Source organism: Lathyrus oleraceus, chromosome 5, assembly GCF_024323335.1.
Source record: "Lathyrus oleraceus cultivar Zhongwan6 chromosome 5, CAAS_Psat_ZW6_1.0, whole genome shotgun sequence".
Taxonomy (NCBI): domain Eukaryota; kingdom Viridiplantae; phylum Streptophyta; class Magnoliopsida; order Fabales; family Fabaceae; genus Lathyrus; species Lathyrus oleraceus.
The window spans coordinates 363,250,114-363,394,292 of record NC_066583.1 but is presented as its reverse complement, the minus strand read 5'-3'; positions in this window follow the sequence as shown (position 1 = coordinate 363,394,292).

Sequence of the window (144,179 nt, the reverse complement as noted above, 5' to 3'; positions counted from 1 at the left end):
AATCAAAAACTAGTAAAAATGTCAGAGATCGGGGTAAGGGGGTTGGTTATGCAATGGGAAGGTTTTAAGCACCCAAAACATCCTAGGTACTCCTTGGGAGCCCTTTTCATACTTGTTGTAAGGTTGGTATTTTGTGAAAATTTATTCGTGCAAACATGATTGAAGAGATGAGAAGAGAATATACAAGTTATTTACATTTTTGTGTTTGGATGGATAAACCCATTGCCTACGTACCATCTTAAAAAAATATTAGGATCAAAACCTCGTAGTTTGGGGTAAAAATCTCAAAAATGAGTTGGTGAATTGATTGGTCCAAAAGTCTTAAGGTCTTTTGTTATCCAAAGGAGAAAACTCAACCTAAAACCACAAATGGAGTTTGGCTTGGGTTAGAGTGGAGGGAAGAAGAATGGCTAAAGTCCTAATCATACAAGAGATGAGGGATAAGAAACAAGACCACAAATGGAGTTCCTCTCTTCAGATCATATTGATGATCCAAGTAGCTCCCATCCTTTGGAATATGCAAGCAAAATAAGTGTAAGCTCAAGCAGTCAACATAATCAACAAGCTCTTAGAAGATCCCCAATGTCTCTTGTATCTTTCACTTTGGATGAACATGGCAATGATTCTTCAATTTGAGCTCTCATAGGATCCCCTAGCACAAAATCACACACATCAAAGAATTCTATGAAGTAAATCAAGAATGGACAAGAGTGAGTTTAGAGGTTTAGTCCTTCTAAATCCATCTTCAACATTTAAGTCCTTTTACTCCAATTTGCATAGGGAAAGTCCTAGGAACTAAGTCCATTTGTCCATTTCTTTGCATTTGATCCACAACAATCAAAACAAAACACAAGCACAATAATATATATACAATTATGTGCTCAAGTGAGCAAAAGGCAAATTGCATTAACATAAACATGTGCTCAAATGAGCAAAGGGGGAAAAGCAAATGAATAATATGTACAAGAATAGTAAATTGCATAAATGTAAAGAGAAAGAAGTAAATGTTAATGGTTAAAGGTTAATGTTAATAGTTAGTGTGTCATAAGGCAAATTTAGCGTTATGTTAAGCAATCGTAATTGGACTTATGTAGAAGTCACAACTATTTGAGGCCGGTCAGTAATAATGTAGGCAACAACACAAGTTAGAGGTCTTGATTAGTGAATCAAACTCCAACAACTTGCCATGCCAAAAAGAAGATGAGAAATGGTCTTGTATTGATTTAGGTTCTTTGCGTGATTTAGGAAGCAACCTATCCTTAATGCAAAGCCATTCACTTGATCTATGATCAAGATGAATTAGATTTGAATCAAGGAAGATTAAGCCTCCATGTATCAATGCTAACCACCAATCTTTAACTCATTGATCAAAAAGAAGAAAGAAAGAAGAAGATGAAGAAGATGAAGAATTAAAGTGCATTAATGGAAATGGTATGTATTAATCAACAAGTATTGACCAAAGATAGAGAAGATCAAGGTCAAACAATAGAAAACAGAAGCAAAATGAAAATTAGAAGTCAAGAAACAAATAAAATATTTTTGGCATTTTTTAATATTAAAATAAAACTTGAATTAAAATAATAAAGAAAGGTCAAACTTCAAACTCACTTCAAATCAACTTTGAAAAATCTAAGTGAATTATCGTAAGTTCAACAAGGTCAAACAAAGTTTGACAAAAAATTTCAGCATTTTTAGAAGTCAGAAACTATTTTAAATCAATTAAAAATGCATAAAAATAACCTAATTGAATTAAAATCTCAAATAAATTGATGAGAAGGTTTTTCATAGATCTATCATCATTCAAAGAGGTTAGAAAAATATTTTTGTATATTTTCGATATAAAAAACTATTTTAAATGAATTAAAAATAACCTGAAAAGAGAAAATTACTAAAAAATATCAAATTATGAAATAAAAGGAGAAGAATGAAATTGGTCCCATAATTTTTGGACCAATAATGAGAGAGATATGAATTTTTAAAATGAAATGGAATTAAAATAACAAAATGAAATAAAAATCAGAAATTAGAAAAAGGAGAAAAAGCGTGGACCGTCTGATGATCTCTCATTAATTGACGTGGATCATCACGTGGCCAAGAAGCGCACGCTCACCATGCACGCGAGTCAAACGCATCACACTGAGCCATTAAATGAGTCATAACATTGGACGCATGGGATTGAATCTGAAAACATGAATGGATAGATCTGATTGAATCTGGAGACCAGACGGTGGCCAGCGCCACCGTCTTCTCCGGCCAACTTGCGGCCATGTCCAAAGTTGCAGAAATAAAAATGGTAACCAAATGGCACGATCCGGGCATTAATCGAGAGCTGGGGTGATGTACATCACCCATGTACCACTCAATTCCACTTTAGATCTCTATATTGAGAGAAATCAGAAGTGGAAATTCTGTGGTGTTCATATGAACTTCATGATTTTTAAAAATTGAAAGCATAATAATGTTGCCTCTATGTAGAGGACTTCAGATCACACAATAACAACGGAAATAGAGCATTATACAAGTTGATTCAAAGCAAATAACAGTTGAAGTAAACATTTGATTTGCAAGGTTTTGAGTCCTAATCTTTGGATGCTTTTGCTTATAGTATACAATATGGATCAAGGAGAGAGGGTTTAGGAACTTTGAGATCTGAAGATTTGATCAATGAAATCAAAATTCAGATCTGAAAAATTTGAAGAAAAATGAATTAGTTCCTTTAGTGATGGCTAGGATTTTAGTTCAGTAACAATTGGGGCGCCTTAAGGTTGAAGAAATGAAGAGCATTGGCCTTGTATTTATAGAAGAAAGCATCTGAAATGCATGATTCAAAGTTTGCATGAATGGAAAGGGCCTCCATGCATGGGCTTGTACAGGCGCATGGAGGGCCCAATTCCAATTGGAATTGGAAGCTAATGCATGATGAAAGCAAAATGGACGTGCAGATTGGACTGTATTAGCTCATGCAAGGCAAATGAAATGATTTTCCAAAAATGGACTATAACATTCAAGTCTTCGAAAATGCCATATTAAAAATAGGAACACCACCTCATGAGTAATGGTTGGAAAGCTTATTGCATAAGGATCATTTTTTATGTTGATCAAAATTCCATTTGGGCCTTGGAAATTAATGAAAATTGGACTTGAAGTGTAGGGTGCAAAACATGCATATGTGAGATTTTCAAAATTGGCGAAAGTTCAAGCCCTTCTGTCTCAATGATACAAGCTCCAAATCACAAACTCGTAAACATAAAAGTTGTAGATCTTTTCAAGAAAATCAATTTGGACTCAAATTTTGCATCATTTAGGTTTTTGATGATGAAGTTATGGGCACTTGAAGTTAGACTTTTTCACATTTCAATGCATTTGGTCCAAAGTGACCTATAATGTTTTGCATTATCACATGTATTTATTTTGAGGTTTTGAAATTTTTATCAACATAACATTTGAAGTATACATATTAATATTTCCAATTCATTTGGTTTCACTTCAAAATCATAAAAAATGAAGGAGTTATGTCCTTGGGAAGTTGACCCAAAATTAGGGTTTCAATCAAAATCACCTATAATGTCTTGGAATGGATGATGACCTTACAAGATTCAAATAAATTTTTTATTAACATTAAAGTTGTTCATATAGTCCTTAAGAACATTTTTTATCTTGGGGTTATCTCCATTTGACAAACACATAAAAAGTTAGTTCTCAGTGTATTTCAAAATAGTCAGATGAATTGACTGATCAACTTCTCAAGTCCAAACCTCATATCTTGATGAATTGATGATTGAGGACACTCAAATAAGTCCAAATATGCATGAAATGATTAATTAAAGAACTTCCCTTGATTGTATTTGACCATGGGTTGAGGTTGCTTCATGAGCACGGCATAGTTGATGAACAGATGGATTAGGGTTTCCTTGGGAAACAAGCCTCAGATCCTTTGATTTTCTTTGATCAAAATGATGAATTGAGATACTTGAGAGGCATATTTTATGGATGAGAGCTTTGGGAACCATTTCCATGCATGCTTTCATCTTCTCTTGGCCATATCAATGCACATAAGATCTCCTAGAAGCTTTAGACCTTTTGACTGCTCAAGCTACAAACAAGAGATGTTAGTGACATATTTTTGTGCTTTTGGTTAGTAAAATAAAATGAGAAAAGCAATAATATACAATTCAAGTATGCTTGGTGACCTCAAAACAACTCACAAGATATCCCACCCCAAAGAGTAAGGAGCCAAGATGCTTATGATCCTTGAGGCAATGCAAATGCCATGTTATGATGCCATGAGGGATCTTAGGGTCAAAATCGGGGTCTTACAGCATGCTAATCGATTAAAACATATTATATAATCGATTATAACTTTATCCTAATCAATTAGATAATAAATTCGGCACATGGATTATTTTAGTTTTTAGTTTTTCCAACTCATATATAAAGGAGGCTCGCCTCCACTTCAAACCACTCCACTTTCCAACATTTTCATATTTCTTTAGAATTTATCTCCCTCCCTCTTGTTAGAAAATATTTTCATTCACTTCATATTGCCTTAGTGCTAGTAAGCGAAGCTTTGCTTTGGAGGAAGGAATTTTTGTAAGTGGTCGTGTTGGTCATTTGTATTCTTAAGGGTGCGATACTCTTAAGAAATGGAGTTTGGTTCTTGAGATAAACCTATAAAAAACTGTATTTGGTTTCTTAAGCTTTGTCGGAAAAAACTTTGTTTTGGTTATTGAGATAAGCCATAAATTTCTAAAAGGTTTGTTAGTTTATCATGTGGTAAAAGTTCTCATTGGTTGGGGATAAACATGTAAAAATCTGAACATCATATTGTATTAAGGTTCGTGGGCATAACCGTCAAAATCTAAAGCTTTATTGTCAAAATCTCAAGAAGACCTCTTGAGGACAGGACTAGGCCAACATTCGGCCAAATCTATATAAACACCTGTAAGACCCCAATTTTGACCCTAAGATCCCTCATGGCATCATAACCTTGCATTTGCATTGCCTCAAGGATCTTTAGCATCTTGGTTCCCTTTGCCTTTGGGTGGGACTCCTTGTGATTGGTTTGAGATCACCAAGCATGCTTGAATTATACATCATTGTTTCTCTTACTTTTGTTTACTAACCAAAAGCACAAAAATGTATCACTAATATCTTTTGTTTGAAGCTTGAGTATCATCCAAGACACTTTGTGGGTTCTATTTAGATGATCAGTCAACACAAGGGAATGGCTTGAGATACTTCCAACAGGTTCAAATAGGGTTTATTCGTCAGTCAAAACGTTAATCTTGAAGGAGCAAAAGTTTGTTCATGAGTTGTCATGCTCGCTAGGCGAGTAGAATGGGTCGCCTAGCGAATCCCAAGAAAAGCCACCAGAATCACCTACGCTCAGAGGAATTTCTTGAACTGTCATGCTCCCTAGGCGAAGCCCACGTGTTTAAAAAAAACGAAAAACGAAAAACGAAAAAAAAATGAAAAAAAAAAAGAAAAAGAAAAAATAAATAAATAAATAAAATATAACAGAAAATTTTTGGACTTGGGCCTCTCTCATTTGAGCCCACAGGTCCACAAAAATCAGGTTATAAATTCAGAGTTTCAGTGAAACAAAAGGCAATTCTATTCCTATTACCCTGGCAGGGAAAAAGATAGTGAGAGAAGAGCTAACAGAGTTCAGAGCAACCTCCAGAGACTGAAGGGAACTCATCGGCAAAGAACCAATTCCCTCTCACATAAACCCTAAGAGTGCTTTGCAAACCCAACTGTGCCATTCAATTTCATTGATCTCTCCAGTCAGGTTTGCCTTATTCCCATTACTTTATGCTTTTAATTTGAATGCTCTGAATGTATGAGGTACTATGGGTGAATTTGATACCCTTTTGATGCATGTGTTTGACAAGAGGTTTAGGCCTCCTACCCTTGGTTGCTTTTTGTGAGCTTTTTGTGAATTTTAATGGCATGACTCATGTGGTTACATTTTGATTTGGGGGCAACTCTTGATTACCCTATCCTGTTTGCTCTAACCTGTTTTGTGTTTGTTATGGCATTGTTTTCTCCTAATTCCGTCATATTACTCTACCCTGTTTGTTGAGTTTTTGTGAGGGCTCACATACTCTTGCAGGGATAGCTTGCTTGGTGTTCCACTTTATTTGTGGGGTACCACCTGGAGGTCTATTCCGATTACCTGTACTGACTCACTTTCATTGATGGTGTTTAGCTTGGGAATCTCTGGTTTTCTTACCTCGTAAATTGCTGTTGCTTTGGATCTTTATCCGCGTGGTACTTTTTTTTCCCGCATTTTACCGCTTTCTTAGGTTTCGCATAGCCTTTCGTGGCATGTCAATTAAGGTTGCGCGGTTCCTTCATCTAGGACTGCCTTTTGCATGAGCATCCCTAAACACCCCAAACTCATTGATTTTTCTTCTCCTAAGAACACGTTATCTCCTTCTACTACAGGCGAGTAAGTCTCCAAAGGTCGAGCATCCGGTAGATTGCGTAGTAACGTCGTTCACCCCAAAACACAACCCTTACCCCATAGGTGGTCGAACTACGTTTTGCTCTGATTTTCATCCCAGATGAGATACGTAGGCATAAGATGCGATGTCTTACCGAGCACACTCCTCTTTAACCTATAGGTAGCCGAGCTATGAAGACTCTGATTCTCAGATTCAGATGAGATACGTATGCAGTGGATGCGACGTCCATGCGAGTCATTTTCTTTTGACCCTTCTTTTAGTAAGTAATACATTAGATAAACATACACGCTTTTCTCATCCCTTCAATCATGTTTGCACAAATAAATTTTCACAAAACAACAACCTTTGCAACAAATGTGAAATGGGCTCCCTAGAAGTACCTAGGATGCTTTGGGTGCCTAATACCTTCCTATTGCATAACCAACCCCCTTACCCAGATCTCTGACATTTTTAGTTTTTGATTCGATAAAACTTTTAGGTTTTTGTTCGCTTTCTAACCATTCCTTTGGATAAATAGAAGTGAGGTGGCGACTCGACTTGTATGATTTACCTTGGATTTAGTCAATATCTCTAATGGTAACGAATACCCCGCTACAGAAAAATGGCGACTCTGCTGGGGATTAGAGATAGAACATCCTAGTGGGTTTTGCCTACTTTTCATATTTGTTGTATTGTATTGTATATTTATTTTATTTTATTTTGTGACATATTTTTGTGCAATTTGGGATTACTGTATTGTATGTAATGATTGAATTGCTTGATATTAATTCCTTGTATGCTTGGTGATCTTTGTGAGATGAGTTCTATACCCGAACTCGAGTGCACTTAGGATAGGAGAATGGCATAGTCTTGTCGACTTGTGTGGAGTTATTCCTTAGCAAGTTGACTTGCAAGCCCATTCACTTGGTGGAGGTCATGTTGGGATCAATAATGTCACACAAGTAAGTTATGGTTAGACATTACTCTTTCCAATATAGACCTTAGAAGCCAAGGACCTTAGTTTACCAAGCCCATCTTGGCATATTCTTAGGATGTAGTGCGAAAGTCGTTCAAGTGTAAGATTTGATACGATTGTTATGCGATACTACACTCATAAGAGTCTCTCTTGAGAATATTTTCGGAATACGAGTAGTCATTTCTCCAATAATATCCGAAAGATGGGATGATGACTATGGGAACCTCTTGTAGAACATGTTTGGCAGGTTTAAACCCTAGTACACTCCCTTTTGTGTGGTTCTTAACCTAAGTCCATGCTCGTGACTTAAAACAAACCCTTGATTCATGGTTGATCCGTTCATGAATCCTTAATATCAATGGAACTTGGGTGTTGATAAGGTGTAAACCATAATCCACCGAAATGGATGATTGATATTAAGGATAACATGATCCATACCATGACCTTTGTTTGGTGTGCTTTGCTTGATCCTTGAGTGTGATTGTTGCATTCATGCATTCATGCACCCATTTGCATCCATATCATCAATAAATAAGAAAATTTTCAAGGAACTTAAGGGGTCTATTTGCAAAATTTTCAGACATGGAAAGACAAAGAAGGAATACAAAGACGTACAGTTTCAGACAACCAGACTTGAAAGAGTTAAGGAATTTGACATCCTATGTATTAGATCCCGTGGGTTTCAAAACTCGTTTTGGGAAGCTTCTTCCTCTTCTGACTACTCAGGTGGATGAAGGATTGATGAGTGTATTGGTGCAGTTTTACGATCCTTTGTACCGTTGCTTCACGTTTCCGGATTTTTAGCTTTTGCCTACACTTGAGGAGTATGCTTATCTTGTGGGTATACCTGTTCTGGATCAGTTGTCGTTCAGTGGCTTGGAAAGGGTTCCCACTTCTCAAGAGATAGCAGACATGTTACACATAGATGAATCTCTGGTTGGTGCCCATATGACTACCAAAGGTGGAATTCAAGGTCTCCCTTCTGAGTTCCTCATTGCTCAAGCAACTATATATGGGAAGGCCATGAGTGAGGATGCCTTTGAAGCCATATTTGTACTTCTCATCTATGGATTGGTATTGTTCCCCAACATCGACAAGTTTGTGGATGTGAACGCTATTAGGATCTTCTCTACTCTTAATCTCGTTCCGACTCTGTTGGGCGATACCTACTTCTCTTTGCATATGAGGAATGCAAAGGGTTGTGGCGTCATTGTGTGTTGTTTGCCTCTGTTGTATAAGTGGTTTATTTCTCACTTACCTCAGACGACCGCTTTCAAGGAGAACAAGGAATGTCTACGGTGGTCCACGAGACTTATGTCTCTCACTAATGATGATATCTCTTGGTATAACCGTGTGTATGATGGTGTGCAGATTATTGACACTTGTGGCGAATTCTCCAATGTACCTCTTCTTGGTACGTGTGGTGGAATTAACTACAATCCTGTTTTGGCACGTCGGCAGCTTGGGTTCCCCTTAAAGGATAAACCCAATAACATTCTGTTAGAGGGTGTATTCTTTCAGGATGGTAAAGATCCTCAAGGCTTGAAAGCTAGGATGGTCCGTGCTTGGCGCAATATTCATAGGAAAGGAAGGAAAGAGTTGGGTCCTAAGAATTGCATCGCTTTGGAGCCTTACACTGTTTGGGTTAGGAAGAGGGCGTCTGAGTATCTCATGCCTTACGAGTATCTGAGACCTACACCTATGATTATGGCTGGGCCTTCAACCCTCCCTAATCAAGGAGTAGAGGAGTTGAGAGACGAAGACCGTTCACGTGCCTGGATCCGTGAACGTGAAGAGTTGCTTTAGCAGATTAAGGAGAAGGATGCGTTGATTGAGTTTCTTGAGCATCAGGTTATTGATGACCCTGATGATGTATGGACTTCTCTACTTCCTTAGTCTTCTAAGTTCTGGAAGAGGAGGTATGATCGACTCGCCAAAGAGAAGGCCGATATGGAGGCAGCCTACGAGAGGGAGGTGAAGAGGCTTCGCGCATCTTATCTTCCTGTGTCCCGAGCTTTAGATGATTGTTTCTAGGGATCCATAGGATGATTATTTTCCTTTTCTCTTGTATATGATTGACGATGCTGCACTTCTTTTCCCTGATATTATTTGATGAGATATTTCCATATGTGATAAAATGCTTAATATTTCCAAAATTTGCAAATAAAACTCTAAAGTTCCTTTGAAATAAAAAAAAATCATATGCACAAGCATTGCATGCATCATATGCATAAACAGGTTTTATTTCCGGTCCCTTGCCCTGTGGTCTAACTCTGTGTCCTTCATTTATTTTGAAGACAAGCTGACTCACCGGTACTACACTAGAGCCAACATTTCAAGACTGATGGATCACCTGAACAAGAGAACCGCGAGATGAAAGAGGAAGTGGCCATATTGACTGCTCTAATGGAGTCACTCATGGCTGCCCAGAGCCAGTCTTCTCCGACACCTTCAACTCCTCCGCAGAGGACAGTTATCTCCGAGATTGTCTCCTCTACTATGCCCGCTGCCAATGCACACTTTGTTCCAACAGCCATGCCAACCGGGTTCCCGTGGGGGATGCCTCCCAATTTCATGCCTGAGGGTCCTGTTCCTACCTTTGCTTCTCTGTCGGCATCTAGCCCGGTCCTTGTCGTTCCTCCTCCTGTCGTGCATACTTCGCCCAGGGTAGACAACACCATCTATCATTCTTAGCCGTCTAAGGGTCCAGATGTTTATGAGAAGATGGATGCTATGAACGATCAATTTCTTGAGCTTCGCAAGGAATTGAAAACTCTCAGAGGGAAGGATCTTTTTGGCAAGTCTGCTGCCGAACTCTGCTTGGTTCCAAATGTGAAGATCCCTGTGAAATTCAAGGTCCCGGATTTTGAAAAGTACAAAGGAAATACTTGTCCTCTTAGCCACCTGGTCATGTATGCTAGGAAGATGTCGACTCAAACCGATAATGACCAACTACTCATCCACTACTTTCAGGACAGTCTGTCCGGTGCCGCTTTGCGTTGGTACATGGGTTTAGACATCACGAACAACCGATCCTTCAATGATCTCGGCGAAGCCTTCGTTAAGCAGTACAAGTACAACGTGGATATGGCTCCCGATAGAGATCAATTGAGAGCCATGTCCCAGAAGGATAAAGAAACATTTAAGGAGTACGCCCAGAGGTAGCGAGAGGTGGAAGCACATATTGTGCCTCCGCTAGAAGAGAAAGAGATGACTAAGATCTTTTTGAAGACTTTAAGTTCTTTTTATTATGAGCGGATGATTGTTAGCGCTCCTTCTGACTTCACCGAGATGGTGAATATGGGGATGCGTCTAGAAGAAGGGGTCCGTGAAGGACGGTTAACCAGAGAAGAAGGCTCTTCTACCAAACGTTATGGGGCGAAGAAAGATGGAGAGGCACATGCTGTGATCTCCCATGAGAAACCAAGAAGACCCTCTTTGAGGAGGAAGATTGTGCGTCCCGCCAGTAACCAGCACCAGGTGGCTCATATAGCACCTGTTTTCAGAGACAATCAACAATATCAGCAACATAGTAACAATCAGCAACCACATCCGTAATATCAGCAACTACAGCACCAACCGCAGCAGCAGGCCTACCAGCCTCGAAACAATAATCAAACCAGCACGAGTTACGAGAGGAAAAGGGTCACCTTCGATCCTATTACTATGACGTACGCAGAGTTATATCCCTCTTTGATAGAAAGGAAGTTGATTACTCCGAGAGACCCACCGGCTATACCTGCTAACCCCTAGTGGTGGTATAAGCCTGAGTTACACTGTGTTTACCATTCTGGTGCTCCCGGCCATGATGTGGAGAATTGTTACCCTTTGAAGACCAAAGTTCAAGACCTTGTGAGGTGTGGTATTCTATGTTTTGAGGACGTAGGCCCTAATGTGAAGAAGAACCCATTGCCCGAACATGGGAAATCTGTCAACATGGTCTAGGGTTGCCCTGGAAAATACAAGGTCAAATATGTCAGTCATATTCAACAGTCTCTGGTCCAGATGCATCCTTTGTTGTGTGACTACAGTCATTATGAGCATGACCATGATAGATGCCGAGTCTGCTCTGTTAACCGATTGGGTTGTTGCCAGGTGCGCAAGGATGTTCAGGAAATGCTGGACGAAGGAGTCATTGAGATCCTTCAAAATAGGAATGTTGATGAAAATGAGCCTGAGGTCAATGTGATCTCCCCAGTGTTCCGGATACCCGAGCCTGTTATCATCAAGTATAATGGTAGCAAGCAGAAGGCTTCTCCCGCTCTGATCATTAAGCCTGCTGGTCCTGTGCCTTACTCCTCTGAAAAGGCAGTTCCCTATCGCTACAACGCCGTAGCAGTAGAGAATGGGAAAGAGGTGTCCTTGCCCTCTTCTTCTGTTGTGAATATTGTTGATGTTAGCGGTTTGACCCGTAGTGGCCGTGTATTTTCAGCACCGCCGAAGCCTCAAATTAATGCTGATTTTGTTGAACGCCCGATCGGGAACACTGTGAATTCTCCGAATCCGGCACTTGCTGTTAAGCCCTCCTCCGTACTGAAAACTCCTACTTCTGTTGGCCCGAGTGGCAATGTGAAAGAAGACTGTGATGAGATGCTGAGACTCATCAAAAGGAGCGAGTACAATGTTGTAGACCAACTTCTACAAACGCCATCCAAAATATCTATGTTATCCTTACCCTTAAATTCAGAACCACACCGAGAGGCTCTGCAGAAGGTGTTGGATGTGGCATATGTAGATCACGATGTCACTTTGGAGCAATTCGATAGCATTGTTGCAAACATTACTGCTTGCAACAACCTGAGCTTTGTGACTCTGATCTCCCTGAGGAGGGAAGAGACCACAACTTGGCTTTACACATATCTATGAATTGCAAAGACGACGCCATGTCCAATGTACTGGTGGACACCGGGTCATCATTGAACGTATTTCCAAAGTCCACTCTCTCAAAGCTATCATATCAAGGGCCTCCCATGAGGTAGAGTGGAGTAGTTGTGAAGGCTTTCGATGGGTCTCGCAAAACTGTGATTGGGGAAGTTGATCTCCCAATCAAGATCGGACCAAGTGATTTCCAGATTACCTTCCAGGTTATGGACATTCACCCATCGTATAGTTGTCTCTTAGGTAGACCATGGATTCACGAGGCAGGCGCCGTGACGTCCACCCTACACCAGAAATTGAAATTCGTGAAAAACAAGAAACTGGTGGTGGTAGGGGGAGAAAGGGCTCTCCTGGTTAGCCATTTGTCTTCCTTATCTTATATAGATGCTGAGGTTGAAGTCGGAACTCCTTTCCAAGCGTTATCTATTGCTGAGCCTATTGAGAAGAGAACTCCTTCATTTGCTTCCTACAAAGATGCAAAGTTGGCCATTGAGCGTGGTGCAACCACTGGTTTAGGAAAAATGATTGAGTTAGAAGACAACGAGTCCCGGGTTGGCATAGGTTTTTCTTCTGGTACTTTCAACAAGCAAGGGTTATTCAAGAGTGAAGATTTCATCCACACTGGTCTAGGTGAGGAGGCTGCTACCGTTTTAGAAGAAGATACAAAGGATTCTGGCAATTTCATCATCCCTGGAGGGGTCTGTAACAATTGGGTCGCTGTGGATGTTCCAACAGTTGTCCATAAGTCAACGTAATAATCACTTTGTTTGAAAACCCTTCTCCCATGCCAAAAGGAGGAGTGATGACATTGTTGGCGCATAAGTACAATGATATTTTCATTCAATAAATTCATGTTAAATGTTTGTTTTTCCGATTATTTTCCCTTTTTGCTTTTGCATGAAATTGGTGATCACATAAAACCCTAAAAAATAGAATAAAATCGATCCTTTTCATATGCATAATGATTTGCCTTGTTTGAATTCTAAAGCTTTTCATATCCAAAAATCATTATGCAGGTTGATTACTAAACCCATTGAACATAATGACCCAACACCATATCCCAATTTTGAATTCCCTTTATTTAAGGCAGAGGAAGATGATGTTGAAGAGATTCCTGATGAGATCACCCGCTACTTGAGCATGAAGAGAAGATCATTCGGCCGCATTTTGAGAATCTGGAAACAGTCAACTTGGGGTCTGAAGATTGTGTGCGAGAGGTAAAGATTGGGGCACTTTTGGAAGAATCTGTTAAGAAGGGGTTGATTAAGTTGCTACGAGAATATGTTGACGTCTTCTCCTGGTCATATGAGGACATGCCTGGTCTAGATACCGATATTGTGCAACATTTCCTGCCTTTAAGGCCTGAGTGCGTGCCTGTGAAGCAGAAGCTCAGAAGAACTCATCCTGATATGGCAGTGAAGATTAAAGAGGAAGTTCAGAAGCAAATTGATGCGGGGTTTCTGGTGACTTCTACATATCCTCAATGGGTGGCCAATATTGTGCCCGTGCCTAAGAAAGATGGAAAAGTCTGGATGTGTGTGGACTATAGAGACTTGAATAAAGCTAGTCTGAAAGATGATTTCCCTCTACCACATATTAATATGTTGGTAGACAATACAACTAAATTCAAAGTCTTCTCGTTTATGGATGGATTTTCCGGATATAATCAGATTAAAATGGCACCCGAGGATATGGAGAAGACAACATTCATCACACCTTGGGGAACATTCTGTTATAGAGTGATGCCCTTCGGTTTGAAAAACGCCGGAGCCACGTATCCACGAGCTATGACTACCTTGTTCCATGACATGATGCATAAGGAGATTGAGGTGTACGTTGATGATATGATCGCTAAGTCAAGATCGAAGGTTGTACTCCCTGTAGAGGTGGAGATCCCGTCAATGAGGGTCTTGATGGAAGCCAAGTTGACTGATGATGAATGGGTTCAGAGTCGTTATGACCAGCTAAACTTGATTGAAGAGAAGAGATTGACTGCCATGTGCCATGGTCAGTTATATCAGCAGAGAATGAAGAAAGCTTTTGATAAGAAGGTCAAGCCTCGTGTGTTCTGAGAAGGTGACCTTGTGCTCAAGAAAGTCTTGTCTTTCGCGCCCGATTCCAGGGGCAAGTGGACTCCAAACTATGAAGGTCCATATGTTGTTAAGAGAGCCTTTTCAGGCGGTGCTTTGATACTTACAACTATGGATGGGGAGGATTTCACTCGTCCTGTGAATTCAGATGCAGTCCAGAAATACTTCGCCTAAAAAAATAAAAACTGAATAGCTCGCTAAGTTGAAAACCCGAAAGGGAGGCTTAGGCAAAAATGAGCGTCTCGGTGGATTGAAAACCCGAAAGGGCGATCTAGGCAAAAGTTAGAGACATGAAAAATGAATATAGGTATCCCGCTAGATTGAGTACCTCATCCTGGGGCAATCTAGGCAAAAATTAGGGATTTGGAAAGTAACTGCATCCTGACAAGACTTTGTTCTACAACTGTCGTTTGTCAGAGATCCTTGCTCATTATCAGCCAAAGCTTCAAATACATCGGATTCAGAATTGGTGGAGAAATGGTCATTATGTTCAATGTAGCCCTTTTCCAATATATATCACCAATTTCAAATTTGTAAAGATCTATGGAGTCTTGCCATTCGCAGACTACCATTCTATCAAATAAATTTGAGCCTTTTATCCAATTATTGGCATTCTTATCTGTTTCTATTCAACAAATGTTTTGCATGTTTTGATTAAGAAAATATCATTGTTTTAAACGATCAAATTTTTTATAATTTGTTTTTAAACAAAGTGAACATTCACAATGACGAAAGGATACTTAGGAGATCCTCAGTGCTCTCCCAAGGGTGGTACGATCCCCAACAGGGTAAGATTTTTGTCCATATTCCTGGCATGACTATATCTCCTCCCTCCGGAACCCCTTGTGGTTTATCCTACCAAGTGGATTGCTTGTTGAGAGTCACCTCTCTTCCCTTTAGCAGAGTAGCAATCTTTCTTCCTCAGCAGCTTGGATCTCTTTGGGCAAGAGCGGTATTTGGTGGTTGATCCCAATAAATCCTTTATCTCCTTGGATAGATTCCCCAGTAGAGTTGTTGGTGTGGTAGACCTTGTCTGTGATAACTCTCGTCCCCAGCTGGAATGATTGATGATTCATCCCTTGCAGAGTTCTTTGCTTCCTGGTATCTCTGATCCCCAGCAGATTGGATACTCCCCGGTGAACATGGTTTTCTCTCTTGAGATGTAGTACCGGGTGGTTGATTCCTGGACTTGGTTGTGTTAGATATGTATGTCTGTCAGCATACATCATACATAAACCATGCATATTCATGCATAATTATAACATTCAGATATTCATGTTGCATTCTTTGCCATATATCGTTGTTTGATGTCTCCTGCTATTTGGTGATATACTTCCCCGAGCAGATGTGTGTGTCTGATCTCTCCATATAGAGTCAGCTCCATAAGCAGAAAGCGTTTATCCTTTCTTCCATATTCCCCACCGGGTTATATCCTCGTGGATGTTGATTGTTTTTGTTCCTTCCCAACACATATACTGGGATGGTTTTCCCCATTGAGTTATATCCTCACCGGGACAAGTCTTGATTTGGTGTGCCTATCTAGTTTGATCCTAGATCGGTCTCTTGAGACTCTTTTCCTGTTTCCCCGTGGTAAATGAATAATTGCTCAATAATTAGTAATTATTATCCCCGGCGGAGTCTGTGGTTCTCTACCCTCATACCGGTAGTTGTAAACCCTATTTCTTCCCCTTTTTGCAGAGTAACTATTTTTGCTCATCTTTAATTGGTGACAGTTATCTTCATCCAATATTCGGTGATGATATCCCCTCATCTGCTTGGATAATTGCCCTGATTACGCAATTTATCCCCAGCGGGTCATCTCTCGTCTACCTTGTTGTTGTTGGTAACGATTGTTTCTCCCCTGAATTGGTCATCATTATATACCTAGTTTCGATATCCCGATGCCTTTTCTTTTCGGTCGATTTATCCTTTATTAACCCAGTAACCGGTTGTGGATAATCGTCCATGCGAGTATATTATCTATGTTTTGACGGTAATAGATAGTATATCTCATGCACTCTCGGGTCTGAAGCCTTTTGTTCTTCCCCAGTTGAGTAAGATTTGTATCCCCTTTGTGGAGTTGAATATCCATCCTGTAATCAAGTTTACTTTTAGCCCTCTTTTGGATGATGAGTGTTTTGGGAATATTCCCCAATTCACGCCTTGGTTGGTCACCTATTATATGCCCAGTAACCGGTATCCTTGGTGTTCCTTCCTCTCTGCTCCCCATTATGACTTTTTGTCCCCTGCGGAGTCAGAATCCCTGAGTTGAAGTATACCTTTTAGGTTTTCCTCAGACGTTTTGAAGTTTTGATATCTCTCAACCTTATGCCGGTCTTGGATATTCATCTCTTCCTGAGTATGTTGTATCTCTCACCCTCATACCTGGCGTTCAGATCACGTGTCTCCTTGAGCTTATTACCCAGTAACCGGTAATACCTCGTCCCGCTGCTTCCCCAGGAGTATCCTTGTGGACATCCCCAGCGAAGTCCCTTAGTGGATTGTTTTCATCCGGATTTTATCCGAAGTATCCGTTGTGGATAGTTTTTTGCTGTATTGGCATATTCCCCAATACATGCATCTTCGAGTCAGCTTGAGTCTTTCCATTGGATCTTTTCCCTTTGGAATTCTGTTCCCCACGCTTTGAGTCGTGACCTGCTCGCGCATTTTTATCCCTTTTTTATCCCCAGGTGAGTCCCCAGGGTCTTGGTCCCATGGAGTGAATTGCTCATATGGATCATCAGTGGCTTCTGATTTCTTTGCTTTTGTGGACACATATCTCCAGAGAGTGCTACCATTTTTCATACCTACATTTGCATCATGAGGTCTCTTAGGGATCAAAATTCGTATTTTTGTTATTATTTAAGCCCATTCTACCCCGTCGAGACGAAGATTTTAACCTTCACTTCTCCGGCTAGAATGACCTTAAATAGGGGCATCTGTAAGACCCCAATTTTGACCCTAAGATCCCTCATGGCATCATAACATTGCATTTGCATTGCCTCAAGGATCTTTAGCATCTTGGTTCCCTTTGCCTTTGGGTGGGACTCCTTGTGATTGGTTTGAGATCACCAAGCATGCTTGAATTATACATCATTGTTTCTCTTACTTTTGTTTACTAACCAAAAGCACAAAAATGTGTCACTAACATCTTTTGTTTGAAGCTTGAGTATCATCCAAGACACTTTGTGGGTTCTATTTAGATGATCAGTCAACACAAGGGAATGGCTTGAGATACTTCCAACAGGTTCAAATAGGGTCTATTCGTCAGTCAAAACGTTAATCTTGAAGGAGCAAAAGTTTGTTCATGAGTTGTCATGCTCGCTAGGCGAGCAGAATGGGTCGCCTAGCGAATCCCAAGAAAAGCCACCAGAATCACCTACGCTCAGAGGAATTTCTTGAACTGTCATGCTCCCTAGGCTAAGCCCACGTGTTTAAAAAAACGAAAAAAGAAGAAAAAAAAACGAAAAACAAAAAAAAAACAAAAAAAAGCGAAAAACGAAAAAAAAATTAAAAAAAAAATTAAAAATAAATAAATAAAATATAATAGAAAAATTTTGGACTTGGGCCTCTCTCATTTGAGCCCACAGGTCCACAAAAATCAGGTTATAAATTCAGAGTTTCAGTGAAACAAAAGGCAATTCTATTCCTATTACCCTGGCAGGGAAAAAGATAGTGAGAGAAGAGCTAACAGAGTTCAGAGCAACCTCCAGAGACTGAAGGGAACTCATCGGCAAAGAACCAATTCCCTCTCACATAAACCCTAAGAGTGCTTTGCAAACCCAACTGTGCCATTCAATTTGATTGATCTCTCCAGTCAGGTTTGCCTTATTCCCATTACTTTATGCTTTTAATTTGAATGCTCTGAATGTATGAGGTATTATGGGTGAATTTGATACCCTTTTGATGCATGTGTTTGACAAGAGGTTTAGGCCTCCTACCCTTGGTTGCTTTTTGTGAGCTTTTTGTGAATTTTAATGGCATGACTCATGTGGTTACATTTTGATTTGGGGGCAACTCTTGATTACCCTATCCTGTTTGCTCTAACCTGTTTTGTGTTTGTTATGGCATTGTTTTCTCCTAATTCCGTCATATTACTCTACCCTGTTTGTTGAGTTTTTGTGAGGGCTCACATACTCTTGCAGGGATAGCTTGCTTGGTGTTCCACTTTATTTGTGGGGTACCACCTGGAGGTCTATTCCGATTACCTGTACTGACTCACTTTCTTTGATGGTGTTTAGCTTGGGAATCTTTGGTTTTCTTACCTCGTAAATTGTTATTGCTTTGGATCTTTATCCGCGTGGTACTTTATTTTTCCCGCATTTTACCGCTTTCTTAGGTTTCGCATAGCCTTTCGTGGCATGTCAATTAAGGTTGCGCGGTTCCTTCATCTAGGACTGCCTTTTGCATGAGCATCCCTAAACACCCCAAACTCATTGATTTTTCTTCTCCTAAGAACACGTTATCTCCTTCTACTACAGGCGAGTAAGTCTCCAAAGGTCGAGCAATCGGTAGATTGCGTAGTAACGTCGTTCACCCCAAAACACAACCCTTACCCCATAGGTGGTCGAACTACGTTTTGCTCTGATTTTCATCCCAGATGAGATACGTAGGCATAAGATGCGATGTCTTACTGAGCACACTCCTCTTTAACCCATAGGTAGTCGAGCTACGAAGACTCTGATTCACAGATTCAGATGAGATACGTATGCAGTGGATGCGACGTCCGTGCGAGTCATTTTCTTTTGACCCTTCTTTTAGTAAGTAATACATTAGATAAACATACACGCTTTTCTCATCCCTTCAATCATGTTTGCACAAATAAATTTTCACAAAACAACAACCTTTGCAACAAATGTGAAATGGTCTCCCTAGGAGTACCTAGGATGCTTTGGGTGCCTAATACCTTCCGATTGCATAACCAACCCCCTTACCCAGATCTCTGACATTTTTAGTTTTTGATTCGATAAAACTTTTAGGTTTTTGTTCGCTTTCTAACCATTCCTTTGGATAAATAGAAGTGCGGTGGCGACTCGACTTGTATGATTTACCTTGGATTTAGTCAATATCTCTAATGGTAACGAATACCCCGCTACAATTCCTGGTGTAATTTCTCTAACCCTTTCCTTTTAATTTCTATAATTTATTTTCAGTACTTTATTTCTGCTACAAATTACTCAACCAAAATTACTAATACGGTTTAATTTGAGAAAGGTATAAAATTAAGCATGAATTTAAATACCAAAATTCTCTCTCTCTCTCTCTCTCTCTCTCTCTCTCTCTCTCTCTCTCTCTCTCTCTCTCTCTCTCTCTCTCTCTCTCTCTTTGTGCTTGAAGTCACGTGTCCAATAAGTGACATCAGAACTTAACTCTTATAAGGACTAATCATCTCAAGAAAAAAAATGGCTTCAAGTTGTTCATTAAACAAAGCCATATTCTTTAATCAAGAAGGTTATAGTTCGTGGAAAAAGAAAATGATTTTGTTCATATAAGGAGTGGATCATGGTATTTGTGTTGGGACAAAATTGGTTTATACCATATCCCTTAGGTTTTGATGATAACGAAGTATTTAAAGAATAATTAGAAATACTAATATTTGTTCTAGTGTGTAGGACCATATAATAAAATTTAATGAATAATCTAAGTATCGATTCGGATAATGAACATCTAAAGAGAAACATAAAGATCAGAATCTAAAGGATCAGAAGTCTACTTCTAAAGATTAGACTCTACAGATGTCAACACCCGGAGATCAGACTCTAAAGAAGTCTACCTCTAAAGACTAGACTTTGAAGAAGTTTAATTCTGAAGATTAGAATCGGATGCCAGTCAAAGTGAAAAGACCAAGGTGACTCTGATAGGTCACTGTCATACTCTTAGGCCATTTTCTTTTCTTCTGATCACGTGAAGACCTAGGCTATTTTTTATATAGATAGTTGGGATGTATCTGATAATTCCTTTTGAAGCAAATGAACTTTAAATGGAATTTCAATGACATTAACCATTTGAAGAAACATATCAGAGTCTATATTCAAGCTTCTCAAAGACTCTCTTGTGCAATCTCTCCAACGGGTATTTTCCTTCTCTATATAAGGAGTTGAAGACTTGAAGAACAATAGCGAACCAGTGGCATTCAAAGAGTTGTTACTCATCAAAACATGAGCACAAGTCTTACTTAGAATTTCTTATCTTTTTATATTCTATAAATCCCTAAGTATTAAGATTCTTCTTGCATTGTATTTTATCTACACCTCTGGTTGTATATCAAATGTATTACCCTAAATAATCTTTTATCTGTTAGGTAGATTTTTAGAAGTCTCTTACTTAGTGTTTGAGCATTTTAAGTCTCTTGCTTGTGTGCTTGAGCATTGGAAGTCTCTTACTTGTGTGCTTGAGCATGAAGTCTCTTACTTAGGGTTTTAGCATTAGAAGTTTCTTACTTGTGTCCTTGAGAAAATTGTAATCTTGTGTGATTATAGTGAAAATCTCTTGTAAGTACAAGGGGACTGGACTACTCTCAATTTGTGAGAGGAACTAGGATAACTTTATGTGCCTCATTCTTTCTTTCATTCCTTATTCAATCACTATTTTTTGCATTTTTCAATTTTTCCTTGCATGTAACCGGTTACCAGGTCAATTTTTCATATTTTCTACTACATTTTTAAGTTGTGAGCATTTCTGTAACCGGTTACCACTACTCTAGAATCACTTTTTAGATTAGCTTACAATGGCTTTTATAATTTTTTTAAACATTCATCTCACTCTTCCATCTACTCTTTACTTGGTAAAATAATCCTTTAACTTTATCCTTTATTACCCACTCATATTACAATAACTGCCAACACAATCCCATTAAAACTTCGCTCATCAAATCCTCCCGTAAATAACTTCTACTTTTCAAAACATCCATATTCTCTCAACAAGGAAAAATCCGAAAATCACTTCCCAACTTCAGCAAACCCTAACTTCATCCAACCTCTCAAAACTCCTTCAATGGCTCCCATTATAAAGGAAAGAGGAAAAGCAAAAATTGGTGAAGGTGTTTCTCATTAAGCTTCAGATCCCCAATACTTTGAGTGGAACCAACTCTCAAATAGAGGAGATTGCTCTTCAACTTCAGAAATCTTCCTCTAACTCCTCTTAAGTATGGTAATCTTGCTTCCTTTCCATCTTTAAGCTTTGAATTTCCGGCCTTACTTCATTATCAAGAGTTGGATAGTCTGATTGCTGACTCGGGACCAATTTATCCTGACTTAGTTAGAGATTTTTATGCAAATCTGTCAATTGCAAAGGGCTGTATTTTTACTTCAAAAGTTAAGAAAAATGTTATTGCTTTATCCTTGGATGAATTTGGAAATTTCTTAGATATTCCATATGAAGGTGAGAGAGTTTTGCATGATTTTACTCCCGATTGGGTTGGCTATAGCAAAGTTAGTTACTACTTCAGCATTAGTCGTTTGACTTAGCAGGAAATTATGAACAATAGAGCTCGTAACTCTTCTTCTAACCTGTTGATTTTGTCGGGTAAAAACATATCGATTATTGATAGAATGTTACACTACTTCATTGTGTATATCCTCATGCTAAAACACTCAAACCGTTCGAAGATTAGTGATATTGAGATGCGGATTATTTGTGCGGTTAAGAATCGATTGAAGGTAAATTAGGCATATGTCATGATGAATCATATGTTACGTCAAAGAAGCTTGAGTGGTGGACTTCCTTATGCAAGGATGATCACAAGAATCATGTAACATTATGGAATTAACTTGAAAAGAAAACCAAACAAAAAGATGAATGCTAAAGAGTGTGAAATTAAGGTTGGGGCAACTGGGAGGAATATGGGAATATTATAAGACAAAGACGGTATTTTCAAGCAGAAAGATAATCCTTATGTTTAATTACCTCCTCCCGAACCCAAAGGCGGATGTACAAATGAAGCCATATCCAACAAGTTGTGTTTCATGGAGACTCTTATGACATCCGGATTTCGTGAACTTCATCTAGAGATAGCCTCCCTGAAAAACTAAAACTGAAACCAAGAGGAAAGTGGAGATGATGAGATGGATGAAAGTGACTAGACCATTATCTATGCTATATTGTGTTATGTTTTATTTAGTTTATTTTTTTCATTATATCTTGGAACTATTTTGATGTGTTAATGCTTCCTTTTCCGTTCTGTTTTGATGTTTTATTGCGAAACTGTTTTGAACTATGTTAATGTTGGTTTTGTTTTTGCTTGGTTATTGTAGCGGGAAATTCATGATCATCAAGTTATTGACAAGCTAGAGATCAAATAACAAGAGTCGCCACCGCGCTTTTATTGTTTCCAATGGAAAAGGGAAAAAGCACAAACAAAACCCAATGAGTAAGAAGTTTTCAAATGAAAACTAATAAAATTCAGAGATCACAGGTAAGGGGGTTGGTTACACAGAGGGAAGGTGTTAGCACCCAAAGTGTCCTAGGTACTCCTAGGGAGCCCTTTTTGTGTGCATATGTATTTTGTACAAAGTGATGTTTACAAACAAATAGAATGAGGGGATGAGAAAAGAATTCATTAATTATATTTTTGTGTTTGACAAGACCTTCGGTCTTGTGCCTACGTACCAACATAAAAATGAGGGATCAAAACCTCGTAGTTCGTGCTACAAATTTCAAAATGAGTGTGTTGATTTTAACAAAATTTAAGTTTGAAAGGCACAACGGCCTGAAAATGATTTGAATGAGTTAGTTCTTTTTGGCTTTTTGAAAGTTTAAGTCAAGTATAGTTAAATTTATTTAGAAGTTGATTCAAGAAAAGAAGTTTGAAAATGCAATGGCATAAGGCCAAAGTTTCTATCTTTTTTGCAAAAAGTGGTCAAAGTTTAGAACAAAAGTAGTTCACACAAAGAAAATTTTGAAAATGGAGGGAGAGATTTTGAAATTAAAGAAATGGGGAGAAGATGAAGAGACTATCCTATGCACCAAATTAAAATTTTAGAGTTGGAAAGATCTGACCAAATGGGTAGCAATCCAATAGACAAGTATGTCAATAGAAACCTAGAATTCCCATGGACTTTTAGAATCAAACAACACACAAATACACAATTATATTATCCTGAAGAGCAAGGCATCAAATAAAGATGGCCTCATCCAAGCTTATCCACTTCATCATCTTCTTCAAAATAGCCCATGCAACAGATGAATTCCACATGTCACAGGTTCAAAAAAACAGCTTCACAATGATCATGTTGCAGATGAATCCAGAGAGATCTTGAATGATGTATCAGATGAATTTCAAATTGCAAGCACTTGGTTCTTCAACAAGTTGGCATTGGCCAAGTCCATTAGCATAGGAGGTTGCCTAAATTCTAAGTCCATTTGCTCAAGATCCAACCAACAGTCCACTCAAAAGTTTTTTTTTATGATTTTTGTTATTATTATGTACGTTAATGGTCAAAGACCACACAAACAAACAAAGCTACACCAAATAAAATATATCTCACAATATGGTCCAAATGGACAAAGTGAAAATTGCATTAACATAAACAATTAGAATGATATGTACAATGGCAAATGAAATAAAGTGCTAAAAGTAAATTGCACTAAAGTAAAAGCTTGAAATTAAGAGTTAATGGTTAGTAGGTTAGAAGTTAGTTTTGTTTTGCTTTTGATTTCAAGACATTCTTTGGAGAACACTCAACCCACTTATCACAAGCATGGATCCTTGAACCAAAACATTTTCCAAAGGAAGGAAGGAATACCAAGTTTTCCCATAATATCATGAAAAAGGGGAGACTTACAATCTCACTAACTAGAATGCTTATGCCTTTTATGTCACAAATTTAGCGCTATGTTAAGTAATCGTAATTGGACTTATATAGAAGTCACAACTATTTGAGGTCGGGCAATAGAACTTTGGTGTTAATGCATGTTGGAGACATAGTATAATGGACTATGCTCATTAACATACCACACACACACAAAAAATATGCAAAATGTGTGGCCTAATCTCATCCATACTCATGTTAATCTTTCAATCAATTAGCATTAGGACTTTGAGATGTCATAGGCCAAATGGAAATGAATGAATGAAGAAGGGGAATTAGATGATAAGGGAAGGGGATGAATGAGATCACAAATTGGTCAAATGAGGACTTTTACCAAATTAATATCATTCATTAATTTTGGGAGATGGAATGTACATTCCATCAATCCCCTAAATCCAATGATATTAGCTTGACAAAGTCAAATCAACCTTGACCAAGGCCCAACAACAAACAAGCAAACTCAATTAAGTCAATACAAATGGTCAACAAAATTTAAATGGCATTTATTCAATTAAAAATAATAAAATAGTGCATTTAATTCAAATATGTTTTGTCCAATTCCTAAAATCTCATCAGAACACCAAAGAAATGGCCATGAGATATATCATAGGTCAAACAAGGTCAAAGGACCTTGGAGAAAAAATTTCATAATTTTTGGACATTTAAAAATATTTTTAAATAATTAAAAAAAATACAAAATCAATTAATTCATGAAAAATATTAATAATGATCCAAAAAATAATTTTAATTCAGAATATGAAAGATAAAAATATTTTAAAATTTTTGGTGAAAGTCCCATATTTTTTGGATCAATATTGAATTGAATATGAATTATTGAAGAAAATGCAATTAAAACAAAAATCAGAAAATTTTAAATTACGTGGACCATCAGATCTCCCTCATTAATTGAGGTGGCAGATCTGATGATCCAAAACGCGCGCTCCACATGTACATGAGTCAACCGCGTGGCATAGATGGTAATTCAAAGCAACGCTTAGGATTAGAACGTGAGAGGAGGATCATGTGGTTCAGATTGCAAGACACATCATCGTCGGAGCTAGAGCTCCGGTCATCTTCCCCGGTGAGCCTCACCGGACTGGTCAACATAAACCATCACCAAAAAAAGAAACAAGGACATGATCTTAAAGAGAAAATGGCACTGAGCTCGAATCTAACCTCCAATAACTCTAATTTCAAATATATTAAGAGATGTGTGAAATTGAAATCTGAGGTACATGAACTGAGTAGCTTCGATTTGACCTCAAAGCAACTCAATATTCTTGCCTACATTGGTAGGACTTCAGACAACCAAAGAATCAATGGAACTGAGCAAGAATTCGAGAGAATCGAAGAGTTTAAAATTTCTGCAAATTACCTTCAATGGAGGTCTGAAGTTGATGGATCTTGAGCTTGCTTGCACTTGGACTCACATCAATCACTTGCAGGAAGAGAATGGAAAGGTTTAAAAGCAATGGATTCCTGGAGAATTGAATTCCAAAATAGTGGAGATTCAAGCTCAAATTCAAATGAATTTATCAGGTTTATCCTATGAGAGTGAAGGGTTTTCAATGGGGGATCAAAGTTGGCGCAATGGTGTTGTTATTTCTGATCAATTAAAGCTCTATATATAGCCAAAGCATGTGATATTTGCACACTCTCTTCCACTTTCCAAAATTGGCAAATGATGATGCAAAGCTGCATGGGCGCGCATAGGCCCATGAAATGATGGCTGAAGGTCTAAATTTGAAGTTCATATGCTTTGAAGTTAGCTTAGATTGCAAGGCACATGTGTATTAATGCTTGAAGTTGGATCCATGCCAAATGATATCAGCTTGTTTAAGCCATGCGCAGCTTATACATTTCTCATCCAAAATGAATGAATTTGAGCTCTTTGAAAAGGTGAGATCAAGAGGAACAAGTTTGATGTTGAACACTTTTTCAATTGGAGCTTGGAACTTGGAGAAATTTGAGGTGTAAGTTTGGAAAAATTTGACATATCAAAAATTTTCTAAGTGTCAAGCCATGTGTCTCAATATTTCACCTTGCTTAACTTTTTATAGGAGCTTCAAATGAGAAAACTGTCTTCATCAAAGTTGTAGATATCTCAAAGACCTTCAAACTGGTCACTAATTTCATGTCATTTGGATTTGAAATGATAGAGTTATGTATTTTTGAAGTTTGGAAAAGTCACTTGATCAATGGTATAGGTCAAAAGTGACCTATAATGTAGCCTCATATCACATGCTCAAAAAAGTTGGATTAACTCCCACTTCAAACATAAAGGTTGAAGTAGACACATTGAATTTGATTGTGAAACTTGGAAATTTTTCATCTCATAAAAATTGGGCAAGTTATGGCCTTAGGAAGTTGACTTTCAAATTAGGGTTTAGACAAAATGACCTATAATGTTTCAACATAGAAAATGATTTTCCAAGCAAAATTAGCTCTAGGTATCAACATTAAAGTTGTTTGGAATGTCATTTAGAGTAAGTTTTCTCTTGGAATCATTTTCATATGGTGAAATTGTAGGAGATAGGTTCTAGGGAGAACCGGCTAAAGTGAACATATCAAGGATAGACTCTGAAAAGGGGAATAACAATAGGGATTACATCTATCAGTTACTGGATAGAATACCAAGGGGGAGAAAATTCGTCACTGGTTAAAGTGAACATATCAAGGATAGACTCTGCACATGAAAAATTAGGATTTATGACTACCGGTTACTGGGTAGAAAACCAACAAGGAGAAGAGAACTTGTCATCGATTAAGATGAACATATCAAGGATTAACTCTCTGAGGAACGAAATAGGGATTACAACTACCTTTTCAGTGGGTAGAATACCAAAAGTGAGAATATCTGTCACTGGTTAAAGTGAACATATCAAGGATAAACTCCTGTGGAGAAAAGAAAGATACCTGTCACTGGTTAGGATGAGCATATCAAGGATATACTTCCAGGGGACTCTACTGAGGAGAGCAAAAGGGTACTTTTGCCAGGTATTGGGCAAGAAGTAACAAACTGCAAACTAAGAAGAATATTACCAGTTACTTGGTAATAGACTCTTAGGGGACCAAAATATCTATCTAGGTAAGAGCTAGAAAGAAAATGGTCAATCAAGACTCAACCCAATGAGGACATAACTCAAGGGGAGTAATTCCATCCAGAAAATTTGCTGGAGAGGAAACTGAAATAACAATCATCCACGAGGAGACAAACTCAGTGGGGAAACGGAGAAAGGTTAAAGTCTTTCTTCTTAAGGGGATTACACTCTATAATTGAAAGAGGATAGACACTAGATTCGGTATGGGGATAAAGTACCGCCATAACAGAGAATCAGAATCTCAAACAAATCAGATATACAGGATATGCAAATTATGAAATTATATGAATGTATATGTATATGTATATATGATGATTATGCTGACAAAACGATCACAAAGGATTCAGAGGTGTTGCAAAGAAATTTAACCACCAGTACAATCCTCGGTCAATCCACAAAATATGGAGACAAACTGCTGGAGAACAGAGAGATCAACATCCCAAGGGCTCAACCCTAGATGAGGAAGGAGAAGATCTGTTGAGGATAAAACACTCCATCTGTAGGGAATTTTAGGTCAACACCATAAAAATGGGAGACAATCCTACTGAGAAACAAATCAAAAGTTGCTCAGGAACCAGGAGGAAACTCTGACTGGGATCGAAGATAGATGGCGATTGGTGGGGACACCAAAGCGGTCTACTGGGGAAAGATCAAACATCTCAGGTGACGATCCACCTGCTGAGAAAATACGAACTCCATTGGGGAAGGCCGAAACTCTGTTGGAGACAAGGACACGCCGCAGGGTATTTGAATCAACCAAATCAGCTGGGGATAAAGAAAGAGGCTCCACCGGGGATCACTCCGTCGAGGAACTGAATCAACAGAAACATCTAGGGATACCCGAAGGGTTAACTGCTTAGGGAACCTCAGATGCTTCGTATTTAAGAACTTGTTTTTCATAGAAATGTTGTTGATATTCTTTTTACTTGCTTTGGAAAAGTTCTTGCTTTTATATATTAAAGAAAACTTGACTTCAATTTAAAAATTTAATTTCAAAATGATCATAATAAACATTAAAACTGTTGGCTGAAGTAAATAAGAGTAGAAACAATTGGATAAGAGCTCAACTTTATTTAATAGAATGATAGTCTGTAAATGACAAGACTCCATAGAGTTTACAGAGTTGAAAATGGTAATTTACATGGAAAAGGTTACATTGAATACAAATGATCCTTAATCCTTCTACCAACTCTTGATATCCATTGTGCTCTTGACCGCTGCTGGAGATGAACTAATGTCAACCCTTGTGCTCAAACAAGTCTTGAAAGCCTTGAAGGTCAACAGAATGCAGTTACTTGCCATAATCCCTAATTTTTTCATAAGTTGCCCCAAGGTGGGGTACTCAACTTATCGGGAAATTCTTATGTTTTATGTCTCTAATTTTTTCCTGGATCTCCCTTTCGGGTTTTTAATCCACCGAGACACTCATTTTTGCCTAAGCCGCCCTTTCAGGTTTTCAACTTAGCGAGTTGTTCTTTTTCTTTTTAGGCGAAGTATTTCTTGACTGCATCTGCGTTCACAGGATGAGTGAACTCTTCACCATCCATAGTTGTAAGAATCAATGCACCGCCTGAAAAGGCTCTCTTGAAAACGTATGGGCCTTCATAATTGGGAGTCCATTTTCCTCTGGAATCTGGTTTGAACGATAAAATCTTCTTGAGGTTTGACCTTCTTATCAAAAGCTTTCTTCATTCTCTACTGATATAACTGACCATGACACATGGCAGTTGTCGCATCCGCGAAAAACAACCGGCGGGAAAAACAAAACAAACAGAGCCGCCACCGTGCGTTATTTATCCCAAAGGAGGGAAAAGAAACGCTCGAAGTAAACCTGGAAAGGAGATGGTCTTACGACCGGAGATTACAAGGATCGGGAGTCGGTTACGCAAGGGGAAGGTATTAGCACCCCTCACGTCCGTCGTACTCGACGGGATCCACGCTCAAAAGAATAGAAGAAAGGTTGCTAAAGACTGCTCAAACACTGCACACACGCTGGAAACAAACACAAATGAAAGACGGAAGAAACGGGACTCGGCAGGATATCGCATCCTGGGCCTACGTAGTCTGTCAGGCACAGACATCAGAGTCGACGTAGTTCGGGACGGGGGAAACGTGCTCGCTAGGATATCGCATCCTATGCATACGTATCTCATCTGGAATGAGAATCAGAGCTACCGTAGTTCGGCTAACGTACGCCAAACAAAACACAAACAGGAAACCGACTGCCAATCGCTGGACTTACGTCAGACTCCACACAAACAGGCAAACATGGAAACCGACTGCCAATTGTCGCATCGCGCGAAAAACCGGCGGGAAAAGAAGAACAACAGAGCCGCCACCGTGCGTTATTTATCCCAAAAGAGGGAAAGGAAACGCTCGAAGTAAACCTGGGAAAGAACATGGTCTCGCGACCAAAGAGGATGGGTTCGGGAGTCGGTTATGCGAAGGGAAGGTGTTAGCACCCCTACGCATCCGTAGTACTCTACGGGATCCACGCACAAAAGGAAGGATAAATTGGTTGCTAAACATTGCTCGAATACTCATACACACTGGCTGAAAAGAGACACAAGAAACTGACTGAAACTGACTCGGCAGGATATCGTATCCTGGGCCTACTTAGTCCATCAGGCATAGACATCAGAGTCGAAGTAGTTCGGACTGGGCAAACGACACATGCTCGCTAGGATATCGCATCCTATGCATACGTATCTTCTCGGACGAGAGAAGAATCAGAGCATTCGTAGCTCGGCTGACACGCACACAAACAAACAAGACACAGGCAAACGTGGAGCCCGAATGCCAATCACTGGACTTACATCGACATCCGAACCTAAACAACACAACAGATAGATAGGGAGTCGGGGACTCAGCCTATAACTGTCAAACAAACACAAAAGAAAAGAAAAGGCGCCCGGAGAGATCAGCTCAATCTCCTGCCTACATACTTCATCTGGCATGAAGATCAGGGCGATGTAGTTCCCCTACGCAGGGACAAGGATCTAGCCTAACCAGATAACAGAGGGAGACACAACACTAGGGAGACTACGACTCGAGCCTAGATGTTGTCATGCAAAGTCAACCCTAAGTTAAGGTTTCTAGCTAAATGGCACACGGGCCAACCTATCCTAGACACGGCTTGCACAGGAAGCAAGGGTCTCGATTGCAACTAGGGCAAGAGAAATGGGAGGTCTCAATCGCAACGAGGGCGAGAGAAAAGAAGAGATCTCAATCACATAGGGGTGAGAGAAAAGAGTTAGTGTTAGTGGTTAGTCAAACTCGGCAAGACATCGCGTCTCGTGCCTACGTATCTCATCTGAACATGAGAATCAGAGTTGCCGTAGTTCGGCTAAACAACTCTAAGTATGGCTCACACAGGAAGCAAGCCACACAGACTTGACTTGCACAGGAAGCAAGTCAAGCACAACCTACCTTGCACAAGGGCAAGTCCAAGCTATACCTAAAGAGGCAAAGCAAACAGGCAATCACAATCACAAGAAGCACACTCTATATGCATACAAGAGGCTCAAGCAAAAGGTTAGGCACTAGGGCCAACTGTAATAGGGTAAGTGTTGCTCTTAACCTTGCCATTGAGAGGCTAAGGTGAAGCAGATGAATAGGAGATGAGGGGTGTGCCTCATTGCTTCTATCCCTAATCAGGGAGAGCATCAAATAATAGAAAGTGGGGGAGTTCAGAAAGATGGAACTCTTTCCCCATTATTGACTCGATTAGATCTTGGGTTTTTATCTCGATGCTTCAACCATGTAATGGGAGCAAAGAGAGGACACACTGAATAGTGGGGGATAGGCTACTTATCCCTACCTTCCACCAATTGCCTCAAATGAGGACTTTTCCTGCTTGGGACAATTTTAAACAAACACAGGCATTGCCTCTTAAGGAGGACTTCAGACAGTTTGCCCGGTCACATAACAGACCGGGTCTCCAGACTACATGAAGTAAAAGAGATTATACCTCAAGCAAGTTGCTAAAAAGCAAAGCAAAGCAAGTTCAGAGAACTTAAGCAACTAAGGTACCTGAAAAAGTCAAAACAATCAGTAAACAGTTTCAAAGTTAAAACCAAAAGGAATGGATAAACAGTCAACCACAGAAGGCCAACTGTGCAAAGCAAGACTCAAACACATGAGTCAAACCTACAAAACAAAAGTTAGTACATGATATGTAATCAAAACCAATCACATTTGTATGATCTCAATGGCAATGGTGCTCAACCTGAAACAGGAACTCAATAGTAAGCACAGAAGACCACTAGGACTAGCCTAGGGTCAAGGATGGAAGAAAAAGTCAAAGCAGCAAGGAAAAGTCAACCAAAACCAAAGTCAAACATTTGAGAAGCTATCACAATTGGTTTCAAACTCAAATCATGCATTATGATCAATTCATGAACATTTGAAGTCAAAGTAAGGCGAAAGGGAGCATACAAAAGTCAACAGAATGACTTGCATCAAAAGTCAACTCAAACAATTTCAAAAATCATCAAATAAATCACACTCAATCCTAACATCTATCATGGCAAGCATGTCAAATTTCATGGAATTTGGATGAGAGGAAGGCAGTCAATTAAAATCATGAAGTCAACACAATTTCAAACATGCACAATGGAGGTCAACAAGCATGGGTCAACTTCAAAAAATCATATCAATTTGAAAACAGAAGAGAAATGAATGAGGTTAACACCAATGCAAAGCTTAAGATGTCTAGTTATCACATATGAAATTTCATGATCATGTGATAAAGTATGAGGATTTCCCAAATGATATGGCAATGCATTGCACAAAAAGTCAACCATGGACTAGGCAGGGAAGAAAATTCACAATAAAATAGAAAACCTCACAATCAATTCCAAGAAAATTCATACATCAAATAGACACATAAAAGATCATTCTTGCAAAATTTGGGGTCATTTGGAGGCCAGGAAGTGTGTGAACAAAAGTTGGGAAAATGCATATCATTCATGTAGCACCAAATGCAACACATAACTTCAGAAAATCATAACTCTCAATCCACACATGATAAATGCACAAACTTTATATGGAAATGAAGGTGAGCATGTCTAGTTTTACCACAAACAATTTCAAGCTCATTGGATGCAACATCATTATTTCACAATTGAAATGGCCAAGGGTATCATTTATGCATACACGTTGGGAAAACAATTACCATTAAAAATCCAGCCAATGGAAAATTCATTAAAAATCACAATTAAAAACTAGACTCAATCATGAACATTATGGAAAAATTCTCATGATTTTTGGATTTAAAATGAATTAAAAATGGATTTTACAAAATGGATGATCAAATAAAAATAAGAGTTGAATTAGTGAAGAGAAAAAACAAGGCTGGGAAAGTCCTCAGCCGGATTCGAAGTGGGGGCCCAAACAACCAATAAAATGCCGCCAAGCACAGAGTCCAGCGCCTCTTTCAATGGACCAAAACGTTAGGACAAGTGGCAGACTGGCACGGCTAATCATTGGAACAATTAGTATGTTCCTCTAACGGCCAGCATGCGCAGGAAAGATGCTAACCAACAAACATTAATGGCTTGGCTACAGAATGAAATGACACTAGCCCACTTGTCACGTCTGCCATACCATTTCCTTCAGACAAAAACGCAGGAGCAATAAATGGAAAGCAGGTAATAAATGTACTGCAGTAAATTAAAGTTAAAAGCAGGCAACATTCTGAGCCTGTCGGAGTGATGGGACGCTATTCAAAAGCTGGGATTTGGGATCCCTAAACCGGTGGGCCCACGGCCAAACAACAATTCCCTTTTAGAAAAAGAAAAACACATGCACAGCCAATAAAATAAACCTTTTAAAACTAAATCAGCATGGCAAAAAGAAAACAGGGACGCATACAGTAGACGAAAAAACTGGGTTTCTAATGCTTATTACAGTAAACAATTTCAACATCAATTGTTCATCATTCCAGCATCAACAATCCAAACAAGCAATACATCATCATCATTAAACAACCTCAACCAACAACAACACAAGCATATCATAGGAAATTCTGGACAGGGTAGGGTTCCAAACAACAGCAGCATACATCCATCATCATGAATTCGAAAAAATCCAAAATACCCAGAAATCAAAATTAATCATTGCAATCTCATCATCATTCATCCAATATCACAAATATATCATCACATTCCATCAAAACAACTCCAGCAATGCAAATCGAGCAAAAGTTCATTTGTACACAAAAAAGGAAATTCAGATTTCTCTCAATATAATAGATCATTTAACATGGTTCAAGTTGCATTGACATGAGGATACAAAGAAATATCAGAAACATATCATGATTTGGTGAAAAAAGAGATTCAAGAATTTACTTGGTTTTGAAGCAATGGAAGAAACAGCTATTGTTTTGATGATGTAGCTCGATGCAGAAACCCACAATGCTTGATAATGATGGATAGTTGGAGAAGCTCAGCTCAAAAACATCAAATCCAGCTCAGATCGAAATTCACCATGAATATGGCTTCACGTAGCAGCCACAAGAAACAAGGTTACAGCAAGGAAACAGGGCTTCAAACTCACTCAAGATTGTTGGTAGATGATGAGAATACAAAGTTTGCTCGAAGCTCTTTGGGAATTTTTGGCCAGAAATCCAATTTTGTGAAGATGGTGATTTGAGAGTAGTGAAGGTTCTGTCGCTTGGAGGCTGCTCTCTAGGTTTAGAAATGCAGAAAAGTAGTTCTTATATGACTGTTTAACATCCCTTAACCATGTGGTAAACTTGTTTAGCTCAAAAATCACTAATTGCCAACTTTGCTAGTTTGCACATAAGTGGGAATGGAGGGTGTAGGCTGGTCGAAATGGGCTTTAGGCATGCTGCAAATGGCCTATAATTCAACTGTTTGTGGTCTGCTTGTGAAATGCTAGCTTGCCTTGCTTGTTTGAAGTCATTTTGCACATTTGGTCAATTTTGCAATTTTGGTCCAAAATGTGGTATGGAGATGGCATGAACATGAAATGATGCTTGGAACATGTCACAAATATGGTATAAAGTGAATACCAATTGGCCAATTGTGCAAAAAGTCCATAAATCAAAAAGTCAACCTTGGGTCAAACTTTGATTTTAAATGGAAAAGGTCAAAAAATGCCATTTTGATTGGTAAGATTTTGATGAATGAAATTTATATTTTTGGAAAGAGGATGAAAAACGTGGTTTGTAGGAAAAAACCCCACCAAATTTGGCCTTATGGTTTGAGAGATATGGCCTTCTGAAGTTCAAAAATTGGTGAAAATGAATTGATCATATCTTGACAACCATACATGGGATTTGAGAGTTCTTGGACTTTTTGAAAATGGGAGAACAAGATCTTCAACTTTCATGTTGGGCAAAAATTCATTTGGAGCTTGTATCATGATGTAAGATGAGGATCAAGAAGTTTCTATTTTTGGCAGTTGAAATTACAGGTCCACTTTCTATTTCTGGAAATCTTCTGATTGGCCTCAAATTCTTCAATGATGTTGATTTGCCATGATATATGAGGCCTATTAGGACATGAATAAGCTCCTTCAAACCATTTCCATCCATCAAAACCATAAAATCAACCACAGTTGACCAACTTTGACTTTTCTAGGGTTTTGGACTGACTGTGCATTTCTGATGAATTCCAAACCCTAGTTCCTTGAGACCTTGACTTCAAATGATGTCCCAAGTTGTGTGGACTCTTGATTATTGATCATGGTGCCCAAATTCCACAAGAATGGCCACCATCCACTGCTTTGACTGATTGTTGACTGTTTAGGGTTTCCTGCCTGCCTGTGCATTGACTGCTGACCTCTGAGCCTTCAACCCTTGACTTAAACACTTCAAATAGACCTCCAAGTCATGTGAACTTGATGGACAAACCCTAGGGCTTTTGCTCTGTGAGAAACAACTTTGCTTGATTGATGGACTGACCTCCTGATCAGTTTGACCTAATTCTTGCTTGCTTGCTCTTGAGGCAACTGGGGACAATGCAATGCTATGCAATGTATCATGATATGTTATGACCTAATATGACATGGTATGTATAATGATAGGTGCAAATTTGAGGTGCTACACCAATTGCTGGACTTACGTCAGACTCCAACAAGCAAACAAGACACAGGAAACCGACCGCCAATTGCTGGACTTACGTCAGACTCCTCACTCACACACAAGAGGTTAACAAACAGACAAGCTAAAAGGGAGTCTGGAACTCGAGCCTAATAACTGTCAAGCAAACCCGCACAAAAAGAAAAGGGTGCCCGGAGAGATCTCGCACGATCTCCTGCCTACGTACCTCATCTGGTATGAGGATCAGGGCAACGTAGTTCCCCTCAACAAGGGAAAAATCTCTATCCTAACCAGAGACTGGGAGATGACAAACTAAAAGGGAGACTGACTCGAGCCTAATAGTTGTCATGCAATCCACAATGGTCCTAGGTTGAGGTATCTAACAGATCCTAACTCGCACAGGCAACAAATTGAAACAACATATAAACAGCAAACAAGCATTCACAAAAGAGCAAGCACACACACTATACGCAAACAAATGGCTCATACAAGGCTAGGCTGTAGAAACAAGCCAACTGGAATGGGGTGTTTTGAGCTCTTAACCCTAACATTGAGAGTTAGGGTGAAGCAGAGGAAATGGGAATGAGGGGTGTGCCTCATAGCTCTTATCCCTGGCCTGGGAGAGCTTGAATCAAATAGAAAGTGTGGGAGTTCAGAATGAAGGAACTCTTCTCCACATGACTGTCATAACAAGATTTTGGGTTTTTATTCAAAGTGCATCAACACAGGGTGTGAGCAAGATGAATGACACAACTGAATAGCAGGGGATGGATTGCACATCCCTTGTATCTGCCAATTGCCTCTTAAGAGGACTTTACCTGCTTGGCACAAAATTAAACAAGCACAAACATTGCCTCTTAAGGAGTGCTTCAGACAAGTGCCTGCCAACATAACATGACAGGTCTTCCAGACTACATGAAGATCAAGGGATTATACCTAAGTGGTATGCCAACCACAAGCAAGCAAAGCAAAGTTCAAATGAACTTAAAGCAACTTAGGTACCTGTGGAAACAACTAAACCAATCAGTACAATACTCAGACAAACAGACAACAGTTAATAACCAACAGACAATCCCAATGTACAACACATAAGCCATTAGGCAAACTCAAATGAGTTATCATCAACCTACAAAACAGCAAGTGTTAGCAATCAAAAACCAAATATCAACATTCAAATGATGAAGCATCATCAACCATGGAACTTGGATGCTTAAACCTGAAATTCAAAGCTCACATGTAAGCAACACACCACTAGGTCAAAGCCTAGGGTCAAAGGTGAAGAAAAAAGTCAAAACAGGAGCTGAAATTCAACACATTGCAACTTCAAACACATATTAACATGTCCTAAAAAGTCTCACATCAAAATCATCAAGCAAGGCCACGTATCAAGCAAGAGAAGCCAAAGACAAATTCAAGGCATACATTTGATCATTATGAATGAAAATTCCCCATCAAAACAGAAATAATTCAAATAATTCTGGAAACATTCATGAGCAATCAGCATCTCAAACACAATCATCATACCAAAAATCAGCATCATCAAAGTTCAACTGATATGGAAATGAAAATGCATAAGCAAACCATCCAATTGTGTGACACAAATTGCCACACCTAAAGTACATGTGTCCAAAACAGGGAAGACAATGGAAAAAAATGCCAAATAAAATCACATAAATCCAAAAACATGTCAAGAAACATCATGCAAAATTTCAGAGCATTTGGATCAATATTGAGCATTTTATGATAAAAAGAATGAAGCAAGGTCACAAAGCATACACGTTCAAAGAATCCAACACAATTTAATCTCCAAAAATGATAAAATCCTAAAATCAACACCAAAAAATAATAGACAAACACATGAACATTTTGCAAAAAATTGGGAATTAATTGGATTAATATTTAATGAGTTATGTTTTTTTGAATAAGCATGCAAGAAATGAAATAAATGGAAAACATGAAAATGTTATGAAAAGAAAAGGGAATCTGGAAATGCCACTGCTGAGGATCGAACCAGGGAACCAGAGCGAACCCTGGCAGTGGTACACGTATGGAGCGTATGATACGCGTATGGAGCGTATGATACGCGTATGGAGCGTATGGCACGCGGTGGTTTCCACCGTCTTCTTCGCGAAGACGGCGGATCTACAGTGATGAACATCAACTTTTTTTTCCAGAATTTTACAAACTATATACCGTTGGAAAGGTCTTTTCATGTACATTCCAAATATCATAAAAGCTAAGCCTAATTCCTAATATATTTTCTGGATCGAAGCAAAGAAGTTTCTAGATCTAAACTTTAATTCAACATAACTTCTTCATTTTTCATCCAAATTTCATGAAATTTATATCAGAATTCTCAGTGATGAAAGCTCTACAAGTTTATGTACATAAAATAGAGAATTAAGAGGTTCGAAAATATGACCTCTTGAAGAACAGTTCTTGAAAACGCACGATCCAAGGCCTTGCAATGATCCAAATCAACTCTAGAACACTTGTAGTGATGTTTGATGAAGAAATTGAAGCTTAGAAACGTGTAGATCTTGCTTAATTTGCATTTGCCATTGTTATGCTCTTGAGCTACACATGCACAATTCTAGTCCAATCTTGAAGATCCAATGCTTGATCTATGCTAAATCCACACCAAGGAACAAGAATATGGAAGAAAATTGGTATGTTATGTGATGAAAATTTGAATTATGATTAGGAGAAAATTTTGGAGGGAAATGAAAACTAGATCTAGAAATGGTGAATTGTGATTAACCTCTTGAAATTCTATTATGATTTGGTTTATATATGCTCTACTAATCACATCCAAATTAGAATTAGGCATGAGTTAATTAGGATTAATGAAAATGAGAGGTGTTTTGCAAATTTGGAAAAGTGTGGTGCATGGCCTAATTCGGACGTGAATAGTAACATGCAAGCATCCAATTTCACTCAAAATCACCTAATGAACACAATGGAAATGGTATTTTGTTCATATGATGCGCCAATTTTAAATTCCTCAATTTCCCTCCAAAATTCACTTGAATTAGCACATGAGCATATGATTAAATTTCATGCAATGCAAGATGGGATTTGAAAAGCATAGGTCAAGACAAGAATTTTTCAAAAAGAGTGGCTTCATTTGGAATTTTGAGTCAAAAGTTATGGCACTTTGAAGTTCCATGCACCCTTGGTGATCATTTGGCCATATCTCCTCAACCATTCATCATAAATTCATGATCTTGGACTTTTTGGAAATGGGAGAGAAAGTTATTCAACTTTCATGTTGGACAAAATTTCATTTGAAGCTTCTTTGATGATGCAAGATCAAGTTGAATTTGAATCAAAAACTTTCCATTTTGGGAAACTTTCAATTATAGGTCACTTTCCATTTTTGGAAAGTTTTGATTTGACCTCAAATTCTTCAAGATATGCATTTGTAATGACAAATAAGCCTCTTTTGGACATGAATGAGATGTTGAAACTCATTTCTCCACCTCCTAGCCCTCAGTTGACTTTATGTTGACTTTTATGGTTGACAGATGACTTGAACATGCACAGATGATTTTGGGCCTCAACCACTTGATGAAATAACTCCAAAATGAAACCCTAGCTTACACAAGCTCAATAAAATCATATGATGATCTCCATCTCAATAAAGACCTCATCTCCTTAAAAAAAAACCTGACTGGTAGAATGCAACTGATTAGGGTTGACCAGAGGTCAAAACCCTAATCCCAAAGATCTGAGTATGAACAATGAGTCCCTTGAGGATGATAAAACCATGATGATGATGATGACGTATCATCGCCAATAAGATAATGCTCAAACTCCTTGAAGGACCAAGAAACCCTAATTGAAGCACAAACCCTCAGATGACTAGTAATCAACCCATGAGACCTTCAGGCATGCATCTCTTAACCTCTCTATCTTCTGAGAAAGACTTAGGAGGATGACTTGCTTGTTCTCACATGATATGCAATATGCAATGACTAATGCCCTAAATATGAAATGCGATATGCTAAGCTAGTCCCAAGAGAGGAGGGCAAATTTTGAGGTGTTACAGCTGCCCCTATTCAATCCACTGTGAACCTGTTGATATGAACAGCCTCGGCTTTCAGATGATCAGGGTGAAGAGTGATTGAATACCAAGAACAGACGAACAATTTGCACTCTGATGGGAAATAATTAACAATGCCCGTCAGAATCGGCAAAGAAGCAATCTCAAAAGAAGAATCCGTCTAGTACGGAGAAAGTCGGCCTGAATACCGACAAGAAACACTGACCTGGATACCAAAATAAATGGAAACACAGGAACCACCATGGCCTGAACGCCGCTCATCAATCTGAATACTGAGCATCGGAACATGAGAGTATTAATACCGGTCTGATCACCGAGAGATTGGCCTGAATGCCCGAAAAACTGGCCTGAATGCCATTTCAGTCTGGATACCACTTTGGTCTGGATACCACTTCGGTCTGGACACCACTTCGGTCTGAATACCACTTCGGTCTGAACACCAATTTGGTCTGGATACCAGGAAATTGGCCTGAATGCCGCTTTGGTCTGGATACCGGGAAATTGGTCTGAATGTCACAAGTACTTCAACCTGATCGTCGGAAACTTCTTCGATCTGAAAATCGGAAAATCTGGTCTGAACACCCACCTCGGTCTGAACACCGGAAACCTGGCCTGAACGCCGCAAGCTGCATCGATCTGAACTTCAGAAGCTTCTTCGATCTGAAAATCGGAAACTGGTCTGAATACCCGAAAAACTTGTCATGCCTGTCAGCATCGGCAAAGATAAGGAATAATGATAAATGAGGCGGCACGCGTGCCAACGACCCATGCTGGGGATAACAAGCCATGAGCCTGCTATCCTCTATTCAACCCTAGCAAACGAACAATTTGCGCTCAGCTGGGGATTTTTCTCTCTTTACTTTACTTTTCGGACCCCGAAACTTCTTTGATTATCATTTCCATCTCCGCCCGACAGAAATTCTTCCTCCAATATCGCACTACTGGGGAATATTGTTGATTCAAAATCACGATGCCAAACTCCTCGGAGTAACATCTTCATCTTCTGGCGAAACCACCTCTCAAACAGTAACCACGACTTGAGACTAGCTTATGCTTGCAATGTTGAGGCATGACGATGATGATTTTTTTTAGCGTAATGCTCCATAATCATGGAAATGCTACGCAATTAGCTATGCATATCTACATGATGAATGCATAAAAAGTATCCCCCTCAAGGGACTCTTCTGGGGAGCTCGAGGCACTCTGCTGAGGAACTCGCTGTCGCTCCAACCTCCACCCTGTTGGGGAATAGCACTGCCGCTGGGTAATAGATCGCCCTTTCCAGGGATGACCTCCACTGAACCCGATCCGCTTGGGGACTTCGCTGGGGAAGAAACCACCAACGCACCCTGTGGGGGAAACAACGGTCTTTGAATTGCTGGGGAACTTAACAAGCTCCGCCAAGTTAGGAAAAACAACTACCAACAGGCACCTCCGCTGGGGAAACAGCAACCTTCAGGCCTGGCCGCTGAGGAAACACCGATCTCAAACCTGCTGGGGAGATAACCATCCCGACCCTGCTAGGGAAGTCACAGACCTTGAATCTGCTGGGGAGTTACAATCCCAACCCTGCTTGGGGAAATAAGGAAAGTCTGGTCACAGAACACCCGTCGACTCGTCGAATCATGGTATTCACCATCTAACCACAGTATCAACTTTCCACTTTTGAGAACTCCCAGGCTCGTCTGGACTTTTTTGATTCATCACCTTGTATTCTCGACTTCTCCGTACTCCACAGAGATCGCACTCCCTGGATTCATACAAACTTTCCAGTCTTCAGACTTTGAAGAGTCTTCTTGATTAATTTTCAAGGATCGTCGCACGTCTTCCGTCGTTTTTTCACCATTCCTCAATCCCTTGTCCCTGATTGGACTCCACGGGGATCTTTTGTCAAAAAACCTCACATCGCAACCTGCAAGTGAATGAAAATAATCCAACAACACCTGCAAAAGAGATCGTTAGACAAAAACGTGCCCCATGCGTGCCAAGATTTCAACACCTGAGTCACTCAACCTTCCAAATAAGATTTCAGGTTTTCAATCTTATAAACATGCATTGGAAGGAACATGTATGTCTTAAAATGCAAAGATTCTTTATCACAATAAACGGATGTTTTTGAAATCAAAGCGGAAATGAAAACAAAAACAAAAATTATTTGACTGAATATGCATTTTATTGATTGAAAAAGGTGGCTCAAAACCGAGCAATACAAAGGAGGCAATTCCTAAAAAGAGGTAATTGCGCACAAAAGGAAAATTTATCCTAATGGCAATGTGAAATCGTGATCTCATCGAGTTCCAACTCGGTTACACCCCATATGTCCTCAGACTCTCCGCACTTTCTGCCTTCTGAACAAGACGTTTCCGACTGATCCCTGCCGGGGATTATCCTGGTGTCATAACCAAAGCATAAACGATCATGCAGGACGCAGTTGTTCGTTTCAATCCCTCTTTTGCCTGGACCGCCCTTTCGGGTTTTCAGTCCACCGGGATACCCTTTTTTTGCCCAAGTCGCCCTTGCGGGTTTTCGACTTGCCGGGTGTACAGTTTTTTCCTTTTTTTCCCTAATTTTTGCCCGAACCTTTTTCATTCATTTTTTTTTGGTTCGCCGGGATGCCCATTTTTGCCTGGACTATTTTATTCTTTTCGTCCAGCGGGTCTCCTTATACGAAGTATATTTTAACTGCGTCCGCATTCACAGGGGATGGAAAATCCTCACCATCCATGGTTGTCAACAACAAGGCTCCGCCAGAGAAAACCTTCTTGACCACGAATGGACCTTCATAATTAGGTGTCCACTTGCCCCTACGATCGTTTTGAGGAGGAAGGATCCTTTTCAGCACCATATCTCCTACGTGATACACACGAGGTCGCACCTTTCGGTCAAAAGCACGCTTCATCCGCTGCTGGTACAACTGCCCATGATAGATGGCCGCCAGCCTCTTTTCCTCAATCAGGCTTAACTCCTCATACCGGGTCCTTACCCATTCAGCCTCTTGCAATTTCACATCCATCAGGACTCTCAAAGAGGGAATTTGAACCTCAACCGGTAGCACCGCTTCCATCCCATATACCAACGAGAAAGGTGTTGCCCCAGTAGATGTACGCACCGAGGTTCGATACCCATGCAATGCAAACGGCAACATCTCATGCCAGTCCTTATGGGTCACGACCATCTTCTGCACAATCTTCTTTATATTCTTATTAGCTGCCTCAACCGCCCCATTCATCTTCGGACGATAAGGAGAAGAATTGTGATGCTCGATCTTGAATTCCCGGCACAGTTCTGCCATCATCTTGTTGTTCAAATTAGAACCATTATCAGTAATGATTCTCTCGGGAACCCCATATCTGCAAATGATGTCTCTCTTGAGAAATCTGGCAACGACCTGCTTCGTCACATTCGCATAAGAGGCTGCTTCCACCCACTTGGTGAAGTAATCAATAGCCACTAATATGAACCGGTGCCCATTCGAAGCCGTAGGCTCAATCTTCCCAATCATATCAATGCCCCACATAGCAAACGGCCACGGAGATGACATCAAACTCAACGGATTTGGAGGCACGTGCACCTTGTCAGCATAAATCTGGCATTTATGACACTTCTGCACGAAATTGAAACATTGGGCCTCCATTGTCATCCAATAATAACCTGCCCTCAGCAGCTTCTTCACCATTGCATTTCCACTGGCATGGGTACCGAACGACCCCTCGTGAACCTCTTTCATCAATTGGCTTGCTTCTTTGTCATCAACACATCTGAGCAAGACCCAATCGAAATTACGCTTGTACAAAACCCCATCCTTATTCAGATAGAACACCATGGCCAACCTCCTCAGAGTCTTTCGGTCCTTCTCGAATGCTCCCTCAGGATACTCTTGGGTTTCCAAATAGCGCTTGATATCGTAATACCACGGCTTCTCATTATCAGGCGCTGTTTCAACAGCAAACACATAAGCCGGTCTATCCAGACGTCCCACCTCAACACTGGGGAACTGATTCAACCATTGTACCTTAATCAAGGCGGCCAGAGTAGCCAAAGCATCTGCCAAAGGATTCTCTTCTCTCGGCACATGATGTAAAACCACCTTGGTGAAAAACGTCAACAATCTCCTCGTATAATCCCGGTATGGAATTAAATGAGATTGATGCGTATACCATTTTCCGTTAACCTGATTCACAACCAAAGCCGAATCTCCATATATAACAAGGTTCTTGATCCGCAAATCAATCGCCTCTTCAATCCCCAAGATACAAGCTTCATACTCAGCCACGTTGTTGGTGCACTCAAATGTTAGCCGGGTAGCAAAAGGAATGTGGGATCCTTTCGGCGTAACCAAAACAACACCAACTCCACTACCATTTACGTTAACGGCCCCATCAAACATCAGAATCCATTCGGATTCAGGGTCAGGCCCTTCCTCCGACATTGGTTCCTCACAATATTTCGATTTGAGAAACATGATGTCCTCATCAGGGAATTCAAACTTCATCGATTGATAATCCTCAATGGGTTGCTGAGCAAGATAATCAGACAATACACTCCCCTTTATCGCCTTCTGAGAGATATATTGAATATCATATTCAGTCAAAATCATTTGCCACCTCGCAACCCGTCCGGTCAATGCTGGCTTTTCAAAAATATACTTGATTGGATCCATCTTGGAAATCAATAAAGTGGTATGAACCAGCATATACTGCCTCAGTCGGCGAGCAGCCCAGACCAAAGCACAACAAGTTTTCTCGAGCAGTGAATATCTTGTTTCACAGTCGGTAAACTTTTTGCTAAGGTAGTATATGGCATGCTCTTTTCGACCAGACTCGTCATGCTGCCCCAATACACACCCCATAGGCCCCTCGAGGACAGTCAAATACAGAATTAACGGTCGTCCCTCCACATGAGGCATCAGAATCGGAGGCTCCTGCAAATATTCTTTTATCTTTTCAAATGCCGCTTGGCAATCACTATTCCACCTGACCGTTTGATCTTTTCTCAACAACTTGAATATGGGTTCACACGTGGCTGTTAGGTGAGATATGAACCGTGAAATGTAGTTCAATCTACCTAAGAAACCACGAACCTCTTTCTCTGTTCTCGGTTCAAGCATTTCTTGTATTGCTTTTACTTTAGCAGGATCAACCTCGATTCCTCTTTCGCTTACTATAAACCCCAGCAATTTACCGGACCGCACTTCGAAAGTGCACTTGTTCGGATTCAACCTCAGTCTGAATTGTCTCAACCGGTCAAACAACTTGGCCAAGTCTACCAAATGCCCCTCTTCTGTTTGGGACTTTGCTATCATGTCATCAACATAGCATTCGATTTCATGATGAATCATATCATGAAACAAAGTCACCATGGCTCTCTGATAAGTAGCACCGGCGTTCTTGAGACCAAATGGCATCACCTTATAACAGAAAGTGCCCCACGGTGTGATGAACGTTGTTTTCTCCATATCATCTGGCGACATTTTGATTTGATTATAGCCAGAAAAGCCATCCATGAAGGAAAACACCGAGAATTGAGCTGTATTATCTACCAACACATCAATGTGAGGTAATGGGAAATCATCCTTCGGGCTAGCTCTGTTCAAATCCCGGTAGTCCACACACATTCTCACCTTCCCATATTTCTTCGGGACCGGCACAATATTCGCGACCCAAGGCGGATAATTAGTAACAGCTAGGAAACCAGCATCCAATTGCTTCTGCACCTCCTCTTTAATTTTCATGGCCATCTCAGGTCGAGTTCTGCGCAACTTCTGCTTCACTGGAGGACAATCTGCTCTCAATGGTAACTTGTGCACAACGATATCGGTATCCAACCCTGGCATATCTTGATAAGACCAGGCGAAGATATCAACATACTCTTTCAACAATGCTACCATTCTGCTCTTAACACTCGCCTCCAAAGCAGCCCCAACTTTCACTTCCTTTCTGACCTCGTCGGTACCCAGATTCACAATCTCAACTTGCTTCTCGTGCGGCTGAATCACCTTCTCCTCTTGTTTTAATAACCTGGCTAATTCCTCCGGCAGTTCGCAATCTTCTTCGCCTTCTTCTTCGGCATGATAGATCAGATTGTCGAAGTCATATAAGGGTGTAACAGGATTGTTATCAATGAGATCCGGCGAGAAGTCGCATCTGCATGAATGTTGATTCATGCATTGCTTTAGAACCGGAGCGAGACAAATTGAAAAGGAAAAGGAAAACATACATTGCCATTTTTATTTTTGTTTTTATTAAATTGCAAAAATAAATGAAAAACAGGGAACACCGCTTTTAATGAAAAACATCCTTTTATTTATGATGCAAAAAATTGCAAAATGAAACACATGAGGTGACCCTTACAATGAACCATTACGTTTCGGGCAAAACGTATGGCTCCCATGCAAATAAAATTGAAAACAGAAAATATTACTCTTCAAGTAGAGCGACAGTGATGATCTTTTCGGCCTTCCAGTTCTGGACTTCAATCCCTGGTACGCACGGTTTTATCCATTGATCAATCTCACAGTCATTGTCAACTTCTTCACCCACCATACAGATGTGATCTGGATCCAGCATTCCAGCACTGGTGAATGTGAATGACGGACGACGTCCTCTGCCTTGTCCAGACGAGCCTCGGCCCGGCTGATAACCCACTCCGAATCTGTCTTTCTTGGCGGAGATGTCCATCATCTTTCCCCAACCAGGAGCTTCCCCACTCTTCACCACCTCAGCGGCCTGCTTGTACGAAGAAATGGACGGCTTTTCTTCTTTAGCAAAAATAGCATTCTCCACCTTGACGGTTTCGAATGCTTGACTTGGTGTTTCAACAATTTCACCGTCCATTTCAACATATTTGAACGATGATAAGTGGCTGACGAAGATGTCTTCTTCCCCACAAACCGTGACGACCTGCCCGTCCCAGATGTACTTCAGCTTCTGGTGCAAAGTCGAAGTCACTGCTCCAGCAGCATGGATCCACGGCCTACCCAACAGACAACTGTATGCCGGTTGAATATCCATGACATAGAATACCTACTTAAACACCTCGGGCCCGATCTTCACAGGGAGCTCCACTTCCCCAAACACAGCCCTCTTTGAACCGTCGAAAGCTCTCACAACCAGGATCTCAATCAAGAATGTCCCCTGCATATGGATAAACATGAGTTAGATACGGATAAATGCAAAATGAGAATGATGATGATGTATGAATGCAATGCATTGTGCCATCCTCCAAGTCATCTGATCATCAACTGTACAGAAGCCCTGGTCTCTGAACTGATCACAACCATCTGAGGTACTAAGTAACCACAAATCCGACTTGGGGTTCCGAAATAAACGGAACGGAAGGATACATCACCATCATCACCATCATCATAGAGAAAACACTGAACTGATAGCCACGACAATCTCTGAATCAACCCAGGGAATCCTGAAATAAACGGATCCCCACTGATAAATACCACGGACAGAACTCCGGCGTCTCAGAAATAAATATCCATAAATCCGACTTATAAACAGGACTCTGACCAATAACTGAACCATTAGTTACCATCACAGTCACCATCAGAACATGTCTCTGTAAGAATCAACCCTCCCCTCACAGGTGAATTCTAATCAGGTCATTCTAAGGCGGATAATGGTCTCGACAATCGGGCAAAGATACTCAACGGGTTTGCCCTTTCGGGTGTGCCGTTGTAGCTCTCATAAGATCGTCTAAACCAAAGATCCGGGAAAGAACGGTCACCGAAGTCAATAGCTCAAAAGAGGTAACCCAACCAAAGTGGAATACTCCACAATGGAAAATCGTCCGGCTTGTGGTATGTCACGTCACAACAACATGCCCAACCAACATGTGAGGAACGTGAGACCACACTAATCCTAGGTGTATACTCGGGCCTGGGTTTTAGCCCCACTCAGAACACCCACCCCAAATCAGAGGAACCAACCTGTACAGAGTCAGCACAATGATAATATGATGCATGCAAACATTTATGCAAATATATACACAACATAATAATCATAAATGCAATAAATAGAGCAATACAAGCAACCTAAACTACGCTAGAGAGCGCTAGGAGTGACTCGCTTAGGGAAGATGGACCAGCAAGAGGTCAACTTCTATGTCCCTAGCAGAGTCGCCAGCTGTCGCATCCGCGAAAAACAAACGGCGGGAAAAACAAAACAAACAGAGCCGCCACCGTGCGTTATTTATCCCAAAGGAGGGAAAGGAAACGCTCGAAGTAAACCTGGAAAGGAGATGGTCTTACGACCGGAGATTACAAGGATCGGGAGTCGGTTACGCAAGGGGAAGGTATTAGCACCCCTCACGTCCGTCGTACTCGACGGGATCCACGCTCAAAAGAATAGAAGAAAGGTTGCTAAAGACTGCTCAAACACTGCACACACGCTGGAAACAAACACAGATGAAAGACGGAAGAAACGGGACTCGGCAGGATATCGCATCCTGGGCCTACGTAGTCTGTCAGGCACAGACATCAGAGTCGACGTAGTTCGGGACGGGGGAAACGTGCTCGCTAGGATATCGCATCCTATGCCTACGTATCTCATCTGGAATGAGAATCAGAGCTACCGTAGTTCGGCTAACGCACGCCAAACAAAACACAAATAGGAAACCGACTGCCAATCGTTGGACTTACGTCAGACTCCACACAAACAGGCAAACATGGAAACCGACTGCCAATCGCTGGACTTACATCAGACTCCGAACCAACAACCACACACACAGGAAACCGACCTGGACATACGTCAGACTCCAACAAGCAAACAAGACACAGGAAACCGACCGCCAATCGCTGGACTTACGTCAGACTCCTCACTCACACACAAGAGGTTAACAAACAGACAAGCTAAAAGGGAGTCTAGAACTCGAGCTTAATAACTGTCAAGCAAACCCGCACAAAAAGAAAAGGGTGCCCGGAGAGATCTCGCACGATCTCCTGCCTACGTACCTCATCTGGTATGAGGATCAGGGCAACTTAGTTCCCCTCAACAGGGGAGAAATCTCTATCCTAACCAGAGACTGGGAAATGACAAACTAAAAGGGAGACTGACTCGAGCCTAATAGTTATCATGCAATCCACAATGGTCCTAGGTTGAGGTATCTAACAGATCCTAACTTGCACAAGCAACAAGTTGAAACAACATATAAACAGCAAACAAGCATTCACAAAAGAGCAAGCACACACACTATACGCAAACAAATGGCTCATACAAGGCTAGGCTGTAGAAACAAGCCAACTGGAATGGGGTGTTTTGAGCTCTTAACCCTAACATTGAGAGTTAGGGTGAAGCAGAGGAAATGGGAATGAGGGGTGTGCCTCATAGCTCTTATCCCTGGCCTGGGAGAGCTTAAATCAAATTGAAAGTGTGGGAGTTCAGAATGAAGGAACTCTTCTCCACATGACTGTCACAACAAGATTTTGGGTTTTTATTCAAAGTGCATCAACACAGGGTGTGAGCAAGATGAATGACACAACTGAATAGCAGGGGATAGATTGCACATCCCTTGTATCTGTCAATTGCCTCTTAAGAGGACTTTACCTGCTTGGCACAAAATTAAACAAGCACAAACATTGCCTCTTAAGGAGTGCTTCAGACAAGTGCCTGCCAACATAACATGACAGGTCTTCCAGACTACATGAAGATCAAGGGATTATACCTAAGTGGTATGCCAACCACAAGCAAGCAAAGCAAAGTTCAAATGAACTTAAAGCAACTTAGGTACCTGTGGAAACAACTAAACCAATCAGTACAATACTCAGACAAACAGACAACAGTTAATAACCAACAGACAATCCCAATGTACAACACATAAGCCATTAGGCAAACTCAAATGAGTTATCATCAACCTACAAAACAGCAAGTGTTAGCAATCAAAAACCAAATATCAACATTCAAATGATGAAGCATCATCAACCATGGAACTTGGATGCTTAAACCTGAAATTCAAAGCTCACATGTAAGCAACACACCACTAGGTCAAAGCCTAGGGTCAAAGGTGAAGAAAAAAGTCAAAACAGGAGCTGAAATTCAACACATTGCAACTTCAAACACATATTAACATGTCCTAAAAAGTCTCACATCAAAATCATCAAGCAAGGCCACGTATCAAGCAAGAGAAGCCAAAGACAAATTCAAGGCATACATTTGATCATTATGAATGAAAATTCCCCATCAAAATAGAAATAATTCAAATAATTCTGGAAACATTCATGAGCAATCAGCATCTCAAACACAATCATCATACCAAAAATCAGCATCATCAAAGTTCAATTGATATGGAAATGAAAATGCATAAGCAAACCATCCAATTGTGTGACACAAATTGCCACACCTAAAGTACATGTGTCCAAAACAGGGAAGACAATGGAAAAAAATGCCAAATAAAATCACATAAATCCAAAAACATGTCAAGAAACATCATGCAAAATTTCAGAGCATTTGGATCAATATTGAGCATTTTATGATAAAAAGAATGAAGCAAGGTCACAAAGCATACACGTTCAAAGAATCCAACACAATTTAATTTCCAAAAATGATAAAATCCTAAAATCAACACCAAAAAATAATAGACAAACACATGAACATTTTGCAAAAAATTGGGAATTAATTGGATTAATATTTAATGAGTTATGTTTTTTTGAATAAGCATGCAAGAAATGAAATAAATGGAAAACATGAAAATGTTATGAAAAGAAAAGGGAATCTGGAAATGCCACTGCTGAGGATCGAACCAGGGAACCAGAGCGAACCCTGGCAGTGGTACACGTATGGAGCGTATGATACGCGTATGGAGCGTATGATACGCGTATGGAGCGTATGGCACGCGGTGGTTTCCACCGTCTTCTTCGCGAAGACGGCGGATCTACAGTGATGAACATCAACTTTTTTTTCCAGAATTTTACAAACTATATACCGTTGGAAAGGTCTTTTCATGTACATTCCAAATATCATAAAAGCTAAGCCTAATTCCTAATATATTTTCTGGATCGAAGCAAAGAAGTTTCTAGATCTAAACTTTAATTCAACATAACTTCTTCATTTTTCATCCAAATTTCATGAAATTTATATCAGAATTCTCAGTGATGAAAGCTCTACAAGTTTATGTACATAAAATAGAGAATTAAGAGGTTCGAAAATATGACCTCTTGAAGAACAGTTCTTGAAAACGCACGATCCAAGGCCTTGCAATGATCCAAATCAACTCTAGAACACTTGTAGTGATGTTTGATGAAGAAATTGAAGCTTAGAAACGTGTAGATCTTGCTTAATTTGCATTTGCCATTGTTATGCTCTTGAGCTACACATGCACAATTCTAGTCCAATCTTGAAGATCCAATGCTTGATCTATGCTAAATCCACACCAAGGAACAAGAATATGGAAGAAAATTGGTATGTTATGTGATGAAAATTTGAATTATGATTAGGAGAAAATTTTGGAGGGAAATGAAAACTAGATCTAGAAATGGTGAATTGTGATTAACCTCTTGAAATTCTATTATGATTTGGTTTATATATGCTCTACTAATCACATCCAAATTAGAATTAGGCATGAGTTAATTAGGATTAATGAAAATGAGAGGTGTTTTGCAAATTTGGAAAAGTGTGGTGCATGGCCTAATTTGGACGTGAATAGTAACATGCAAGCATCCAATTTCACTCAAAATCACCTAATGAACACAATGGAAATGGTATTTTGTTCATATGATGCGCCAATTTTAAATTCCTCAATTTCCCTCCAAATTTCACTTGAATTAGCACATGAGCATATGATTAAATTTCATGCAATGCAAGATGGGATTTGAAAAGCATAGGTCAAGACAAGAATTTTGCAAAAAGAGTGGCTTCATTTGGAATTTTGAGTCAAAAGTTATGGCACTTTGAAGTTCCATGCACCCTTGGTGATCATTTGGCCATATCTCCTCAACCATTCATCATAAATTCATGATCTTGGACTTTTTGGAAATGGGAGAGAAAGTTATTCAACTTTCATGTTGGACAAAATTTCATTTGAAGCTTCTTTGATGATGCAAGATCAAGTTGAATTTGAATCAAAAACTTTCCATTTTGGGAAACTTTCAATTATAGGTCACTTTCCATTTTTGGAAAGTTTTGATTTGACCTCAAATTCTTCAAGATATGCATTTGTAATGACAAATAAGACTCTTTTGGACATGAATGAGATGTTGAAACTCATTTCTCCACCTCCTAGCCCTCAGTTGACTTTCTGTTGACTTTTATGGTTGACAGATGACTTGAACATGCACAGATGATTTTGGGCCTCAACCACTTGATGAAATAACTCCAAAATGAAACCCTAGCTTATACAAGCTCAATAAAATCATATGATGATCTCCATCTCAATAAAGACCTTATCTCCTTAAAAAAAACCCTGACTGATAGAATGCAACTGATTAGGGTTGACCAGAGGTCAAAACCCTAATCCCAAAGATCTGAGTATGAACAATGAGTCCCTTGAGGATGATAAAACCATGATGATGATGATGACGTATCATCGCCAATAAGATAATGTTCAAACTCCTTGAAGGACCAAGAAACCCTAATTGAAGCACAAACCCTCAGATGACTAGTAATCAACCCATGAGACCTTCAGTCATGCATCTCTTAACCTCTCTATCTTCTGAGAAAGACTTAGGAGGATGACTTGCTTGTTCTCACATGATATGCAATATGCAATGACTAATGCCCTAAATATGAAATGCGATATGCTAAGCTAGTCCCAAGAGAGGAGGGTAAATTTTGAGGTGTTACAGCAGTCAATCTTTTCTCTTCAATCAAATTTAACTGGTCAAACCTAGTCTGACACCATTCAGCTTCAGTCAACTTGGCTTCCATGAGCACACGTAATGAAGGAATCTCAACCTCTACGGGGAGCACTGCTTCCATACCATAAACAAGAGAGAAAGGGGTTGCCCCTGTTGAAGTGCGGACGGATGTACGATACCCATGCAAAGCAAATGGGAACATCTCATGCCAATCCTTATACGTGACAACCATTTTCTGGATGATCTTCTTGATGTTCTTATTCACAGCTTCAACAGCCCCATTCATCTTGGGTCTATAGGGAGAAGAATTATGATGTGCAATATTGAAGTCTTTGCAAAGAGCTTCCACCATATTATTATTCAAGTTCGATCCATTATCAGTAATGATCTTACTTGGCACACCATAACGGCATATGATCTGATTCTTGATAAACCTTACAATAACTTGCTTGGTCACATTTTCATACGATGCCGCTTCAACCCATTTTGTGAAGTAGTCAATTGCCACCAAAATGAAACGATGTCCATTCGAAGATTTGGGCTCAATCATATCAATTCCTCACATGGAGAAGGGCCATGGGGAAGAGATAACATTCAATAGTGTCGGAGGAACATGAATCTTATCAGCATAAGTTTGACACTTGTGGCTTTTCTTCACAAACTTGCAACAGTCAGATTCCATTGTCAGCCAATAGTAACCTGCTCGCAACAACTTCTTCGCCATTGCATGTCCATTGGAATGAGTACCAAAGGAACCTTCATGCACTTCGGTCATCAACAAGTCTGCTTCGTGTCTATCCACGCATCTGAGCAAAACCATGTCGAAGTTTCTCTTGTACAGTATATCACCATTCAAGTAGAAAGTACCGTCTAATCTTCTCAAAGTCTTCTTATCCTTCAAAGATTCCCCAGGCGGGTAAATCTGACTTTGAAGGAAACATTTGATGTCATAATACCACGGCTTCTCAACTTTGATCTCTTCAACAACAAACACATGAGTTGGCTTATCAAGACGCATCACAGATAAATTGGGAACTTCATTCCAATATTTCACTACAATCATTGATACCAACGTTGCAAGATCATCTGCCATCCATTTTTCATCTCGAGGAATACGATGAAACTCAACCTTTGTAAAGAAATTTGAAATCCTCCTCGCATAATCTCTATATGGTATTAAACCGGGTTGATTTGCCTCCCATTCTCCTTTGATCTGATTCACAACCAAACCTGAGTCACCAAAGACATCCAAATACTTGATTCTGAGATTCATGGCCTCTTCAAGCCCCATAATGCAAGCTTCATATTCTGCCATGTTGTTTGTACACTTGAAAGTCAATCTAGTTGTAAATGGTAGATGCGTTCCTTGAGGAGTAATAATCATTGCCCCAATGCCATTTCCATATTGGTTAACAACTCCATCAAATACCATGCCCCAACGGGAACCAGGTTCTGACCCCTCTTCAAGCAACGACTCATCACAATCTTTCATTTTCAAGTACAAAATCTCTTCATCAGGAAAATCATACTGCACTGACTGATAATCTTCAATTGGTTGGTAAGCCAAATGGTCAGCCAAGATACTACCTTTGATCGCTTTCTGAGATCGGTATTCGATATCATACTCTGATAACATCTGCCAACGGGCAATTCTCCCAGTTAAAGAAGGCTTCTCGAATAAATACTTGATTGGATCCATTTTAGATATCAACCAAGTGGTATGATTAAACATATACTGACGCAGACGCTTAGCAACCCAAGCCAATGCGCAATAAGTCTTCTTAACCATTGAATACTGAGTCTCACAGTCGGTGAACTTCTTACTGAGGTAGTAAATTGCAAATTCTTTCTTTCCAGTCTCATCTTTCTTACCAAGAACACAACCCATACTATCTTCGAGCACAGTCAAATACATGATCAACGGTCTTCCTTCAACAGGTGGAGACAAATCGGTGGCTCAAGCAAATATTCTTTGATACTATCAAACGCTTTCTGGCAGTCTTCGGTTCAATCACAAGACTGATCTTTCCGAAGAACCTTGAATATAGGCGCACATGTGGCAGTCATGTGGGAAATAAATCTGGAAATATAATTCAAGCGGCCGAGAAAACCTCTGACTTGCTTCTCAGTTTTGGGCGCAAGAATCTCTTGTATTGCTTTGACCTTGGCAGGATCAACTTCAATACCCTTCTCACTGACAATAAAGCCCAACAACTTACCAGAACGAACACCAAAAGTACACTTATTGGGATTCAAGCGGAGTTTATATTTCCTCCAACGCTGGGATTACTTCAACAAATGCTTTACATGTTCCTCTTTATCAATCGATTTAGCAATCATGTCATCGACATACACTTCAATCTCTTTATGCATCATATCATGGAAAAGAGTAGTCATTGCTTTTTGGTAAGTTGCACCAGCATTCATTAAACCAAAAGGCATCACTCTATAACAGAATGTTCCCTAGGGGGTAATGAATATGGTCTTCTCCATATCCTCGGGTGCCCTCTTAATCTGATTATATCCGGAAAATCCATCCATAAACTAAAAGACTTTTAATTTAGCAGTATTGTCTACCAACATATCAATGTGTGGATGAGGGAAATCATCTTTCGGAATGGCTTTATTCAAATCTCTATAGTCAACACACATGCGTACTTTTCCATCTTTCTTCGGCACAGACATAATATTGGCCACCCATTACGGATACTCAACAGTTACAAGGAAACCGGCATCAATATGCTTCTGCACTTCCTCTTTAATCTTCACAGCCATATCAAGATGTGTTCTTCTCAACTTCTGCTTGACTGGTGGGCATTCTGGCTTCAACAGCAATCTATGCTCCACAATATCAGAATTCAACCCAGGCATGTCTTGATAGGACCAAGCAAACACATCTGAATATTCTCGAAGAAGATCAATCAACCTCTTCTTAGCATCTGGACACAATCGAGACCCAATCTTGACTTCCTTCACATCATCTTCGGAACTCAAGTTGACTAGCTCAATTTGTTCTTCAAACGGATGAATAATCTTTTCATCTTGCTCAAGAAGACGAGAAAATTCCTCACTCACCTCTACATCACTTTCCTCCTCGGCCTCAAACACAGGGAATTCAAAATTTGGAGAAGGAGAAGGATCATTTTATTCAATGGGGTTAGGAACCAACCTGCATGATGATTTGATATTTTGATTTTAGAGAAGTGAATTTGTAACCAAATATTATGCAGATGGACAATTATATTGTTTATTTATGTTTTTTGTGATTACCATTTTCAGAATAAAGCAAAAAGTAAAAATAAACATCAAAGATATGGATGAATATAATTAATTTTATTAATGATCAATTTAAAATGCCCAAACAATGTTCACTTCTCCCTTAGGCATAGGAGAAGGATTTTAAAATATAAAAGCAATTACTTAGATCGATGCAAAATAACAGGAATATCCACAGCAGTCCAATTGTTGCATGTCTGTCCATGCATTAGAAAGTTGGTGCAGTCTTCCTCTTCGTCATCCTCTAGCACAGCAGCTAAGGGTTGTTCATTGCCATGAATGAACCCTCCGCTATAAAAGCTGAGTTACACCTCTTCATATCTAACAGCTGATGAGCCCTTCTGGAACCTCAAACCAGTTCTTCCTCTATTGTCGGAGACCTCTACCATGCGCCCCCATGAATCAACAGCACCTTCTTCAACAATCTTCTGAGCATCTTTCAGCGAGGACATAGGTGCCCCAACTCTCTTCTCATCAGCAATGCACAAGGCTTGGAACGGAGTTCCAACCTCATCCTCAGCTTCTACATACGAGAAAGATGACAAATGGCTAACCAACATCGCTTTTTCTCCTCCCACAATCACTAGCTTGCCATTCTTGGAAAGTTTGAGCTTCTGGTGCAGAGTGGAGGTAACAGCCCCTGCCTCATGAATCCATGGCCTTCCCAATAAACAGTTATAGGTCGGGTGGATATCCATTACTTGAAAAGTAATCTGAAAATCACTCGGACCTATCTTGACTGGAAGGTCCACTTCACCAATGATTGTCTTGCGCGAGCCATCAAAGGCTTTGACAATCACCCCATTATACCTCATGGGAGCTCCCTGGTAAGATAACTTTGACAAAGTTGACTTCGGAAGCACATTGAGTGACGAACCGGTGTCAACGAGCACATTTGACAAAGCATCTTCCTTACAGTTCATTGAAATATGCAAAGCCATGTTATGGTTTCTTCCCTCCTCAGGGAGTTCTTCGTCACAGAAGCTCAGATTATTGCATAAAGTGATGTTGGCCACAATGTGATCAAATTGATCCACATTAACATCCTGCTCCACATATGCCTGTTCAAGAACTCTCTATAGTGCTTCTCTGTGCACTTCAGAATTCAAAAGCAAAGACAACACTGAAATCTTTGAGGGAGTCTGAAGCAACTGCTCAACCACATTGAATTCACTCCTCTTGATCAGTCGGAGTACCTCATCATCATCATTGGCTTTCAAGTTGCTGGATTCACCAGACTTATCCTTTGAACAACCAACAGGATCCACAATAGGCACCTCCGCCTTCTTACCAACAATTATTTCTTCTTTATTCTCTAGGACGACTGGTCTAAATACTCTACCACTGCGGGTCACCTTCGTAACATCTACAATGCTCACCACTAAACTGGTTGTAGGTAACGGGACCTCTTGACCATTCTCTATCATCGTAGCATTTTATTAGTACGGTACAGCCTTATCAGATGCATACGGGACTGGGCCCGTTAATCGTATTACCAACGACGATACTGATTTATTGTTGACGTTCTTGCTGTTGCTGCTATCATACTGAATTACTAATCGCTCTGGTTGCTTGAAAACGGGCACTATGACATTAACGTCGTCATCTACATGACGAGATTGACAAATTTGGATCATGCCTTCATCCATCAGACGTTGAATGTCCCTTTTCACCACAACACGCCCTCTTGGGTTCACGCTACAAACAACACAACTATCATGGTCATGTTCACAGTTACTCACCATACATATATCCTTGTGTATCTGCACCAAGGATCTATGGATAAAACGCACATCAAAAACTTTATACTCACCAGGACAACCGTCCACCATATTCATTGAGGAGTTCCCATGAGCAGCCAAATGGTTAGCTTTCACATTAGGCGCGCGGTCTTCAAAAGACACCATACCACTCTTCATAAGCTTTTTCACCTCATATTTCAATAGATAACAGTTTTCAATATCATGCCCAGGTGCACCCTGATGAAAAGCACAACGAAGCTCAGGTTTATACCACCAAGGAAGTGGTTCTGGGATCTGTGATGGGTTCCTCGGTTGAATCAAGTTTTTGAGGACTAAAGATGGATACAGCTCTGCGTACGACATAGGAATCAGGTCAAAAGAGACCTTTTTCCTCTCGAAGTTCTATTGTTGATGATGATTGTTGTTGGTATTGTTGTTGTTGTAGGTGTTTGTTCTTTGTTGTGGTTGTTGTTGTTGACGTTGATGTTGTTGTTGTTGAATCGGTATTGTTTGTTGATTAGAGAATACTGGAATAACTGATGATACTTGATGATGATGATGTTGACGAGGTGGTGGATTTCTTCTGATCTGAGGCCCCCTCTGCCTCCCACTGGAAATTGCATTCGTTTCACTGTCCTTCCTCTTGCTGAAACTACTGCCATACTTCTTACTTGTTGACGCCTCATCTTTTGACAATCGTCCTTCACGGACCCCTTCTTCAAGTCTCATCCCCATATTTACCATTTTGGTAAAATCATTGGGGGCACTGGCGATCATGCGTTCATAGTAAAATGAACTCAGGGTTTTCACAAAAAAATTTGTCATCTCTTTCTCCACCAAACGAGGAGTGAACTGGGCAGCCAACTCCCTCAATTGCTGCGCATACTCCTTGAATGTCTCTTTATCTTTCTGAGACATGGACCTCAGTTGGTCCCTATCCGGCGCCATATCCACGTTGTACTTGTATTGCTTCACAAAAGCTTCACCTAGGTTATTGAAAGTGTGATTGCTTGCATTGTCCAACCCCATATACCAACGGAGCGCAGCACCAGTCAAGCTATCCTGGAAGTAGTGAATTAGCAATTGGTCATTATCTGTCTGAGTAGACATCTTACGGGCATACATCATAAGACGACTGAGTGGACAAGAGTTCCCTTTATACTTCTCAAAGTCAGACAATTTGAATTTCACTAGGATTTTCACATTGGGTACCAAGCACAATTCTGCAGCACTCTTCCCAAACAGATCTTTACCTCTCAGCGTTTTCAATTCCTTGCGTAGCTCAAGAAATTGGTCTTTCATTTCGTCCATCTTCTCATAGACATCCGGGCCCTTAGACGGCTTGGAATGATAGATGGTATCCTCTACGCGAGGCAAAGTGTGCACAACTGGAGGTGGCACGGACATGACCGGGCTAGATGCCGGCATGGAAACGAAGGTATGCGCAAAGCCTTCTGGCACAAAGTTGGGAGGCATTCCCCACGGGAATCCGGCAGGTGTAACACCTCAAAATTTGCCCTCCTCTCTTGGGACTAGCTTAGCATATTGCATTTCATTTTTAGGTCATTAGGCATTGCATCTTTGCATATCATGTGGGTACATTGGGCAAGTCATCCTCCTAAGTCTTGATCAGAAGATAAAGAGGTTAAGATATTCAAGCCTGAGGGTTTCATTGATTGGATTGATCATTAGCCATCTGAGGGTTGGTGCTTCAAATTAGGGTTTCTTGGGGATTGAGGTTCATCTTGGTTGAAATGGTAGATCATCATCATCATGGTTTTGTCATCACCAAGAGATTCATTATGCTTGATCATATTCCTTGGGATTAGGGTTTTGACCTCTGGTCAACCCTAATCATCTGCATTGTGCCAATCAGGGCTTGTCAAGGAGATAAGGTATTCATGGAGATGAGGGATCATTCTATGGTTATATTGAGCTTATGGAAGCTAGGGTTTCATGGTTGAGCCATTTCATCAGGAGTTTGAGGCTCAAGATCATCAATGCATGGCCAATTCATCTATCAGTCAGAAAAAGTCAACCAAAGGTCAACTGATGGATTTGGAGGTGGGAGAGAGTTAGAGACACTTCATTCATGTCCAAACAAGTTTCATTTGACATTTCAAACATCAAGAATGAAGAAAATAAAGTCAGAGGAAAACTTTCCAAAAATAGAAAGTGACTTGTAATTCAAAATTGCCAAAAATGGAAAGGTTTTCTCCTCAAAATTACATGTCCAAAAATGCTTCAAATGAAATTTTGTCCAACATGAAAGTTGAATATCTTGCTCTCACCTTTCCAAAAAGTCCAAGAACATGAATTTCTCATTTGTGGTTGGCAAGTTATGGATTGATCTTTGTCAAGAAATATTGAATTTCAAAGGTGCATAACTTTTGATTCACAAGGCCAAATGGAGTGAGGGTTTTTTGAGCAACTTTCTTTTGATGTCCTCTATCCAAAACAAGCATTACATTTCATGAATTTTGTTCACACAAAAAGTGCATTTTTCAAGTGGACTTAATTTGAAATTTGGAGGGAAAAAGGTCATTTTGCAAAATAAGCATTGTTTTCACTCCATTCCACTTGCATTAGCTCACAAATATCATTTGAAACTTGCTCCAAAATAGAAAATGAACTGTTACATTGGTTTTGTACAAGTGAGGGTGAATTGGTCAATTACCATTTAGCATGAAAACTTGATTTGGTTTAATCCATTGCATTTACACTAATCATGATTAACAACATCATTAACATTACATATAAAACCTAAATCATAACTGTTTTCTGGATAACCATAACAGAATCAAGATCTAGATCTGAAAATCACCAAATTCTTCAACTTCTTCTTTCACTTTTTTTGCAATTTTCTTCACAAACCTTGCCAAGATCTTCATCAATTCATCATCTACATGCATTATTGAAGCTGTTGGAAGCAAGATTTCATCCTTTTCAAGCTGAATTCGTGGACTGTTAAAGAGAGCTTCAACAATGGCAATTCGAGTTTTGAGCTAGATCCTTCACAATCAACATCCAAACCTTGTTCCATTCATCAATTCAAGCATCAAGGAGCATCTGTTTTGCACTTACAAGGCCTGGTTCGCACGAATTCACAACTGCACATCATTGAAGGTGAGTTTTCGAGTTTGACAATTCATGAAATCAATTAATGTTTCTTGTATATCTTTGAGAGTAGAGTTATCTGCACTTTGAACCACTGATTTTCGTTGAGAAATGAGAGAGTTATGTGAATTAGAAGTTTTGTGCATGATTATGTTTTCCTTCGAAACTTTTGATTTAGGAGGAATTAGGCTTAATTGATATGATATTGTTGATGTACGTTGAGATACCTTTCCAGTGATATAGGTTTTGTTGATTTTGGTGGACATTTGTTCTTGACGCATGAATGTATGAAGAACACATGATGAATGTGATGAATTTTCCAGAATTGGTTGTTTGATCCATATGTCCGTGTTTTGCCTGGCTGATTAGTGTTAGCTACAGTAGCGCGCGCTACTTTTTAAAATGGAACCTCCTTCGATCCTTCGCCCAAGCAATTCTCCTTTTTGCTTTAGAATTTATTTCCATATGCTTCACATGTTCACCATGCTTGTTTCATTATTTTTTTTATTTTTCTTCAACATTCAAAATTCCATAACTCCTAAACCACAAATCCAAATTGATTGAGATTTTTTGTGCCATGATCCTTGTGACCTCTACTATTTTTTGGTTATTTTAATTGAAATTGTGCACGTGTGATTTTTTGAATGGCCTAGGGTTTGTTTAGATGTGTTCTTCCATGCACCTTGCTTGATGTTTTGATCATGAAATGATGATGCTTAATTGTATGGAGCTGAAATTTTACATGTGCAAACTAGACACCTTTAGGGATTTTTTGGCTTTAAGTTTGCTATTTTTTCATTCTTGGATTGAGAGATATGACCTGATCATTAGAGGTGTGACAATTTGTGTCATACCATGTCTTACTTGACTTCATGATTTTTGTTGCCATGCCATATGAACTCAAAATGACCTGAATCTTTGCATGATGATACTTGTGAATGTTGAGAACGCTTGTGAATTTTCCTGGAAGTTTTGAATGCATTTCCAATTTGATTGAGATTTTCTCCCCTATTTGACCAATTGTAGACCTTTTGTGAGTCATGATTTCATATGATTTGTGAAATTCTTGTGGTTAATTGGATGAGCCTGAAATTTGGCATGTGTATTATAGACATCTTGAAGTTTGCCATGGTTTTGGTTTCACTCATTTATCATGTTCCTACTCTGTTTTATGATTGCTTGAAGTTGATGCATGATTTAATGCCTTGTATAAGCTTGTTTGAGTATGCTTTGGCTTGATGAATTTAATTGACTTGCTTCCCTTTGTCCAAATGGCCTGAAATTTGGTGTGATGATCCTTTAGTGAGTTCTGTTTAGACATGAATTTTTTGGGAATTTATTGAATTGTTTGTGAGTTGATTTGAATTGGATCTTTCTGTTTGGTCCTATGAGGTTCTAAATTGCATGTTTTGCACTAAATGCCTCATGAAATGATAATGGTTGATCATATGAATGTGAGACCACTTGGATTTGATTCTTATTTGATTGATCTTAATTTTTGATAAGTTTCATGTTCTGTTTTGGTTTATTGCTCCCATTTTGACCCTAGTCTTGTACTAGTGGTTTGTGTTCTCACATTTGAGCTTTGTTTCAGGTCAAAGAGCACAATTGCTTATGCTTGATGATGTGCACTCAATTGGAGTTGGTTTATTGATTGTTTATGACTAACTTTGAGTTTGTTTTGTAGGCATTGAAACTTATGCTTATGCCTTGTGGCTTGCACCTTTGTGCATTGATGCTTGTTATCTGTTTGTACTGTGGACTTGTAATTTTCTGTTTGACTTTTGTTTGCCTGGTATACTGATTATGTTTGATTGATTTCAGGTACCTTAGTTGCTATAGTTCATTTTGAACTTGCTTGTGCTGTTGCTTGGTTGTATAAACCAATTGAGGTAGAATTTCTTTTCTCCATGTAGTCTGGAAGACCTGGCCTGTTACTTGGCCAGGCACCTGTCTGAAGTCCTCCTTAAGAGGCACTTCTTGTGCTTGTTTATTTTTGTCCCCAAGCAGGAAAAGACCTTGATTAAGGCAATTGGCAAATAAAAGAGATGTGCAATCCATCTCCTGCTATTCTGTTGAGTCGTCCCTCTGCTCACACAACTGGTGTTGATGCATTGTGGACATTAACCCAAGATCCTTGTACAGTTGTACAGTTGAGTCAGTGTCATAAGTGTAGAAGGGTTCCCACTTTCTGGACCCACACTTCTTTGTCTGAAGCTCTCCCTGACCAGGGATAAGAGCTGTGAGGCACACCCCTCACTCCCATTTCATCTGCTTCACCCTAACTCTCAATGTTAGGGTTAAGAGCTAACATCACCTGATACAGTTGGTTTGCTTTTGCAGCCTAACCCTTTGTTTGAGCCCACTTTGTCTGGATATAGTGTGTGCTAACTGTGAATGTTTGCTTTGTTTTGATTATGATTGCATGCTTTGCTTTACCTGTTTAGGATTAGCTTGCTGCCTGAGCAAGATAGATAGTCAACCTTAACTTAGGGATGATATGCATGATAACATCTAGGTTCGAGTCATAGTCTCCCTAGTTGTGTCTCCCTCTGTATCTGGTTAGGCTAGTCTTTCTCCCCTGTTAAGGGGAACTACGTTGCCCTGATCCTCATACCAGATGAGGTACGTAGGCAGGAGGTCGTACAAGATCTCTCCGGGCACCCTTTTTGTTTTTCACCCTTTTTCTTTTTTGTGTGTTTACTTGACAGTTGCTAGGCTCGAGTTCCCGACTCCTTAGTAACTTGTTGCTTGTTTCTTCTTGTGTGTGTAGGAGATGGATATAAGCCCAGCAATTGGCATTCCGTATCCTTTTGTTGTGTGCTTGGAGTCCGGTATAAGTCCATCAAGTGGCATCTGGTTTCCAGTGTGGGTTTGTTTGGTTCGGAAGCTGATGTAAGTCCAGCAATTGGCGTTCGGGTTCCATGTTTGCCTGTTTTGCGTGTGTTTTGTTTCGGCGTGCGTGAGCCGAACTACGGTAGCTCTGATTCTCGTTCCAGACGAGATACGTAGGCATAGGATGCGATGTCCTAGCGAGCCCTCTCCCCTCTTCCTCCACCTGTGTTGTCTTCAGTGTGTGTGTGGTGTTTGTTTTAGCAACCTTAACCTATTTTTAGAGCGTGGATCCCGTCGAGTACGACGGACGTGAGGGGTGCTAATACCTTCCCCTTGCGTAACCGACTCCCGATCCCATTCTCTTTGGTCGCGAGACCATGTCTTTTCCAGGTTTACTCTGAGCGTTTCCTTTCCCTCTTTTGGGATAAATAACGCACGGTGGCGGCTCTGTGTTGTTTTGTTTTAGCCCGCCGGTTGTTTTTCGCGGATGCGACAGCTGGCGACTCTACTGGGGACTTCAAGATGTGGACATGTGCTGGTCCATCTTCCCTAAGCGAGTCTCTCCTAGCGTTCTAGGATAGTTTAGGTTGCTTGTGCTGCTATTTATTGCATTTATTATTCTGATTGTGTATATATTTGCATAAATATTTGCATGCATCATACTATCATGTTGTTGTCCTCTGTACAGGTGGTTCCTCTGTTTGGGGTGGGTGTTCTGAGTGGGGCTAAAGCCCAGGCCCGAGTATACACCTAGGATTAGCGTGGTCTCAGGTTGCCTCTCATGTTAGGTCAACATGATCTTGGCGACTTGACATACCACAAGCCGGACGAGGTTCATTTGATAGTGCCCTTCCTTTGTGGAGTATCCACTTTGGTTGTGTCACTCCATCTGAACTATTGACTTCGGTGACCGATCATTCCCGGATCTTTGGTTTAGACGATCTCAGGAGAGCTACAATGGGACACCCGAAAGGGCAAACCCATTGAGTATCTCTGCCCGATTGTCGAGACTATTATCCGCCTTAGGATGACCTGATTAGCATTTACCTGTGAGGGGAGGGTGATTCTTACAGACGCATGTTCAGATGGTGACTTTGATGGTGACTATTGGTTCCGTTGATCAGAGTCATATTTATAAGTCGGATTTATGGGCCTTTGTTTCAGAGACGCCGGAGTGCTGTCCGTGTTATTTATCAGTGGGGATCCGTTTATTTCAGGATTCCCCGGGCCGATTCAGAGGATTGTGGTTATCTGCTCAGAGATTGTCTAGTGATGATGGTGATGTATCTTTCAGTTCCGTTTATTTCGGAACTCTCGAGTCGGACTTGTGTTTGCTCCGTTCCTTCAGATGGTTGTGATCAGTGCAGAGATCAGGCTTCAGAGCAACAGATGATCAGACAACTTGGAGGATGGCACTATGCATTGCATTCATTCATCAGCATCATCACATTTTGCATTTACCTGCATCTAACACATGTTTATCCATATGCAGGGACATTTTTGATCGAGATCCTGGTTGAGAGACTTCTTTGCTCAGATATGAGGACCGGTTTGAAGCATGATGTTGCCTATAGTTTCTTCGACCCAGAAATCGGTGTGCTAAAGGAGATGATAGCATTGATTACGCCCGACCATGTGGGGATGTTCAGGGAGGCATACGGTGGTATTCTGAAGTTGGTTTTCAGGCTCACGGACAGTGATAGGAGCGCCATCCATACACTTCTCCAGTTCTATGACCCGGGTTTGAGATGTTTTGTGTTCCCGGATTATTTGTTGGGACCTCTGATGGAGGACTATGCCAGTATCCTGGGTATACAGATCCGAGATCAGATTCCTTTCTGTGCCATTAGGGGAGAGCCTGACATCCGTGGGATTTCCCGTGCTCTTTATTCGAGTCCGGAGATGATCAAGGAAGGTTTGAAGGAGAAAGGAAAATTACCGGGTTTTCATTTGAGTTTCTTGGAGGCCAAAGCCAAGGAACATGCTGCTGTGGGTAGTTGGAAGACGGTCTGTGCTGTGATTGCTGTGAGCATTTATGGGACCATCATGTTTCCTAATCAGAAGAACTTTGTGGACATTAATGCTATTAGACTGTTTATGTAGAGGAATCCCATTCCTACTCTGATCGGAGATGTCTATTACTCGGTTCATAATCGGAATGAGAAGCGGCGTGGGGGACTGATCCGATGTTGTGCTCAGATGCTGTATAAGTGGTTTATGGGGTATCTGCCTTCCAAGGGTGCCTTTGCTTTTCTCGATCCTACTGTCAAGTGGTCATTCAGATTGATGGGTTTGCGGGCCGCTGATATAGCTTGGACTCATAACGGTATGGCTGGACGGGATTTCATATATAGTTGTGGGAGTCTTCCCAATGTGCCTCTTGTAGGAGTTCAGGGTTGCATCAATTATAACCCGGTGCTTCTTAGGAGACAAATGGGGTTTGCTGTGGAGGGTCCTCCTCTTGGGCGAGAGATTCAGGAGTCCTTCTATTTCCCGATTGAGGGCAATCAGGCCAAGTTGAGACAAGTGTTGGATGAGTGGCGTGACATTCAGAGAAAGGGCAAAGTTCCTTATGGCAGGGTTAACAGCCGGTATTTTCCTCTATTTGATGATTGGCTTCGGAAGAGGATCGAGATCACACATCTACCATTTCCGGGAGGTGATCTTGGGTGTCCTTTGATTGAGGGTCCGCGTTCTTCTGTCAGTATGGAAGAATTCCTCGAGATGAAGAGAGCCAGAGATCAGTTGCTTGCAGAGAAAGCTGAATTGGAGATGAGTGTTGCTCGTATTCAGATGGCTAATCAGGAGATTAGAGTGAAGATGGAAGATCAAGACAAGCGACATGCCCTGGAAGCAAAGCGCTTTGAGATGGATACTGCCTACTATGGGAAGATCAGCCAAGCCTTAGCATCATCCACAAGGGAGCACGACATCACTAAGGAGAAGCTAGCCAGAGCTGCAAGGGTCATTGAAGATGAGAAGAGGAGGCAGATCCTCGTGAAGACCCAAAAAGAAGACAGAGTCAGAATCCTCATCGCTGAGTGGGAGGCAAAGCTGAAGACCAAGGAAGCAGAGAACCTGAAGGTCATCACCGAGAGAGATCATTACATTGCTGAGAGAGATCATTACTTCAGGCAGATGAAGATTCACCAGAAGGAGGTGGGGAGATTGCAGCAGGAGAACACCGAGCTCAGGTTCGCCGCAGAGTTTGCGAAGATGGTTGATGATATAGGGCCTTCTGCGGGACCCTCGTCATGATAGACTTGTCTCTTTTGTGTGGATTACCGTCAGGCTTGTTGACGGAATTCATTTTTCTTGTATTTTTTTCCCGATTCTGGAGATTTGTATCAGCTATGATGTATGACTATGGCACTTATTGTGCATTTTGCTATGTGATGGTTATTTTCATTCAGTGATTGATCTTCAAGCTTTATTTGCTTTACCGTATGCACTCACACAGCACACACACATGGTTGGGGGGTATTTTTCTAAATCATATATCTCTGATCTGTATGATGAATCAAATGATGAATATCAGAATATTGCTGCCGGATTATTATATGTCTCGATGAAGCCAGGATCGAGAGACAAAGTGTTCCTCATGTGGATAAACACTGCATTCATGCATGATCATAATAACTTGTGTTTTATTTTGCAGGTATTAGTTCTAACGTGCTTGATTGTTGCAGGAATCATTGCTCGTGCTCGCAGAGTTGTACCTTTGCACTCAACACGCCCTCACAGATACTTCACTCGACACAACACTCCCAGACTGATGGATCTTCCGAACACAGATATTCTTGAGCTGAAGGACAAGATGAATGAGCTAATCAACATCATGCAGGGTTTTGCAGTTGGTCAGAAAGCTCTAGCTGACAAAGTCGAGAAGCTCGAGCGGGCTTCTGCTGCTAATAGTGGTGTCAACCTGGATGATGTCTCCAACCAGGGGCTGGGTGGTTCTCGAGACGCTGGAAAAAGAACGACCGTGGGTGTAGTAAACAATGCGGGAGGTTTTGGTGCTGCCACGGGTGGGCAACCTATTCAGATGGGCAACAATCTGAAAGATAGTCTATTCCCGCCATTCTTCGGGGCTGATGATGACAGAGAGGAGGACAGAGAAGCTGATCAGTTCTCCATGCACAACGAACCGTTCGGTCAGTACGGTGCCCAACCGCAAAATAAGGAGATCCAATTGCTGGCAGAAAAGATCAGAGCTTTGGAGAGCTATGCCACTCCCGGGGTCGTGAACATGTCAAACATGGGGCTAGTCGAGGGGATTGTCATCCCACAGAAGTTTAAAGCGCCCGCATTTGATAAATACAATGGGAGTTCCTGCCCGGAGACTCATCTGCAAGCATTTGTCCGCAAGATCTCAGCTTACACCATGGACCAGAAGTTGTGGATGTACTTTTTCCAGGACAGCCTGTCCGGAGGCTCCTTGGAGTGGTACACCAAGCTTAAGTCTTCTGATATCAAGAGCTGGCAAGATCTTGGTGACGCGTTCTTTAAACAGTATCAGTTCAACGCTGATATGGCTCCGAGTCGTACCCAGCTGCAGGGAATGTCTCAGGAGAATAACGAGGGGTTTAAAGAATATGCTCAAAGGTGGAGGGAGTTGGCTGCCAGAGTACAACCTCCCTTAGTGGACAGAGAGATGTCTAATCTCTTTATGGGTACCCTGCAGGGGGCATTCGCTGAGAGGATGGTCAGTTGTCCGGTCACTAACTTCGCAGATATAGTTGTGGCTGGAGAGAGGATAGAGAGCTGGCTGAAGCTTGGAAAGATACAGGGTAATGCTTCATCTTCAGGGTCGAAGAAGCCCTTCGGTAATGGCCAGAGGAAGAAAGAGGGTGATACCAGCGTCGTGTATGCTCAGAGAGGACCCAGTAGGGATCGTTACTTCCAGCACACTGCGGCGGTAACTATTCCTGCTGACAATCAGCCTGCACAACAGCAGCAGCAGCAACCTCAACAACAAAGACAACAATTTCAGCAGAGGCCTCAGAGGGCTGGGTACCAAGTCCGGGGAAGAATGAATGATAGGCAGTTTGACAGGCCACCTGTGACTTACTCCTTTTTGTTAAAGAAATTGCAAGATCTGGGGTTAGTACAGTTAAGAACTCTGGCACCTTTGAGACCTGATCAGAGGCCAGCCAATTATGATGAGAATGCTAAATGTGAATTCCATTCAGGTGCTCCCGGGCACAACATAGAGTACTGCAAAGCTTTTAAGCACGTGGTTAAAGACCTGGTGGATTCGAAGGCTATCAACTTTGCACCGTCTCCCAATGTGAATGCTAATCCCATGCCTGCGCATGGTCAAAGGGGGGTGAATGCTATTTCTGAGGAAAGCAGAATCGGGTTGTTGTCTGTTGATCAGTTGAAGACTCCCTTGGTTGAGGTCAAGAGACAGTTGTTGAGAATGGGGTTTATCCGGGCTGTGGTAATGTTTGTGCTGAGTGCATGGTTGCCCCTGAGGGGTGTGAACTCTTGAGAGAGGTTGTTCAGGGACTGATGGACGAGGGGAGTATTCGGGTTGAGAAGGCTGGTATGGGTAAAGATGAGGTCTCCACCATAACAATTTACTTTGATCCGGTGGATTTGTCAACTCTAGCTGAAGCGGCTCCAGTTACCATCACGGTACCTGGACCAATTCCCTATGACAAAGATGATGCCGTGCCATGGCATTATGGGGGAGATGTATATTGCAATGGAGAGAAGGTGGAAGATCAGACTGCAAGTGAAACCACCGTTTCAAAGGTGGATAATGCCGGTCCCAGTGGTTTCACTCGCAGTGGAAGACTGTTTGCTCCCGATGCTTTGAGAAGTGGGGAGGGAGAAAAAGAGAAAAAAGAAAAGGCCGAGGCTTTAGCCAGGGCGAAAGGAAAACAAGTGATTAGTGATGGTACTCCAGTGGTGACACCGGCGCCGGTTGGGTCGGAGGAAAAACTTGATGATGATGCAGAAGAATTCTTAAGAATCATCAAGAAGTCTGAGTACAAGCTTGTGGACCATCTGCAGCAGACTCCTTCCAAGATATCGATTATGTCGTTGTTGTTAAGCTTTGAGGGGCATAGAGAGGCTTTGATGAAAATTTTGAAGAAAGCCTATGTTCCTCAAGAGATAGCAATCAACCAGTTAGAGACGGTAGTGTCTAATGTTCATGCCAGCCACGGGCTGGGTTTTACCGACATGGATCTGACTGTGGATGGGAGGAATCACAATCGGGCTCTACACATCACTATGGAATGTAAAGGAGTCGTGCTTTCGCATGTGCTGGTTGATACCGGCTCCTCTTTGAATGTGTTGCCAAAGAAGGCCCTGGCAAAGCTGAACTGTGAAGGGTTGATCCTGACGCCCACTGATCTAATAGTGCGAGCCTTTGATGGGTCAAAGCGGGCTGTATTCGGAGAGGTCGAGCTTCCGGTGAAGATTGGCCCAGAGGTGTTTAAGTCTGTTTTCTACGTCATGGATATTCAGCCGGCATACAGTTGCCTGTTGGGTCGACCATGGATCCATGCTGCAGGGGCAGTGACCTCGACTTTGCACCAGAAGTTGAAGTATATATGGGAAGGGCAGGTCGTCACCGTCTGCGGAGAGGAGGACATCTTTGTCAGCCATCTTTCATCATTCAAGTACGTTGAAATGGACGGCGAAATATGGGAGACGCCGAGCCAAGCATTCGAAACCGTTAAGGTGGAGAATGCTCTTTTTGCAAAAGAGGAGGAAAAGCCGTCCATATCTTCGTACAAACAGGCCACTGAGGTGGTGAAGAATGGAGAGGCTCCTGGTTGGGGTAGGATGATGGATATCTCCGCCAAGAAAGACCGCTTCGGAGTGGGGTATCAGCCGAACAGAGGCTCGTCAGGACAAGGCAGAGGACGCCGTACGTCAGTCACATTCACTAGTGCCGGAATGCTGGATCCGGATCACATCTGCATGATGGGTGATGACACTGATAGCGACTGCGAAATTGACCGATGGATAAAGTCGTGCGCACCAGGGATGGGAATCCAGAACTGGAAGGCTGAAAAGATCATCACGGTCACTCTGCTCGAAGAGTAATAATTTCTGTTTCAATTTTATCTGCATGAAAGCCATATGTGTTGCCCGACACATAATGGTTCATTGTAAGGGCCACCTCATGTTTCATTTTGCAAATTCGCATCATCAATAAAAGGATGTTTTTCAATTAAAAACGGTGTTCCCTGTTTTTCATTTATTTTTGCAGTTTAAAAATAAAAACAAAATAAAAATGGCAATATTTTCATTTTTCTTTTTCAATTTGTCTCACACCGGTTCTAAAGCAATGCATGAATCCACATTCATGCAGATGCGATCATTCTCCGGATCTCATTGATAACAATCCTGTTACACCCTCATATGATTTCGACGATCCGATCTATCAAGCCGAAGAAGAAGGCGAAGAAGATTGTGAACTGCCAGGGGAGTTAGCCAGGTTGTTAAAACAAGAGGAGAAGGTGATTCAGCCGCATGAAGAGCAAGTTGAGGTTGTGAATCTGGGTACCGACGAGGTCAAGAAAGAAGTGAAAATCGGGGTTGCTTTGGAGGAAAGTGTCAAGAGCAGAATGGTGGCGTTGTTGAAAGAATATGTCGACATCTTCGCCTGGTCTTATCAAGATATGCCAGGGTTGGATACCGATATCGTTGTGCATAAGCTACCGTTGAGAGCAGATTGTCCTCCAGTGAAGCAAAAGTTGCGCAAAACTCGACCTGACATGGCGATGAAGATTAAAGAGGAAGTGCAAAAGCAGTGGGATGCTGGTTTCCTTGCTGTCACTAATTATCCGCCGTGGGTCGCGAACATTGTGCCAGTCCCGAAGAAGGATGGAAAAGTGAGAATGTGTGTGGACTACCGGGATCTGAACAGAGCTAGCCCGAAAGATGATTTTCCACTACCTCACATTGATGTGTTGGTAGACAATACGACTCAATTCTCGGTGTTTTCCTTCATGGATGGCTTTTCTGGCTATAATCAAATCAAAATGTCACCAGATGATATGGAGAAAACAACGTTCATTACACCGTGGGGCACTTTTTGTTACAAGGTGATGCCATTTGGTCTCAAGAACGCCGGTGCTACTTATCAGAGGGCCATGGTGACTTTGTTTCATGATATGATTCATCATGAAATTGAATGCTATGTTGATGACATGATAGCAAAGTCCCAGACAGAAGAGGGACATTTGGTAGATCTGGCCAAGTTGTTCGACCGGCTGAGACAATTCAGATTGAGGTTGAATCCGAATAAGTGCACTTTCGGAGTGCGGTCCGGTAAATTGCTGGGGTTCATTGTAAGTGAGAAAGGAATCGAGGTTGATCCTGCTAAAGTAAAAGCAATAAGAGAAATGCCTGAACCGAGAACAGAGAAGGAGGTTCGTGGTTTCTTAGGTAGATTGAACTACATTTCACGGTTCATATCTCATCTAACAGCCACGTGCGAACCAATATTCAAGTTGTTAAGAAAAGATCAAACGGTCAGGTGGAATGATGATTGCCAAGCGGCATTTGAAAAGATAAAAGAATATTTGCAGGAGCCTCCGATTCTGATGCCTCCTGTGGAGGGACGACCGTTAATTCTGTACTTGACGGTCCTCGAGGGGTCTATGGGGTGTGTATTGGGGCAGCATGACGAGTCTGGTCGAAAAGAGCATGCCATATACTACCTTAGCAAAAAGTTTACCGACTGTGAAACAAGATATTCACTGCTCGAGAAAACTTGTTGTGCTTTGGTCTGGGCTGCTCGCCGACTGAGGCAGTATATGTTGGTTCATACCACTTTATTGATTTCCAAGATGGATCCAATCAAGTACATTTTTGAGAAGCCAGCATTGACCGGACGGGTTGCGAGATGGCAGATGATTTTGACTGAATATGATATACAGTATACCTCTCAGAAGGCGATCAAGGGGAGTGTATTGTCTGATTACCTCGCTCAGCAACCCATTGATGATTATCAACCGATGAAGTTTGAATTCCCTGATGAGGACATCATGTTTCTCAAATCGAAAGATTGTGAGGAACCAATCCCGGAGGAGGGGCCTGACCCTGAATCCGAATGGATTCTGATGTTTGATGGGGCCGTTAACGTGAATGGAAGCGGTGTTGGTGCTGTTTTGGTTACGCCGAAAGGATCCCACATTCCTTTTGCTGCCCGGCTAACATTTGAGTGCACCAACAACGTGGCTGAATACGAAGCTTGTATATTGGGGATTGAAGAGGCAATTGATTTGAGGATCAAGAACCTTGTCATATATGGAGATTCAGCTCTGGTTGTAAATCAGGTTAACGGAAAGTGGTATACGCATCAGTCTCATTTAGTTCCATACCGGGATTATACGAGGAGATTGTTGACGTTTTTCACCAAGGTGAAGATGCATCATGTGCCTAGAGAGGAGAATCCTTTGGCAGATGCTTTGGCTACTCTGGCTGCCTTGATTAAGGTGCAATGGTGGAATCAGTTCCCCAGTGTTGAGGTAGGACGTCTGGATAGACCGACTTATGTGTTTGCTGTTGACACATCGCATGATGATGAGAAGCCGTGGTATTACGATATCAAGCGCTATCTAGAAACTCAAGAATATCCCGAGGGAGCATCCAAGAAGGACCGAAAGACTCTGCGGAGATTGGCCATGGTGTTCTACCTGAATAAGGATGGGGTTCTGTACAAGCGGAATTTTGATTGGGTCTTGCTTAGATGTGTTGATGATAGAGAAGCAAGCTAATTGATGAAAGAGGTTCATGAAGGATCATTCGGTACCCATGCCAGTGGGAATGCGATGGTGAAGAAGCTGCTGAGAGCAGGTTATTACTGGATGACAATGGAGGCCCAATGTTTCAATTTCGTGCGGAAGTGTCATAAATGCCAGATTTATGTTGACAAGGTGCACGTGCCTCCAAATCCGTTGAGTTTAATGTCGTCTCCATGGCCGTTTGCTATGTGGGGCATTGATATGATTGGAAAGATTGAGCCCACAGCTTCGAATGGGCATCGGTTCATAATAGTGGCTATTGATTACTTCACCAAGTGGGTAGAAGCAGCCTCTTATGCGAATGTGACGAAGCAGGTCGTGGCCAGATTTCTCAAGAGAGACATTATTTGCAGATATGGGGTTCCCGAGAGAATCATTACTGATAATGGTTCTAATTTGAATAATAAGATGATGGCAGAGCTGTGCCGGGAATTCAAGATTGAGCATCACAATTCTTCTCCCTATCGTCCGAAGATGAATGGGGCGGTTGAGGCAGCCAATAAGAACATAAAGAAGATTGTGCAGAAAATGGTGGTAACCTATAAAGACTGGCATGAGATGTTGCCGTTTGCATTGCATGGGTATCGAACATCAGTACGTACATCTACTGGGGCAACGCCTTTCTCCTTGGTATATGGAATGGAAGCGGTGTTACCGGTTGAAGTCCAGATTCCCTCTTTGAGAGTCCTGATGGACGTGAAGTTGCAAGAGGCGGAATGGGTAAGGACTCGGTATGAAGAGTTGAGCCTGATTGAAGAAAAGAGGCTGGCAGCCATCTGTCATGGGCAGTTATACCAGTAGCGGATGAAGCGTGCTTTTGACCGAAAGGTACGACCTCGTGTATATCATGTAGGTGATATGGTGCTGAAAAGGATCCTTCCTCCTCAAAACGATCGTAGGGGCAAGTGGACACCTAATTATGAAGGTCCATTCGTGGTCAAGAAGGTTTTCTCTGGCGGAGCCTTGTTGTTAACGACCATGGATGGCGAGGATTTTCCATCCCCTGTGAATGCGGACGCAGTTAAAAAATACTTCGTATAAAAAGACCCGCTGGACGAAAAGAATAAAATAGTCCAGGCAAAAATGGGCACCCCGGCAAACCAAAAAACAGAAAGAAAAAGGTTTGGGTAAAAATTAGGGATAAAAAGAAAAACTGTACACCCGGCAAGTCGAAAACCTGAAAAGGCGGCTTGGGCAAAAAAGGGTATCCCGGTGGACTGAAAACCCGAAAGGGCGGTCCAGGCAAAAGAGGGATTGAAATGAACAACTGCGTCTGGCATGATCGTTTACGCTTTGGTTAAGGCATCATGGATAATACCCAGTAGGGAGCAATCAGAAGCGTCTTGTTCAGAAGGCAGAAAGCACGGAGAGTCTGAGGACATATGGGGTGTAACCGAGTTGGAACTCGATGAGATCACGGGTTTCACATTGCCATTAGGATAGATTTTTCCTTTTGTGCGCAATTACCTCTTTTCAGGAATTGCTTCCTTTGTATTGCTCAATTGAGCCACACTTTTCCATATCAATAAAATGCATATTCAGTCAAATAATTTTGTTTTTGTTTTTCATTACCGCTTTGATTGCAAAAACATCCAATTATTTTGATAAAGAATCTTGCATTTTGAGACATACAGGTCCCTTCCAATGCATGTTTATAAGATTGAAAGCTTGAAATCTTATTCGGAATGTTGAGTGACCCAAGTGTTGAAATCTTGACACGCCTGGGGCACGATTATATCTAACGATCTCTTTTGCAGGTACTGTTAGATATTTTCACTCACTTGCAGGTTGTGATGTGGAAGCTTTTGACGAAGCAATCCCCACGGAGTCCAATCAGGGACGAGTGAATGGAAGGATGGTGAAAAGACGACGATGAGACGTACGATGACCCTTAAAATTAATCAAGAAGACTCTTCAAAGTCGGAAGATTGAAAAGTCTGTATAAATCCCAGGAGTTCGCTCTCCGTCGAGTGCGGAGCAGTTGGGAATACAAGGTGATGAATCAGAAAAGTCCAGACGAGTCTGGGAGTTCTCAAAATTGGAAAGCTGACATGGGAGTTGGATATGAATACCATGGTTCGACGAGCCGACGGGTGTTCAGTAGTAGATTTTTCTCCTCCCCAAGCAGAGTCGGAATGACTAATTCCCCAGCAGATTCAAGGTCTGTGGATTCCCTAGCAGGGTCAGGATGGTTATCCCCAGCAGGTTTTAGATCAATGCTTCCCCGGTCGCCCGGCCTGAAGGTTGCTATTTCCCGTCGGAAGTATCTGTGGGTGGTGTTTCCCCGAGCAGGGTCTGGAGTGTTGTATCTCCAGCAAGTCAAAGATTGTTGTATCCCCACAGAGTGCATTGGTGGTTACTTTCCCCAGCAATTCCCCAAGCGGGTCGGGTGCAAAGGAGGTTTTCCCCAGCAAGGGTTGCTTTTTCCCTGCAGCAGCGCTATTTCCCCAGCAGGATGGAGATCGGAGTGTTGTCAAGTTCCTCAGCCGAGTGTCTCGAGCTCCTCAGAAGAGTCCCTTGAGGGGGATACCTTTTTATGCATTCATCATATAGATAAGCATAGCATATTGCATAATAAATCGCGTAACATTTCCATGATCATGGAGCATTACGCTGGAAAAATATCATGCATCATTATTGCAAGCATAGGCTAGTCTCAAGCCGTGGTTACCGTTTGAGATGTGGTTTTTCCAGTGGGTGAAGATGCTACTCAAGCCGTGGTTACCGTTTGAGGGGTGGTTTCACTAGTTGGAAAATCAGCAACATTGCAAGTATCAGTTACTCGAGCCGTAGTTACCGCTTGAGGTTTGGTTTCACTGGATGGTGAAAATGTTACTCCGAGGAGTTTGGTACTGTATCAACAATATTCCTCAGTAGTGTGATACTGGAGGAGATTTCTGTCGTGCGAGACAGGAGTTGGAAGATGTTACTCTGAGGAGTTTAGCATCATGATGTCAGATCAGCAATGTTCCCCAGTAGTGCGATACTGGAGGAAATTTTTCCGTCGGACGGAGATGGAAATAAAATCAAAGGACGTTACGCGATCAGCGCGACAATCGGGGTTCAAACGGAGAAAGGGAAATGTTGAGACATTTTCTGGAGAGCGGGGTCCAAATGGAGATTGGAGTTGAAGATTATATCCGGGATGAGGTCCTCAGGATTATCTTCTGTTCATGTGTCACCTTAGGCTTTGGCTGAGGCCAACAGAGGTCGTTAGGGGTGTCTTCTGAGGAAGAGATGCACATGTTACCTTCCTTTTGTGAAGGTGTACCCTCTGATATGTCGCCCTCAGAGTGGTGTTTGGTGTTATTTCCGACGTTGCCAGCGGAATTATCACAAGAAATTGGAGAGCGGGGTTCAATTGGAGAAAGGGAAATGTTGAGGCATTTTCTGGAGAGCGGGGTTCAAATGGAGAAAGGGAAATGTTGAGGCATTTTCTGGAGAGCGGGGTTCAAATGGAGAAAGGGAAATGTTGCGGCATTTTCTGGAGAACGGGGTTGACAATGGCGATCACAAGTTATCGTCAGGCGACTGGGGTTCAAATGGAGAATGGGGTTCATTATTTTGGCAAACAAGATGTCGGGGTTCAAATGCAATGATCCGGGATCATTTGCGCGAAAGAAAATTTTGGGGTTCAAGAAAACGAAAAAGAGAAAAATTTCGGGGTTCAAGAAAAAGTAAAAAAAAAAAAAGAGATGATAATAATCCCCAGCGGATAGGTGGTGTTCAGGCCATGGTTATCCCTGTGTTACCATTTATTTTGGTATCCAGGTCGACATTCTGTTTCGGTATTTAGGCCGACTTTCTCTGTACCAGACGGATTTTTTCCTTAAGATTGTTTCTTTGCCGATTCTGACAGGCATTGTTAATTATTTCCCATCAGAGTGCAAATTGTTCGTCTGTTCTTGGTATTCAATCACTCTTCATCCTGATCATCTGAAAGCCGAGGCTGTTCATATCGACAGGTTCACAGTGGATTGAATAGGGGCAGCTGTAACACCTCAAAATTTGCCCTCCTCTCTTGGGACTAGCTTAGCATATTGCATTTCATTTTTAGGTCATTAGGCATTGCATCTTTGCATATCATGTGGGTACATTGGGCAAGTCATCCTCCTAAGTCTTGATCAGAAGATAAAGAGGTTAAGATATTCAAGCCTGAGGGTTTCATTGATTGGATTGATCATTAGCCATCTGAGGGTTGGTGCTTCAAATTAGGGTTTCTTGGGGATTGAGGTTCATCTTGGTTGAAATGGTACATCATCATCATCATGGTTTTGTCATCACCAAGAGATTCATTATGCTTGATCATATTCCTTGGGATTAGGGTTTTGACCTCTGGTCAACCCTAATCATCTGCATTGTGCCAATCAGGGCTTGTCAAGGAGATGAGGTTTCATGGAGATGAGGGATCATTCTATGGTTATATTGAGCTTATGGAAGCTAGGGTTTCATGGTTGAGCCATTTCATCAAGAGTTTGAGGCTCAAGATCATCAATGCATGGCCAATTCATCTATCAGTCAGAAAAAGTCAACCAAAGGTCAACTGATGGATTTGGAGGTGGGAGAGAGTTAGAGACACTTCATTCATGTCCAAACAAGTTTCATTTGACATTTCAAACATCAAGAATAAAGAAAATAAAGTCAGATGAAAACTTTCCAAAAATAGAAAGTGACTTGTAATTCAAAATTGCCAAAAATGGAAAGGTTTTCTCCTCAAAATTACATGTCCAAAAATGCTTCAAATGAAATTTTGTCCAACATGAAAGTTGAAGATCTTGCTCTCACCTTTCCAAAAAGTCCAAGAACATGAATTTCTCATTTGTGGTTGGCAAGTTATGGATTGATCTTTGTCAAGATATGTTGAATTTCAAAGGTGCATAACTTTTGATTCACAAGGCCAAATGGAGTGAGGGTTTTTTGAGCAAATTTCTTTTGATGTCCTCTATCCAAAACAAGCATTACATTTCATGAATTTTGTTCACACAAAAAGTGCATTTTTCAAGTGGACTTAATTTGAAATTTGGAGGGAAAAAGGTCATTTTGCAAAATAAGCATTGTTTTCACTCCATTCCACTTGCATTAGCTCACAAATATCATTTGAAACTTGCTCCGAAACAGAAAATGAATTGTTACATTGGTTTTGTACAAGTGAGGGTGAATTGGTCAATTACCATTTAGCATGAAAACTTGATTTGGCTTAATCCATTGCATTTACACTAATCATGATTAACAACATCATTAACATTACATATAAAACCTAAATCATAACTGTTTTCTGGATAACCATAACAGAATCAAGATCTAGATCTGAAAATCACCAAATTCTTCAACTTCTTCTTTCACTTTTTTTGCAATTTTCTTCACAAACCTTGCCAAGATCTTCATCAATTCATCATCTACATGCATTATTGAAGCTGTTGGAAGCAAGATTTCATCCTTTTCAAGCTGAATTCGTGGACTGTTAAAGAGAGCTTCAACAATGGCAATTCGAGTTTTGAGCTAGATCCTTCACAATCAACATCCAAACCTTGTTCCATTCATCAATTCAAGCATCAAGGAGCATCTGTTTTGCACTTACAAGACCTGGTTCGCGCGAATTCACAACTGCACATCATTGAAGGTGAGTTTTCGAGTTTGACAATTCATGAAATCAATTAATGCTTCTTGTAGATCTTTGAGAGTAGAGTAATCTGCACTTTGAACCACTGATTTTCGTTGAGAAATGAGAGAGTTATGTGAATTAGAAGTTTTGTGCATGATTATGTTTTCCTTCAAAACATTTGATTTAGGAGGAATTAGGCTTAATTGATGTGATATTGTTGATGTACGTTGAGAGACCTTTCCAGTGATATAGGTTTTGTTGATTTTGGTGGACATTTGTTCTTGACGCATGAATGTATGAAGAACACATGATGAATGTGATGAATTTTCCAGAATTGGCTGTTTGATCCATATGTCCGCGTTTTGCCTGGCTGATTAGTGTTAGCTACAGTAGCGCGCGCTACTTTTTAAAATGGAACCTCCTTCGATCCTTCGCCCAAGCAATTCTCCTTTTTGCTTTAGAATTTATTTCCATATGCTTCACATGTTCACCATGCTTGTTTCATTGTTTTTTTTATTTTTCTTCAACATTCAAAATTCCATAACTCCTAAACCACAAATCCAAATTGATTGAGATTTTTTGTGCCATGATCCTTGTGACCTTTACTATTTTTTGGTTATTTTTATTGAAATTGTGCACGTGTGATTTTTTGAATGGCCTAGGGTTTGTTTAGATGTGTTCTTCCATGCATCTTGCTTGATATTTTGATCATGAAATGATGATGCTTAATTGGATGGAGCTGAAATTTTACATGTGCAAACTAGACACCTTTAGGGATTTTTTGGCTTTGAGTTTGCTATTTTTGCATTCCTGGATTGAGAGATATGACCTGATCATTAGAGGTGTGACAATTTGTGTCACACCATGTCTTACTTAACTTCATGATTTTTGTTGCCATGCCATATGAACTCAAAATGACCTGAATTTTTGTATGATGATACTTGTGAATGTTGAGAATGCTTGTGAAGTTTCCTGGAATTTTTGAATGCATTTCCAATTTGATTGAGATTTTCTCCCCTGTTTGACCAATTGTGGACCTTTTGTGAGTGATGATTTCATATGATTTGTGAAATTCTTGTGGTTAATTGGATGAGCCTGAAATTTGGCATGTGTATTATAGACATCTTGAAGTTTGTCATGGTTTTGGTTTCACTCATTTATCATGTTCCTACTCTGTTTTATGATTGCTTGAAGTTGATGCATGATTTAATGCCTTGTATAAGCTTGTTTAAGTATGCTTTGGCTTGATGTATTTAATTGACTTGCTTCCCTTTGTCCAAATGGCCTGAAATTTGGTGTGATGATCCTTTAATGAGTGATGTTTAGACATGAATGTTTTGGGAATTTATTGAATTGTTTGTGAGTTGATTTGAATTGGATCTTTCTGTTTGGTCCTATGAGGTTCTAAATTGCATGTTTTGCACTAAATGCCTCATGAAATGATAATGCTTGATGATATGAATGTGAGACCACTTGGATTTGATTCTTATTTGATTGATATTGATTTTTGATAAGTTTCATGTTCTGTTTTGGTTTATTGCTCCCATTTTGACCCTAGTCTTTTACTAGTGGTTTGTGTTCTCACATTTGAGCTTTGTTTCAGGTCAAAGAGCACAATTGCTTATGCTTGATGATGTGCACTCAATTGGAGTTGGTTTATTGATTGTTTATGACTAACTTTGAGTTTGTTTTGTAGGCATTGAAACTTATGCTTATGCCTTGTGGCTTGCACCTTTGTGCATTGATGCTTGTTATCTGTTTGTACTGTGGACTTGTAATTTTCTGTTTGACTTTTGTTTGCCTGGTATACTGATTATGTTGGATTGATTTCAGGTACCTTAGTTGCTATAGTTCATTTTGAACTTGCTTGTGCTGTTCTTGGTTGTATAAACCAATTGAGGTAGAATTTCTTTTCTCCATGTAGTCTGGAAGACCTGGCCTGTTACTTGGCCAGGCACCTGTCTGAAGTCCTCCTTAAGAGGCAATGCTTGTGCTTGTTTATTTTTGTCCCCAAGCAGGAAAAGACCTTGATTAAGGCAATTGGCAGATACAAGAGATGTGCAATCCATCTCCTGCTATTCTGTTGAGTCGTCCCTCTGCTCACACAACTGGTGTTGATGCATTGTGGACATTAACCCAAGATCCTTGTACAGTTGTACAGTTGAGTCAGTGTCATAAGTGTAGAAGGGTTCCCACTTTCTGGACCCACACTTCTTTGTCTGAAGCTCTCCCTGGCCAGGGATAAGAGCTGTGAGGCACACCCCTCACTCCCATTTCATCTGCTTCACCCTAACTCTCAATGTTAGGGTTAAGAGCTAACATCACCTGATACAGTTGGTTTGCTTTTGCAGCCTAACCCTTTGTTTGAGCCCACTTTGTCTGGATATAGTGTGTGCTAACTGTGAATGTTTGCTTTGTTTTGATTATGATTGCATGCTTTGCTTTACCTGTTTAGGATTAGCTTGCTGCCTGAGCAAGATAGATAGTCAACCTTAACTTAGGGATGATATGCATGATAACATCTAGGCTCGAGTCATAGTCTCCCTAGTTGTGTCTCCCTCTGTATCTGGTTAGGCTAGTCTTTCTCCCCTGTTAAGGGGAACTACGTTGCCCTGATCCTCATACCAGATGAGGTACGTAGGCAGGAGGTCGTACGAGATCTCTCCGGGCACCCTTTTTGTTTTTCACCCTTTTTCTTTTTTGTGTGTTTACTTGACAGTTGCTAGGCTCGAGTTTCTGACTCCTTAGTAACTTGTTGCTTGTTTCTTCTTGTGTGTGTAGGAGATGGATATAAGCCCAGCAATTGGCATTCCGTATCCTTTTGTTGTGTGCTTGGAGTCCGGTATAAGTCCATCAAGTGGCATCTGGTTTCCAGTGTGGGTTTGTTTGGTTCGGAAGCTGATGTAAGTCCAGCAATTGGCGTTCGGGTTCCATGTTTGCCTGTTTTGCGTATGTTTTGTTTCGGCGTGCGTGAGCCGAACTACGGTAGCTCTGATTCTCGTTCCAGACGAGATACGTAGGCATAGGATGCGATGTCCTAGCGAGCCCTCTCCCCTCTTCCTCCACCTGTGTTGTCTTCAGTGTGTGTGTGGTGTTTGTTTTAGCAACCTTAACCTATTTTTAGAGCGTGGATCCCGTCGAGTACGACAGACGTGAGGGGTGCTAATACCTTCCCCTTGCGTAACCGACTCCCGATCCCATTCTCTTTGGTCGCGAGACCATGTCTTTTCCAGGTTTACTCTGAGCGTTTCCTTTCCCTCTTTTGGGATAAATAACGCACGGTGGCGGCTCTGTGTTGTTTTGTTTTAGCCCGCCGGTTGTTTTTCGCGGATGCGACAGCAGGCAAGTTCGGAGCGAAGTGTGCGATGGCAGCAGGCACAGTAGAGGTAACCACTTCTGAGATAACTGTCCTCGCGGGAGGAGTTGCAGGTGTTGGAGAACCTTGGCTTTGAGCAGCAAGGGATGACTCCATCATGGCAGTCAGTCGGGCAATCTCATCCTTCATCTCTCTGTTCTCTTGCTCAAGGTGCTCCATGATTTTCTGATGATTGGCTCTGGTGTTGTACCGGTGAGTCAGCTTGGCTAAAGCACAAGAGAACATCAATCAGACACCAGGCGAAAACCTGCTTATGCAAATGATGCATGAAATGCAATGCTTGATTATTTTTATATCCAAGGAACTTTCTATATCATTTGCAAATATATAATATTTAAATGGCAATTGCAATAATTTGATATGACCAAAAATCTCTTTTTATTTATATAAATTGGAAGGATTACACTGAGTACAATTTCAGAAACCAAAATAAAAAGATACAAGAGAAAAGGGGACTAGTCATCCTAAGGATCCCTAACAACAATGTCAGAAGATCTGGCTGTAGGCGCGTACTTCCTTCGAATGCGACGGATCTCGGTCTCAAAAGAAGCCTTCATTTGAGTCTTCTCGAGGACAAGTTGGTCAACAATCTTCTTCCAAGCAACAGAAGGCTGAGGCATGCTAGAAGATGAAACCTCTGGCTCTCTCTGTCTCTTTGTCACTCGGTCCTTAAGTAGCTCAATTAGTGCATCTTTGTCCTTAGACTCCAACTGCAACTCTTCATGCTTCTTGCTCAAAGCATGGAAACGCTCTTCCCACATATCCTTCTCTTGCTTCATCTTAGCGAGCGCGTCTTCCAACTCCTATACATCTTGGTTAGGGATAGTTAATGGCTCAACCACGACCATAGACATAGGTCTTTCACAAGGATAAGGCATCTTCAACTCCATAGCTCTCTTCTTCACCCAAAGAGTGTAAGCTTCCAAAGCTACACAATTGCGTAGACCCAGCTCGGATCTTCCTTTCCTATGCACATTATGCCAAGCATGTATAATCTTCTGCTTCAAATGTTGGGGATCTTTACCCTCTTGATAGAAAAGACCTTGTAACAACATGTTATTAGGTTTGTCTCTCAAGGGGAACCCAAGTTGAGGACGAGCCAAAACAGGGTTGTAGTTAATTCCTCCTTGTGTACCAATGAGAGGCACATTAGAGAATTAACCACCACTATCAATAAATCTCCAAACTCCTTAAAGATGAGTCATACCAAACTATATCATCATTAGTGAGAGACATAAGTCTCTGAGACCCCCTTAGACATTGTTTGTTCTCCACAAAAGCAGGTGTGTGAGGCAAGTGCGAAATAAACCACTTGTACAGAAGAGGAATGCAACAGACAATCGTTCCACCACCTTTAGAATTCCTTGGATGCAAAGAGAAATACATATCACCCAACAAAGTAGGCACAGGATTCCCAATCAAGAAAAGTCTAATGGCGTTAACATCAACAAAACCGTCAATGTTAGGGAACAAAGCTAATCCATAGATGAGCAACACAAAGATAGCTTCAAAAGCGTCCACACTACCAGCTTGAGCAAAAGTGGCAGCTTCCTTAATGAGGAAAACAGATGGCAACCCAAATAATCCTCCTTTCTTCACCCAATGAGCCTCTATCGCAGACTTCTTCAAGTGAAGAGCTTCAGCAATAATACTAGACCGAGGAATCTCCTCCAATCCACTAAAAGGAACTCTACTAGAAAAAGATATCCCCAAAAGATGAGAATACTCCTCCAAGGTAGGCACAAGCTGAAAATCTGGGAAAGTGAAACAACGGTAGAGAGGATCATAGAACTACACTAGCACACTCAAAAGTCCTTCAACCACATCGGCAGACAAGATGGGCAGAAGCTTCCCATGACGTTGTTTGAAGTCCAAGGGATCTAATACAAAAAATTCTAGCTTCCTTAACTCTTTCAAGTCGGGACTTTTGAAACTGTACTTCTTAGTGTTCCTTCGTCCACAATCCACGGTCTGAAAATATTTGCAAATGACACCTTAGTTCCTTGAAATTTTGGTGTGATGAATGTTATGATGCGCATGAAATGCATGAATGCAACAATCACAAATAAAGGATCACACACAAGGCAAACAAAGGTCAAGGGATGAATCAAGTCATTGTCAAGATCAATCATCCATTTTGGTGGATTATGGATTTCACCTTATCAACACCCAAGTTCCATTGATATTGACAAGACTTGATTGGATCAACCAAGAATCAAGGGTTTGTTGTAAGTCACGAGCATGGAGTCTGAGTAAGAACCATCCCAAAGGAGTGAACTAAGGATAAAAACCTGTAGATCATGTTCTAAAAAGTTCCCAGAGTCTTAATTCCATCTATCGGATATTACAGGTTAAGATGACTAACTCATCGATCCATAATATTCTCAAGAGAAACTCGTCTGAGTGTAGTATCGCGTAACAACTGTTATCAAGTCTACACTTGAACAGTTTCCACACTACGTCCTAAATAGGCCAAGATGGGTTAAATGTTCTAAGGTCCCCAACTTCTCAGACCATATAGAAATAGTAATGCCTAACCACAAATACTTGTGTGACATTTCCAAATCCAAAGGAGTCTCCACTGAACAGATGGATCTCAAGCCAACATGTTAAGGACTACTCCACACAAGTCAAACATGACTATACCATCCTCCTATCTTAATTGCACTCAAGTTCGGGTTAGAACTTATCTCACCACTCAGATATCACCAAGCACAACAAGCAAATTATATCACACATACATATATACAAACATCACATATATATAAATATATTCATACAAAAAGTAGGCTAAACCCACTGGAGACTACTCCCCAGTAGAGTCGCCACTTAATTTCTGTAGCGGGAAATTCATGATCATCAAGCTATTGACAAGCTAGAGATCAAATAACAAGAGTCGCCATCGCGCTTTTATTGTTTCTAAGGAAAAAGGGAAAAAGTACGAACAAAACCCAATGAGTAAGAAGTTTTCAAATAAAAACTAATAAAATTCAGAGATCACAGTAAGGGGGTTGGTTACACAGAGGGAAGGTGTTAGCACCCAAAGTATCCTAGGTACTCCTAGGGAGCCCTTTTTATGTGCATTTGTATTTTGTACAAAGTGATGTTTACAAACAAATAGAATGAGGGGATAAGAAAAGAATTCATTAATTATATTTTTGTATTTGACAAGACCTTCGGTCTTGTGCCTACGTACCAACATAAAAATGAGGGATCAAAATCTCGTAGTTCGTGCTACAAATTTCAAAATGAGTGTGTTGATTTTAACAAAATTTAAGTTTGAAAGGCATAAAGGCCTGAAAATGATTTGAATGAGTTAGTTCTTTTTGGCTTTTTAAAAGTTTAAGTCAAGTATAGTTAAATTTATTTACAAGTTTGATTCAAGAAAAGAAGTTTGAAAATGCAATGGCATAAGGCCAAAGTTTCTATCTTTTTTGCAAAAAGTGGTCAAAGTTTAGAACAAAAGTAGTTCACACAAAGAAAATTTTGAAAATGGAGGGAGAGATTTTGAAATTAAAGAAATGGGGAGAAGATGAAGAGACTATCCTATGCACCAAATTAAAAGTTTAGAGTTGGAAAGATCTGACCAAATGGGTAGCAATCCAATAGACAAGTATGTCAATAGAAACCAAGAATTCCCTTGGACTTTTAGAATCAAACAAGACACAAATGCACAATTATATTATCCTAAAGAGCAGGGCATCAAATAAAGATGGCCTCATCCAATCTTATCCACTTCTAGATCTTCTTTAAAATAGCCCATGCAACAGATGAATTCCACAAGTCATAGGTTCAAAATAACAGCTTCACAATGATCATGTTGTAGATGAATCTAGAGAGATCTTGAATGATGTATCAGATGAATTTCAAATTGCAAGCACTTGGTTCTTCAACAAGTTGGCATTGGCCATGTCCATTAGCAAGGAGGTTGCCTAAATTCTAAGTCCATTTGCTCAAGATCCAACCAACAATCCACTCAAAAGTTTTTTTTAGGGTTTTTGTTATTATTATGTACATTAATGGTCAAAGACCACACAAACAAACAAAGCAACACCAAACAAAATATATCACACAATATAGTCCAAATGGACAAAGTGAAAATTGCATTAACATAAACAATTAGAATGATATGTACAATGGCAAATGAAATAAAGTGTTCAAAGTAAATTGCACTAAAGTAAAAGCTTGAAATTAAGAGTTAATGGTTAGTAGGTTAGAAGTTAGTTTTGTTTTGCTTTTGATTTCAAGATATTCTTTGGAGAACACTCAACCCACTTATCACAAGCATGGTTCCTTGAACCAAAACATCTTCCAAAGGAAGGAAAGAAGGTCAAGTTTCCGCACAATACCATGAAAGAGGGGAGACTTACAATCTCACTAACTAGAATGCTTATGCCTTTTATGTCACAAATTTAGCGCTATGTTAAGTAATCGTAATTGGACTTATATAGAAGTCACAACTATTTAAGGTCGGGCAATAGAATTTTGGTGTTAATGCATGTTGGAGACATGGTATAATGGACTATGCTCATGAACATACCACACACACACAAAAATGTGCAAAAGGTGTGGCCTAATCTCATCCATACTCATGTTAATCTTTCAATCAATTAGCATTAGGACTTTGAGATATCATAGGCCAAATGGAAATGAATGAATGAATAATGGGAATTAGATGAAGAGGGAAGGGGATGAATGAGATCACAAATTGGTCAAAGGAGGATTTTTACCAAATTAATATCATTCATTCATTTTGGGAGATGGAATGTATATTCCATCAATCCCCTAAATCCAATGATATTAGCTTGACAAAGTCAATTCAACCTTGACCAAGGCCCAACAACAAACAAGCAAACTCAATTAAGTCAATACAAATGGTCAACAAAATTTAAATGGCATTTATTCAATTAAAAATAATAAAATAGTGCATTTATTCAAATATGTTTTGTCCAATTCCTAAAATCTCATCAAAACACCAAAGAAATGGCCATGAGATTTATCATAGGTCAAACAAGGTCAAAGGACCTTGGCGAAAAAATTTCATAATTTTTGGACATTTAAAAATATTTTTAAACAATTAAAAACAAATGAAAAATCAATTAATTCATGAAAAATATTAATAATGATCCAAAAAATTATTTTAATTCAGAATATGAAAGAGAAAAATATTTGAAAATATTTAGTGATAGTCCCATATTTTTTGGATCAATATTGAATTTAATATGAATTATTGAAGAAAATGCAATTAAAACAAAAATCAAAAAATTCTAAATCACGTGGACTGATCGGTAAAATAGTAAGTGTACTATTTGCACTAATGTAGTAATAAAATGGGAGTTATCCCAAGTATCGATCTCGAGGACTGCGTAATAAGTATCAATCTTTATAATAATTCAATTGAACAAAAGATCATATGGGGTTTGATGAGTGTTTTCAAAAATAAAAAGAACGAGAAATAAAAATATTAAGCGTATAAAAACTGTTTAGCCGATATGAGAAAGCATGCTAGGGCCAGATGTATGAGTTGTTTTGTAATACACTTCTTCTATATCATATAACATCTATGTTGTAATAATTCAAAATTGTTTCTCAAGAATTGTTTTCTCTAATTCTTTAGCCGAAAACCATTAACAGTCAAGTTCAATCCTAATTCCTTAGTCATTCAAATTGATATTATGAAATATGTAATTGATGAAGAATTAATGGTAACTACGGTTTGATCCTCATTCCTAAGTGATTAAACCGGAGTTTTATTATACAACAAGCGATAAGGCGGTTTGTCCGACCTAAACTTTAACCAGAGATCAGAATTTCATTTGTCCGATAAAATAAAGCATTAAGAACATTGTATAATAATTTGAATAAAGAAAACATCGATGGTCATAAAAACATAGAAAAAATATTCATACAGTAGCAATTCAGGGACACCCCCCTAGCATTGGGGGGTTTAGCTTCTCATAATATTCAAAGACAGTAAATTACATATTAGAGACATTACAATTTGTTGTTGATGAAGGTTGATCTTCAATCTCTTCCGATCTTGAAGAACTCTTATCCTCTAAACACCTTGCATGCTCGCTTCTTCTTTCTGTGTCTTTTCTTCTACGATTAAAAAGTCATTTTCTCTATGCCAAAATTCAGACTAAATAGCTTCCAAACAACTAAAAACATTGCGAAATACCCAAACTGCCCTCCGGACGTACAAAGGGGTCAATACACGAAAACTCAGCAAACGGGGCGAAATGGCCAACACGGGTCGTGTTTTGTGACACGACTGCCCGTGTTGGCCTCACTGTAAGTCCAAACTCCACCCCTTGCTGACACGGGCCGTGTCAGCTGACACGGGCACCCGTGTCAGCCCCCTGGATTCTGGGTTCCATTGGTTCTTTTCTGCACATGCTGATATGGGTCGTGTCAACTGACACGGGCACCCGTGTCAGCCCTCTGTTTTTGTCTTTTTTTCGCTTTGCATGATGTCTTTGACCTCCATTCTTCTGGTACGCACCTTTCGGACTCGTTATTTGACCTGGAAACCAAACAGTACTACACAGAAACGCATAAAATGCGACAAAAAGAGAAGAACTACTAATGCAACATAAAACAAGCAGAAATTTATAAAATGCGATAAACTTAAGAAATCACTAAAATAAAGAGCAAACTTGTTACCGATTCTTGAAGATTCAATGCTGGATGGATGATGAAAACTAAGTGTAAATGGTGACCGATCACAACCCCAAACTTATCTCATTGGTTGTCCTCGAGTGATGTAAGAGACAACGCGGAGTTCAACCATGGATTCTATTCTTTCCACAACACAGTTGATGTTATTCGTAACTTATCTTTCTCATTCCCGATTAAGCTTCTAGTTTACCCATTCGAACTTATCCACTGCCTTATCATTTCAGAGTGTTCTTTTACCTGCAAACTTCTTCACACTACTCACCAAATCTCTCGGGGTTAAGGTGTTTAGCACTGAAGATATCAAGGTATGCAATATCAACTCTTACTTTTTGAATAGATTCTGCGTTGACTACACAAACACAATTCACACACTTTAAGAGGCCTTCTGTGAAGGTGATAAAAACAAGAAAGGGGGGGTTTGAATTGTTTTTAGAAAATAAAAGCTTTTTCAGAAATAAGAACACACAGAATTTTATACTGGTTCGCTTAGAAAACAAAGCTACTCCAGTCCATCCGGCCAAGGTGATTTCGCCTTCAAAAAGGACTTAATCCACTAATCTTGAAAGATTACACAACCAATCGTCTAAGAGAATGATCTCTTAGTCCTCTCAAGTATACAGACTACGCAAAGTCACTTGAGGAACAAAAACAATTTAGCAAAATAGATTTGTAATAGAAAGTGCTTCTAAGAGTAAGCAAATATTACAGCAAAGTATTGGAGCAAGAGTTTTCACGTATGAGCAGCAGCTCGTGAAAAATTGAGAGAGAATATGAATGACTTTTTCTGTGCGTTGTTGTTTTCTCTCAATGAGGTCGACTGTCCTTTATATAGTAGTGAGAAGGACCGTTGGAGTGATGACAGAATCTTGGTCTTTGATGAGCATTCATTGTCATTACTTTTGTGTTTCTTGCTAAAACCATTTTGTCTCACTGAATAACTTCTTTCTTAAAATACTTCCTTTCCATATTGAGAAATTCTTTCCGTTACTCTTTCTGGACTTGGTGAATCTTCATCAGAGTCTTGTTGTATCAGAGTCATTCTTCAGAAGGAGATCATGTATGAATTCATTAGAGCCTCTCAGAGTGCTAGTCTTCTAGATCATCATAACTAATACCAGTAGATGTTAGAGCTTCTGGTTCTTTTTACTGCCTTGCTTTGCTCAAATTCAGAACTTCTTGGGTGCATTTCTTCCTTAGGGGCGTCTGATCTTCTAGCACTTTGTATCTGATCAGTGTTTGTATCTGATAAAGTGATCAAAGTCCTTCATTGTTGTTCAGAGTCCTGCACACTTGGAAAAATTTCGTTAGGGTGCCATTTTTGTTTTCATCCTTTGTTATCATCAAAATCTTGGAATTCTATTGTAGAACCAATTTTGTTCTTCCATTCTGAGTTGTAACGGGGCTTAGGTACGGTGGGAGAGTAGACAAGAAAATGGATGACAAAAGGTTTTAGAACTCGGTATTCATGTTGTTATTTTTCTTTATGCACGAATTATTTTATGGGGTGTCGTCCAATCTTGACTCTTTTTCATTCGAATTTTTCTTTAGAGTATCACATTAATGCATGGGTCTATGACCTAGGCAAGTGCTTATACTTCATTTCTCTATTTTTTTTTTCATTTCTTTTTCTCTTTTTTTTTTGTAGAAGCGGATGTTTCTACACAGTTTTGCTTTTCTTTTTCTTGCACTTGCCCTTTTTCCAACATTTCTTCTAAGGATTACCACCCTAAACTTATCTTTTTGCGCAAATTTTACACTACAACAGTCATGCCGAACGAGGGTAGGAAGTGTTTGGCTTATGGTTAACATGACGGTTTACACAAACAAGGGGGTACAGGCTCAACGGGGTTAACAACGAATGAATCATTATGGATGGCTAGAAAGGCTAAAAGGGTGAAACCAAGCAACGTGCCTCAGTGTGCGTCTTTTTATTGTGCTGTATCAGTAGAACTTACGCAAAATTAGAGAGATAAAGTCATACCTGAATGCGCTCTTTTGTGTTTGGTTAAGTTGAAATCTCACCATGTTGGATAAGCTTGTAGGCTCCAAACCACTCTTTATGACAGACAGCTTCTTTTTCAGCTTGGGCTTACCTTCCCCTCTTTCGGTCTAGAGTTTCCAAGTTGCATCCAACATTTTGTTTCTCAGCTGTATCACCTTCCAGGTTGCCTCGGGAGCAAATCTAGGATTGCGTCTTTCCCTCACTGTTCACTAGTCTATCATTTCTCCAACATAACCCACTTTCATATGTAACTTAAAAAAAAAAACAGCCACACAACGACAAACAACATAATACAACAGACACAACTAAAAATAAAATATAAAGCAATTAAAAACTCCCCCACACTTGAACCAAACATTGTCCGCAATGTTTAATGTCAAGATAAGAGGGGTACTCACAATGTTTACTGAGGAGGTGGGGGCGGGTACGGATAATGCAACATCATGTGTTGCATCATCGCGTTCATCTCATCTAAAATCGTCCCTTGACGGTGTTGTTCGACTCCGAACCTGGTGAGCTCCTCACTTTGCCTAGATTGCTCCGTGCGAAGGTGACCGATCTCATCCTGAATCCAACCCCATTGGTCTTGCAGCTTGGAGTAGGACCCTGAAGCTTGATTCGGTTCCTGCGGTTGCTGGTAAAAAGGCTCCTCGGTGCTCGGTGCACCTTCCATATGTTCATCTGCAGGCAAAGAGTCAAAAAAATCTTTGTCCCCCTCATCCAGGTCAGGACAGTCATAAAGCCAGTTGGCTCTGTTAGAAATACTGATGAAATCGTAAGCAGGTAAAGCAAGGACATGGACTTTTTGTAAAATAAGAGAATAATAATCTTGTTTTACCGCAATCATGCCTTGTTGGATCAACGCGGCCATGTTCAGTTTGTTTTTACCTGACACCTGTGGAGAGTCAGCCAGTGCAGCACCAAATCCAAAATGATCGGCAATCTATGTAATTATGCCGCCAACCAAAATGTCGCCTGAAGTAGCGCGACCAACTCTACCTAAGTAGTCAGCTGCTACATTGATTGGAGTTTGTGATTCCATATTGTATAGAAAGAACAGCTCCTTTTGGGTGGTGACACCAGTGCTATCTCCGCGACCAATTATGGTGTACGCCAAAGCCTTCTGTGTGTATCTGAAACACGGGTTATGGATACCCGATGCTTTTGCCCTTTTGGAAACATATTTAGTGTTACCTGTTATAGCGGTCCAGAATTCCGCCAGGAAAAACGTATTAGGCACCGTTCCAGGGCCTACGATTGGGAGTTTTAAGATACTCCCTAACTCATCCACAGAAAATTCCATATCAGTATTAAATAATCGAAACTGCAACGTACCGTAGTATTCTTTTTTCGTTCCATTCCACCTATTTTTCAGCTTAAATTCAATGGTACTCAGGAATTCAAGCGTAATGCGCGCGAAAGTTGGCGCTTCTAGCTGCATGAATTCTAGCATTCCTAAGGTGTGAAACATACGGTGAACCTCAGCTTGCAGTCCTAATTCCTGCAAAGTACCATTACACATGTACCTGGTGGGGGTTAATTTTCTTTTAATATGAACCGCATACCTCTTTTGGTGCTCCAAGTTCTCGAACATAATGTCGTGCTCATTCGGGGTTCTCCTCGCTCTTTGACGTGGTCGGGATGATTCCGCCACATTTTTGCTTTTTTCTACTCGGCGAGACATATTCTTACCTGCACACAACAAAAATAAACAAGAAATTGAAAAGAGAGATTAGGCAAAAATATTATCGTAGGAAGGTCGAGGGTGGAAAATGGTAGAACTTTTGTGAAGACGGATGGGGAAATGATGGAGATATGAGGTGAAAGTAGGGAGCTTTAAATGAGAAAAATGGAGTTTTTAAGTATTTTTTAGAGAAGGAGAGATGGAGGTGAGAGAATAGGAAGGAGAAGAGGTTAATGAGGAAAGAATGGGTGAGAAAGTGGATTTATTTGAGGAATTTCGATGGTGGACCCATCCTCCAACGATCAAAATTTTCAAAAAAAAACACACTGCGCTAGCTGACACGGCCGTGTCAGCTCACACAGGCGACCGTGTCAGCGCACAACACCTCAAGGACACGGGTTGTGTCCGTCCAAAAAGCAACTTATTCAACGCAGGAGCTGACACGGGCCGTGTCACCTGACACGGGCACCCGTGTCACCTGACACGGGCACCCGTGTCAGGCCACTGGAAACCCATTTTTCTGACACTTCCTTGGCACTCCCTGACACAGGCCGTGTCAGCTGACACGGGCGCCCGTGTCAGGCCCCTGGTTTTTCATTTTCCTTCTTTTGCTTTCTTGAGTTGTGCCCGGCTTCTGCTTCCGAATTTTTCAGAGACTTTTTTCGACCACTATCTTTAACTCCTCTAGCAAACACTGTTCACACTTGCAAGTAAATAACACACAACCAAACAAAGAGAATAATTATATACAAAAATATGGGTTGCCTCCCACGTAGCGCTTCGTTTAACGTTGCTTGGCTCGATGGTTGCGCATCTTATCAGACAAGATGAACAACATCAATTTGGCCCACTTCTTACTCCACATTGTAAGCCTTCAATCTTTGGCCATTCACTTTAAAAATATCCCCATTGGATGGATTTTTTATTTCGATTGCTCCATGGGGATATACCTTGTGTACAATAAACGGACCCGACCATTTTGATCTCAGTTTTCCAGAGAACAACTTCATCCTTGAATTAAACAATAGTACCATTTGTCCTTCCCAGAATTCCTTCCTTTGGATTCTTCTATCATGCCATTTCTTAGTTTGATCTTTGTAGATTTTTGCATTTTCATATGCCCGGTTCCTAAATTCTTCTAACTCATGGAGTTGAAGGATTCAGGATTCTCCCGCTTTCACAAGATCCAAGTTAAGGAATTTTGAAGCCTACAAAGCTTTGTGTTCAAGTTCCAAGGGTAGGTGACATGCCTTACCATATACCAATTGATACGGGGACATGCCAATTGGTGTTTTGAAAGCAGTTCGGTATACCCAAAGCGCATCATCAAGCTTACTCGACCAATCCTTACGAGAAGCATTAATCGTCTTCTCTAGGATTTGTTTCAGCTACCGGTGGCTCAACAAATTTTACAACAGCCATTGGAATAAAGAAAATCATTGAAGCCATTGCAGCAAATGAGCATCTGGAACTCTATGACCACAATGTAAGTCAACCTGCAGGTATCATTGATCTCAAGCTAGCAAATCAAGTTGTGAAGATGGAAGATCAAATAATAGCTGAAGTAGAGAGAAGACTCAAGAAAATGACTCTTGAAACTCAAACGGTGGCACAAGTGCAATCGGCCCAACCTATTCAAGCTGTTAGTTGTGAAATTTGTGGAGGACCTCACTTCGTCATGCATTGTGTTGCAACTGCACAACAGGTAGAAGAGATTAATTTTCTGAAGCAAAACAATCCTTACTCCAATACGTATAATCCTAGATGGAAAAATCATCCAAATTTTTCCTGGAAGGACCAGTAAGGGAATGCTCAGAAGCAAGCGCCCACCCAGTATCAAAGCCAACCATAACAACAGTATCGACCACAACAACAACAACCTTACCAGCAGCAGTTTCACCAATCCCAACAACAATTTCAACGAAAGCTTCCAAGAAAAGCAGATTGGGAAATTGCCATTGAAAAAATGGCAGCTCAAAGTTTACAATTTCAAGAGGAGACTAGAAGTAATCTGAGAAACACTGGTGCTTCAATAAAAAATCTGGAAGTGCAAATGAGTCAGATTGCTCAACAACTCGCGGGTTCGCAAACACCGCGTGCATTACCGGGCGCCAAAAACTTGATCGGTAAAATAGAAAGTTTACTATTTGCACCAATGTAGTAATAAAATGGGAGTTATCCCGAGTATCGATCTCGAGGACTGCGTAATAAGTACCAATCTTTATAATAATTCAATTGAACAAAAGATCATATGGGGTTTGATGAGTGTTTTCAAAAATAATAAGAACGAGAAATAAAAATATTAAGCGTATAAAAATTGTTTAACCGATATGAGAAAGCATGCTAGGGCATGATGTATGAATTGCTTTGTAATACACTTCTTCTATATCATATAACATCTATGTTGTAATAATTCAAAACTGTTTCTCAAGAATTGTTTTCTCTAATTCCTTAGCCGAAAACCATTTGCAGTTAAGTTCAATCCTAATTCCTTAGTCATTCAAATTGATGTTATGAAATATGTAATTGATCAAGAATTAACGGATTTTTATTATACAACAAGCGATAAGGCAGTTTGTCCGACCTAAACCTTAACTAGAGATCAGAATTTCATTTGTCCGATAAAATAAAGCATTAAGAACATTGTATAATAATTTGAATGAAGAAAACATTGATGATCATAAAAATATAGAAAAAATATTCATACAGCAGCAATTCAGGGACACCCCCCTAGCATTGGGGGGTTTAGCTTCTCGTAATATTCAAAGACAGTAAATTACAAATTATAGACATTACAATTTGTTGTTGATGAAGGTTGATCTTCAATCTCTTTCGATCTTGAAGATCTCTTATCCTCTAAACACCTTGCACATTGGGTACCCGTGTCAGCCCCCTGGATTCTGGGTTCCATTGGTTCTTTTCTGCACATGCTGACACGGGTCGTGTCAGCTGACACGGGCACCCGTGTCAACCCTCTGTTTTTGTCTTTTTTCGCTTTGCATGATGTCTTTGACCTCCATTCTTCCGGTACGCACCTTTCGGACTTGTTATTTGACATGGAAACCAAACAGTACTACACAAAAACGCATAAAATGCGACAAAAGGAGAAGAACTACTAAAGCAACATAAAACAAGCGGAAATTTATAAAATGCGATAAACTTAAGAAATCACTAAAATAAAGAGAAAACTTGTTACCGATTCTTGAATATTCAATGCTAGTTGGATGACGAAAACTAAGTATAAATGGTGACCGATCATGGACCATCAGATCTCCCTCATTAATTGAGGTGGCAGATCTGATGATCCAAAACACGCGCTCCACATGTACATGAGTCAATCGCGTGGCCTAGATGGTAATTCAAAGCAACACTCAGGATTAGAACGTGAGAGGAGGATCCTATGGTTCAAATGCAAGTGACGTCATCGCCGGAGCCAGAGCTTCGGTCATCTTCCCCAGTGAGCCTCACCGGACTGGTCAACATAAACCATCACCAAAAAAAGAAACAAGGACATGATCTTAAAGAGAAAATGGCATTGAGCTCGAATCTAACCTTCAATTACTCCAATTCCAAATATATTAAGAGATATGTGGAATTGAAATCTGAGGTACATGAACTGAGTTGCTTCGATTTGACCTCAAAGCAACTCAATCTTCTTGCCAACATTAGTAGGACTTCAGACAACCAAAGAATCAATGGAATTGAGCAAGAATTTGAGAGAATCGAAGAATTTAAAATTTCTGCAAATTACATTCAATGGAGGTCTGAACTTGTTGGCTCTTGAGCTTGCTTGCACTTGGACTCACTTCAATCACTTGCAGGAAGAGAATGGAAAGGTTTAGAAGCAATGGATTCCTGGAGAATTGAATTCCAAAACAGTGGAGATTCAAGCTCAAATTCAAATGAATTTATCAGGTTTATCCTATAAGAGTGAAGGATTTTCAATGGGGGATCAAACCTGGCGCAATTGTGTTGTTATTTCTGATCAATTGAAGCTCTATATATAGCCAAAGCATGTGATATTTGCACACTCTCTTCCACTTTCCAAAATTGGCAAATGATGATGCAAAGCTGCATGGGCGTGCATAGGCCCATGAAATGATGGCTGAAGGTCCAAATTTGAAGTTCAGAGGCTTTGAAGTTAGCTGAGATTGCAAGGCACATGTGTATTGATGCTTGATGTTGGATCCATGCCAAATGATATAATCCTGTTAAGCCATGCGCAGCATATGCATTTCTTATCCAAAATGAAAAAATTTGAGCTTTTTGAAAAGGTGAGATCAATAAGAACAAGTTTAATGTTGAACAATTTTTCAATTGGAGCTTGGAACTTGGAGAAATTTGAGGTTGAAGTTTGTAAAAATTTGACATATCAAAAATTTTCTAAGTGTCAAGCCATATGTCTCAATATTCCATCTTGCTTAACTTTTTATAGGAGCTTCAAATGAGAAACGTGTCTTCATCAAAGTTATATCTATCTCAAATACCTTCAAAATGGTCACCAATTTCATGTCATTTGGATTTGAAATGATAGAGTTATGCATTTTTGAAGTTTGGAAAAATCACTTGATCAATGGTATAGGTCAAAAGTGACCTTTAATGTAGCCTCATATCACATGCTCAAAAAAGTTGGATTAGCTCCCACTCCAAACATAAAAGTTGAATTAGACACATTGAATTTGATTTTTCAACTTGGAAATATTTCATATCATAAAAATTGAGCAAGTTATGGCCTTGGGAAGTTGCTTTCAAATTTGGGTTTAGACAAAATGACCTATAATGTTTAAACATAGAAAATGATTTTCCAAGAAAAATTAGCTCTAGGTATCAACATTAAAGTTGTTTGGAATGTCATTTAGAGTAAGTTTTCTATTGTAATCATTTTCATATGGTGAAAATTGTAGGAGATAGGGTCTAGGGAGACCCAGTTTTGATCAGATGAATTCATCTGGCCAACCACCATCAACCAACTTGCCAATTTCCAACTCTCTTAACTTTCTTGGCTCATGGTAGATCATATATGCATAATATGATGAAATTTGAAATGTACCTTGAGAAATTTGATCAATTGGTGAGATAGCTTGTTGGAGAAGTTACTCAAGATACCTAGTCAAACTAAGGTTTCCAAAGCGAATCACCCTCAAACTCTTGAAGAAAACTTGATCAATATAACATGTAGAGAACATTAGTACTCATATATGATGCTCATAACCATTCTTGAATCAATTCTTCGTTGTGCACTTTGTTCATGAGGGTCTTAAACCCTAGATGTGGACTTGATGAATCAATGAGATCATGTCCTACCTACAAAAGAGTTAGGCAAATGCAAAGACATATTTTTGGTATTTTGGTTAGTGAAATGATAAAATACAAGTATGATACAATCACAAATTACTTAATGATCTCTCCCAAAACAAACCCAATGAAGGAAGGGGTAAGGAGGATGCCAAGGTATGATCCCAATGTTAATGCTTATGATGGAATTGCATGAGGGATCTTAGGGTCAAAAATTGGGGTCTTACAGTTATGTAAGACTTATTATGTTATGTTATGTCATGTTCTATTTTTGTCAAAGATTTCTTGTATGTTCATAATATTTAAAGACTTTTCCCATCCCTTTTACTAATGACAAAGGGGGGAAGATGTTATGTGTATGTGTATGTCTTTCTCTAACATTTGCAGCAAGCAAAAAATTCCCAAATACTCTCATTCAAGGATCAAGGGGGAGCATTAATCAAGGGGGAGTTATCATTGTTATGGGGAGAAAATATTGTTGAACTTTCAACGGTTTGTCATCATCAAAAAAGGGGAGAATGTGAAGTCAAACTTCTCCAAATATTAGTTTTGATGAATACAATTTAGAAGCAAATGCTCATAGAAAAAGAATGGAAAAAGCCTCATGGTCAAAGCTAAGGCACCAAGTGTTCAGTATCATTCAACTTATGAAGACTAGCTTTGGAACTTTATGGTTTATCAACATTTTTGAGGTACAAGTAGCAATCACGTTATGTTAATACTTAAGTGCTCAAGAAAAATCATGTTGATCATTTACATATGCACACATTCACTTTAAAGTATTTCGGAACTTGGTTGAACTCATATTTTGAAGTATTTTTCAGTTTCAAAGCAGGTGTAATCGGTTACACCATTCCTGGTAATCGTTTACACATACATAAATTTGAGTTCTTTGTTGTGCATTATTATCTGTAATCGTTTACACCGTTTTTGGTAATCGGTTACACATATAAAACTTTGAAAAAAATTATATCGATTCAGGTGTAATCGGTTACACCATTTTTGGTAATCGGTTACCACTAAAGCAGTAGCATTGTTTCATTCAAAATTTAATTTTAACAAACTTAACTTTTCATCCCTCAAGCATGGAATCTTTCCATGAATACATACACATTCATAAAGGTATTGAGGTTATATAAACACTCTACTTATAAGATTTTGAAAACTTACCCCTTTTATTGCAATTCAAACTCAATTCTCTCTCATTTTCAAAACAAGTGTCTTGTGATACAAACTTTGTGTGAAACTAACTGCATACATTTTCATTGCATTTCTGAAAGCTTAAATATTATAATCTGTGAGCACTTGTATAACATATTGTGAAATGCTTACTTGATAGAGAAGATTAATTCTAGTAATTGATACATTGTTATCCAACTTCAAACTCTTGTAAAAATTCATATTATTATGAATATCTTGTTGTCCAGGATTGTTGGAAGCAAGAGAGTGAAAAAGAGAGGATTGTTCTCTTGTTTCACTTTGTAAAGATCATAAGGGGATTGTCCTTATTGATTGAGATAGGAACTTGTGTATACTTCCTAGGATATGCTTGTACAAAGTTTTAAACAGATAGTGAAACCTCTTACTACGTAAGGGGAATGGAGTAACCTCGGATTGTAAGGGGAACCAGGATACATCGTCGTGTTCTTTATATTTCAGCACTTTACCGCTTTTTAATCATCACCAAACCATAAAGTTAAAAGTATATGTAAGACCCCAATTTTGACCCTAAGATCCCTTATGCAATTCCATCATAAGCATTAGCATTGGGATCATACCTTGGCATCCTCCTTACCCCTCTTTCATTGGGTTTGTTTTGGGAGAGATCACCAAGCACTATGTGATTGTATCATACTTGTATTTTATAATTTTTACCAACCAAAATACCAAAAATATGTATTTGCATTTGCTTAACTCTCTTGTAGGTAGGGCATGATCTCCATTGATATATCAAGTTCATATCTAGGGTTTGAGACCCTCATGACAAAGAGCACAACCATGGATTGATACAAGAATGGTTATGAGAATCATTTATGAGTTCCAATGAGTTCTACATGTTATATTGATCAAGTTTTCTTCAAGAGTTTGAGAATGATTTGCCTTGGAAACCCTAGTTTGACTGGGTATCTTGAGTAACTTCTCCAACAAGCTATCTCACCAATTGATCAAATCTCTCAAGTGACACTTCAAAATTCATCATATTATGCATATATGATCTGACATGAACCTATAAAGTCGATAGAATGGAAGGTAGCAAGTTGGTTGATGGTGGTTGGCCAGATGAATTCATCTGATCAAAATTGGGTCTCCCTAGACCCCATCTCCTACAATTTTCACCATATGGAAATGATTCCAAGAGAAAACTTACTCTAAATTCCATTACAAGAAACTTTCATGTTGAGACCTAGAGATATTTTTGCTTGGAAAATCATTTTCTATGTTGAAACATTATAGGTCATTTTGTCTAAACCCTAATTTGAAAGTCAACTTCCCAAGGCCATAACTTGCTCAATTTTTATGAGATGAAATATTTCCAAGTTGCACAATAGAATTCAAGATGTGAAACTACATTATAGGTCACTTTTGACCTATACCATTGATCAAGTGATTTTTCCAAACTTCAAAAATGCATAACTATATCATTTCAAATCCCAATGACATGAAATTGGTGACCATTTTGAAGGTCTTTGAGAGAGATACAACTTTAATGAAGACACTTTTCTCATTTGAAGATCATATAAAAAGTTAAGCAAGGTGGAATATTGAGACATATGGCTTGACACTTAGAAAAACTTTCAATATGTTAAAATTTCCAAACTTCCACCTCAAATTTCTTCACGTTCCAAGATCCAAATAGAAAAGTGTTGAACATGAAAGTTTCTCCTCGTGATCTCACCTTTTCAAAGAGCTCAAATTCATCCATTTTGGGCAAGGAATGCATAGGCTGCGCATGGCTTGAACATGTTATCATCATTTGGCAAGGATCAAACTTCAAATCTTCACACACACTTGCCTTGCAATCCAAGTTGGTTTCAGACTCTCTCACACTCATTTATGGACCTAAGGCAATGATTTCATGGGCCTGTGTGCGCCCATGCACCCATGCATCATCGATGACCAAATTTGGAAAGTGATTTCAAGTGTGCATATATCAATGGTTTCAGATATAAATAGAGCCTCACATGCTAAGCATTTCAGACATTCGCGCCAGCTTTAATCCCCAACGTTTAACCCTCACATTCCAAAGGATAATCCTGATAAATCCACTTGAATTTGAGTTTGAATTTTCACTATTTTGAAATTCAAAACTCCAAGGATCCAAGACCTCTTGTGTGTTCAATTCTTCTTCTGCAAGCATTTGGAGTGAGATCAAGCACGAGCCAAGGCAAGAACAGTTGGATCCAGACCTACATTGAAGGTATTTTTCAGAAATTTTGATCTCTTTGGTTCTCTCTCAATCTTGCTCAATTCTATTGATTCTTTGGTTGTCTGAAGTCCTACCAATGTAGGCAAGAAGATTGAGTTGCTTTTAGGCCAAATCGAAGCAACTCAGTTCATGTACCTCAAAATTAAACTTCATGTATCTTTCAATATACTTGGAGTTAGGATGAATTGAGGTCAGATTCGTGCTCAGTGCCATTTTTACTTTGAAATCATGTCCTTCTTTTTAATTTTGGTGATGGTTATGACTGAACCAGACCGGCCAGGGTCGCCGAAGAAGTTGACCGGCCTTTAGACGCCGGTGGTGAGCTGGATGGTTCTGAGCCACAGGATCCTTTTGAAATGAAATAATCTCGTGCGTTGGTTTAAATTACCAAGGTTATGGTGCGTTGACTAGAGTCCATTGTGGATAGCGCGTTTGTGACCACTTGATTTGCCACCTCAATTAATGAGGGAGATCAAGTGGTCCACGTTTTTTCTGATATTTTAATTTTCATTTTTAATTGCTTTATTTTCATTAATTCATATTAATTTTAATATTGATCCACAAAATATGGGAGTTTCACCAAAAAAATTCAAATATTTTCCTCTTTCATATTCTGAATTAAAATTATTTTTTGGATCATTATTAATATTTTTCATGATTTAATTGATTTTTCATTTGTTTTTAATTGTTTATATCATTCTAATTGTTTATGTTAATGTAATTTTCACTTTGTCCATTTGGACCATATTGTGTGATATATTTTGTTTGTGTATACTTTACTTGTTTGTGTGGTCTTTGACCATTAATGTACATAATAACAACAAAAACCCTAAAAAACTTGTGTGTGGACTGTTGGCTTGATCTTGGACAAATGGACTTAGAATCTAGGCAACCTTCCTATGCTAAAGGACTTGGCCAATGCCAACTTGTTGAGAAATCAAGTGCTTGCAATTTGAAACTTCATCTGATACATCATTCGAGATCCCTCTGAGTTCACCTGTAACATGATCATTGTGAAGTTGTTATTTTGAACCTGTGACTTGTGAAATTCATCTGTTACATGGGCTACTTTGAGGAATATCTTGGAATGGATAAGCATTGGATGTGGCCATATTTATTTGATGCCTTGCTCTTCAAGATAATATAATTGTGTATTTGTGTGTTGCTTGATTCTAAAAGTCCAAGGGAATTCTGGGTTTCTATTGACATTCTTGTCTATTGGATTGCTACCCATTTGGTCAGATCTTTTCAACTCTAAACTTTTAATTTTGTACATAGGGTAGTCTCTTCATCTTCTCCCCATTTCTTTAATTTTAAAATTTCTCCCTCCTTTTCCAAAACCTTCTTTGATTGAACTTATTTTGTTCTAAACTTTGACCACTCTTGCAAAAAGGATAGAAACTTTGGCCTTATGCCATTGCATTTTCAAACCTATTTTCTTAAATCAAATTTGTAAATAAACTTAACTATACTTGACTTAAACTTTCAAAAAGCCAAAAAAGAACTAACTCGTTCAAACCATTTTTAGGCCATGTGCCTTTCAAACTTAATTTTTGTTTAAAGCAATGCATCCACTTTGAAATTTGTATCACGAACTACGAGGTGTTGATCCCTCATTTTATGTTGGTACGTAGGCATAAGACCGAAGGTCTTGGCAAACACAAAAATATAATTAATGAATTCTTTTCTCATCCCCCCATTCTATTTGTTTGTAAACATCACTTTATACCAAGTACATATGCACACAAAAAGGGCTCCCTAGGAGTACCTATGACACTTTGGGTGCTAACACCTTCCCTCTGTGTAACCAACCCCCTTACCTGTAATCTCTGACTTTTTATTAGTTTTGATTTGAAAACTTCTTACTTTTTGGGTTTTGTTCGTACTTTTTCTCTTTTCCCTTGGAAACAATAAATGCGCGGTGGCGACTCTTGTTATTTGATCTCTAGCTTATCCATAGCTTGATGATCATGAATTTACCGCTACAGTATAATTTTAATAAAGCGAAAATCTATCAAAGTTCCTAATACCCCCCCCCCCCCCTCTTAGGTGCAATCACTATTTACATGAACTGTTCAGAATGAAGGAAGATGAAGATATTGAAACCATGTTCTCAAGGTTTCAAATTTTGGTGTCTAGACTTCAGGATCTTAACAAAAACTACATAACCTCTAATCATGTCAAGAAGATTGTTAGGAGTCTTCTTGTCAGATACAGACATAAGGTGACAGTTATCCAAGAAACCAAAGACTTAAATACATTAAGTATAGAAATCCTTATAAGCAACCTCCAAAGCCATGAGATGGAACTTAATTGAGATGAACCTGCTAAGAAGTCAAAGTTTCTCGCTTTGAAATTTGTTGCTAAATCTGCTAAGGCTTCTCAAGTCTAAGAGTCTAAAGAAGCTTCTGATGTAGAAGTTTCTGAAGAAGATTCGGATGATGAGGAGATGGCCTTATTATCAAAGTATTTCAATGTCTGACAAGGAAGAACAAAAGATTCTCAGGAAGAAGATGTGGCCTCTCAGGATCAAGTTCAAGAGACAAGAAAGACGATCAGAAGGGATGATTCTACTACAAGAAGCATGGTCATTTCAATGCTGACTTTCCAGAGTTGCAAAAGGAAAAGTCAAAGAAATGAAGCTATCAAAAGGAAAGCTTCACAAATAAGTTCAAGAATAGTCTCATGGAAATATAGGATGAACTTGACATAGAAGATGAATCGGAAAAAAGATGAGGAAGAAGCCAGTCTAGCTTTGATGGCGCTTACGTCTTCAGACACAGAATCTGACTCAGATTCTGGTTCAGAATCTGAAGAACAGGATCATGTATTTTTTTAAACTATCTCATTCTGATTTGATTACTTTTATTCAAGACCTTATGGGTTGGTGTAAAAAAATCTAGACATATGAAAATATTTAAAAAGCAATATGAATTAAAATCTTCTGAAAACAAAAATGAAGCTTTAGAAAGAGATCGTCTTGCTCTAGTAAAAGAAGTGTTTCATAAACCCATTGATGAGCATGAAATGTCTCTTCAAGAGCTTATCATAAATGGCTTTAATAGAACTAAACTTGCATCCATGATTTATGGTGTAAGTAGAAGAAAATGAGAAGGTATTGGTTATTCTTAAAAACCTTTAAATCCAAGTTCTAAAACCTTGATTAAACCAACAGAACCTTCTTCTTCAAGCTTTGCTCATAAGGGCTAGATTCTTATTTTGTACCTGTTACTGACAAAGCAAAGGTTTTCAACCAGTCAGAATCTAAAATTGTTGAGTCAAGGGTTCTGAAGAAATCAGAACCTAAGACTCTAAAGTCAAAGGTTCTGAAGAAACCAAAACCTAAGACATCAGGATATAAGGTTCTTAAAGGTTCTGAACCAAAGTCCAAGATACATTTAAGACAACAAACTTTTAAATTAGAAGTCTTGAATAATCCTAAGCCTTACTATATGAAAACTGAGGTACAAAATAAGAAGAAACATATCATAACTAATGATAAATGGGCCATAAGACTATGGGTACCTAAGTATGAAATTGTTTTTGCTACAGATATGCTTTAATGGATGAGCAAAGTAGTTGTCATGGTACCTGGACAGTGGCTTCTCATGGCATATAAAAACATATGTTCCAAACCCTAACTCTAAAAGAGGGAGGAACTGTAGAATTTGGAGGAAACCAGAAAGGAAGGATCATTGGTATGGGTACTATTGGTAATTCCTCTATCTCAACTAATAATGTTTGGTTGGTAGATGGACTAAAACATAACCTATTGAGCATTATTCAATTTTGTGACAGTGGTTATAAAGTCGTGTTTAATAAGAACAAATGTATAGTCATGAATAAGTATGACAAGTCCATAGTGTTCAAAGGTAGGAGAAAGGGAAATATTTATAAAATTAATTTTTCTGAATTGGTTGGTCAGAATGTACTTTGCCTTCTATTAGTGAGTGATGAAAAGTGGCCCTGGCACAGAAGGTTATGTCATGATAACTAGAGATTAATCTTTAAACTTAGCAAGTTAAAACTTGTTAAAGGATTGTTAGAACTTAATTATCACTTAGAGGCTCTTTGTGGAGCATGCCAAGTAGGGAAAATTAATAAAACTTCTTTTAAAACTAAGAACATTGTCTCTACCTTCAGACCTTTATAATTGGTTCACATTGATTTGTTTGGTTCAGTTGGTATTGCATCAATCAATGGGAAGAAATATGGGTCATTGATAATTGATGACTATAGCAGATGGTCTAGGCTAAATTCCTTATAATTAAGGATGAATCATCTTCTGCATACAAGTACAAAATGAAAAGGAATCAAAACATTTAAAAGTAAGAAGTGATCATGGAGGATAAAGAACATGGAATTCTTCATGAGTTCTCTTCTCCTAGAATTCCATAGAAAAATGGAGTTGTGGAGAGAAAGAATATATCTTTATAAGAAATGGACAGAACTATGATCCATGAAAAAAATTTACCTAAGTACTTGTGGACAGAAGTTGTAACCACAACATGTTATGTTCATAATAGAATCTGAATTAGACATACTAAACAAGACTTCATATGAGTTGTTCAAAGGAAGAAAACCAAGCATTTCTTATTTTCATCAGTTCAGATGTACATGTTACATCTTAAAAAATAAAGTTTATCTAAAGAAATTTGATGTCAAAGCTCAAATGGGTGTCTTTTTAGGATGATACTTTGAACGCTCAAAGACATACAGGGTGTATAACTCTAAAACCAAAATGATTGAGGAGTCAATACATATCAAATTTGATAACAAAGAGCTAGACAATAAAATGTCAGAGCTAGTTCAAAGCTTTTCAAAAATATGTGTGTCTAAAGACACCTCAGAAGCTAGAGATCCAGAAGTTGGAAATTCATAAGCTAACAATCCATAAGAAGTTGGATGTTCAAAAACTATTTGAACTTCAAAAGTTGGTGGTCTAGAAGTTGATCCAAAATCAAAAGCTCATCCAGGTGTAAGAAGATTATGAAGAAGCACAATATGGCTCCTCAAAAGTATCACAATCTAAGAAGACCTTCAAGTACAAGTCTTCATATCTAGAAGAGTTGATTTTTTGAAATAAAGATTGTCCTAGAAAGAAAAGGTCTACTTTCATAGAAGAAAACTTAATGCTAGGACTACTCTCCATGACTAAACCTACTTATTGTACCACCTCAAATTTGCACCCCCATTCATGCATTCATTTCATTTTTTAGGTCATTGACATTGCACTAACATTACATTAACATTGCATATTGTATTGCATCTTATCAGTCAAGACTGGCATCAGGAGAATTCCTCAGTGCAAGAGAGCAAGGTTTTTCTTGAGATGAAGGCCCTATGGTTGTTTTAGAGAGCTTATATGAATCAAGGTTCATTTTGAAGTAATTGTACCAAGTGTTGAAGGCTCAAAGTCCACAGTGCAGTTTCAGGTCATCTGGGGCCCATAAAAGTCAACTGCAAGTCAACTGAGGGCTAGGAGGTGGAGAAATGGTTTGAGACACTTCATTCATGTCCAAAAGAGGTTTATTCATCATGTCAAACATCTACCTTGAAGGATTTGAAGCCATATCAAAAGTTTCCCAAAATGGAAAGTGACCTGTAATTTCAAGTTTCCAAAAATGACAAGTTTTTGGACCAAATTCAACTTGACTTTCCAACATCAAAGAAGCTTCAAATGAAATTTTTTCCAACACTAAAGTTGAAGATCTTTCTCTCCCATTTCCAAAAAGTCCAAGATCATGAGCATCTGATGAATGGTTGAGAAGATATGATCAAATCATTGCCAAGTGTGCATGGAAATTCAACAAGCCATAACTTTTGATCTAAAACTCCAAATTGAGTGCCTCTTTTTGCATAATGCTTGTCATGACTTATATTTTCCAAATCCATCAAGGCATTGCATGAAATTTCATCACATGACCATTTGCTCATTCATGCTCATTTTGGAGGGAAAATCATGAATTTGAATTTGGTGCATCATATGAGCTTTTTAACCATTCCAACATGTTCATAAGATGATTTTAAGTGAAATTGCATGGCCATGTGGTACTGTTCACGTGCATGTTGCATGCATGGGGTGAAAAATCAATTTTTGCACTACACCTTATTTCTCACTAAAATTTCATTAACCATGCTTAATTCTAATTAGCAAATGGATTAACACGGCATATAAAAGGATAATCCTAACAGAATTTTTAGATTTTCATCATTCTAGATCTAGATTCAAACTTTCCCTCCAAAATTTCTCCAATTTGAAACTTCAATTTCTTTCACATAAGCCTTTGATTTTATTGCATATTGTGGTTCTCTGAGGATCATTAGGTATAGATCAAGCTCTTGATTGCAGCATTTGGCCAAGATTCGTGTTGTGCAAGCTCAAGAACAATGAACATGGAAGCTTCCATCTGAGCTAGATCCAAGCATCTCCAAGCTTCAATTCACACATAAAGCTTCATAACATCATCTCAGGACTGATTTTGGAGCTTGCCAAGCCTTGAATTGCTCGTTTACTCATACTGCTCTTCAAGAGGTAGGTTTTTCGAAGCTCTTAATTCTCCAATATTTTGCCATGTTTATGTAGAGCTTCTCATGCTGAGCGTTCTGGTAGTTGTAGAAATGAAATTGGTCGTATATTGAGCAAGTTATGATGATTAGAAGTTTTGGATGTCAAACTGTTTTTGCTCGATTTGCATTTGTTATGATGAATTAATATGATTTGATGATGGATTCGTGTTCCTCGTGTGATAACGGTTCGAATGATATAAATTTTGGCCGATTCTGCAAAAAAAATGGAAGCAGTTACTGTTCCTCCACCGTCTTCATGAAGAAGACGGTGGTTTCCACCGTGCGCGGCCGTAGGTGAATAGTTTTAGGGTTTGTCTGGTTCATGCATTGCCAGATCACTGTAGAAGCGCCCGTTACTTCGCTATTGTGCGTTCGATCCCTCCATATTGCATTTGTTTTGTCTAATTCGTTTTGACCTGGCGCTTGCATGGCTCTCTCGTGGCACTTCTATTGGACCACGCTTCATTGACTCATCCACGCAAGCTTGACCATTGATGTGGCTAGCCACATCAGATTAGTGGAACGCAGTGTTTAGACGCGCTTCCTTGAGCCAAACGACCGTGTTTTGGATGTACACGATTCGAATCCTGCTGATGCAATTGCCATTTTATTCATTCATTTCATTATTTTCATTTTTTACATTTTTATTTCATTTTATGCATGCTCATTCAAAAAATCATAAAAAATAGCTTGATGATCCAAATAATTCCAGATTTTTTTCTACATGATCCTTGAGATGTCTACTATTTTATGGTTGTGATTTCATGATTTTATCTCTTCTGGATTTTTAATGGTGTTTGATTGTTTGAACATGTACACAATTATGTTATGCCTCATTCAAATTGGTGTGAAATGCTCAATACTTGACCAATTGCCATGAAATTTTATATGTTGATTCCTAACATGTTGTAGGATGCTTGAGATTTTATTTGGCATTTTTAGCATTTTCCTTTTCTGTTTTAGGCATTTGTTAATATGGTATGACAATGTGTGTCACACAATTTGATGTTGATCTTATTCATTTTCATTGCCTTATCAAATGAGCTCCTCTGTTTCCAACTTTTGGCATGATGATTGTGTTTGACATATTGTATGCTCATAAAAATTTCCATGATTGTTTGAGTCATTTCTGTTTTAATATGGAATTTTGATTCTTGTTGACTAATTGTATGCACCTTTTGCTTGCCTTGCCTTCTCTTGGTTGAATGATGACTTTGCTTAATGCTTTTGACTTGGTCCTTTTTAGGACATGTTCTTACTTGTTTAAAGTTGCTTCATGTTGAGTATTAGCTTCTGTTTTGAATTTTTTTCCCCACCTTTGACCCTAGGCTTTGCCCTAGGGGTTTGTACTCATCTTTTGAGTTTTGCATTTCAGGTTCAAGCTTATAGTCCTAAGGGATGATGTTGATCTCATGATTTGAGATGCCTTTACTTTGTCCACTAACCCTTGCTGTTTGTAGGTCATTTGAGATGATGAAACAATTTGAATGCTTGCACATAAAGCTTGCTTGTTGTGTATATTGGGAACCACTGTTGTTAACTGTTGATTGTTTGTCGGAACATAGTACTGATTGGTTAGCTTTTCTTACAGGTACTTTAGCCGCTTTAACTCATTGCTTGAGTTGCTTTGCTTTGCTTGTGGTTGGCATACCACCTAGGTAACTTCCTATTCTCCATGTAGTCTGGAAGACCTGTCATTTTCTTTTGGCAGGCACCTGTCTAAAGCCCTCCTTAAGAGGCAATGTTTGTGGTTGTTTATGTTTGTGCCATGTACTTCAAAGACCTCCTAAGTGAAGAGGCATTGGCAGATAGAAGGGATGTGCAATCCATCCCCTGCTATTCAATTGAGTCTTTCGTCTTGCTCACACTATGTGCTGATGCATTTTGAATAAACACCCAAGATCCTTTGTATATAGAGTCGGTCAAGTGGAGTAGAGTCCCACATTCTGGACTCCCACGTTTTTATTGATTGAAGCTCACCCAGACCCGGGTTAAGAGCTATGAGGACCAATCCTCATCGCCTTTCATCTGCTCACCCTGACGGTCAATGTCAGTGGTTAAGAGCCCTCAGATACCCTTCCAGCCGGCTTGTTTGTCGAGGTTGATATGACCCCTTGACTAAAGCCTCACCCTTGATGTTTGAGCCCCTTGTTGGTGTGTTTACTTCATGTTGTATGTTTGTGTGGTGTGATTGTATCCCCATAGGATTGCTAGACTTCGCATAGTCTCGTTTGCATGTCAATTAAGGTAGCACGGTTCCTTCGTCTAGGACTTCCTTTCTTGCGTGAGCTTTCCTAAAACACAAACCAACTTTATCCCCTCTTAAGAACACGTTAACTCCTTCTACTACAGGTGAGTAAGTCTCCAAAGGTCGAGCATCCGGTAGATTGCGTAGTGACGTTGTTCATCTAAAAACACAAAACAAATAGAAATAGTTTAGCCGAACTACGGCAACTCTGATTCTCATGTCCAGATGAGATACGTAGGCACGAGATGCGATGTCTTGTCGAGTTTGACTAACAACTAACTGTGATCCTTTTCTCTCGCCCTCGTTGCGATTGAGACCTTCCCTTTCTCTTGCCCTAGTTGCAATCGAGACCCTTTTGTTTTGTGTGCGTGTTTGGAGTCTGACGTAAGCCCAACGATTGGCAGTCGGTTTCCTGTTTGCAATTCTTTGTTTGGAGTCTGATGTAAGTCCAGCGATTGGCATTCGGTTTCCTGTTTGCGTTTCTTTTGTGGAGTTGGATGTAAGCCCAGCGATTGGCATTCCATTTCCAGTTTGTGTTTGTGTGTTTGCTCTGACATCTCAGCGTCTTCTTTCAGCGTTTATTTGGCATGCATTAGCCGAGCTACGAGTTCTCTGATTCTTCCTCTGGTTAGAGAAGATACGTATGCATAGGATGCGATGTCCTAGCGAGCACGTTCCCCATATCCCTTCTCCCGTCTTCTTCCATCTGTGTTTTACTCCAGTTCTGTGCAGTTTTGAGCAGTTTCTTTTAGCAACCTTTCTTCTATTCTTTCTGAGCGTGGATCCCGTCGAGTACGACAGATGCGTAGGGATGCTAATACCTTCCCTTCGTATAACCGACTCCCGATCCTTGCATCTCTGGTCGTAAGACCATTTCCTTTCCAGGTTTACTTCGAGCGTTTCCTTTCCCTCCTTTGGGATAAATAACGCACAGTGGCGGCTCTGTGTCTTTTCCCGCCGGTTTTTCGCGTAATGCGACAGTTGGCGACTTTGCTGGGGACATATAGAAGTTGACCTCTTGCTGGTCCATCTTCCCTAAGCGAGTCAATCCTAGCGCTCTTTAGATTAGTTGTGGTTGCTTTTACTGCTTATTTAGTGCATTCATTATTATGTTGTGATTGTATATATGTGCATATGTGTTTACATGCATCATATTATCATTGTGCTGGATTCTGTACAGGTTGGTTCCTCTGATTTGGGGTGGGTGTTCTGAGTGGGGCTAAAACCCAGGCCCGAGTATACACCTAGGATTAGCGTGGTCTCACGTCTCCTCACTTGCTATATCAGCATGTTGTTGCGACGTGACATACCACAGCCGGACGAGGTTCATTTGAGAGAGTCCTTCCGTTTGGAGTATTCCACTCAGGTTGGGTTATCTCATCTGAGCTATTGACTTCGGTGACCGTTCTTTCCCGGATCTTTGGGTTAGACGATCTTATGAGAGCTGCAACGGCACACCCGAAAGGGCAAACCTGTTGAGTATCTTGTCCGATTGTCGAGACCATTATCCGCCTTAGGATGACCTTGTTAGAATTCACCTGTGAGGGGAGGGTTTGATTCTTGCAAGTACAAGTTCCGTCAGTGATTCTGTGATGATGACCTTGGTTCAGTTGAATTTATGGGTCTTTATTTCTGGACGCCGGAGGTTTGACCTTGGTATTTATCAGAGGGTTCCGTTTATTTCGGATCCCTGGGCCGAATTTGAGGGTATTTGCTCAGATGATGACTTGCTCAGATGATGACTTGCTCAGATGATGACTGTTGGTTCTGATGCCGAAGTTCAATTCTTGTGTCGTGTGATACTCAGCCAACCTGCCAGGGTGTCATCATTTTGCATCATAGCATGTTTATTTTCATAAAAAAAAGATAATGCAAAAAAAAAACAGTTAACCCGCATATGTATATCCTTTTCAGGATCATTCATGATGAACAGCATACGCATCATACGCATCATATACATATCATTCTTGCATTACAGGTGTTCTTGAACAAGACTTCTCACTCTGGTTCCTGTTTTAGGCAGGATTGTTGATCGTCGTCCGCACCGCTACGCTACGAGACTGAATCAACAGAGAAGTATGGACCAAGTTCAAGCTGAGTTGGCAGAGATGAGGGCTAACATGGCCCAGTTTATGAGCATGATGCAAGGGGTCGTTCAAGGGCAAGAGGAGCTGCGAGCCTTAGCCCAGAGACAGGAAGCTGTGATTCCACCGGTCAACCGTGCTTCTCCAGAGGGATCCCTGTTAATGACAACGTTGCTGCTACCATTCCCGTCAATAACTACGCTATGGGTGATGAATTGAGGGGTATCAGAATTAACGGACAACCTATTGCTCCTGAGACTGTTAATGTTAGAGCAACTCGTGCTCCTGTTCGCCATCCTGCTCCGTTGGTTAACAGACAAGAGGATATGTTCACTCTCCTTAGTGATGATGATGAAGTGGGAAGGACTGAAGAGAGGGATAGAAAAGTTGATGCCCTTGCTGAAAAGATCTGTGCCATGGAGTGTCAGAACTCTTTGGGTTTTGATGTAACAAATATGGGACTGGTTGATGAGCTGAGGATCCCTTACAAATTCAAGGCTCCATCCTTTGACAAATACAACGGCACTTCTTGTCCTCGCACCCATGTGCAGGCCTACTACAGAAAAATCTCCGCATATACTGATGATGAGAAGATGTGGATATACTTTTTCCAAGACAGCTTGTCTGGAGCGTCCTTGGACTGGTACATGGACCTGAAGAGAGAATCTGTGAGAAGATGGAGAGATTTGGGGAAGCCTTCTTGAGGCAGTATAAGCACAATATGGATAGGGCTCCGAGCAGAACCCAACTGCAAAGTCTATTCCAGAAGTCTGGTGAAAGTTTCAAGGAGTACGCCCAGAGGTGGCGCGAGTTAGCTGCAAGAGTGCAACCTCCTATGTTGGAGAGAGAGCTGACTGACATGTTTATTGGGACCCTACAGGGGGTGTTCATGAACCGTATGGGAAGTTGCCCATTCGGTAGCTTTTCTGATGTGGTTATCTGCGGAGAGAGGACTGAAAGCCTTATTAAAGCAGGGAAGATTCAGGATTCTGGTTCCTCGTCTTCGAGTTCGAAGAAGCCATTTTCTGGGGCACCCCGAAGGAGGGAGGGTGAGACTAATGTTATGCACAGTCGGAGGAATGTAAACAGAGGACAGTATCGTCAAGTTGCCGCTGTGACCATTCCAACAACTCAGCCTCAACAACAACAGCCAAGACAACAACAACAACAGCAACGCCCGTTTCAACCAAGACAGAGAATGCCCGAGCGTCATTTTGATCCGTTGCCGATGACATATGCTGAGTTGCTTCCTGAACTGATCAGGTTGAAATTTGTTGAACTTCGCACCATGGCGCCGTTGACGAGGATGCCGGCTCGGTACGATGCCAATGCTCATTGTGATTTTCATTCTAGTGCACCGGGGAATCATATTGAGAATTGTCGGGCTTTCCATCATAAGGTCTAGGATTTGATTGATGCCAAAACAATCAACTTTGCTCCTGTTTCGAATGTTGTGAACAACCCGATGCCTCAACATGGTGGGCCCAGGGTGAACAATGTGGAAGGTGAGGATGCTGTGGATATGATAGTCAGTGTTGATGAGGTTCAGACGTCGTTGCTAGTGGTAAAGGAACGTCTGCTGAAAGGGGGAGTGTTCCCGGGCTGTGATGAAGGTTGTTCAGATTGTGCTAATCAAGAGAATGGTTGTGACAAGCTGAGGAGAGGTATCCAGGGACTGATTGATGATGGTTGCCTACAGTTTAGCCGGGCTGTGAAAGATCGTGGGGTGGTATCAACTGTCACCATTTACTTCAAACCGTCTGAGGGTCCTGGACGTGCTCCAACTGTTAATGCACCCGTAACTGTTGGTACCCCTGTAACCATCTCTACTCCAGTAACGGTTGGTACTCCTATTCCTATTGTTACTTCTGATAGAAGACCTATTGAGAACAGTAGGGCCGTTCCTTGGAAGTACGACAATGCTTTCCGCAACAACAGAAGGTCAGAAAGTCAGACAAGACCGGTGAGTCAAGCTCCAGTGACAATTGGTGTGCCAGATAGAACTCATGTAACTGTTGGTCCGGCTGTGGACAATGTAGGTGGACCTGGAGGGTTCATAAGGAGTGGTCGTCTGTTTGCACCGCAGACTCTGAGAGATAATAATGCTGAGGCTCTTGCCAAAGCAAAAGGTAAGCAAGTTGTGGTTGAAGAAGGACCTGTACAGAAGGAGGCGCCTGAGGGTTCATTTGAGAGAGATGTGGAGGAGTTTATGAAGATCATTAAGAAAAATGATTATAAGATTGTGGACCAATTGAACCAGACTCCGTCCAAAATCTCTATCCTTTCCCTGTTGTTGTGTTCTGAGGCACACTGTAACGCCTTGCTGAAAATGTTGAATCTGGCTTACGTGCCTCAAGAGATTTCTGTCAATCAACTTGAGGGTGTTATTGCGAATGTGAGCACACGACATGGTTTGGGGTTCACAGATCTGGATCTGACACCTGAGGGTCGCAACCACAATAAAGCTCTACATATCACCATGGAGTGCAAAGGCGTAGTGTTGTCGCATGTGTTAGTGGATACTGGCTCGTCTTTGAACGTGTTGCCCAAGAAGATTTTGAGCAATATTGATGTTGAAGGGGTTGTTCTCACTCCGAGTGATCTCATCGTCCGTGCTTTTGATGGATCCAAGCGGTCTGTTTTTGGTGAAGTCATGTTGCCCGTGAAAATTGGCCCGGAGGTGTTTGATATTGTCTTTTATGTGATGGATATCCAACCAGCATATAGTTGTTTATTGGGGCGTCCCTGGATACATGGGGCTGGAGCAGTGTCGTCAACTCTCCATCAGAAGCTGAAGTATGTATGGAATGGTCAGGTTGTGATTGTGTGCGGCGAGAAGGACATTCTTGTGAGTCATCTATCTTCCTTCAAGTATGTGGAGATGGATGGCGAGATTCATGAAACTCTGTGCCAAGCATTCGAGACCATTGCTATTGAGAAGGTAGCTTTTGTGGAGCAGAAGAAGCCAGGTGTCTCAATTGCAGCATACAAGCAGGCTTTGGAGGTTGTTAACTCAGGCAATGCAGAAGGCTGGGGCAAGATGGTTGACATGCCCGTGAAAGAAGACAAATTTGGCATTGGTTATCAGCCTCTTCAGGCATAGCATGGTGTTCAGAAAGGGCCGAGTACCTTCACCAGCGCTGGGTTGATGAATCATGGTGACGTCTTTGCAGCCGATAGTGAAGACGGGGACAGTGATTGTGATCTGGACAACTGGGTGCACCCGTGTGCTCCAGGGGAGATGGTGAATAATTGGACAGCCGAAGAAATAGTCCAAGTTACTCTTCAGACAGAGTAATTTTCTTTTGTTTTTTTATTTTGCACAAAAACCCTACGTTTTTCCCGGGGCGTAGTGGTTCATTGTAGGGCCACATCATGTTTTGAAATGATTAACATTAATAAAGGACGTTTTGCAAACAAATTTGTGCTCACTGTCTTTCTGTTTTATTTTCATTTTCAAAACAATAAAATGGCAATGTTTTTGTTTTTGTGACTTTCTTGAACTCTTTTCTAAAATAAAACATTAAACATGCAGAATCGATCTCGCGGACTCCACTAAAAACAGTTCTATTATGGCTCAGTATGATTTCGATAATCCCATTTACCAAGCTGAAGAGGAGAGTGAAGAAGATTGTGAACTCCCCAAGGAATTGGTCAGATTATTGAAACAGGAGGAAAGGGTCATCCAACCTCATCAGGAAAAGTTGGAGATTATTAACCTTGGTACTGAGGACGCCAAGAAGGAGATCAAGATCGGGGCTGCTTTAAAGGAATCTGTCAAGAGAGGGCTGATTGAGATGCTGAGAGAATATGTGGAAATCTTTGCATGGTCATATCAAGATATGTCTGGGTTGGATACAGATATCGTGGTGCACAGGCTACCTCTCAGAGAAGATTGTCCTTCGGTAAAGCAGAAGCTTCGCAGAACTAGTCCTGATATGGCTGTCAAAATCAAAGAGGAAGTTCAGAAGCAGTTGGATGCGGGTTTTCTAGCAGTTACCAATTATCCCCCGTGGGTGGCCAACATCGTTCCTGTGCCGAAGAAGGATGGTAAAGTCAGGATGTGTGTCGATTACCGGGATTTAAACAGAGCCAGTCCGAAAGATGACTTCCCATTACCTCACATTGATGTATTGGTTGATAACACGGCTCAATCCTCGGTTTTCTCTTTCATGGATGGATTTTCTGGCTATAATCAGATCAAGATGGCGCCAGAAGACATGGAAAAGACGACATTCATTACACCTTGGGGCACGTTCTGCTATAAGGTGATGCCATTTGGGCTGAAGAATGCCGGTGCTACCTATCAGAGGGCTATGACGACTCTCTTTCATGACATGATGCACAAAGAAATTGAAGTGTACGTGGATGATATGATTGCGAAGTCTCAGACGGAAGAGGAGCACCTGGTAAACCTGCAGAAGTTGTTCGAAAGACTGAGAAAATTCAAACTGAGGCTGAATCCAAACAAGTGTACGTTTGGAGTGAGATCCAGAAAGCTGTTGGGTTTCATTGTCAGTGAGAAAGGAATTGAGGTTGATCCAGCGAAAGTAAAAGCTATTCAAGAAATGCCTGAACCGAGAACTGAAAAGCAGGTTCGTGGGTTTTTGGGGAGGTTGAACTACATTGCACGGTTTGTATCTCACCTAACTGCCACGTGTGAACCGATTTTCAAATTGCTAAGAAAAGATCAAGAAATCAGGTGGAATGATGATTGTCAAAAAGCTTTTGATAAAATAAAAGAGTATTTGCAGAAACCTCCAATCCTTATACCTCCAGTTCCTGGGAGGCCTCTGATAATGTACCTTTCAGTGACTGAGAATTCGATGGGGTGTGTATTGGGACAGCATGACGAGTCTGGTCGAAAAGAGCATGCTATATACTACCTTAGCAAAAAGTTTACCGACTGTGAAATAAGATATTCGCAGCTCGAGAAAACTTGATGCGCTTTGGCATGGGCTGCTCGCCGACTGAGACAGTATATGTTGAACCATACTACCTTGTTGATTTCTAAGATGGATCCAGTGAAATACATCTTTGAAAAGCCGGCTCTTACCGGGCGTGTTGCTCGTTGGCAGATGATTTTAACCGAGTATGATATCCAGTACACGTCACAAAAGGCCATCAAAGGTAGTATTCTGTCTGACTACCTTGACGAGCAACCGATTGAGGATTATCAGCCGATGATGTTTGAATTCCCTGATGAGGACATCATGTACTTAAAGATGAAAGATTATGAAGAGCCTCTTGTCGAGGAAGGACCGGATCCTGATGACAAGTGGACATTGATGTTTGATGGGGCGGTTAATGTGAATGGAAACGGTGTTGGGGCAGTACTCATCAATCCTAAAGGTGCACACTTGCCTTTTTCTGCCAGGTTGACTTTTGAAGTAACCAACAATGAAGCTGAGTATGAGGCTTGTATCATGGGGATTGAAGAAGCCATCGATCTAAGGATCAAAACTCTGGATATCTATGGAGATTCCGCTCTAGTGATTAACCAAGTCAATGGAGACTAGAATACTCACCAGCCGCATTTGATTCCTTATAGAGACTACACCAGAAGGATCCTGACTTTCTTCAAGACAGTGAAGTTGTATCATGTCCCTCGAGATGAAAATCAGATGGCAGATGCCTTGGCTACTTTATCTTCTATGATTAAAGTCCATTGGCAGAATCATGTGCCACACGTTGCTGTGAATCGACTCGAGAGGCCTGCGTATGTGTTTGCAGCATCAAGATATGTCTGGGTTGGATACAGATATCGTGGTGGCACAGGCTACCTTCAGAGAAGATTGTCCTTCGGTAAAGCAGAAGCTTCGCAGAACTAGTCCTGATATGGCTGTCAAAATCAAAGAGGAAGTTCAGAAGCAGTTGGATGCGGGTTTTCTAGCAGTTACCAATTATCCCCCGTGGGTGGCCAACATCGTTCCTGTGCCGAAGAAGGATGGTAAAGTCAGGATGTGTGTCGATTACCGGGATTTAAACAGAGCCAGTCCGAAAGATGACTTCCCATTACCTCACATTGATGTATTGGTTGATAACACGGCTCAATCCTCGGTTTTCTCTTTCATGGATGGATTTTCTGGCTATAATCAGATCAAGATGGCGCCAGAAGACATGGAAAAGACGACATTCATTACACCTTGGGGCACGTTCTGCTATAAGGTGATGCCATTTGGGCTGAAGAATGCCGGTGCTACCTATCAGAGGGCTTATGACGACTCTCTTTCATGACATGATGCACAAAGAAATTGAAGTGTACGTGGATGATATGATTGCGAAGTCTCAGACGGAAGAGGAGCACCTGGTAAACCTGCAGAAGTTGTTCGAAAGACTGAGAAAATTCAAACTGAGGCTGAATCCAAACAAGGTACGTTTGGAGTGAGATCCAGAAAGCTGTTGGGTTTCATTGTCAGTGAGAAAGGAATTGAGGTTGATCCAGCGAAAGTACAAGCTATTCAAGAAATGGCCTGAACCGAGAACTGAAAAAGCAGGTTCGGGGTTTTTGGGGAGGTTGAACTAAATTGCACGGTTTGCATCTCACCTAACTGCCACGTGTGAACCGATTTTCAAATTGCTAAGAAAAGATCAAGAAATCAGGTGGAATGATGATTGTCAAAAAGCTTTTGATAAAATAAAAGAGTATTTGCAGAAACCTCCAATCCTTATACTATCCCGTTCCTGGAGGCCTCTGATAATGTACCTTTCAGTGACTGAGAATTCGATGGGGGTGTATTGGGACAGCATGACGAGTCTGTCCGAAAAGAGCATGCTATATACTACCTTAGCAAAAGTTTACCGACTGTGAAATAAGATATTCGCAGCTCGAGAAAACTTGATGCGCTATTGGCATGGGAGCTGCCGCCGACTGAGACAGTATATGTTGAACCATACACCTTGTTGATTTCTAAGATGGATCCAGTGAAATACATCTTTGAAAAGCCGCTCTTACCGGGCGGGTTGCTCGTTGGCAGATGATTTTAACCGAGTATGATATCCAGTACACGTCACAAAAGGCCATCAAAGGTAGTATTCTGTCTGACTACCTTGACGAGAGCAAACGATGAGGATTATCAGCCGATGATGTTTGAATTCCCTGATGAGGACATCATGTACTTAAAGATGAAAGATTATGGAGAGCCTCTTGTCGAGGAAGAGACCGGATCCTGATGACAAGTGGACATTGATGTTTGATGGGGCGGTTAATGTGAATGGAAACGGTGTTGGGGCAGTACATCAATCCTAAAGGTGCACACTTGCCTTTTTCTGCCAGGTTGACTTTGAAGTAACCAACAATGAAGCTGAGTATGAGGCTTGTATCATGGGGATTGAAGAAGCCATCGATCTAAGGATCAAAACTCTCGGATATCTATGGAGATTCCGCTCTAGTGATTAACCAAGTCAATGGAGACTAGAATACTCTCACAGCCGCATTTGATTCCTTATAGAGACTACACCAGAAGGATCCTGACTTTCTTCAAGACAGTGAAGTTGTATCATGTCCCTCGAGATGAAAATCAGATGGCAGATGCCTTGGCTACTTTATCTTCTATGATTAAAGTCCATTGGCAGAATCATGTGCCACACGTTGCTGTGAATCGACTCGAGAGGCCTGCGTATGTGTTTGCAGCCGAGTCCGTTGTTGATGAGAAAGTCGTGGTACCATGATATTAAGAATTTCCTCAAAAGCCAGGAGTATCCTGAAGGAGCGTCAAAGAATGACAAGAAAACCCTGAGAAGGCTAGCTAGAAGCTTTTATTTGAATCAGGATGATGTGTTGTACAAGAGGAACTTCGACATGGTTCTGCTCAGATGCTGGTGGATAGACACGAAGCAGACATGTTGATGCAAGAAGTACACGAGGGTTCGTTCGGTACCCATGCTGGTGGTCATGCAATGTCCAAGAAGTTGTTGAGAGCCGGTTATTACTGGATGACTATGGTCGAATCCGATTGTTTCAATACGCTCGGAAGTGCCATAAATTCCAGATCTATGCAGATAAGGTGCATGTACCACCAAGCCCTCATGAATTCTCCTTGGCATTCGCGATGTGGGGCATCGACATGATTGGGAAGATTGAACCTACTGCTTCTAATGGACATCGCTTCATCCTGGTCGCGATTGATTACTTCACCAAGTGGGTGGAAGCAGCTTCCTATGCTAACGTCACCAAGCAAGTGGTTGCCCGATTCATTAAGAAGGAGATTATTTGTCGTTATGGGGTTTCCCGAGAGAATCATTACTGATAATGGTTCGAATCTCAATAACAAGATGATGAAAGAGCTTTGCCAAAGATTTCAAGATCGAACACCATAATTCTTCTCCTCTATAGACCAAATATGAATGGGTTGTAGAGGCGGCAAACAGAACATTAAGAAGATTGTGCAGAAGATGGTCGTGACGTACAAGGATTGGCATAGATGTTGCCTTTCGCTTGCATGGGTATCGCACCTCAGTACGTATGTCGACCGGGGCAACCCCTTACTCCCTTGTGTATGGTATGGAGGCAGTCCTACCTGTTGAAGTGGAGATTCCTTCTCTGAGAGTCCTGCTGGATGTCAAGTTAGACGAAGCTGAGTGGATTCGACAAGGTTTAATGAATTGAGCCTTATCGAAGAGAAGCGATTAGTGTAACACCCTTCTAAGATACCCCAAAATATTTAATTAAAATAGCAAATATATCAATCAGAGTAATTATGGCAATTAAGGTAACAAGGCTGTCACACAATCAATTCACACCGTTTTCCCAAATTATCCTGTCATGCTCATTTATTTCATTAGAATAAACATGTGCATAATACGCAGCGGACACAACTAGCAACATTCAAACCATGTGGTACATTACATGTAAAGTTGTGTAACAACCAAAAGAAAACATAGTAAAACATCCCATCCCGATGTTACATCTACCAGAGCAGATGACCCACTAAGGAGACTATACTAGACTCCAAGCACTAGCTCCTACTCAATCACTGCTCGTTACCTGAAAAATAGTTGTAAGGGTGAGTTCCTCAATCGATATAACAAGCATTATAAAATATCATGTCATGTTAAGTAATTTAACACATTAATCACCCTAATCACATCACACATTCGGTAACGGCACATCAATTCAAATATCATACTCAATACAATACAACTCATGCTCATACTCAATATCAACACCAACACACGTATAATATTGGAATACATCCATTCATATTATACGCCATACACATATTATGCAATGAGATGCATCCATGGACATAGCTGTGGTACCGACTATTTGTGAACATATAGTCACCTCACCGTCCAAATCCAGGCACGGCTACCAAGCCCACTAGTCCCACTCATTTGAGACCTAGTGACTCACTCACTAATTCTCACCTCACCGGGGAATTAGCACTACCACCCCAGGGCATGCTATGCACGCTAATTCACCTAGCATGCAAACATCAACAACAGTCCAAAATGACTAACTCACTAATTCCTCACCATGGGAATTAGCTACCACCATAAAGGCCACAATATGCATGCTAATCACCTAGCAATGCTAAATCATCAACCACAATTCAAGAATAGACATATGCTCACACTCTAAGCCATAAAACAGTCTATTTCACAAATGCACACATAACTGATACATTCACAAGATCATGCATACCATCACACATCATCAGTATTTTATCACATAAGCATATCAGATCATGCCAAAGAACAACCACAGTATTAGCACACTCTACTAATACCTATACTACTCAAAACAACGGGAAATGATCCCTAATATATCGTACATCAGCTAAATCACATTACTCAGCTGAACAACCAAAAACTGCACAACACAACAGCACAGAAGAATCACAATCCTGCCCATACGCGTACTGCCTAGTCCCATACGCGTATGGCCATTTCTCAGCCAATCCCATACGCGTAACCACCATCTCATACGCGTATGCTACGCGTATCACTTCCCCATACGCGTACCAACAGAGACCAAACTACGTTCAAAACATCATCTTCTTCATCCATACGCGTATTGCCTAGTGCCATACGCGTACCAGACCATCTCATACGCGTATTGCCTAGTGCCATACGCGTATGACCAGAAAACCAGACTTCCAGATCTGCTAGGGCTTTCTCTGCTACGAGATCTATCAATCCAACCTTCCACAGTCCAATTTTACACATTATTCGTTCATATCCTCTAACACAATTCATACCCTATTCGATTTCACAAAATCTAACATTATTACATCTAATTCCTACGAATTTCCTCCATTTATAACCCAATTTCGTTTCATCCAAAGGTTCACAATTTCATCATGCATCATTCAATTCAGAGGTAAATCAATGGTTTATCACTACCCATTACATATTATCCCATAATACCCATTAAAACGATGATAAACCCCCCTTACCTGAGTTAATCCGGCGATCCTTCAGCTTCAAGCTCTTCCTCTCTTCAACCCTTGTTCTCTGGTTCTCTTTGCCCTTTTCCACTTTTCAGTCTCCTTTCCTTTTCACGTGAAAATAACCCTTTTACCAAATGGGACCTTTTCTAAATTCCAACTTTTATATTTTCCAATAATTATAATAAAATAATCCAATAATAATAATCCCAATTATTTAATTAAATTAATAAATATATTATTAACTTAAATTAAATAATTATCTTATTTTATCGGGGTGTTACAACTCTCCCCCACTAAAAGAGTTTTCGTCCTCGAAAACAAACCTCAAGCGAATAACTCTGGATAAGACTCCTTCATCTGACTCTCTAGTTCCCAAGTCACATTGCCACCTGCTGGTCCTCCCCAAGCTACTACCTTTACCAAAGCAATCTCTTTACCCCGCAACTGCTTCAACTCTCGATCCTCAATCCTCATAGGTGATGTTTCAACAGTCAGGTTATCTCTCACCTGGACATCATCTACTTGGACCACATGCGACGGATCATGAATGTACCTCCTCAACTGAGACACATGAAAAACCTCATGCAATTCGCAAGTGACGCGCGGGTAAAGCGATACGATAGGCTACCTCCCCTATCCTCTCTAAAATCTGGTAAGGACCAATAAATCGAGGTGTCAACTTCTTCGACTTCAAAGCTCGACCAACCCCAGTTATCGGAGTAACACGAAGAAACACATGATCTCCCTCTTGAAACTCAAGTGACTTCCTCCTCTTGTCGTGATAACTCTTCTGACGACCTCTGAGCAATCCTCATCTTCTCCTGAATCATCTTAATCTTTCTGTAGTCTGTTGAACAATCTCCGGTCCAACCACAGCACTCTCACCGGACTCATACCAACATAAAGGTGTCCGACATCTCCTACCATACAAAGCTTCAAACGGTGCCATACCAATGCTCGAGTGAAAACTATTGTTGTAGGTAAACTCAATCAAAGGTAAATAACAATCCCAAGCACCTCCCTTTCCAAAACACAAGCCCTCAAAAGATCCTCTAGTGACTGAATCGTCCTCTCAGTCTGACCATCAGTCTGCGGATGATATGCAGAACTCAATCTCAGCTTAGTTCCAAAGCCTTCTGCAAACCTTCCCAGAACTTCGATGTAAATCTAGGATCTCTGTCCGAAACAATACTCGACGGAATACCATGCAAACTTACAATTTCTCAATATACAACTCAGCTAATCTCTCCAACGGATAATCCATTCTGATCGAAATGAAATGAGCCGATTTCGTCAATCTGTCGACAATCACCCAAATAGCTTCAAAATTCTTAATTGTCCTCGGTAACCCAGAAACAAAATCCATACTGATACTATCCCACTTCCACTCTGGAATAGCCAACGGTTGCATTAGCCCAGACGGCTTCTGATGCTCAATCTTTGACTTCTGACAAGTCAAACAAGAATAAACAAAACTCGCAATTTCTCTTTTCATTCCCGGCCACCAAAATAGCTTTTTAAATCATGATACATCTTCGTAGCCCAGGATGAATACTCAGGCCACTACGATGTCCTTCCTCAAGAATACTCTTCTTAAGTTCGGTAACATCCGGAAATACACACCCGATTACCAAATTTCAAACACAACCGTTTCATCAACTCTGAATTCACCACCTTGACCTTGATTCACTAGAGTCAACTTATCAACAAAAGCACATCGGATTTCTGACCCTCTCTAATCTCATCCAGAATACCACTCGTTAACTTAACATTCCCAATTTAACACTATTGTGAGTACTCTCACACACCAAACTCAAGTCTCTAAACTGCTCAATTAGATCCAATCCTTAACCATTAACATAGACATATGCAATGATTTCCGACTCAATGCATCAGCCACTATGTTTCTTTACCCGGATGGTATTCAAACCAAAGTCATAATCCTTCAGAAACTCTAACCATCTCCTCTGTCTCATATTCAGCTCTTTCTGATCAAATAAATACTTTAAACTTTTATGGTCACTGAAAACCTCAAATCTTGACCCATATAAGTAATGCCTCCATAACTTCAGAACAAATACCACAGCTGCCAACTCTAAATCGTGTGTCGGATAGTTCCTCTCATGAACCCTCAGCTGTCTCGAAGCATAGGCTATAACCTGCTTATTCTGCATCAACACACCACCCAAACCTAACAATGAAGCATCACAGTAACCTCAAATGCTTCCGACGAACTCGGTAATATCAGAATAGGAGCAGTAGTCAACCTTCTCTTTAACTCTTGGAAACCTTCCTCACATTTTGAGTCCCAAACAAACGCTTGCCCCTTTCTAGTTAACATCGTCAACGGTAACGCCAACTTAGAAATCCCTCAATGAACTTCCTATAATAACCTGCAAGTCCCAAGAAAACTCCTTATCTCCGAAACTGACTTCGGAGCTTCCCACTTAGATACCGCTTCTATCTTAGAAGGATCAACAGCAACACCACCTCTGGAAATCACATGACCAAGAAAACTAACCTCTTCTAACCAAAATTCACACTTAGACAGTTTAGCAAATAACTTCTTTTCTCGTAGAATTCCTAACACCACTCTCACATGCTCAGCATGCTCTTCTTCAGATTTCGAATACACCAAAATATCGTCAATAAACACCACAACAAACTTGTCTAGGTACGGATGGAAAATCCTATTCATACTCCATAAATACTCCAGGCGCATTAGTCACACCAAAAGGCATTACAGAATACTCATAATGTCCATACCTTGTTCTGAAAGCAGTCTTCTGAATATCCTCAGTTTTCACACGTATCTGATGATACCCAGATCTCAAATCTATTTTGCTGAACACACTCGCACCAACCAACTGATCCATCAAATCATCAATCCTCGGCAAGGATACCGATTCTTGATCGTTACTTTATTCAGTTGCCTGTAGTCCACACACAACCTCATAGTACCTTCTTTCTTCTTAACCAATAACACTGGTGCACCCCACGGTGACACACTCGGACGAATAAATTTCTTATCCAACAGATCTTCCAACTGACTTTTCAATTCAGTTAACTCAACAGCAGACATACGGTACGGAGCCATCGATATCGGTCTAGTACCAGGTACCAAATCAATCGAGAACTCAACTTCACGCTCTGGCGGTAATTCATTCACTTCTTCAGGAAACACATCAGGAAAATCACACACCACAGCTAGATCGCAAATCACCAGTTTATCTTTAGCCTCCAAAGTCGCTAACAGCATAAACAACTCTGCCCCATCTACTACTGCCTCATTCACCTGCCTTGCTGATAGAAACAAACTCTTTCCTTCCTCAATCTCAGGAAAGATCACAGTCTTATCAAAACAGTTGATATAAACTCGGTTAAACACCAACCAGTTCATACCCAGGATAACATCAACCTGTACTAGTGGAAGACATACGAGGTCCATCCCAAAGTCTCTTACCAAAATACTCAAAGGACAATTTTAACAAACTGAAGTAGTAGTCACTGAACCCTTCGCAGGAGTATCAATCACCATACTTCCATGCATCTCAGATATCTCTATCTTAAGTTTCACAGCACATCCAAAGATATAAGGAATGAGTCGCACCGGTGTCAATAATAGCTACAAGAGGAAAGCCATTAATATAACACGTACCTCGGATCAAACGATCATCTGCAGAAGTCTCAGAACCCGATAAAGCAAAGACCTTGCCTCCCGACTGATTCTCCTTCTTCGGCTTAGGACACTGTGGACTGATATGACCCAACTCTCCACAGTTGAAACAAGTCACAGTCTTCGACCGGCACTCTGCAGCCAAATGACCACCTTTCCCACACTTGTAACACTTCTTCTCAGTACTGGTACACTCATGGATACGATGTCCAGCCTGACCTCATCTGAAACACTTAGCAGGGGCACTAGAGTCTCCCCCACTAGGCCTCTTCATCCCACTCTGTCGCTGGAAACCTTTGCCAGCTGCATACGGTTTCCCACGATCATTCTGATTCTTGCCTTTCCTATCAACCCTTTGCTGATAGCTCTCTGCTCTAGCCTTGGTATCCTGTTCAAAAATCCTGCAACAGTCAACCAAATCAGAAAACACTCTAATCCGCTGATATCCAATAGCCTGCTTGATCTCGGGACGTAACCGTTCTCAAACTTCACACATTTCGAAAATTCCCCAGTAGCCTCGTTATAGGGAGTATAATACTTCGACAACTCTGTGAACTTAGCAGCATACTCAGTAACAGACCTGTTACCCTGCTTCAATTCTAAGAACTCTATCTCTTTCTTTCCTCTGACATCCTCTGGAAAGTACTTCCTCAGGAACCTCTCTCTGAACACCGCCCAAGTGATCTCAGTATTCCCAGCAGTTTCCAACTCAGTGCGGGTAGCAACCCACCAATCATCCGCTTCCTCTGACAGCATATGCGTACCGAACCTGACCTTCTGGTTATCGGCACACTCAGTCACTCGGAAGATTCTCTCGATCTCCTTCAACCACTTCTGAGCACCATCTGGATCGTATGCTCCCTTGAACATTGGAGGATTGTTCTTCTTGGAACTCACTCAGTTGACGAGCAGCTCCCATTCCCACAACATTCGGATTCCCTCCAAGTACCCCAGCTAGCATACCCAGAGCCTCAGCAATCGCAGCATCGTCTCTACTCTTCCAGCCATCTCTATTCTGAAAACCCAACAAGCTAAACAATAAGTACTGATAGGGTTACACAACACCTATCCCGTACAGGGGAACAGAATAATTACGACTCGACTCGACCGACTATGCTCTGATACCACTAATGTAACACCCTTCTAAGATACCCCAAAATATTTAATTAAAATAGCAATATATCAATCAGAGTAATTATGCAATTAGGGTGTCACACAATCAATTCACACGTTTCCCAAATTATCCTGTCATGCTCATTTATTTCATTAGAATAAAACATGTGCATAATACGCAGCGACACAACAACTAGCAACATTCAACCATGTGGTACATTACATGTAAAGTTGTTTAACAACCAAAAGAAAACATAGTAAAACATCCCATCCCGATGTTACATCTACCAGAGCATGACCCACTAAGGAGACTATACTAGACTCCAAGCACTAGCTCCTACTCAATCACTGCTCGTTACCTGAAAAATAGTTGTAAGGGTGAGTTCCTCAATCGATATAACAAGCATTATAAAATATCATGTCATGTTAAGTAATTTAACACATTAATCACCCTAATCACATCACACATTCGGTAACGGCACATCAATTCAAATATCATACTCAATACAATACAACTCATGCTCATACTCAATATCAACACCAACACACGTATAATATTGGAATACATCCATTCATATTATACGCCATACACATATTATGCAATGAGACTCCATGCATGCGGTACCGACTATTTGTGAACATATAGTTCACCTCACCGTCCAAATCCAGGCACGGCTACCAAGCCCACTAGTCCCACTCATTTGAGACCTAGTGACTCACTCACTAATTCCTCACCATGGGAATTAGCTACCACCCCAAGGGCCATGCTATGCACGCTAATTCACCTAGCATGCAAACATCAACAACAGTCCAAATGACTAACTCACTAATTCTCACCATGGGAATTAGCTACCACCATAAAGGCCACAATATGCTGCTAATCACCTAGCAATGCTAAATCATCAACCACAATTCAAGAATAGACATATGCTCACACTCTAAGCCATAAAACAGTCTATTTCACAAATGCACACATAACTGATACATTCACAAGATCATGCATACCATCCACATCATCAGTATTTTATCACATAAGCATATCAGATCATGCCAAAGAACAACCCAGTATTAGCACACTCTACTAATACCTATACTACTCAAAACAACGGGAAATGATCCCTAATATATCGTACATCAGCTAAATCACATTACTCAGCTGAACAACCAAAAACTGCACAACAACAGCACAGAAGAATCACAATCCTGCCCATACGCGTACTGCCTAGTCCCATACGCGTATGGCCCATTTCTCAGCCAAATCCCATACGCGTAACACCATCTCATACGCGTATGCTACGCGTATCACTTCCCCATACGCGTACCAACAGAGACCAAACTACGTTCAAAACATCATCTTCTTCATCCATACGCGTATTGCCTAGTGCCATACGCGTACCAGACCATCTCATACGCGTATTGCCTAGTGCCATACGCGTATGACCAGAAACCAGACTTCCAGATCTGCTATGGCTTTCTCTGCTACGAGATCTATCCAATCCAACCTTCCACAGTCCAATTTTACACATTATTCGTTCATATCCTCTAACACAATTCATACCCTATTCGATTTCACAAAATCTAACATTATTACATCTAATTCCTACGAATTTCCTCCATTTATAACCCAATTTCGTTCATCCAAAGGTTCACAATTTCATCATGCATCATTCAATTCAGAGGTAAATCAATGGTTTATCACTACCCATTACATATTATCCCATAATACCCATTAAACGATGATAAACCCCCCTTACCTGAGTTAATCCGGCGATCCTTCAGCTTCAAGCTCTTCCTCTCTTCAACCCTTGTTCTCTGGTTCTCTTTGCCCTTTTCCACTTTTCAGTCTCCTTTCCTTTTCACGTGAAAATAACCCTTTTACCAAATGGGACCTTTTCTAAATTCCAACTTTTATATTTTCCAATAATTATAATAAAATAATCCAATAATAATAATCCCAATTATTTAATTAAATTAATAAATATATTATTAACTTAAATTAAATAATTATCTTATTTTATCGGGGTGTTACAATTAGCAGCTGTGTGCCATGGGCAATTATATCAGAGAAGGATGAAGAAGGCCTTTGATCAGAAAGTGCGTCCGCGAAGCTATCAGACAGGTGATTTGGTTTTGAAGAGGATCCTTCCTCCCGGTACAGATAATAGGGGCAAGTGGACTCCGAATTATGAAGGTCCACATGTTGTTAAGAAGGTCTTCTCCGGTGGAGCCTTGATGCTGACAACTATGGATGGTGAAGATTTTTCGTCCCCTGTTAACTCAGATGTAGTCAAAAAATACTTCGCATAAATTGACCCGCTGGACGAAAAGAATAAAAGAGTCCAGGCAAAAAGGGGCATCCTGGCGAACCGAAAAAGAAAAAGAAAAAGGTTCGGGCAAAAATTAGGGATAAAGAATAAAAAGATTGTACACCCGGTAAGTCGAAAACCTGAAAAGGCGGCTTAGGCAAAAATGGGTATCCCGGTGGATTGAAAACCCGAAAGGGAGATCCAGGCAAAAGAGGGATTAGAGCGAAAACTACAGTCTGAGTTATCTGTACTTCATCGCGCTTCATCGTCTACCATCTTGAAGGATATGACCAGTCCAATCGTTCTTCTTAGAAAGCAAGGAATTTGGGGGAAATTAAGGATCTGTGAGTCATAACAGAATTGGAAAATAGTGGACGCCGTGTTCACATTGCCAATAGGATAGTTTATTTCCTTGTTTGGCGCAATTACCTCTTCCTAGGAATTGCTTCCTGTTGTATTCGCCTTTATAGGCCCATTTTCAATCAATAAAAGTTGTTATTTAGTTAAATTGCTCTCTTGTTTTTTATTTTACTGTTTTGTTTGCAAAAACGTCCGAATTTTTGATAAGCATTGCATCTAAAAAACATGAAGGCTAGACAATAACGTGCGGAAAGATAAAACATTTGAAAATCATTTTGAATGTTGAGTACACTTCGGTACATCTTGTCCATAAAATCCCCTGGGGCATGTATGTCTTGTTGTGTTGCAGGTTACTATCTTTGATTACTGGCTAAAGCAGATGAGCCACAGTTTGTTCAAAGGTGTTTCAGCACTGTCCAGTAGTGTGAGAATTTAGGTTGTCCAAAGCAAGTTCAGAGCTTGTCTCCCCAGCAGGTCCGAGACCAGTGTTTCCTCGGCAGCCAGGCCTGAAGTTGACTGCAATCCCCAGCAGGGTTGAGGATGTCTTTTCCAACCAGGTCTGCAGGTGGCCTTTTCCCCAGCAAGTCTGAGGACTGCTAGTTCCCCAGCGAGCCCGAAGGTTGCTATTTCCCCAGCGGAGGTGTCTGCGGGTAGTTTGTTCCTCAGCAGTCAGGTCTGAAGTACTGCAATCCCCAGCAGGGTTGTGAATGTTTTCCCCTAGCAAGTCTGAAGTGGGCAGTTTCCCCAGCGGAGGTTTGTGCTGATGGTTTTCCCTAGCGGAGTCCCCAAGCGGATCATATTCGGTGAAAATTATCACCAGTAGAGTTAATTCTGCCTGTGGGTTGGTAGTTATCCCCAGCGGAGGTTGGCATTGGTTGTTTTCCCCAGCGGAGTCCCCGAGTGGATTGGGTTCAGTGGAGGTCGTCTCCAGTGAGGATTATTCGTTTCCCCAGCAGCAGTGCTATTTGTTGGTGTAAGCCCTAGAGGCCAATACTTTTGGTACTTGTATCGAATTATTGATTAATAATAAAAGGCATTTTCTTTATTATGATTGATTAATAAAGTCCCTGGAATAGATAGTCTGTTTAATGTATTAAGTGTGACTTAATCATGAGAACACATTAAACATAAGGACACTATTCTTAAAGTATCCGTAGTCGAGCTTTAATGTGAAGTGGGATAACATTAAAGCATTAAGACTATTATGTTTGTAGACTGATGATCACATCTCATGGATCATGGATAAAGAGTTATCAAGTCTTAAACATAGGTATGAATATTAGGAGTAATATTTATACCGGATTGACCCGCTATGAGAATACTATATAGAAAGTTATGCAAAGTGTCATAAGTTATTCTCATGGTGATAATAGTGTATACCACTCTTCGACCTAAAACCACTATGGATCCTAGATGTAGAGTCGAGTGCTTTATTGCTGATCCAACGTTGTCCGTAACTGGATAACCATAAAGACAGTTGATGGGTACTCCACGAAGCATGCTGAGGGACATGAGTGTCCTAGATGGAATTTGCCAATCCTGCGTAACATGATAAATGTCTATGGGCCCAATATTGAACTGGACAAGGGTGACACGGTCTATACTTGTGTTCAATATAGACATAAGGGCAAAGGGGTAATTATACACATAATTATTATCACAGAAGGTTTTGTCAGATCACATGACATTTTCGTGACTTGGGTAGCAGTGATGTGTTGCTAGATACCGCTCACTGTTTATTATGTTAAATGCGTGATTTAATATAATTGCCAACGTCGCGAAAACCTATAGGGTCACACACAAAGGACGGATTGATGAGAGATAGAATAATTAAGGAACATTAATACGGTACGGTGTACTTAAGCAGAATACGAAATATGGTAAGGTACCAAATACTTAAGTGATTTTGGCATATTATGAGATATGGGCCAAATGCACTTAAGTGGGCTTTTGGCTTGAAGCCCACACAAGTGGTTCTATAAATAGAACCCCTTGGGTAGAAGCATTGAAACTCACTGAGACAGAAAACACAACTGAAGAGTTGGAATTTCGTATCTCTCTCTCACTCAAAGCCTTCATTTATAACAGCTAGCACTGCGATTGAAGGAATCTGTTCGTGTGGACTGAGTAGAGACGTTGTCATCGTTCAACGTTCGTGATCGCCCCGTGGATTTGCATCCAAGGTTTGAATCGCCACAAGAGGTAACGATTCTATCACTGATCATGCCCATTCGTAAGGATCACTAAATGGAGAAATTTTTAAATTCCGCTGCGCCTTGGATGGCAATTCTCCAAAAGTGGTAACAGAGCCACTTACGAAACCATGAATCTGATAACTGTTTTTGTTCTGTAATAATATGATTAAAGACAGAATGAATCAAAGGTTAAATTGAGATCGATCAAGTTACATATATGTGATATATGTAATCCTGATGCAAAATACATTATATATGATATAGTGTTCTCGTTTCGTTCATTCAAACCCTCAATGATTGTTTTCCTTTGAGCGATCAATGGTCGTTTGCTTCTTGATCCGACATTAGTATGGTGAAGCAATGACGTGTTGATCAATCATACTGAATTAACAATCGAGATGTGTTTGACGGTCTGAAATTGGTGCATCAGGGTTAGTGACGACACAAGGGTTGTGTTGTCAGAGAGTTATGCGATTGGGGTTTGACTGCACAAGAGTTGTGCTTTCTAAACACTTTTTCGAACAGTGTTAATCGGTTAACGCATAGGGTTAACCGGTTAACGAGAAACGGAATACAGCCTTCTAAACCTTTTTGGAACAGTGTTAACCGGTTAACGCATATGGTTAACAGGTTAACGGAATGCGAAATAAAATTTTTGAAATTTTCAAACAGTGTTAACCGGTTAACACATTTGGTTAACCGGTTAACGCAAGGCGGAAAACAGTTTTCCAAGAAATTTTTCAACAGTGTTAACCGGTTAACGCATATGGTTAACCGGTTAACGCAAGGCAGAAAAGAATTTTCTAAAAGTTTTCAAACAGTGTTAACCGGTTAACGCATATGGTTAACCGGTTAACGCAAGAAAAATTCACCCGTTCGGCTAGAAAAAGTGCTTTGAAGTATCAAGTGTTGATACGAAAAACGACGTCAATTTTAAATGAATTGTTCAATTTTAAACGACGTCAATTTTAAACGACGTCAATTTTAAATGAACACCCGTTCCCGCTGTCCGGGCACCGGACCCCCGGCTAACTCTGCGTAGTGTGATCGGTAGTCGAAATTTAATTTGATTTTAATTAATTAAAGGAAATAATAATAATAATAATAATAATAAAGTGTTTATTATTGTCTTGTGGTGATCGGTTATGGCCTTAGTTTTCCTTTATTTTGCTTTGGGTTTTTAAAATACGACCTGCGTGTCGTGCCTCTCTCTTAATCTCCCAAATGTAACTTCTTTTCTCATCTCACTCCCTTGTATGTAAAATGAGTTTCTTTCATGTAATGTAATGATATGAAGAAAGGAAAGAAGTCAGTGCCAAAGGAGGACAACCTTGAAGATCTTGCTTGGAGAAGCTTAGATCGTTGTAGGTTAGCTTAGGTTCTCTCATTGGCTTGGGAGAACAATTGCGCTAGGGGCCATAACTGTTTCATTATGTATGTATGTATGTATGTTGATGCATGTGAATGTATGTTGATGCATGTGAGAGACGGTTTATATGATAAACAAGCCGGTGAGATCAGAAAAACTGCAATTCCCTCAAATTAAATATTAAGTTTATGCTTTCCAAGTTTTAACACTCATCAAGACTAGTAATGGATAATGTAGGTTTCGCCTACGCGAGGTGCATGATCTATATATTAGTAAGGTGCGATGGGATAATTGTAATATCCAACTGTTAAAACAATGGGTCAAACTTAACTAAACAAATTATAATAAGATTATATATATGTTTAGAAGCAAGAGTTGGGAATAATCCATATGCTGGATTAGAATAAGGAGTTATTCACCCAACTGAAATTTTCGAGAGTTGTATGAGATACAATTGGAAGGAGTTCCTACCTAAAATAACCTAGTTTTGTGTAATCCGCCTACGCGGACTTAGAACGAAGTGAAATATGGATCTCGACCCACTAGAAAATCTTCCAACGGGATTTTCCGAATCATATGATAAGGGTCATTTGTTTTGAATAAAATAGTGGGAGCATGTTTAATTAAAGGCCTAATTAAATATGTCAATGATACTTATATTTTCATTAATCCTTGTGTAGATTACCATGACAACAAACACCTCTAACAACATATTGCGATCAATCCTTGATAAGGAAAAATTGTCTGGGACAAATTTTCTGGATTGGCACCGAAACCTGAGGATTATCCTCAAACATGATAAAAAGCTGTATGTCTTTGAGACACATGTTCCTGAAGAGGAACCTCCTAGTTCTGCACCTAAGGCAGAAAGAGATGCTTATAAGAAGCATGTCGATGATGCCAATGAAATTGCTTGTCTCATGCTGGCTACCATGAACTCAGAATTGCAAAAGCAACATGAGAACATGTCAGCATTCGGTATGATCGAACACCTGAAGTTTCTCTATCAAGAGCAAGCAAGGCATGAGAGGTTTGAAGTTTCAAAAGCCCTTTTTCAAAGCAAGTTAGCTGAGGGAGCCCCTGTAGGTCCCCATGTACTTAAGATGATTGGGTATGTGGAAAACCTTGAGAGATTGCGTTTTCCCCTCGAAAAGGAACTTGCAACTGATTTGATCTTGCAATCGTTGCCAGATAGCTTCAGTCAATTTGTCCTAAATTTCAATATGATTGATATGGACAAATCTCTTCCTGAACTGCTCGCCATGTTAAGAACTGTCGAGCAGAATCTGAAGTCAAAAGGGAAGTCCATTCTGATGATCGGAAATGGAAAGAGACAGAACAAAAGGCCCACTAAGCAGAGTGATAAGGGGAAGGGCAAGGAAGTTTCCAATCCTAGACCCACTGCTGCTTTGAAGCCTAGTGGAGGCATAGCAAAAGAAGGCACCTGCTTCCATTGCGGTAAGACCGGACACTAGAAGAGGAACTGCCCAAAGTACCTGGAAGATAAGAAGAATGGAGTAGAGACTTCAACTTCAGGTATTTTTGTTATTAATTTATCTACTTCTGCATCATTGGTATTAGATACTGGATGCAGTTCTCACATTTGTACAAATGTGCAGGAACTAAAAAGGAGTAGAGATTTGGCAAAAGGTGAAGTCGACCTACGAGTTGGCTATGGAGCAAAGGTTGTTGCTTTAGTCGTAGGAACTTTTGTATTGACTTTACCTAGTGGTTTAATAATTCAGTTAGAGAACTGTTATTATGTACCTGCAATTAGCAGGAATATTATTTCCATTACTTGTTTGGACAAGTTTGGTTTTTCATTTATAATAAAGAACAATTGTTGCTTAATTTATTTGAATGATATATTCTATGCTACTGCACAAATGAACAATGGACTATATGTCCTTGATCTTGAAATGCCTATTAATAACATTAATACAAAAGGGTGAAACCTAATGAGTTAAAACCAACTAGGTAAGAATATTAAAACACTTCGATCAGATCGAAGTGGTGAGTATTTAATCCTAGAGTTTGATGACCATCTGAAAGAGTGTGGGATCCTATCCCAACTTACTCCTCCTGGCACACCCCAATGGAAGGGTGTATCTGAGAGAAGAAATCGAACCCTGTTGGACATGGTCCGATCCATGATGAGTCACACCAATCTTCCAAACTCCTTTTGAGGACATACACCATTGACATCAGCTTACACACTTAACCGTGTTCCATCCAAAAGGTTGAAAAGACACCATATGAGATATGGAGTGGTAAGAAACCACATATGTCTTACATGAAGATTTGGGATTGCGAAGTTTATGTGAAACAACAAATTTCGACTAAGCTTGAGCCCAAATCTGACAAATGCTCATTTGTGGGATATCCTAAAGAAACAAGAAGGTATCACTTCTACAATCCTACTGAGGGCAAAGTGTTTGTCGCTCGAACTGGAGTTTTCCTGGAAAGGGATTTTATTTCCAAAGGAACCAGTGGGAGGAAAGTAGAGCTTGAAGAAATTCAAGAATCACAAGGCATTGATACACCTATGGAGGAATCAGAGCAGGAAACACAAATAGTTGTGTAAGAGCAACCTGCTCAAGTAGAACAAGACCAGCGTAGGTCAGGCAGGATACGTCACCTACCTGAGATATATGGATATCTGATCAAGGTGATGTATTACTCATGGATCAAGATGAGCCTGTGACCTACTCATGGAATCTTCGTTTTGATGAAACAGTGAAACTGTATGGATTCATTAAGAACAAAGATGAGCCTTGTGTCTACAAGAAGGTTAGTGGGAGCATGATCGTGTTCCTGGTATTATATGTAGATGACATATTACTCATTGGAATCGATATCCCTACCCTGCAACAAGTAAAGTCTTGGTTGGGGAAATGCTTTTCTATGAAGGACCTAGGTGAAGCAGCCTATATATTAGGAATCAGAATCTATAGAGATAGATCACAAAACTGCTTGGCCTAAGTTAGAGTACATACATAGACAAAGTGCTGAGACGCTTTAATATGAATGATTCCAATCTGGTTATGTGTTTTGCTTAAATGGTGGCACTATGAGCTTGAAAAGTTCAACACAAGATGCAGTTGCTGATTCTACAACTGGGGCCGAGTATATTGTTGCCTTAAGTGCAGCAAAGGAAGCTGTTTGGATCAATAAACTTGGCATAGTCCCTAGCATTGTGGATCCCATTGGTCTCTATTATGATAACAATGGTTTTATCGCACAAGCTAAGGAGCCTAGATCTCACCAACGATCCAAACACATACTTAGGTGTTGTGCGAAAATATGTAAAGTACCTACACTTGACAATGTTGTTGACCCACTGACAAAGCCTCTTGCGCAGCAGAAGCATGATGGCCATACTAGATCAATGGGCATACGGGGTATGCCTGATTGGCTCTAGTGCTAGTGGGACATTGTTGGTGTAAGCCCTAGAGGCCAATACTTTTGGTACTTGTATCGAATTATTTATTAATAATAAAAGGCATTTTCTTTATTATGGTTGATTAATAAAGTCCCTGGAATAGATAGTCCGTTTAATGTATTAAGTGTGACTTAATCATGAGAACACATTAAACATAAGGACACTATTCTTAAAGTATCCGTAGTCGAGCTTTAATGTGAAGTGGGATAACATTAAAGCATTAAGACTATTATGTTTGTAGACTGATGATCACATCTCATGGATCATGGATAAAGAGTGTAAGACCCCAATTTTGGCCCTAAGATCCCTCATGGCCCATATCATATCATATCATGGCCTCAAGGATCATTGCATGCCCTAGTCCCCTCCTAGTGGGTAGTTTGCCTTGTGGGTTGTTTCTTGATCACCAAGCATACTTTGCATTTGTATATCTTTGCTTTTCATATGTTTATCATTCAAAAAGTACAAAAATATTGTCAGTCTAACCTTGTTGCTTGCAGTTGAAGCAATCATCAGCAATTAGGTCAAAGACAGTCAACAGTCAGTCATTGCAGTGGATGGTGGCCATTCTTGCAGAATTTGGGCACCATGATCAATAATCAAGAGCTCATATGACTTGGGACATCATTTGAAGTCAAGTTCTCAAGGAATTAGGGGTTGGAATTCATCAGAAATGCTTCAGTCATGCAAAACCCTAGAAAAGTCAACAGAAGGTCAAACTTGGTCAACTGTGGATTTAATCAGTGATTTGATGGATGGAATTGATCTGAAGGAGTTCATTCATGTCCATACAAGCCTCATGTATCATGCCAAACCTCATCATGGAAGAATTTGAAGTAAAATCAGAAATTTCCCAAAATAGAAAGTGGACCTGTAATTTCAACTGCCAAAAATGGAAACTTCTTGATCTTAAACTTACATCATGATACAAGCTCCAAATGAATTTTTGCCCAACATGAAAGTTGAAGATCTTGTTCTCCCATTTTCAAAAAGTCCAAGAACACCAAAATCCCATGAATGGTTTGCAAGATATGGTCAAATCATTTTCACATTTTCATGAACTTCAAAAGGCCATATCTCATGATTCCTTTGGCCAAATTTGGTGGGGTTTTTTCCTACAAACCACATTTTCCCTCCTCTTTCCAAAAATATAAATTTCATTCACCAAAACCTTGCCAATCAAAATGGCATTTTTGGACTTGTTTCATTTAAATTCAAGTTTGACTCAAGTTTGACTTTTTGATTTATTGATTTTTTCTCACTTTGGCCATTTGGGATTTGTTCTAAATGTCATTTGCAAGATGTTCCAAGCCCAAAATTGAGCAGCATTCCATCATACCACCTCCATATTCACCTTTGGTTCATAATGAGCAAATAATGCATTTTGGTTCATTTAAGCAAATCAAGGTTAGCAATTCATGAGCAAACTCAAAACAGCAAATATGAAGTCTGTCTACAGCCTGTTTCCAAGCCCAAATCGTGCAGCCATACACCCTCCACTTCCATATTTTCCAAACTTAGCAAAATGCAAATCACTTCATTAAAACAAAACCAGTTTAGCACATCATTAGGGAACCTTAAACAGTCATATTTAAAGTCATTTTCTGCTCATTTGAACCCTAGAATCACAGCAGCCATAACAGAAAATACCCTCACTCTCTCATTTTGCATTTTTTTGCTCGATTGGAATTTTCTGCACAGAACTTCAAAACACCACGAGCCTCCTTCATCATTTCTTCATTTGAACAACATTTGGAAGCTACTTGCAGCATCAAATCACACCTGCATAGCCCCCTCCACGTTCTGTTTTCTTCAAGCCATAACAATGGTGAATCAAGTTTTGAAGGAATCCAGGAGTTGCTGAGCTAATCTACCTCAAGATTCCATCACTATACACCATAAAGGGGATCTGTTTCGAGCTGGAAACATCCAAGCAGCCCTGTTTCACATTTTTCTTCAAAAAACAAGTAAGGTTTCGACTACCCCCATTTACTATGCCATGCTATGTTTTAGATAGCTCCTGACTTGCTGATTCTAATGAACTATGCCTTGCTTGAAATGATTATGATATGGCTGAAAAATCTGAGTTTACATGTTTATGTTCAAACTTGTTTTGGTTGATTTCTCTCTCATGAGCTCGAATTAATGATGATGATTGCTATATTATGCACGTGCTTGGTTTGCTGAATCATTTGATATGCTTGTTTGCATTTTCTGGGCATGCTTGTTCTTGATGATTTTGATGAAGATGATGAATACCCTGTTGAAACCCTAGCTGCTTTCCAGATTTTTTCCACATCGTGTTTGGTTCTTTGTTGCATGCTGTTGCAGGATTATTATTTGCCATGCTATGTGATTAATGCTATTTGAAATTGTTGGATGATGATGAACATGAGTTTGAACAAATGCTGTTGTTGTTGAACAAAACCCTAAGGGTTTTAGAACCCAGAAAATTTGAAGCTCCATTGGCTCGTGTACTGTTTCATTGGCTAGTGGCCAATCAAAACATTTCGTGGCCCTTTCCAAAACGCAGAGTTTTGGATAAGTGATGCAATATTTACAAAACTGTCATGCGCTGACCATGTTTGACCATTAATTCATGTCAGTTGATCATGTTTCATCCAATTTATCACTCAACTTCAACAATCCATTTCTCACTCAAATTAAATCCAAAAATCACGAGATTTTTTCCATAATGATCACATGAATGTCTACTATTTTGCCCTGATTTTTGATTAATTTTTGGCTGGCTGGATTTTGAATGCTATTAAGTTTCTTGACATGTATGCCTATGTGATACTTTTTGCCAAAACTCTTGTGAAATGATCATGATGTATCCAATGCCCCTGAAATTTTTTGTGGTGAAACTAGACTCATTCATCTTTGTTTTGATGTAGAGTTTGTGTATTTATCATTTGTGGTTTGCTAGATATGATTTTTTGAAGTAGGGTGTGACAATTTGTGTCACATCAATGATATGCAATTTCTTGAATTTTGTTAACTTGCTTCCTCTTATCCAATTGACCCCAAATTTTGCATGAATGATCTCTTACATGTCTAGTTTGTGTGTGATTTTTCTTGGATTTAATCATGCTGTTTCCAATTTGTTTGAGATTTTTCTTCCCTGCCTAGTCAAATGTTGACTTTATATGATACATGATGCCAAATCCTTTGGGAAATCCTCATGCCTTATTGTATGATCATTAAATTTCACATGTGAATACTAGACATCTTGAGCTTTGCATTGGTGTTAATCCCATCCATTTCTCATCTGTTTCCAATTTGTTATGATTTTTTGAAGTTGATACATGTTTTGTTGACTTCTTTGTGCACATTTGAAATTGTGTTGACTTCCTGATTTTAATTGACTATCTTCCCATGATCCAATTGAGATGAAATTTCATATGCATGCTATGTTATGGATTGTGATTGAGTATGATTTATTTCATGATTTTTGGAATTGTTTTTGACTGCTTTTGAGCTTGGTCTTGCTGTTGACCTTTTGTGTGCTCCCTCTTGCCATGTTTTGACTTCTTTGGTCTATAAAATGACATTGATGCATGATTTGATTGTGAATCCAATTGAGGTAGCTTCTTAAATGTTTGAACATGAATTGGGTTGACTTTTCCTTGCTGTTTTGACTTTTTCTTTCATCTTTGACCCTAGGCTAGTCCTAGTGGTCTTTTGAGCTTACAATTGAGTTAATGTTTCAGGTTAAGCACCAATGCCTCAAAGAAACCATTCAAATTTGATTGAGTTGGATTATATATATCATGTGCTAACCCTTGTTTTGTAGGTGTGACTCATATAGTTGAGTCTTGTGCTTTGCACATTGGTCCCTCTGTGGTTGACTGTTGTTTATCCATTCCTTTTGTTTTAAACTGTTGAACTGTTTACTAATTGGTTTGACTTTTTCAGGTACTTTAGTTGCTTAAGTTCTTTGAACTTGCTTTGCTTTGCTATTTAGCAATTTGCTTTGAGGTATAATTACTTCTTCTTCATGTAGTCTGGAGACCCGGTCTGTTATTTGACCAGGCAAACTGTCTGAAGTCCTCCTTAAGAGGCAATGCCTGTGTGTGTTTAAAATTGTCCCAAGCAGGAAAAGTCCTTCAAGTAAGGCAATTGGTAGATCAAAGGGATAAGTAGCCTATCCCCTACTATTCAGTGTGTCCTCTCCTTGCTCCCATTACATGGTTGAAGCATCGAGATAAAAACCCAAGATCAATCGAGTCAATAATGGGGAGAGAGTTCCATCTTTCTGAACTCCCCCACATTCTATTATTAAATGCTCTCCCTGATCAGGGATAAGAGCAATGAGGCACACCCCTCATCTCCTTTCATCTGCTTCACCTTAGCCTCTCAATGGCAAGGTTAAGAGCAACTCTGTGACCCTATTCCAGTTGGCCTCAGTGCCTAACCCTCTTGTGTGAGCCTCCTTGTTTGGCTATAGAGTGTGCTGTTTGATATTGATTGATTGATTGTTTGCTTCATATGCACATGTTTGCATGCTTGCTTCATGCTCTATGCACTCATCATCATTTATTGCTCATTAATGCATAATCATCTCATTTGTCTTTGTGATGCTATCATTATTGCTTACCCATTGAGGACAATTGTAAGTCCATTGCTTTGGCATTTGCTCCTATGATATGGAAGGATAGAGTGTAAGACCTCATTGGTCACTCATATCTTCTGTTGTTTTGTTTGTTTGATTGTGAGGATACAGTTATAAGTCCCTGTAAGTTGGCATCTGTTGTCCTGTGATCATAATTTGATCTGTTTGATTTGTATGTGAGGTTGCAGTTATAAGTCCCTGTAAGTTGGCATCTGCTTTCCTGTGATCATAAGTTGGTTTATCTGTTTGTATGAGAGGTTGCAATTATAAGTCCCTGTAAGTTGGCATTTGCATTCCTGTGATCATATTGTTGCTTTTGTTCTTGTATGTGAGGATCCATTGTAAGTCCCTGTAATGTGGCTTTGGTTTTCCTGTGATCATCCGTGGAGTTAACCTAAGTCCAGATAGATTGGCAGTTGACTTTCGTGTTTCATCTCTTGTTTTCTTCTGTGGAGATTAGTGTAAGTCCATTGAGTGGCATCTGATATCCAGTTTTATTTTAGGAGATTGGTATAAGCCCAGTGATTGGCATCCGATATCCGCTTTTGTTGACTTTCTTGCTTGTTATTATCCATTGCTATTCCAAAGGACACACTTGAATCATCTCCCATATGATTTCAAGAAGTGAACCTTCTAAGAAGTTTTACGATCCATCTTCATCCATTCATCATTCATTATGTCCTAATCCTTTTCACACTTTGATTTCAAACTTAACATAGATATTGTGCAAACATCTTCATGTTTTCAAACTAAAAACCTGGACCCAAGTCCTTGACTTTTTTTCAAATCCCATTTCATAATACTTCTTTTGAATCAATCTTAATCATACTTTGACTTTCACTTTCATAATCACAATCAATTAACTTCACTCATTCACTTGTTTTGGCTTTGTCCATTGTTAATCTTTTCATGCATTAGCCATAGGTTTCAATTATCATTGTGGTTGATGTAAATCTTGCCTATCCTTAGTGAGTCGACAGTAAGACTTCCGTACTGAAAACAGGGCTAACCCCTCTAGTACGTCGAAGCTATCCTCGCATGGTGGATGTTGTTTTTGGTCGAGTGTTCTCCCATTGATAATGAAAAGCCTCAGTGCTTGTGTTTAAAACTGAATCCACCAACTTTTGGAAATCTTTTAGCCGAACTACGGCGTTTTGATCCTTACCTTTGATGGAAGGTACGTAGGCAGCGGGTTCATCCGTTCAAACCCAATAACACAAAAATAACTAACTTGTACATTCTTTTCTCATCATCCCAATCATGTTTGCACAATACTTATGTCATAACAAATAACAATTTTTTACAACAAGTGTGAAAAGGGCTCCCTAGGAGTACCTAGGACGTAGTGGGTGCCTAACACCTTCCCATTGCGTAATTTACCCCTTACCCAGACTCTCTGATCTTTTATTAGTTTTCTACGTGTAAAACTTCTTAGGCTTTTGTTCGCTTTTTAGCCAGTCCTTTGGATAAATAAAAGTGCGGTGGCGACTCGAAATTTCAATGTATCTCTTGCTTATGGTTTAATCGATAAATCATATAGCGACGAATACACCGCTACAGAAAAGTTATCAAGTCTTAAACATAGGTATGAATATTAGGAGTAATATTTATACCGGATTGACCCGCTATGAGAATACTATATAGAAAGTTATGCAAAGTGTCATAAGTTATTCTCATGGTGATAATAGTGTATACCACTCTTCGACCTGAAACCACTATGAATCCTAGATGTAGAGTCAAGTGCTTTATTGCTGATCCAACATTGTCCGTAACTGGATAACCATAAAGACAGTTGATGGGTACTCCACGAAGCATGCTGAGGGACATGAGTGTGCTAGATGGAATTTGCCAATCCTGCGTAACAGGATAAATGTCTATGGGCCCAATATTGAACTGGACAAGGGTGACACGGTCTATACCTTGTGTTCAATATAGACATAAGGGCAAAGGGGTAATTATACACATAATTATTATCACAGGAGGTTTTGTCAGATCACATGACATTTTCGTGACTTGGGTAGCAGTGATGTGTTGCTAGATACCGCTCACTGTTTATTATGTTAAATGCGTGATTTAATATAATTGCCAACGTCGCGAAAACCTATAGGGTCACACACAAAGGACGGATTGATGAGAGATAGAATAATTAAGGAACATCGTAAGGTACGGTGTACTTAAGCAGAATACGAAATATGGTAAGGTACCAAATACTTAAGTGATTTTGGCATATTATGAGATATGGGCCAAAATGCACTTAAATGGGCTTTTTGGCTTGAAGCCCACACAAGTGGTTCTATAAATAGAACCCCTTGGGTAGAAGCATTGAAACTCACTGAGATAGAAAACACAACTGAAGAGTTGGAATTTTGTATCTCTCTCTCACTCAAAGTCTTCATTCATAACAGCTAGCACTGCGATTGAAGGAATCCGTTCGTGTGGACTGAGTAGAGACGTTGTCATCGTTCAACGTTCGTGATCGCCCCGTGGATTTGCATCCAAGGTTTGAATCGCCACAAGAGGTAACGATTCTATCACTAATCATGCCCATTCGTAAGGATCACTAAATGGAGAAATTTTTAAATTCCGCTGCGCCTTGGATGGCAATTCTCCAACACTATTTCCCAGCATGATTGGAAGGTTGGTGTTTTCCCCAACAGGTGACTCCCCAGTTGAGTTGGTGTCTCTGCCGTCCCCAGAGTGTCAGATCAGTTAGCATCCGCAGCAGAGTTGTTGCGTCTCCCCACAGAGTTGGAAGATCAAAACA